This window comes from Brachyhypopomus gauderio, unplaced genomic scaffold, assembly GCF_052324685.1.
Source record: "Brachyhypopomus gauderio isolate BG-103 unplaced genomic scaffold, BGAUD_0.2 sc215, whole genome shotgun sequence".
Taxonomy (NCBI): Eukaryota; Metazoa; Chordata; class Actinopteri; order Gymnotiformes; family Hypopomidae; genus Brachyhypopomus; species Brachyhypopomus gauderio.
The window spans coordinates 61881-205482 of NW_027507036.1; the positions used below are offsets into that span (position 1 = coordinate 61881).

Here is a 143602-nt window from a genome sequence, read left to right on the forward strand (position 1 = left end):
CAGGCACAAAGTGTGAAGTTTGGAAAAACACAGTCCTTAGTCATGGCCAAGTGGCAACGCCAAAATACTGGAGGGTGCAGCAAAAGGTTCATGTGAGCAGCTGCACCGCGGACCTGTGGACCAGGGAGCAGTAACACGGCACAGTGCAGCTGCTGTGGTGTGGGGACGGGGTTTCAGTCGGAGGAGCCGGGCTTTAGCCAAAGTAAACTCAGCACAATACGCAGCCTCAGCCTGCCCCCCCACCTTAGTCATTACACACACACACACGTACACTCCCACACTCTCTGACCCGCGCACTCACACACACGCTGTACCTCTCTCACATTCCATTTCCTTCTGCCTCATTCCTTCTCGCCTCAGAAGCGGTTTTGACAAAACTGCGAGACTGCCGCTTCCCAGTGTAAAAATAAACATGCGATTTCGGACTCCACCCGGTGCGAAGGTAACGCGGCTGGACGCTCACATGGCTGGACGCTCACGCGGAGTGGCGGACGTCCTGCCAGCTCCACCCAGGCGGGAGGTCCCCACCCACGCGGGAAGGACCCCACACTGGCGTGGAGGACCCCACACTCACGGGGAGGACCCCACACTGGCGAGGAGGACCCCACACTCACCGGAGCAGGAGAATCTCATGGCTCACAGTAGGGGTGCACGATATGGACTAGAATTGTGATGTGCGATAACATTGTTGGATATCCCGATATCGATGTGAACCACGATAAATTAAGATTAAAATACAGAAATGTAGTGTCTCTGAACAGCAGCACGTTAATTTGTTTGGTTTTTTTACTGTGTAATGAATCCAGAATAATTCCAAATATTTTGCAGGTTTATAATAGATTCAATCTAGGTTTATACTTTCATGAGTGACCGTAGTGCGTGACTCCGCACACCTGACACACGTGACATTCTTTGCAGTGTTGTCCGAAACGATATTTAGGCCTATTAGTATAAAAACACACCCCTCAAATACAGGGGAATGAACATTTACCTGACCAATTTTAATGTTGCTTTGTGTTTCAGGTTTGAAAAGTGCTGGAATTTAGGCTAAAGTACTTGAAAATGCTTGAAATTGTAACTACAACAAATATCTGTCTGACTGAACAATTCTCTTGTATTAAGTTAACAAATATGAGCCTCTTGTAATTCCAGGACGAAACATGAGAGAACGTGAAGACGTTAAGATTGGGCGTTTTGAAAATAACCAACCATTAAATAATGTGATAAAAAAAGAGAATTATTTTGAATAATTTCGAGTATATGTATAAATATTTAACTTAATTAAGTTTAACGTGCTGGGAAATATTAAAATGGACCTTGAAAGTGACGTACAAGTGCTTTAATTCCACCTTGTAAAGGTGTATGAACCCTGCAAACATGACTGTTCATTGCGCTGAGGCACGGCGTGCGCAAAGTTACAAAATTTGAGAGGTGCATGACCTCGCGAATCAACAGCGCGTTTCAAGCATTTTCATGGGCGGCGCCACCGCGATTATGCCATTTTCGCTACTGATTTTATGGCGCATTTCCACTAGGGCCTGCTTGGCGCGGTACGGTTCGATTCGCGACGGTTTGTGAGTGTTTCCATTAGTACCAGTTCCCTGTGAGCCGGCCCTTTTGGGTACTATTTTCGTACCGACGAAAATTTCGCTCGAGGTTCTAACCGTTCCGAAGCGGTACAGTTCTGTGACGTGGAGGAACAGCATGACACTGATTGGCCAGGGAGTGTCGTCACTGGTTGCGTCAGGAGAGCGACTCCTCCGCTATGCTATGGACTACTCAGCCATTTTTAAAACCCAAGGAGCGAAGTCTGTTCCCTGGTCAAACGCCGAGGAACAAACCTTTCTGTTAATAATCAGCGATCAAAAAATCCAGGGCGAACTGGACGGGGCCACTAGAAATGTAAAGGTTTTTAGCGAGGTTTCCGCGCTAATGGCCACTCATGACTACCAGCGGTCCGTTCAGCAGTGCCGGTCGGTCCAAGCTAAAAAAGCTTAAAGCGATTACCGGGCGGTGAAGGACCATAACGGACGCAGCGGAGCAAACCGCAAAGACTGGAAACGGTTCCAGCAAATGGATGTCATATACGGTCACCGGCCAGCCAGTAACGGAAGAGAAAACGTGCTGGACAATGTCGGTGCTGGAGGCCACGGAGAATGGTGAGTGTATTATGATTTCAGTTTTACTACTAGGCTCGTAAAAGATGTAATATGAACGTAATATGAACGCATCTATTGTAAACGCAGGAATTTAGAGCTGTGTTTGTAGTTAATGTTACCACCACAGTCACTACTGTACAATAGCTAGTTCTTAGCCTTGCTAGCTGCTAGTTAGCTGTAGCCATAAACACAGCATGCGCAGTGATGACGTGCTACACATTTTGTGCAGTTACGCTATATTGTTGTTGCTTTCACGGGAATGCTTGTGTTTAATATTTGTTATTTTTTACGTTCAAGATTCCCCTTCCACTGACGAGGCGAGCGGAGTTGGCCGAAAATGTTTCCTTCAACCGGGCTTTCCTCGGGATGCTTGGCGAACTTGTGAACACCATGCGAGACAGACGCCAGTAAAAGCACACAAAATGTTGCTTGTAGTACTATAAATATTTATTTCATATAAAGCTATACGTATATATTTGCTTTTTGCACTTTTTTAAACTATAACTATATTATTTACATATGTTGTACTTTAAATATCTATATTTCATAATAAAGTTTGATTTCATTTGATTGTATGACTGATGCTTTTTATGCAGGGTGTGTTCAGCCTGTTTGAGTAATACCAAATTATCAATAATTAGAGCAACCACATACAATAATGAAGATAAAGATAAATAAGATACAATAATGCTATGTGTTAAGGGCATCGACCGGTGTTGTGGTCGTATACAAATGATGTCACGACACTACAACCCGCGCGCCAACAGCGACTCCACCCACATTGTGTTGGTCCACCATTGTAATGGAAACACAACGCGACCGTACCGTTCCGTTGCGAATCGACCCGTATCGAACCGTACCGCGCCAAGCAGGCCCTAGTGGAAATGCGCCATTAGTTTAGCCTTTTTTTTGTTAAAAAATGTGTAGTCTGATGCACTTTCTGCCATTCTCACCGCTGTGTACTGAGTAGCTGAACCGGAGCAGAGTTGCGCATGCGCGAGTCAGTTTCTCCGTTAGCTTGCCTTTTATCGGCAATAAGCAAACGCACACGGTATGATAACCGTGCACTTTAATACCAAGGTATACCGTGAAACCGGTTACCACTGCAACCCTACTCACGGGGAGTACCCCACACTGGCGAGGAGGACCCCACACTCACCGGAGCAGGAGAATCTCATGGCTCACAGCAAACATTGAAACGCTGTGGCAGTGGCAAACTTTGGGGTCACACATTCATCTCACACACCGGAAAAAACAAAAGCCCACAGGGCACTCTGGCAGCATGCTGGAGGTAGCCAAATGTCTCAAAATATCAGCAAGAGCATTTGGTCTCTCAGTAATACAAACTATTCATGTCAAACGACTTTAAATAGTATCGGAATTTGACAGACGGCAGGCAGCATTAGCGGAAACAGTGGCTGCAGGCACTCTGGAACAGAACCATCACGCTTTCTGCTCAATGATGCAAGAAGCGACTTTAAGCTCCATTTGGTTACCATGTCAACAAGAAGCTGCAGTCAGTTCTCTCCTTCATGCTCTGGCGGTACATCCAGCACTGAAACACAATGGTGCATGCGGGACCATTCAAGAGGCACTGGACCTCTTCGACACGCAAAGCGGGCGGCCGCCATATGGGGGGGGGAGCAGCTACTCACGGAGACGTTGAATATCTCCTCGGAGTCATCCAGCATGCGCACCCTGACGGTCACGCGCCGGCCGGTGGGCGTGGCCTGCTTTTGCCCCGCCTCCAGCGTGCTGATGCCCAGAGTGTCGGGGGCACCAAGCCGCTGCCCCGCTGTTGAAGTCGGCTCCTGCTCCACCATGGTCTTCCTCACCTTCTCCGCAGGCCTGGCGGAAACACACACACACACACACACACACACTTAGATTTGGCTGTACAGGTCTATGGCAGGACAAGTACCCTGACTCTCCTGCTCTGTAATTAAATCATAATAAAGCCATGGGGTGCCAACCACGGCAGGCCGCCACCCGAAGGCACGCTAGTCTGGACGGACTCCGCCCTTCAGACGGGGAGGGGGGAGTAGGAGGGGCTTCACCAATCAGATTTAACTTGCAATCCACTCCACACAAGGAGATGGAACAGGGGCAACATTAAGGCATTCGAGGAACGCCTGCTACGTGGCAGCATGGCAAATTTCAATGCAGAAACAACACATTGTTTATCAGACCGTCTTGGAGGATGTATCTCTGTAAACCTGCCCAGTGATCCTAACCTTCTTGGTTTGTAGTGGGTCTGACAAACTCAGCGGATACTCCGCGCTGCTGTCGTTAGGCAGGTCACAGAGATCCAGTCTGACATGTTCTTCCGTACTGCAGTAGCAGGGAGCACCAAGCAAGCTTACAACCCACTGGAATTTTAGCTGCGTGCACTGAGATGGCAATAACACCTTTTTACATGTTTAAGACTCTTGGGAGGCTTCTGGCAACTCACAAATGCAGATACCCCCAAAAGCTGAAACTGTGATTTTACCATTTACTGAAATTGTCATTTAAAAGCAGCTAATCAAAATGTATGCATTCAAAACATTTCAATGGTCCTTTCTCGCCATAGTTTATCATCATAAGCTACTAGACTGGCTCCAATCTCCTACTGTCTGAAGAATAGATTTTCCTGATTCAAATAGCTTCAAATTGGATAATAGTAAAATGTCTATTTGATTAGCTGAATTCTGGAGTGCTTCCTGGAGTTCACTTAGGCACAGAATCAAGTTTAGACCACACCGAGAATGGGAACTTTAGGACCCAGAGGAGCCCTTTCAGAATAATGCTGCCCTAAGGGACAGTCATTTAAAAAGCCACCATCTTATGCGGGGGCTCAAATTACTACCAACACTTTTCAGGGGGACACACCTAGGATACACATTAGTTAAATGATACCAGACTTGCCTTCAAAAGACCAATTTCCCAAAAGGTCGCACATATTTTAATGCGATACTCTTAATGAGACCTTGCACAGAAAAGACAGACTCACCCTTAGCACTTTGCTGAAATTCAATATCCTTCGTAACAACAACCAACCACACAAGGCCTGGGCTTCCAGAGAGGTGTCTCTTTGCTCTGCTTGTGTGCGCTTGTGTTGACACAGAAGAGGCCCGAAGAAGTTTTGGTACCAGTGCTAACTTCTAGAGACGTTCTGAGAGACCCTGTGGCCAGTTAAATGGAAAACCTACCCTCTCCTCTCACTCTCTCCCCTCACTCTCCGAATCAGAGTTCTGTTCCACTCTGTTTATCACACATTCCAGCACAGTGATGTCACCACGAGACCTCAGCAACATGGGGGGGGATCAGAGACAGAGGAGAGGGCAATGATGAGAGAGAGACAGACAGAGAGAGAGACAGACAGAGAGAGTGACAGACAGAGAGACAGACAGACAGAGAAAGGTAAACCCAACGAGGGCGAATTGTTCTCCACAGGTTCAAAGTATCTTCTATTCCTTATCTAGCCATAGAAACACAATATGTCCTTCCCATACAGTGAAATAACTGCAATATGATCACTTTTTTATCTTAACAAGTCACATATAATTCTAACCGTACAATGACTTTAAACTACTTCATGGTAATGACCCATTGCGTATGGCTCTGTGGTCCTTTACCCACAGGTCTGAAGACATTGGCCAACATAAGGTCCTACCCACACGCTTACAATGGACAGGAGAATTCCTGAATGGCTGTTATGACCATGCAGGCAATGTGTGATGAGATCATAGCTGCTGACCTTCTGAAACCCACACAGGTTCCTTGTGAGGCACAGGGTCACCGAGTGATGGGGGAGCAGAGAGACCATCTCCCGCATGAACTGAACTAAGAGGGTTGCAACTGCAGTCAAGTCACAAGATGGTACACAATGGTCTCTACGAAGCTGCCAGACCATCACATATTTGTCTCAGAAACTCTCTTTGCGGTCAGCCACGGTAGACATTTATTCATTTTCCCTCTACAAAGGTCAAGTAAGCATTAACTGAAACCCTCCAAGCACTTAAAGGTGAAATTCATTGTCAAGAGTGAGAGATTGACTCAGGATATCAAATACCCAAAGCAGCTGTATTATACCCTGGTGCAGATACTTAGCAGTTACTTTAGATTTATTTCATGCACCAATCAATACCACATGCTTACAACTACACAATAAACAAACAAGCAGATTAATACATTATTATATTTCCCAGGCGTCAGTTTTTCATCATTCTGAATAAGTTTCACTTTCAAACAAAATATGGGGTCCTACTAGAACCCTGCAATGTTTAGTTTAGAATTGGTCATCTCCCAAGTCCAACAGTATTTACTGCCAACCCCAAAAGTGTAAAATCTAGATAGTCTAAGTTTGTTGACTTCTTGGCTTCCGTTATGCCTTCCTGCTCATAAATCAAGTAATGTAACACAAAATTTCCCTCTGTGTCTTTCTCTCCCTCTTTTTTTCCACTCATTCCCTCTTGTCCTCTTCTTCTCTCGCTCTTTATTTGAATCCTGTGGCCTAGTGCAGTTTCCTGGTTATTACTGCAGATAGACGTGTGAGCGGATGCAGAGCAGAGGAGCATCTTCCTTCAAAACAAACCCACTCAAAACAGGAGGGGCTCGCAGCGGCCGGAAAGACTGTGACCCCACTGGGGTCCCAGCTGGCTTTGAAGTTGTTTACAAAGAAAATTCCATAAAAGAATGTAAAAGATTTGAAACAGGGAGAGAGAGAGAGAGAGAGAGAGAGAGAGAGAGAGAGAGAGAGAGAGATATTTTGGATTGTACAGAAACAGTTGATTCTCTGTTCCTGCTCCACAAGCCTTCTGCTTCCCTCTCCCTGGACGTGGTGGCTCTAAACCCCTCACACACGTTTAGGTGTGGCCCAACCGTCATGCCATTTGATGGGGGGGGGGGGGGGGGGTGAAGGTCCAGAACATAGAAGATCTAACTTCTCATGATTGTAGATGGAGTGCAAGTTCTTCTAGTTCATGTCTTGAAACGGTCGAGTTGTTCTTTTGGCAAACAGCTGAAGTAAATGAATCTGATGGTTTAACAGGTGTAAATGCAAATGATGTTACACCATGAAACACCCTAATAATGACTGGACCTAGTTGGGCAGAACCTCACAACCACTGAAAGAAACTGCCACGAACCTCGGGTGTGATACGGAAACATTTGTTTTAAATTATTAACCGGGCTACAACGTTAGCCCAAGTCACCGAGCTTGTCTCGGGTTTTAACCCATTTTAACGTGCAAAGGCGTGAAAACTCGTCCGAATAATCGAATATCTGCACGAATATTAAAGACCGTGTGTAACTTAGCTCGCCTTTGTGGGAATGGAGAGGTTGTTCCTACACCAGATATGAGTCCACAGAGACTCTCTAACCCACAGTTCGGTTATTATTTCCCCACCAAAATGTCCACGATTCAGTCACTGGGCTACATTGAGTCGCACCAGCGGAGCCGAACCCCACGACGTCCAGAACGGACTCCGAAGGTCGAAAGTGGTCACGAAATATCAAAAACCTCCGGCTAAGCTGCTCCAAACGTCGGAGGTCAACGGGAGATATAGTACCGTTGACGGGAGACGTGGCTGCTGAGGTGAGGGGGGACGGAAACGTCCGTGGACGTGTTGTGTCCACACCGTCAACGCGGTTCCGACTCTAATGTAACCGAGTCGTATCGCTCGCTACATTTAACACATAATCTCTCGAACACGTTAGAGATACAGTAATGTCGCAGTTACTCACCCCCGGGTCCAAAACACGGGCTTGCACCGGGATTATTCCCCCTTAACAGTCCTAAACGAGGCCCTAAGATAAAACACCACTCCGGGTGGACCTTGAACGCTGGCCCAGCCCAAACCGCTTCACAAACGGGTCACACGGAGAAGAGCGTCTTCGCGGTCGCCATGTCGGCCGGTACCGTGGAGACAGGATTACGGCGGACCGAGATCCACAGTCGGCTCGGTGGTCGGACAATAAAAGACGCGCAGTGCCTCCAGCCACCGTAACCGGCATAGCAACTACTCCACAATTCAGGAATGTGTGCACATACCGCCACCTAGCGGCAAACGCTATTTTAACTGTTGTGGATATATTGTATCTATACATTATATTGTTACAGATTTGCCTTAAAAGTATATTCAGCTAACACACTATTCAGTCGTGTGGTCAGTGTTATCTTGTCTAATAACCAAGCACGTTTTGACATTTGTTCCATTAGTTTCAAAGTTACATTAGTAGACCGGACACCAGTGTAGTAATTACAGTGTATCAAGAAATTACGTCACATTTTTGAGTATTACATTTTTGAATATCAAAAATGATCTATCTTATTGTGGCATTCAATATTATCACCTAATTATTCTTAATGCCTTTAAATGATACTTTAGGCATCATTGACTTAAAAAAAAAAGTAAAATTAGGAGTAAAATTACAATAAGTGGTTTGTAGAATATGTGGATTTTCAAGTAAAGTTAAGCCGTTAACAGTGTGTTCAGTGGATTGACTATATGGTCTGAGATTAGTTTTTCTGCTGGTCTGACAGTAGTTAAGTTGATGATTTATGCTGTATTGTTAAGTCACTGGTGGTAAATAACTTTTGCAGAGGGATATCAAACGCGCTAAATTATTATACAATTATGATGATTTTACTATGCATATACCTCTATGAAAAGTAAATGATGTTATCACAAAACAGCAGGACCACATGTGAATATCATCAAAGTTCTCTCTGCTAATAGCATGAAGCGTGTGTGTTCTTGAATTTCAGTAGAACTACTCCCTACTTCCCTTTCCAAGAGTCTAGGTTTTTACTGTGTGAATTTGAGCTAAGCACACGTTAATGAGTCTGTGAATCAGTTATCGTCTTGTTTGTTTCTGCATTGGCAGGACTCCCTGTGATACTACCAACTCACAATATGGATAACCCACTTATGTTTGTGCTTTATTCTCTTACAGTATTCTCCTGTAGAACATCCTTTTCAAATATGAGACACGTTTGCTGTAAGCCAGCCAGTAAACGTGCCACAACCTTAAACCAAATCAACCGCTCAAAGGTGATAACTGAAACCATAGTATAATGTTACTCAAGTGGAAAACACATTAAAAGAGTTTCCTTCTGACTCTGCATATAATCCGGTGTTAGGTGATCTATGAAACTGGTGTTTCTCCCTAAACTAACTATACTACTAATAGGACTATTTGGGTTTTTTTAGTCAAATAGGCTAATACCATTATCAAACTTCTGAATTCTGCATTAATTTGCTATTATAGTGGTTCCCATATTCAGCTACTGGATTATATATGTTGTTACACATATGTAGTCACCACAGATTTTTAATTTTCTTATCCAACTTAATTTTCTGAATGTAATCACTGAAACGAAAGTGGCGGTGTCCTCTCTGCACAGCACAATTCTTCCTTGTTTTCACAGTGTTTGAGAACAACTACAAGAGGCTTATCTGGTAAGAAATCCATTGCTGTGGGATTGTGCAATCACCCCACACAGCCAGTTTAAACATGCGTGGTTATATTCTCAAGACTGTGTAGAGGGCTGATGTTCAGGTAATCACCCACACTCCAGACAGGCTTGATGGGTCGCTAAGAAAGAGCCTAAATAGCTTTTAAAGACATTTATGATGCTCAAGGCCACTCAACAGCAATTCAAAATCTTACATTTTATGGATTTGTTACCCAGATAAGATCAAATACAGCAGGTTTCAGCACACAATGCACAATGACATATTTTGTCTATATCTTTTGTATACTTTTCATTGCCTGTTTTTCAGAAGTTGAAATGCCCTGCCTCAAATCATGTTATCGACACTAATCCACTTCTCAATACTTTGTACAAACCTTTTGTATCTAAGAACATTAAAGAAAACTATTCTCACAATAATTTACTATGGCAATTTTCTGGGATTTATCCATTTAATCTCTTTAATGTTTTATCATTTGTGTACTGTTTATAAATATGTATAAATATGGTATAAATATTTTATTTACCCTACTATAACTCTTCCCTGCTTCTCACAATTTCTATCAGGGCTGGTGAGTTACCATGGTGACAGACAGTCACAACTCAAGCCTCCAAATCCCAATTGTGCCCTGTGATATCTGCATGAGACAGACAGACCCAGGCACCACCCTGAAGTAACCAATTATGTACAGGAAACCATGCAGGAATTTCAGTTTAATACTCCGATCAGGTAGACCTAGCACAGCTGTGACAAAACTGCCACGTTTTGTGGTTAATTATAAGTTGTAGTCACTCACTCCTGATAGCACAGTTTGGACTGTACGGCACCTTTAATTAATTGGCTTCTTCTATGAGTGACCTGGTTTTGACCTAAGGCATTTTTACATTTATACTTTAAATACTATTCATGCAGACACTTGGGGAAATGTCCAGACATTACCTGCTCTGTTTGCAAAGTAGGTCATTCATAAAAGAGGCCACTGGGAATGTGGCACAACTGTGCATACAACAAGATAGTTTACTATGAGTGTCACGTTGTGGGGGGGCCCCCTGCCGGTCGCCCCCGTTTACAGCGGCAGATGTCCTGTTTTTGGTCACGTGATGTTCGTCCTTCAGGTGGGCGGGACCCGTGATCCGTCTCACCTGAGGGTCGTTTGTTCGTCTATATATGTCTTGTCTTTGTACCAGTTGACTGCTGGTTATTATTTCCTTAATCTGTAACCATGCACGGGTTTTTGGTTTGCACACTTTCTATTAAACCATCCTCTTTCCCTGAGACTTGGCGTGATCGCTTCCTTTTAGTTGCTCACCCCTGCCCGTCACAATGAGCCAATTATCTGGGCACAGAGAACTGACCGAGACAGGTAGAGGTGTTCCAAATACTATGAACCGCAGACTACATGATGCCTTCAATGGCGATGTCTGCGTTATCAAACGCCTGAAAGAACCTACCATATTTGCAGACAACATCTTGGAGGCCTTCCAACAACTAGCAGAGTTTACCAACAGGGTGGAAGGAATATGAATATATTTTTGATGAAGGAATTGTGGTTGGTTAAAGGTATCTGTTGTTGAAGTATCTCAAAAGATGGCATGTTCAAATCATTCTTAAAATGCTCCCTAGTATGATTCTTTAAACTTGCGGACATTAAGAGTCCGTTAGTGGGAACCATTACGAAGGAGTTCATGCAATTCCCACACCTCTACAGCAGAGGCCGCCAAAAATCACACGAAGAAAAAATATCCAAGCAGAATGGGTGGGACAGTAAGACCTTCAATCTCATTTCATTATCTCTCCCTTTACTCTGCATGGGAGACAGTAACTTTGTTTATTTTATGAATGAGGTTTGAGTGACACCAATTCAATTAAATAGAGGAAACACAAATGTGCCTCAGATTCAAAACATAAAGGGAATAAACGTGGTGGGTGACTGTTTTGGATATTTTCACAGTCACTTTCATTTGACATCTTGAAACAACTCATTTTGGCATCAGAGTAATAGGCACTGTCACTGAGAAACATTCATAGCAGGAAACCATTTTAGATTGAGTAAAAATATGCAGGTCTGCACCTGAGCAGTGTACACTACGGTGTAGAAAAATGATGCTTGTGGGTTCACTGCAGTCAGCTTCAATTACCACTGAAATGAAACAGGTCTCCAAATAGATTGCAGGTATGACAAAGGGGTGATCCACTTGATATGTTCTTATGGAGTGATCCACTGCATAAGTTATTATACTAAAGAGGTGATCCACTGGATCAGTTCTTACACTAAAGAGGTGATCCACTGGATCAGTTCTTACACTAAATGGGTGATCTACTGGATGGGCTCTTACACAAAAGAGGTGATCCACTGATTCAGTTCTTACACTAAATGGGTGATCCACTGGATAGGTTCTTATACTAATTGCAGGAATAATGCTGTATCTTAGTTGTATCTTAGTGTTAGAGGTTAGCATGCTGGGTCATTAAAAAAAAGTATTCATTTAAAAGAATTTTTTAGGACAAACTATCAAGGGAGTTTAAAAAAAGAGAGTGACTTGACCTTACCTAAATCTTTCAGGGAATTCCCTGTGTGAGAACAGTAGCTCATTGACAGCAGCAGAAAACCACAGGCAGAAAAATACAGGAAGAAATTCTTCCCGTTTCGGCGAGCAATTTGCCACACAGCTGCATTCGACCGTGACCTCATTTTTCGAGCATGCAGAGACAAAGAAAAGTTGAGATTGCTTTTCTTTGAGGGATATTTGCCTTTTTATAGTCTAGGTCTGGTATGTGAAGAACTGCGCGATGGATACTGTCTGAGTGTTTTAATGACCATCCCCTGGGATTTTTTGAAATGCTGCTGTTATTATAATTACAGGCCACATGTAGAGATTACAAACCTTTGTTAAATACACCAACCAGCCACCTCATTAGAACCCTTCAGTGGAAACTACTTGTAGGTGTACAATAGGAGTCTACTCACAATGGTCCTGCCACCAAATAATATCTGGTCAGCAGTGGTCCTGTGGTCAGAATTGTCTGTAAGAATTATGAACATTTCTGAAATGCATTTAGGGGAGTGAATGTTACAGGAGAGGAGAGGTGGTGAGCATGATCTTAGATGTAACAGATTGTACAGTGAGAGACTTATGAAGGATCTTGGTATTTACACAAAACACTGAATCCTACATACAAATAACTGTCCGGGAAAAGAATAAATAATTTTAACATCCATAAATAATGTGAGCTTTATAGCCATACATGTTAATATACATGTACTATATACATGTAATATATACATGTAATATACTGCAGTCACTGATCTTTCATTAGGGCTTTTGAGAGTTACACCATATGAACTTATATCAGTAATAATACAGGAGAATAAATAAGTATCCTATAATAAGGTAATCAGAAGGTACTCAGAGTTATTACTAATGTGTGTGAGTATTGTGTGCATGCGTGTGTGTGTGTGTGTGTGTGTGTGTGTGTGTGTGTGTGTGTGTGTGTGAGAGAGAGAGAGAGTGAGAGAGAGAGAGAGAGAGAGAGCAGCTCGGGGTGTAAACTGGCTGTGGTGCCTCCACACCACCCACGTGTGTCTATGTTGGGCTGAAAGACTCTGTTCTTCTCTTCATTTCTTCACCAGCCGCCCACCCGCTCTCTCGCTTCTCTGACAGGAAAAGCAGAAAAGCATCCTCATCTGCTACTGTGGTTCAGGACACACACACACACACACACACACACACACACACACACACACACACACACAGACAAGTGCAGGGACAGGAGAGCTGTGGTATAGACACTGTAAGCACGTTCATATGTACACTCACATAGCTTTAGCATGCATGACAAGCAGGGTCACATCCTCACGCTGCATTCCCACAGATTCTGTGTGGTTAACAACGCGGATGCAGCTGTGGGACTCTGAGGGATTCTCCACTCATTACAAGTTCCTTTCTCAACATTAAAGCAAAGACAACGGCCTAGCACCCAATTTTCAGGGAACCTTAAAGTCGAGGCATCAATACTTTAACGGAAATCGATCATTGATCCTCCACTGCTCCGCATATTGGTGCTGAGAATCGTTACTTTATAGAGTTGCCATAAATCATTGTTTCCAGAGCACAGGAGCATGTGAAGACCATCAAACAACGAGTGGTCATCTGGTCGCTCAGGTTAAGTAACAGGAATGACAGACAGCTCGGGCTGAAACAGCGTCCCCGGGATCTCCCAGGATCAAGGTGGAGAGAGCACGACTAGTTCACGGTGGTGGCACTGCAAAAGGTGGAGGCTGTTTCCATAACACGGCGGCCTCGCTCCCACAGACACCAGGCCTGACACACACCGCGCATATTGCACCGAGACAGACGAGGAGTGAGCTTAGCGCCGGCTCTTTGAGCTGTGGTAAGGCATACGCGGATGGCAGAACTCTTCCCTGTATGAACCGGTGTTCTTTTGTCTGACAAAAAGCCCCTGACAGCGGTCGGGAAGTGACAGGAAGAGGCGCGCAAGCGTATACGACTGAGCCAGAGAATCGCCATCTATTCTAAAAACCATGCGTTGCGCACACGCCCAGAAATCATTAGTAGCATCAACACAGACTGAGCATCGATCTGAACACGAAGGTCCTCACAAAGCACCACCGTCCAACCACTCTGCACAATGCGCGGGGATGTCCCGGTCTTATCTGCACAAAGAGGGGCTACTGTTGTAATTCCTTAAACATTCCCAAACTTTCGAAAGTCTTTGACATATTTATGCCATCGCAAATCATACTCGACATTCACAGCCTGCTATTTCCTTCCCGTTTGTTTTGCATGTTCTACCAGCCATTAAAAAATACACGTTGAACAGTGCGAGTGCTATTTCGCTCCTGCGGCCAGCAGACGATGCACGACAGTGGGTGCTCCGTTTAATGCACGAGACCGTGGGTGCTCCCTTTAATGCACGAGACGGTGGGTGCTCCGTTTAATGCTCGAGACCGTGGGTGCTTCCTTTAATGCACGAGACCGTGGGTGCTCCGTTTAATGCACGACACCGTGGGTGCTCCCTTTAATGCAAGATCTCTAGCTGTGCCTGTGCACACTTGAAGATCTTGTGTCAACAATCTTATCAAGTCATGCAGCGCTTTTCTGATGGAGCAATTGAAGCAGAGCACACACTAAGTGACTTTACCTATGAAATAAATGTAAGAACGTATTAAGTCTGCACAAGGAAAGGCACATTGCAGACACGGAGGCCAGCAGCCTCTTCTCCGTTATTGTTCATCTTTATTCTGGTGTGCTTCCCATTGATTGGCTCCCAAAATAAAGCTGACTTCACGGGGCTCTCACGATGCAACACGAGATTTAGAAGTGTGGCGTAGTGTGAGGGAATCGTGCAGTTACTCACCCCCGCCATTCCCAGTTGTCTAGAGCAGTGGTTCTCAAACTGTGGTACGCGTACCACTGGTGGTACGCAGAGCACCCCGCGGTGGTACGCCAGATGAGCTCGGAAAATAAAAGATGCTTTGAGTTTTTTTTTTTTTTTTTTTTTTTTTTTACACAACACATTTTTTTAATTAAAACAGAATTATGACAAGTCCTTAAATTCAGAAACTAAAAGGGGTGACTCGTATTATTTGCGGAGAAAATGTCGCTAAACAGCTCGATCTGGTGCATCTTTCAAACGACACAGTCACTCGCAGAATTGATGAAATGGCGAACAACGTCAGACAAACATTGACCGAGAGAATTAAAATGAGTAAATGCTTCTCACTGCAGTTAGATGAATCCATAGATGTCGCAGATTTAGCCAACTTGCTCGTTTCCGTGCGATATGAGTATGAGGGCATGTCGCACGAAGACTTTTTGTGCTGTAAACCCCTACCAACACGAAATACAGGAGAACTACATTATAACATATGTGTGTAATGAGCAGGGTTGCCAACTTTCACGCATTGAGCGTGAGACACACGCATTTGACCGTCTTCACACGCCACACATCCGATTTCTCACGCCGACAAAAAAAATCTAGTTTATTTACCTCTGATCCACATCTATGATTCAATGAGTTACTAGTTCGCTCTGGCACCAACCACCGCGATATAATACTTATCTTGTGTCCATTTTACATCCTCCCGGTAACAATTTACGTTCGCTAACCCCCCGTCAACAACTTAAACTCGCCAAACAGCTTTTTCTTTTTTTTTTTTTTTGGGGGGGGGGGGGGGGGGGGGGGTGGTACGTGGAGGTTTTTCGTTTGACAGTTGGTGGTACTTTGTGTAAAAAGTTTGAGAACCACTGGTCTAGAGTGACAGCCTCGAGGGCAGAAAAAGCAGCGAGGTTCAAAATTGCCGTCATTAAACCTGACACGCTCACCAGCTAGAAGTCCCGTCGAGTCATGTAATGCGTACCTATCTTAATATAAATACCCAGCCAATGCAGAAAGCGTTCTTCTTTCTCGGCCGGATCAACACAGGAGGATAGTTCAGATTGCAGATATGCACAGAATCACAAAAGGTTTCCTTGGTGCTTAGGTGATATTTCCCATGAATCTGTTATTACTTGCTGTTGGTTTAGCATGTCGTGTTTCACTTTGGTCAGTGTAAAACTATGCCCAAGATCATCAGAGCCGTATGATAGCGGAGGTTGTGTAGCGCACGTGGTAGAGCAGGTTGAGCAAGGTGTAAGTGGAGGAAGGCCGTGGCTTAGACTCCCAGGGAGCACACATGCTGTCATACGGATAAATATACATTTCTCTGGATAAGAATGTCTGCCAAATGCTAAAAATGTACAGTACGTTTGTGACTTAGGACAGGTAATCTAAAGGAGGCTCTAGACAGCCCATTCATCGACAGCAGTGTTATACTGATGATAAAAACACATTTGGTTCTCATGCAAATTTAAACCAAGCAATCTTTCTGCATACTATATAGCATGATGACCTTTGTGCAAAGTACTAATAGGTAAAAAAATCATTAAACACCTTAGTGACACACGAGTTGGCCAATTTATCATCAGTAATGAGTTTTAAAAAGTCCCTGCCAGTGTGACCGAAGTCTGCAAATGCTTCGAGCATGAGACTCCATCTCCCGAAAGCGATGCGTTGTGTCTTGCTGTGTGAAAGTCACTTTTTAGACACATTTATGAGTTGTGTGAATACTGACAATCTCTGCTTCAACCAGCATTGTGTGACTCACCACAGTTTCGAGGACAAATCTCTGGCTTCTGTTCTGTGTCAAATCTCTTAGAGGACAAATCTCCAGCATCTTCTGTGTCTGGTGTGACGGCCTTGCAGGTCACCAAAGTATGTGAGTGGTGCAAAGTGGGAAATCATACAGCATGGCATGATTTTGCCTAGGACATGACGCTGCGTTTTATTAAACTCAGAGCTTCTGTGTTCTCTCTTGTTCCAGGAACGCTTTAATAGTGATATGGTCATATGAGGAATGAATTGCAATGAACTCATTGCAGCAGTCTGAAGATCTGGCCCCTTTGTTCCATGCCTGCCACTAACTCAGGGAGCTGTGATGGCTTCAGTGTTCAGCCAGGACTGAAAATAGTGTGTCCCTCCCATGCCATGTTTCTGTTCATTCTCATTGCCTTCACTTTCACCCAATATACAACTCACAGGGGTGTCAGTGACCTGCTGTGTGCTTTCATCAATTTCGCGAGGCTTCTAATGATAGCTACTTATGTGTACCTATGTGTTCCATAAAAAGATTGTGGGTTTTACTCCATCTCTGTCAAGAAAAGTGCCTATCATATCTTACTCTTCTGACACTCGGCCATCATGTGTGGAAGTCATTCTGCGGGGGTATGTTGCAGCTTCTCCAGCTCATGTGATGTTTTAGCTCATGGAGCCTTGTGTTGGTGACCTGATATTGAGGCACCACCACCAACTCTGGACTTAAAGTCAAAGAGCTCCTTCTGGTGACAGACACAGCAAAGCTTCAGCACTGAATGAACCCACTCACCTTAGTAGTCATTCTTCTCCAGGTCTCACAAACTACATTGTTGCTCTATCCCATCACTGAATCCTAAAGCCAAATTGTGGTCCATCAGATGGGTCTCAAAAAATGGGTGAAGAAACCAGCATATCAGATCAACCCACTGGGCCAGACCAGTTGTTTAAGCTTATGATTTCTTATTTTCTGGACTTTCTGATGCAGTTATTCCTCTTAAAGGAGCAGCGTGTAATATTTGGGGGTGTCTATTATCAGAAATGGGATATAGGATACAAAACCGTGTTTTATTAGTGTATAATCACCTGTTGCACTGCAATGTTTCTACAGTAGCAAAGAACGGACAAACCAAACACTGGCTAAAAAGACACTGGCCTTTTGTGTTTTTACATTGAAGACACAGCTTGAAATGTCTGGCACCGTAGCACCAGCTGGAAGACAGAATAATCGTTGGTTGCTGATTGATTGCTAACATTTTAGTCTTCAGATGTTTGAGAACCCAACTTTTGGCAAATGGAGGATCAGATTTATTACTGAAGAAGCAAAATAAAAGCAGGACTGGCAAGAGCAGAAGACAAGAATAAACATCGATGTAGCTTTTTCAAGATATAAATTGCTGATGAGAGACAAATGTTTTCAGAGCGATGCCAAAGTTTTCTGCTGGACAGGTAATCCATCTAACGTACCAATCTAAATGCTATTTGTTGTTTGACAGCTTAATCATGGCCATGGAAATAGTTGCCAAGACAAGATGTTGCCAACACAATCTTTCTCCCTGTACCAATGCTGAAAATATCTAATTGCTACCAGAATTGCAATTATACATTCATGTACCAAAACAATAATTTATCTTTGGTTTTTAGACAAAAAAAAAACATGACATTACTGAAATCAGCTTACAGCTGATGAAAGTTATTGCCAATAAAAGTATAATGTTAAAAAAAGCTTTGGAACTCAAATCTCTAACCTTTAACTTTACTGGATAGTCGGTCTGGTGTTTGAATCAACAAATCCTTCTAATCTCACAATCAGATTAAGTGATCTTAATTTTAGTATCTTTTAATCATTACTTTGCTAATGTTACCTTGCATTAGAATGCAAAGCAGTTAGCTACCATAGAACATGTTACAACAATACAAAACAAGTTACATTCTTACAAGTAATATTTACAGTACAATTTCTAAATGTCTAATTAAAGTGACCTCAACACTTGACATATTACGTATACTAGATGTGGCCATAGACAATGACCTCACTTTGGAAGTAGCTTAACAACTGATGGATACCAAAGGATCTACATGTTTGGACATGGAGGCGTGAGCCATGGGCATTTAGCGGAGTGTAATATACAACCTCACCACCAGATGGCATATTTTACACACTGCCCCTTTAACACCTACCATAGCAGCTTTCACTCAGAATAAACATTCAGTCTCGAGGAGGTCAAGATCCAGCCGTTGTCCAGGATGGACAATGCTCCTGGCTGTGCCTTGCCATTTAATGCTGGATCAATACTTCTGGCATATACTAATGAATAATAAACAGGCATTAGCTGTGAGTGGTGGGAATAATTTAGCCACCAATGCCACGATCAGTTCCTAGGTACTTTATCCAGAGATGTGATGTGTAAAGCTGATACACACAGTAGGGACAAGGCAATATTAGTCTTGACTTTGTCTGCTGTGGTCTGAATATTGACTGCCACTCAGTACTATGCAGTGATGTGCATTTAGCTATATAAAGATGGCTTCCCACACTGAGGCTGAAGTTCCTGTGGTGTTCTGTGAAAGCCCTGGCACGCCGTCTCCGAGTGAATGAATGAGGTGTCGCTGCACGTTGTCAGATGGTGCGTGTCCATATCTACCCCCCCCCCCCCCCACTGTGTCTGGCCAATCAAACCTCTGCAAATTAGAGTGTGAAATTGACAGCTCATGTGTTGCAATGTGGTTGCCATGACACCTTGTCATTAAGGCCTCATGCTAGTCTCCTCTCATGAGGGCTGTTTTAAATCTCTCTCCTTCCCTTCCTCTGCCCTCCTGCTCTGCTTGTGTGTTTTCACACCTTCCGCACTGTACGCCACCCCCTCCATTCTCCAAAGCTCTTCTCCCCGCATCTCTGTGCAACTACCCCCCCCCCCCCACCCCCCACCTCTGCAGAGAAACTCTCCCAGGTCTGAGATGCTCTGAGACTGCTGGTGTCTGTAGCTGAGCGGCATTCCAGCAGGAGCATACTGGCAAAATTTCACATATATGAATCATATCTTCTTGTGACACATGCATCTGTGCAGGAGAAATATGTACTGATAGTGGTTTTGAAACTTCAGTTCAGACTCATATATATCGACTCAGACATCTATCCACACACACACACACACACGCACACGCACACACAAATAAAAATGAACAAACCCACGCAATGGTACAGATTTCTGCTGAAACTCAAAACCACAATGTTCATCTCCGTCTCATACACATACACACAGACACAGGTTAACCATGACTCAGCTCATTACCAATACATGAGTGTTTACTCCAGACTGCAAGGTCTCCCGAGATCTCACCAAGCTTCCCCCTCCTCCCACGCATCACACCACATCAGACTGCTCCTAACACTACCTTATGTAAATCACTGAAAGCCACTCTTTCTGTGTTGGAGACTGATGGGAGAGAAAGTACATACAGTCTCACTGTCTAACATTAGAAATACTGCAGGCAAAGTGCTTTCAAAACAATGTTTTCATGACACTAATGCAGAAACATTTGAATCGATGGCCAGTGCAGACTTTCATACAGCGCATTAGTGTGTCACGCTACCCTAAATTCTCCATTGGTCTTAATACCCACCCTGAAATAAGGACTGGCTATTTAAGGACTGGAGTCCTTACAGAATAGAGAAAGAGGACTAGCTGGGGACACCAGACCAAAATTAGGCCTTTTTGCATCCAAGTGTCCTTTGGCTGACCATGGTGTTCGAGCTCTGCTGGACTGGATGCGTAACCCAGCTCGCGAACCTTGGCGGCCCGGCTGAACCGTTAGCGCGCTGTACACACGGCACAGGCAGCGTTGAGGTAAGGGAGACACCCCCCCCCCCCCCCCCCCCCCCCCCCCCCCCCAACTCCACGTCCGGTACCCGCCGCTGCCCCCTGGGGGTGAGGACGTTGGCACGCACCCAGATCACATCGCACCTGACATCCTCATTTTAACATACAAATGGGAGCAGTACTCTTCCCAGCACCTATCAAACACCTGCCAATGTGCTGCAGGCAATAGCTTCTGTAGTCCAACCAGGCATTATGATACAGTATAAAAGATGAAACACTACATACACTTGCATAAATCCAATTCTAAAAGAAAATGTCCCAGGCATACAATAATACTTATAAAAAAAAAAAAAAACTTTTGTCATGTGTTAAAAAATGAAGGTAAAAATGAAACAAGACTTCAAAATACAGAAACTGACCATTCACTCTGGGGTGTTTGGGGACACAAATGATTTATTGTTTTTTAATTACAACACTTTTTGTGGCCACGTATTTTAGGCGTTCAGAACTATGGTGACTGTTTAACAGTTGTTTTAACTGTGCTGCTTCTTGCATCATTGACCAATGATCCTAATCAGAGCTGCAAATATCTTGGTGTGTGTGTGGAAACACAGCTGAATGTTGAATTAGGTTGGGTAAATACAAAACAACCAGGGACATTGATAAAATGTCTGCCACTGTAATCACAAACTAGACTGAAGTGTTACAAACGACTTTACCCAGCAGCCTCTGCTTCCTGCCAGAACCATGGCAGCTACGTCAACACCAAAAACAAAAAAAAGGGCCAGACTCACATGCAAAAGGAGTCCGCAGAGTCCTTTACACGTTTTTGTGCTTTAAAGAATAGTGATAAAAACACTACTGATAGAAAGGGTTCAAATGTGGAGGAGAGCTTAGAATTCAAAGCACATTTCTTTATTGGTGAAACACAGCAGTAGTGTCATGTACAGCTGTGCGCAGCAACTTTTTCGCACGTCTTTATTGCTGATGCGACTAAAAGTGGCGGCACAACAATAATCTCGGATGTGTACAAGGGCGTTTTATTGGCTGATTTATGAAAACGTCCCTCCAACCTCATTGGACAGTGCATCAGTAAGGAGATCGAAAGCTCGCGTGTGCGGCTGGCTGCCATGGGCTTCACCACGGTAGAAGAACCCGACAGGAGAAGTCAGGTTCCCAGTCTGGGTCCAGTCAAGCATGAATTTGACTTCACGAGAAAAGTCGGGAAAGAGGGCTGCGCATTCCACAGGAATATGATGGAAATATCAAATTGTCAGTGGCTTGCAGACTCAGTACAGTGTTGTCTTCACGTATGATATTAACCTTCATTCCATTCTAGTCTCGTTCCTTAGTGTCAGTACTTAAGATCGTTAATCACGAAGGACACAGAAAGTGCTACATTTCTGAATCAATAATTCATGTGCACAAAAATACCTAGAAAAAAATGGCACTTTGTGGAATAATTGTACAAATTTATATTTTCAACATAAGACTCCAGAGACATATCCATGGGATCATGTAGTTACATATACCTTTAATATTAGTTTCAATGTAGCTACTGAATAATTCATAATCATTTAGTAACTGATTAATATGCCTAATAATTACCCTGGAGGTTAAGAGATTTAATCACTGCGCTTGATTTGCACATGTAAAATAACTTTGAAGTCACTGTTTCAAGAGCTATTGTATATTACAGGATACACCCAAATACTCCACCGTGTGAACACTCTGCTCTAAAGTCACTGAAGCATTTGGAATCATGTGTAGTCTACACTAAAATTATGTGCTTGGATCCACAGACCGCAGTCAAAACACACACCCATCCACAGGCATGGCAGTGTGTGCTAGGTCATACACACCCTTCTTCTGCACAGACACACACACACACACACACACACACACACACACACACACACACACACACACACACATTAACACCAGTGTCTCAAAAGACGAGACACTTAGAGAAGCATACCAACCAGTACTGATTATGGCAGGAAAGATTACATTCTGATCGACATTGTCAACATCAGCATCTCTTTAGCAGTTCCAGCCCCTGTGTGTCTCTCTGTAGCACAGAGGAGCTGTTACAATAAGTGAAGCAGCTGTTAAATATATTAACATATTCTTCATATTCATTAATATTATGTATATATTAATATATATATTAGCATATTTTTAACTTTACAACCACAACTGCTCCGGAGGAACAGATTTTTAATGCAAACACACACACAGTCCTTATGAGTGTTTGCCATCAGCTATTAATGTAACTAAATCCTGCTATGCCTTCTGTGCAAATACACTCACACGATCTACTAGTGAAGTTAATACAGCTATGTCTTCGTCTCAGCCTACTTTGAACCTGAGTAACAAGAATATACTTAGATTTTCAAATGACTTTTTGTAAAAAGGTAAAACTGAAAATGCAGATCCAAACATACGTTCTTAAGAAAGAGTGACGCCACTCACAATGACAGGACGGTTACAGGACGCAGGACAACACCATGTACACATATACACAAACACAGCCTGTCTCTCTTATGAAAATGTTTGTTGCTGTTTTCTGGACACACACATACAAGTTTTCTGGACACACACACACAAAAGGTAATGGGTTTGTCACACTACTCGTGAGCATCTGGCCATGTGATCCCTGAAGTAACGCGAAGCCGCGAGCAACCTTACTAGGACACTCTCTCATTTCTGGAAAAATTGTTCTAGCTTCAGGGAGAAGTCAGTAAACACACCGCAGCAGTCAGGCGGGGGACGTGTTGAACACACTTTATTGAGGTGTCAAATGAAAGAGTGTCACCATTCATTCAGGACGGGAGAGAGGGGAAATGCTCACATAAAAAAATATAAAATCAACAATGAAGACACAGCACCTCGCTCCTCTGTTCTGGCAGGAGGGATCGTTGTTTGGCCCGCACTCTCCACGCGGCACCGGATCATCTCCGCCGCGCAGTCGGTGCCAGTGAGGCGTGACCCCGCGTGCGGCCCGCACCCCCGCGGCGGGAAAGGAGCTCACGTGAAACCAGCAAAGTGCATCTGGAAATGCAGTTACCCTACGGACGGCGTCACGCGCCGGGCGTCATCGTCCCCGCTGCCATCACTGCCAGCGTCAACTTCTGTCCCTCACGGTTTGAGATCATCCCCCCCCCCCCCCCCCCCCCCCCCCCCCCCCCCCACCGATGAAACGCTAAGAGGAGAGTGAATTCCGATGGCACCATATGGGAACTGTATAAACTATCTGGACTTCGAGTGCTGGATAATGGAAACTAGCGTTCCACAGCTGGAAATAAAGGAGTCCTGGCCTTTCTGTTGTCCAAGTCCCATGATGTATCCAAAAAACAAAAACCCCCAAAACGAAAGAAAAGAAAAAAAAGAAAGCAAAAGAAACCAGGAAGTGAGACACGGCACCAGCACACCGACGGTCAAGGAAAAATCCAGCATCATCCTATAGTCCCATTGATCCGAACACCCGGAGACGAGAACAACCACCACAGCGATCAAACGGGAGGCCTTTTGAAGTTTGTGTTTTTTGGTAGTGTCGGTGGAGTGGGTGTGCAGTCCTCCCTCCTTCTCTCTCTAATATTTCTGGCGTTAAAGTTTAATGGCTGAGGACGAGGAGGCGGGCCCTTGTGCTGTTAGGGCGGGGGCTCGGTCTCAGACACACCCACTCACACCTTCAGCCTTACGGGCGAAACCAGGGCAGGTGGACAAGACAATGGCGGTCATTATAAATGAAGAACCAAACAAAAGACAAAAAACGAAACGGAAAAGTGGAAGCAAAGGCTAAATGACGTCGCTGGAGATGCAGCAGGCCGTGGAAAACCAGCAGCCCGGCTGGCGTCTAGAACTCCAACAGAAAACAGAACACTCATAAGGCCAGTGCACTTCTCTGTAGTTTAGTAATGAGTCAGTCTGTTATTAAAGTGACAAAAATTCCTCACATTATTTCCTCCACATTGTCATGGACATATATGCCAGAATTAATTACACTATGATAAAACTGATGCACCAAAAAAGAACATCCACTGAAATGTGTGTGTGTGTGTGTCTACGTGTGACTGCATGTATGCTTAAGCCTTCGTGTTGGTGTGCGTGACTGCGGGCGCGCTCGTGTGTGTGTGTGTGTGTGTGTGTGTGTGCGAAGACAAGAGTGTGTGTGGGTTCTCTCGCCGCAGCGTTATTGTATATTGCAGGACGAACAGCAGGGGTCGTCCTTGTCTGGCTGTGACGCGTAGTCCATCTGCCGGACGATCTCGGCGAACAGTTCGTCCACCATGGTCTTGCTCTTGGCGGACGTCTCGATGAAGGGGCAGCCCCACTCCTCGGCCAGAGCCTGACCCTCGTTCACTGACACCTCCCTCTCGCTCTCAAGGTCCACCTTGTTCCCCACCAAGATCACCGGCACCTTCTCGTACCTGCGGGGGGGACGAGAGGGACAAGAACAGCATGCTGACTTTTCCACGGACGAAATTTCACAACGCATTCAGCGTGCTGAAGCTAGCTGCTCTCAGCCACGCCCACAGTGCCCTTTTTACATCATTTCATTGGCAGATGGAGATTGGGAAAAGGCGTGCCATGTGGGACCCCCTCATGTGCCATGCCCTGTAATTTGAATCTGCGGAGAACACCTCACATCCAAGCTGTGTGCTACACGGAAAATTACTGCATGCTGACAGAACACTAGCTCTCAACTGGCAAGCTCTAAAAAAGTGCTTTAAGCCCCACTGGATCAAACATTTGAAAGCAGAATGACTGGAGGGAGGAGTGTGTGGATGCCAATGTGGACTCCAAAAACAAACACCACTCCAAATGCAAGCAGGACTCTGGGATGTAATCGCATTCCACGCAGTCCAAACACCAGAACGAAGATGTTCACTCTAATCGCACTGCAGTGCTACTCAGCACATTAGGAGTGTGGTGGACAGGTGTTGCTTTTGCACTGTGATTAGCCATCCTATTCCAGCCTGTGTGTGTGTGTGTGTGTGTGTGTGTGTGTGTGTGTCTGGGGGGGGGAGTGCAGGAAGGCGATGTTTGTGTGAATCGCCCCTTGATTTGTGCAGAACGTACAGTATAACACGTTCACATATCAAGTTGTTCCCACGGTGATGGAGACTCGTAATTCTCGGCATGTTGCCTTAGTGGGGAGGAAACTGGACACTATGACTAAGACAACCTCGACTGGCAGGGACACGCGAGAGAGTAGGACACATTTGACACGCACGGTGTCATGGACACGTGTCTGAGGATGGCCTATATTGATGAGAAACATACTGTATGGATCTTGTTCTGAACTCAGTGGCCTGGACACCTGCATGCTGATGCTCTCTATTATCATCACCAGTGGGTCCGTGACCACGAGACCATCGTTTAGGTACCATGATGAATCAGCATAACACTTATATTAGCAGCAGTAGCATCATAACATGTCTGGGAACCTGGTAGCCATGACAGCGGCGCCCCTCCGCCTCTCCATCTAGATTCACTCATCTGTCAATCAAACATCATGACAGAACAGACCCCCCCCCCCCCCCACCCCAACACACACACACACACACACACACACACACACACACACTCATTACACTCATGCTTTACTGAATGAATTATTCATGCTATTAAATTATTCACCACTTTCTGAAAGGCAGAAGAACCTCACACACAAGTGTGTGAGCGTGGAGGTGTATATGCAAAAAAGGGGGCTGGGAGTGGGGCGGAGTTGGGCAGAGTGGGGCGGAGTCTACCAAGTGCCAGGCTGGAGGCGGATCTTGCCTCAGAGTTCTGGGGTGTCGGAAAGGGACAGAGAGGCCCATAATCTCTCTCCCACGTTCTCCCTCTTCCATCATGGCTGCAGGGGCCGTGAGCAGGAGGTGGAACCGTTCAGAGGAGAATCAGCAGTGGGAGGGTCCCGTAACCAGCCTAATGACCAAACCACCACGGCCGGGGAAAATACTGTCATTGTTTATGTAAACAAAAGTGCAGTGTGTTGTGGTGAAGTCGGGTCGTGGTGCTCTTAATGTCCAATAACTTCAGCGTGTGCCTCCACACAGCACTGCAGTAGTGATTCACCGTGCAGATGGTCCGACATGGTGCACACACGTTAGCTTGTGTCAAAATCAGGCTGACCACCTCATGTGAGATCCTAGGCACACAAAGAATCATTTTTACACAAAACAGCTTTGTGCCAAACAGAAAAACAAACAAAAAAGCAAAACCAAAACTAATGAAGTACATATGGCCACACACAAGTCCCCCACCCCCGGGTCTTTAAATACACTACTGATTATAGTGGCGGTTGAACACAGGGCGCTGTAGGGGCCTCTGAATACATGCAGGAGGTGGAGACAAGCAGCGGTTTCTATGACCCATCTTTCGTTAGGATGCCCATGTATGTTCGTATGTATGTGAGTGTGTGTGTGTGTGTGTGAGTGTGTGTGTGTGTGTGTGTGTGTGTGGTGGGTCGTGTTCCATGCAGTAGAGCTCAGTGCTGGTGTGGGGGGGGGGGGGGGGGTGCTGGATGGGGAGAGGTGTGATGTGGGGAGATGGTGGCAATCACAGGGAAAAAGCTCAGCAAGTGCCTATTACACACCACACACCCACACAGAGAGAGAGAGAGAGAGAGAGAGAGAGAGAGGGAGAGAGAGAGAGAGAGAGAGAGAGAGAGAGAGAGAGAGAGAGCGGGAGGGAGAGAGAGACAGACAGAGGGAGAGCGCAGGAGAGGGAGAGCAGGAGGGAGAGAGAGAGGGGGGAGCAGGAGGGAGAGAGAGAGAGCAGGAGAGAGAGACAGACAGGGGGAGAAAGCAAGAGAGGGAGCGGGAGAGAGAGAGAGAAAGAGACAGAGACAAAGGGAGCGGGAGATGGAGAGACAGAGAGACACAGGCAGAGAGAGCAGGAGAGAGAGAGACAGACAGGGAATTAAACTACCTGTGAGTGTGTGTTTATAGGTAAGAGTTTGCACTTTCTTGCTCTTCAAGCAGGTCCTCTTGCATGTTCACTAACGTGCGGAGGAATGTGTTGCTCCATTCATGCAAATCATTCTTGTGGATCCGATTAAGCTGAAACTCTTCCGATCCTGTACAGTGTGTGTCTGTGCGCAACACTGTGAGCACAGGGGCAGCAGCTACTGGACAGATGAAGGAAGATGCGTGACTCTGCCCTCCGGCAGCAGCAGTGCAAAAACACCGTCTATTTAAGAAGAGAACTGGGCTGAAAATAAACAGCATTTTGTATGGGCACATTTCAATGAACGCACACGTAGCACGTGAACACCTGCATAATGACAGAGGAGTTACACGGCTGCTGGTTGACCAGCCACAGCAGGTAACCAGGCTGAGGTGGGTAACCGGTCTGCAGTCTCACAAATGAACCCTGCGATTGGGCCAGACCACCTGTAACTTCCGATTGTTTCTCTCAATACTTTCATTTAGCCCCGCCCCCTCGTGACAGAGGTAAGGATGATGTGTGCATATGCAAGACGGGAAAGAGTCTCACACAAGTGTAAATAGCAGTGTGCAAGATCCCATTTTTAAGCCCGAGGTTCTTAGCACACACGCGGGCACCCATCCAGTCCCACCGCGCTGCCGTGCGCTGGATCAGAACCCCCTGCGGTTCTTCCCTCTGCTACGCCACCCTCCTCTGGCAGACACAGACACAGCTTATGTATAATACATGACCATTCCACTGATACTCTTTGGCTAAGTGGCGGTGGAGAGGCAGAGCCTACAGTCCTCCTGTCCTGGACCCATGTTCTGGGCAGACCCAAGCATCTTCTGTCCCCTTTCGTCCATCTGGACTGGCAGCCCAGACGACCTGCCCTGTCACCGGCGTCCACTGGCCTGTCCAGACGGCCGGGACTCCCACCCTGCGAGTTCTGTCTCTGCTTCTCCAGCGTCTCACTGTCTTCCACCACGCCGGCCTTTACAGGATCATCCTACATCATCCTGTCCGAGTCTGTGTTACATTATACTACTATCTGTGCTACAGTCCCCCAGGACCATGTGAAATCATAGAACAGCCTTGTTTTTTTGGCTGTCAGCATCAGGATTCCTGATCGAGAGCCGAAGCAGATTCTGTAGCCCTGTGTTAGAGAGATTTATGAGATTTATGTTCCCCTTGTCCAAATTTACCCAAGCTATAGTCATTGACAAACCAGCCGAATCCCTTTGAATAGGTGATCTACTCAAGTCTATCAGAGACTAACCAACTTGGCACAATCACTAGGAAGTGTATAAACACACTCGTCCATGTCTGTGGATAATGTTGATCCTGGGGTGTGAAATGTCATTGTGGTGTAAAAGGTAAAGCACACGTCAGTCTCCTTTGAGGTCCTCGTGTTCAGAAGTTGAGAGCTTAACCTGCTGATTGCAGATGGCAGTAAGTCTAGTGAGTTCTATGAGACAGACATCAAGGCTTGGCAGGCCCTGAGCAACAAGGAACAACCACAACTAGTCTCGTTGAGATCATCTCACATTGTTCCAGCCAAAATGACAGGCGCTCACAGTTGTGTAAAGTGGACTGTTTGCCACCTGTGGAGTCTGAACGCCTGGCCCCCACCAGCACTTCGGATGGGTGTGTGGTGCCTTGAAACACTCTTTACTGCTGAGACACACACTCATAAACACGCTTGCTCTCTAGCGTACACACAGAAACACACACAGACACACACACAGAATTAGCGAATACGCTCAGAGGAATTTACAGGGGAAACTAAGCACTTCCAGCATTTCCTGTGTATTCAGACGCTCTGTGGCGTAACCAGCTGATCTCACACTGTAAAATGCACATGTGGCAATATAAGTGTGTAAGCACAGTAGTGCTGTGTTTAACACAAACACTCTGGAATGAGACATCATACATACACACCCACATTCACACACAGGGACATAGACTTGAATTGGGCTCTGGACAGGCACACAGTAGCTGGGAGTTATTTCTCTATCTCCCATATTGGAGTTGCATGCCTTTGGTTAATTAGACATAACTATCAGAGTAATTATTTATTTATTTATTTATACTGGCTGAATGCAATTAAGGCATCTCAAGCCATAGTGGCAGGCCCTACAATGGACCGGCTTGACCCAGGAGTGAGATCATAGCTAAATCTCTGACTCAGTACACAAGGCCAGGTGTTTTGCACCAAGGATCGGTCCTTTATTGTAATTTGTAGAAAAATATGAATACATTGTTAGAAATGTTGCCCCATAGCGGCAGCCTAATAATCAAAAGAGACATTTAGCCATTAGCCTGTGCCACAGGACGTGTGAGTGGGTGAACCAGCACAAACACTGCTGCAGAATCGGAACCGAGCTACGTCAGATTGCTGCAGAACCGGTCTCCGTCTCTCCCTCACCTTTTCACCCGGATGATCTGGTCCCGCATGGGCTTGATGTCCTGAAAGCTCTGTTGATTCACCAGGCTGTAGACCAGGATGAAACCCTGGCCGTTCTTTATGTACAGGTCCCGCATGGAGGCGAACTGCTCCGTGCCCGCGGTGTCCAGGATCTCCAGGACCGAGGGGGACGAGTCCACCTCGATCTCCTTGCGGTAGAAATCTTCGATAGTCGGGTCGTACTTCTCGATGAAGGTCCCGGTGACGAACTGCACGGTGAGGGCGGACTTCCCCACGCCGCCGCTGCCCAGAACCACCACCTTATACTCGCGCATCGCTCCGGTGTCGAGGGACGGAACCGAAAAGGGAGTGGGACTCTATCGCGCAGTACTCGACATTAGAAGAAAAGAGCAAAAGCGCGAATGAGAGTGAGAATCACACGGCGGCTCCCATGTCGTGCGGCCGGAGAGCGGAATAAAGACGCCGCGCACAAAGGCGTGCAGCCCGGGTACAAACCCCCCCGGCGGCCCAGGCATGGATGATTATCGGGATCCGGACGGCTGCGGTTCTCCAGTGTGCAACGAGAGCGTTTAATCGGTGCGTTGAGTAACTTGTGCTTTTTCATTTGCTGAGCTCACCATCCTAAATCATCTGAGGAAAAGACGGAGGTCCTGCGGCTGAAAGACCACGATATTGGACCGGAACCTCGCCGTGATGAGATTTTAAAAGCAGATTTTAAACAATCGGTTTTTAACGTGCGGAGGAATAAGTTTCTTATCTGTCTTTTCTTTTCACCTCTTCTGCTTTAGCCCGGTTTTCATTCGCAACACGACGTGTCCCTGGCCGCCATGCTCACGGGTGGGGACCCACTGCCGCCGCGTTACCGTCCGCGTCCCCCTCTCGGCTTCCGTACCGACGGCGAGGAGGAGAATGTCATCACTTCATGGATCTGCGAGAGGCCCAATAGCCGCGTGCGCACGTCGCGAGCCGCACCCACGCCTCTGTGAAAAATGCAGATGCCAGTGCGAACTCAAGACCCAAACTGGGAGTTCCGCTGGTGTCCAAACTGTCTTGGTGGTGCGCAATGACATGGCGCAGTCGTCCAATGGCGCGCGCAGCTTGATGAAAGGCCCGCGCATCCAGAAGGACAATGCGCCGGATGTTGTTGCTATGGAAACTCACAGCCTTCCAAAGTGCATCGTAACTTAAAATGAGATGAAAAGAGCTTTTGAAAGGAAATGATCGTTGTCATTGTTTTAGCGCTTCTTTAATTAAACCTTGCACAATAGATCTGTACAGCTGTAGGCAAAATCTGATATTCTGTAATATTAGCACTATAGGATTTTGACTCTGAGGTATTAAGACAAATCATTACTAGTTTAAAAATAATTTTGAAGGACATGTGGTCATCATATACAGCCTGAGCACTATCTGATTACTCATGTGTTTGAGCAATGCATACATAACTTTAACAACTTTATTACAGTCTCAAATACAGCAACCACACATGGTACTCATTAAAAGATTTTATTCATTTTTTGACGATACATTTTACATACTGCATGTTTAGGGAACCAAATCAATAAACTACCTAATACTACATAAAAGAGCATATAAAAGTCATAAAAGGATTTTGCAATGTGTGGCACAATCAAACTCTATTGAATTTGACTGTATGTGATTCCTCCCCTGAAGGTGGTGGTGCATGTAGTGCCTACGGAACAGGGTGGAGGTGGGAAAACGAGCACTGTGTAACTACAGCCATGAGAACCTGTTCTCCACACCTAGAAACAACACGTCCAGCCACAACTCCACTTAAGGGGCCTGCACCCACTTGTTTACTGTAGATGTGAAGAACAAACAAACTTCAGAACAGGAAAAAAATAGATTAAAGGCCATTAAGTGGGAATTTGTTGCTCATGTCACTTTTAATAGCTACTTCCTTTAGCATTGGCTTGTGAGACAATTTTCCTTTAGGGAAATTTCTCATGTTAGGTGGAGAGCAGATACAATCTTTTGTATTATAAAAGCTTTCAAACAATGTTTACATACATGAAACGGTAAGAGCATCACACTGAAGATAAGGCAAACATCACATGTGAACAGACTACTAACTGCTTATTAAAACCTGTTCAGAAAGTGCCTCAGCAGTCAAGAGAAATCACATTCTGAATTTCTGATCCACGCAGTGAGTGCTAAGAAAGCAGGACATACATAAATGACGTATACGAGTAAAACATTTGTTCAGCACAGGGACAAATACCCTCAATCTCTCTGCCTCTGTATTATCTGTTGTGAAAAAAGGGTTGAATTAACCAGTCTTATTGTCATATCTTGAACACACTCTCAGTAATGTTAGGGACATACGACATTTCACTGCCATGGTGAACAATTACAACCTGCTCTTGAGGCATTAATATGTCGTGTTTCATATTCATTGCATGGCATTTGTTTATACCTGGACATGGAAAAATAAACCTATATGAACCTCGATTTAAGTGTATTTATTTTTTGGTAGAATAAGTGAAAAACACTTAAGACTAATATATTTTCAATTACATAGCATGGTCCATCATGACAATAAGGCGTTTTAACTAAGTATTTTTCCAGTAATAGGGAAAATGTCATACTTAAACCTATTACATAAAAAAAAAAGAAACAAAAGGAAAGAAGAAAAATAACGTCACTTACAAAAACACAATATCATCCATAGCAACTTTGAACTTTGACATTAACAAATTAGTACTGTCCTAAAATATTAGCACACGCAAGTGAACTTTTATAAAATGAAATGCAATGTTATCTTTATTTTGACACAATAGTGAGCACGCTTGCAGTCTGGCCTACATTGGCGTTCCATGTGGTGTGTCTGGCGAAGATGAGGACTCCTGCTGCCTCTTCCTCTCCAGGCTGGCCAATTGCTTTATGTTCACTGCTTCTCTCTTTGACAAAAGGTGACTTCACCCATAGTTACATGCCTCTAAGTCTCAGATTTCCAACAACTATATCTCAAAGTATTAGATTCACAACAGTATCGTTAAACAACTTTCAGTGTAATCCAAAGTAATGGTTAACCATGTCTAGATTATAGCCCACCAAATTGAAGCCCCACCCCTTATCCCTCCGTACATAAGTCAGGTGACATATGAAAGGAAGGCAGGACTGTGCTGGCCTTTTACAACTCCACCAGAATAACAAGGCCCTACCACAAATAAATTACATTCATCTCAAAACAGAATACAACAATGGTCCATTAACAACAATCAATACCGTAACACTACATAATAGTTCTCATATATCTTATAGATCACAACATAAATTATCCTCAGGCATTGACTGCTGAGAAGTAAAGTTACATGAGTAAAAGTCTGAGCAGTGCCTTTGCGTATCTAAACTGAGGATTGTCTAAGTTCTCACATGGCATTGTATCTCCACCCTGAATTAAAATACTCTAAAAATAAAAAATACACACACAGACAGAAGGAAAATTAATAAGTCTCCTGTATCATAAATCTTGGTAATAAAAGCTCTATTAAGCATTATGTCAGGTACACATTAAAGAGACTGCAGTGAATCATTGTGAGATGTTCTAGAAAAAAAAAAGAATAAATGAAAAGGTGAATATAATCATGAATAGAGTGATGGAGTTTGAAAGCTAACTAATTTTAACCAATATTTTATCTGTGATTGTTATCCAAAGCAACTGTCATTCAATGGAAATGTGATAACCATGTGCTAATTACTGTGCAGTTTCTTCAGCAGGTGGTTTCAGCGTCAGACCCCCTGCTCTGTGGCTGCCCCAAGAATGAACCCACAAAGGGCGTGAAAATGATGATTAAACTGAATCATGTGTTAGAACAGAGGAAACACGAGCAATACGCTTCCAGACCGCTATGTTGATTCCTGCTATATAGGACATCTTCTTATAGATTTTTTTAGTATTAAGGCTCATTAATGCTTTTTATCAAGGATTAAAAGAATAAACAATGTTTATGACATCCATGATCTTTCATCTTTCCTTTTTGTTTAAAACAATTTTACTTTTTTTGAGAGTGAAATTGCAGCAAAATAACTGAACATGAACAGTTCAAATCTGTCTCCATAAGTTGCTTGTAAAGAACATTGTTAGGCACTTATACAGAATCATAACAGAATAAATACACAAACCAAAGACAAAAATCAGGAACAAGATGAACTCAGCCCAACATGGCTCAACTAAACTCAGCCCAACATGGCTTAACTAAACTCAGGCCAACTCAGCTCAACTTAGCTCCGCTGAACTCAGCTCAACAGAACTCAGCTAAAAGTGCTGGGAGTTTTCTAGACCCTGAGTCTAGCTGTGGGGCCCAGGCTAAGTAACTGTACTATGTTTCTACACTTGCACACATTCATACATTTGCGTACAATCATCTCTTTGATTCGATCTTTTCCACTCTTTTTCAATGGCACAGTATCAAGAGAACAACAGAATAGCTTCTATTGTGGTGAAGTTATGAGTCATTCAGTATGAGAATCACACGCTTAAATCTTAAAGGGTTCAAAGTCTCGTGTTTCTGTATTCTTGTATTCTGTTTGGCCACTGTTAAAAGGTCAACATTTTTTTTTTATTTCCCCCTATGAGTAATTTGGCAAACAGAGTAGCGGTTCACTCAATTGAAGTTGCAGTGCTGCAGCTGTGATCAGGCAGGGTGTTAGGGGGCGCTGTGGAGCTAAAAGATCACCTCACTCTGTTATTCTCCTGCATAGCTTTCAGAAAGCTGTCCGCCATTCTCTTGTAAGTTTGACATGCTGCCTGTCATCATGTTGCATGGCTTTGACATGCTTCGGCACTAGGGTGTCAGGTTCCTCCTGCTGCCTGTCCACATGTGGAAATTCTCATACATTAGTATCTCTGGGCTCAGCTAAGAGGAGATTCCTCACGCTGGGCTTATGATAGTCTTTCTCAAGATACTGCCTTTAAAAAAAAGTGCAAATTAAGTCACACAGTAAAATAAGTGTTGAATTCAAATCTGCTCAACACTGGTGATGGTACTGCGTACTGTATAATCGTATAACTATATAATGTATTAAAATGTACACGCAAAAAGAATAAGGTTTTGTTCCAGTAAAACTCTTCTAGAAATGTATACGTACAATAAATTTCTTGTGTGTTGTATGTATATAAGTGTGTGTGTGTGTGTGTGTGTGTGTGTCAACATGCATGGAGCTGTAGTTCTGGGGAGTTGAGGATGCTGTATTCACACACTCCGCGTCTAAGTGTGTGTGTGTTGCGCCGGCACTCTGTTTCTTTCCTGCGCGCTATTTCAAAATGATCTGTTGTGAAGAGAATGAAGAGGCAAGTTAAAATAAACACAGCACCATCCAACACTTTTCACCTGGAAGACCTGCAGGATTCTTTGAACGGAGTTTGAATAATTATAAATTCAAAAGCGAGTTCGGATAATTCATGCAATTAAAGATGCTACAAAAGGAGGTTAAAAACAAGTATCCGATCACTCAAAGTGTGTCCAACATCAGGGCTGGTCAGCATCTCAAGCCGAGCCTACATGACGCTGAGACTGCGTTTGGGTTTACGGACGCACTTTTACAAATCTACAAAATTGGACTTCGGAATGTGGAACATACTTTCTACTTAGCACAAATGGATAATGGCTGCTTCATAGGAGACACCAGGCTTTCAGTAGCTTTCATCTTTTTCATTAAAAGAGTATTCAGAAGAAAAAGAAAAATGTTCATCTGGATTTGTTGAAGCAGTGACTGGCTTTCAACCAGAGTGCAAATTCATAATCCATATAAGGTCCCATAGGTTATGAGCATTTCCCTAGCGGAGCGACCCGAGTACTACAGGCCCAATGGGCTTTCAGCTGGAAGTGTCCATTCTGAATTGTGATTTTATGTCTCCAGCAATTCTATTGTTATCATTATTATTTGACCACACCTTGAAGGAAGAGGTTTTACAACTTTGTTGTGGTTAATAAATGAAAAAAAAAAACTTAATTTGATTAAATAAAATTATGTAAAGCTGCATTTAAATGCACCAAACTAAAGATTTCCTTAACTATACTATGAACAAGACAAACTTTTTACAACTACTGCTAAAATTCAAACCTTTCGTCATCAAACACTGTCCCTCTTAGTTGGTAAGCTATTTTATCAGTGTTGAGTACTCCGAGTTCATCTGCTGAACACATATAATCTATGCTCAGTTCCAGGCTGATAAGCAGGCAAGCCTTGCTGCAAGGTGACTGATAGCTGCGGGTTTGGCAGAAAGCATCATTGGGTGGGCACTGCTTTTCTCTATGGGTGGACTGCATGCAACAAATCAATTCCAGCTGCTGCTGTGGAGATTGAGGAATTGGCATACTGTCACAACTCCACATCTCTCTCCTACGTTTCTAAGATTTGAGTGAACCAGTAGAGGGCAGTAATACATGTATTATGAATTTGCTAAAACATTTTCTATGATTTATCATGCTTTCCTTTTCTTATGGTTAAGGGCCTTTGTTCGGTTGTGTTCTCTTGTTCTGCCTCCAGCCAGAGAAACTGCTCTGTGTGCCACTGACAAGAGCAGCACAAAAGGCAAACACATGCAAAACAATGACATAAACGAAGCAACAGAACATAACTACAGACTGCATGAAGGGGGCGCTCTAAACAGCCGCTGTGAGTGTCTGAGGTGGCAGGAGCTGCTGACGGACCCAGACTACCAATAGCAATACAGAGCGAGCAAGAGCCAGACTTCTCCAACCAAGTGAAGCTCAGAAAACAGGGCAATACAGGAGATACGCTAACCGCCTACATGCCACATTCCCCTTACGGCTTATTGGTTCGCATAGATCCACATGTCATAATAATGTTTTTTTTTGGCCCGGACGGTCGTCGTCCATTTTAGCAGGATGCGACCCATGCTGAAGAATCAACCAATAAGTCAGGGGGAAATGCTTCTTGACGGCTTATGTGTTTAAATGGGTTTGTGCTAAGAGAAAGACATCTGATCTACGTCAAAGAGGGTATCGATGTAGGTCAGCACTTGTTTAGAACTAATAGGGTGCGGTCAGTGAGAGAGAGCTTGTAAAGGAGCAAACCTGATTGGCGGTTGCCACGGCGGCAGCGGCAGCAGCAGCGTAGGGGCTTGCAGCAGGAGCTGAGGCAGTAGCGGGCGGGGCACTGAGCATCATGGGAACTTTTTTCAGGAAGGGAACCATAGAAGCAATGAACAAGGAGGAGCAGCGTTACGGTAACCACAGAATCGTGTGGGACACATCTGAGCTTGAGTGTGTGTGTGTGTGTATCTAATTAAATAGGTAAAGCCACAATTAAAACAGACCAGCAGATGGCATGCAGACACATAGCAAAGCAGAAACAAGGGAGAAGAATGAACAAGTCCAGCAACTTCTGTAGGACATAATTAGTGTCTTATTACCTCAATCACTTTGACAGTTACTGGTAATCGAAATCTAATCCCCGTTTAGATTTTTTCCCCCATGACTTCTCCACATGAGAATAGAATAGTGTATTATGCTAAATTATATTCTAGTGTTTGGGTTTATTTTGGGGTATTAAGATGCCCAGGGGGCAAACTACAGGGGTTAGGTGTACAGTCACTAATGGAGTCAAGAAAAATGGCAGAAGGTCAGAACCAACACAAACAAACACATATAAACATGCATACATGTAAAAATAAAATGTGTGCACATGCGCACGCACACACACAAACACACACGCAGCATTATAGGCTGAACTTCAGCTTATTTTAAATAAAGCAAACCCACACTCCAGGCACATGTCCAAAATATCAATCTTGTTTTTTTTTCAGTACTTCACAAAACCATTATTTATTCATTTACAGCTACAAAACATCTTAAACTTGATGTGTAATATCTTTGGATGGATGTTGTTTTTTGTTTTTTTTTTTGACAGCTGGTTTACACAACCAAAACGAGCGCTAAAAGGAAAGGCCAAATAGATGATCGCCTCAGTCAACAAAATTATTCAGATGAAACACGAGTGTCACTGAAACATCAGTCCTACCCAGCAGTAGTCCAGACGTTGTTTGCAGTGTGTTTATCATCCCATTAAAGTTTCTAGCCCTTGCAGATGTAGAACTAATCGGTCAGGTTAGTACTCACGCTCTTCAGCTCCTTTTTCAGGAGTATTTTCAGCATTATGTCTGTTACAGATACGTGTTGTTTCGGTGGAATGTGAAGAGAATTAAGGTCCGAATCCGCTTAAGCGTAATGGAGATGTTTGGGGAAGCAGGAACGGTGTGACATAAACCCCCACACGCGTTTACAAGCGGCGTAACGTAGACACACAGCGCAGCTGGTTGGATACGTTACATCACCGCCTGTTTTAACAGTGCATGGCACGAATTCGCACAAACCATCAATCTGAAAGGCCTCGTGTCTTAAGGCCTATTTAAAACGGCTGTGTAGGCTCGTATGTCTTTTAGTGAGAGAGGACATGGGAGCAGTGTGGAGAGGGGGAGAGAGAGAGAGTGAGAGAGAGTGAGAGAGAGGTGTAGAAGGTCACAGAGAGACAGTGAGAGGAACATACCGATGCCAGGTCCAGGAGACATGCACAAGACTGAGCCTGCAGTAGCAGTGGAGAGGAGAGAACAGTTAATTCAGCCATCCCCTTACACAGCACATCACATATTTCTGGCCAACAGAAGCCATTGCACAGAGATAAGAGGCCTTGGTGCAGACTAGCAGGTGGATGGCGCCATTAGGCAGAAGTGTGGAGCTCTGAGGAGAGTTTCATATGTGAGAGATAAGGTGGAGCCCATCTGAGCGTGAAGGGATAGGGCTGCAGTGTAAACCACAATGGCACTTGAGGAGGCTTGTGAAACAGGGGCGTGTGTGTGTGTGTGTGTGTGTGTGTGTGTGTGTGTGTGTGTGTGTGGGGCGTGAGCACCTGTAGGGAAGAGAGCAGAGGTGTGCTGCAGTGGTGTGCTGGCGAGGGCCTGCTGGTAGTGCAGGACACTGGGGTTCAACAAACCACCTGGTCCTCCACTCTTCTCCAGAGCCACTCGCTTAGCCAGCGGCTGCAGCATGCTGTGAGGAAATGCCTGAGAGAGAGAGAGAGAGAGAGAGAGAGAGAGAGAGAGAGAGAGAGAGAGAGAGAGAGAGAGAGAGAGAGAGAGAGAGAGAGAGAGAGAGAGAGAGAGAGAGAGAGAGAGAGAGAGAGAGAGAGAGAGAGAAAGTTAATGCACATCAATGTGAAGAGAACATCTCATATATTTACACAGATTCTCTTCCTATCTAGTAAGTTATAGTGTCTAAGATGTACTTTAAGAAGCTGAACATACAAGTACAAAATATGACAGATTAGGCCTGGTTTGAGCATTTGAGGGTAAATATTTAGCTGAGGGTACGTGATGCCACAAGCACGGGATGAGCTTTACTGTATTTCAAAATGAGGAAGCAAAATCAAATCTGTGAGTGGGCACCGTACAATAACAGTGGTTTAAGACCATGCAAAGCCAGAGGTGAAAGGTGAAGTACCATGTCAACAGTTGCCTCGAGGGGTCGCTTCAGCACTTTGGCACTTGACTGAGTCTGCACACAGCACGCAGCCAACACATGATGGCAGTGGGCCAATGGGAGTCAAGCGTATTAACATACAGCAAGCACAGGTGCATCATGGGAACAGCGAGAGGTGAGAGGAAAAAAAAAACACAAAAGAAATGAAATAACCTGAATGCTGTTTTACTACATAAATAATATGCATGCACACAAACAAAACAGGTTTAATTATTGTTATCTTCATTAAGACCTAAGCAATCCTAAGTTTTGTTAGCTGAAGAAACACTATTCCAGCACGAAACTGCAAATACTGACAATGCTTCATTAGTTGCTCAAGACCACCACAACCCACTGTACAGTTTAGGCATGACCAAACCCCTGATGGTGCTCGCCCTGCATGCCCACACGGTCCTGAGGCCCGAGCTGCTGGCATGTTAAAGATAAACTAATGAAGCATGAGCAGTGGCCACTTCTGATAGTAGTGGCCATTCGGTGCTTTAAATGGACCTGGGGAGCGGGTGGGGTGGGGGGAAGCTGTCAGTTCGCTGGCTGTGTGGGCCTGACCTGGGCTCACCGTGTAATCATCAGTAGCAGAGGCCCGGCCGAGTCTTGCATTACAGCCTGTGGACCGTATACAGTACGTGTCTGCGAACTAAACCTCAGCCCGGCCGGAGCAGCAGAAACGCTGTGAGCTGTGCGAGTGTGGTGTGGGGTGCACGGACCGAGTGGGGTGTGTGTGTCTGTGTGTGTGTGTGTGTGTGTGTGTGTGTGTGTGTGTTTACCCAGCCTCACCATTGCGGCAGCTGCAGCGTTGCTCTGAGGGCTCTGCGAGCTTTTCAGGCGCGCCTGCAGATGAGCAGGAGGGTGGAAGTATTTGCACTTCTCTCGGGAGCAGCGGCTCTTCACGTAGTCCATGCACACCGTCACCGTGTTATCGGTGCTGTCAATCATGGGGCTGTCGCTAGGGTGGGCAAACCGGCAGTCGGTCTCTCCTCGGGAGCAGTTTCCCCGCTGGAACTCTCGACACACCTTTGAACGCAAGCACAGAGACGTCACACCTGTGCACGCAGCACAGACACGTCATACCTGTGCATGCAGCACAGACACTGAAACGTAGGTGTGTATGGCTACTTCCTGCACCTCCAGCTTGTCCGAGCGCAGTGTCTTCTGAGATGATGAAGCGGAGTTTGAGCTCTGCACCGCTACCCCAGGGTTGCCGGAGACAATCACAGAGTTGCTTGGGAGCATATCCGTGGCAACCAGCCCCATCCCGTGAGTGACGGGAGACAGATAGGGGGAGTAACTGAGCCCAGGCCCTGGCCCCAAACTCTGAGTAACCGGAAACGAAGACTGCAGAAGAAAGAACACCACAACCAAATTCAACCTTTAGTCTTATTAAGAAAATAAACAGATCCAACGGTATTGCTTATGCAAGGTGAATATACTGGGGCCTCAAAATACAAAGTGTAGCTCCAGGCTGAATAGCAGCAGACTGCCAAAAACTCTGGGACTCAAGCTGACTGAAACTCAGGTGCCAGGATTCTACTTCTCACGTAGGAACGTGGCGAGGACTTCAGTCAGTGAGTAGGCAGCCTCTTTGAGATGTTTGGACAGACTGACAATGGATAAACAGTCTAAGACGTACCAGTACTTTTCCCAACCAAACATGATGAAACTATTAAACATTTTAATAAATAACGAAATTGCAAAGCGCATTTGGAGTACTATTTTTTTTCATTTGGATTACATCGAGGATGATATTTATCTAGATGTGGTCTCTGTGGGTGAAATAGCAGGAAGCTTTGCAAAGCACTGGCTTTGTTATGTCACAGCTGGTCAGATTTTTATCACAGAGACATTACTGGACTATGTGGTGCACGTGGGTATAGAACCCCAGACACCGGAAGGCTCAAATCACAAGTGGTTAGTGGAAGCTGGCGTTGAATTGAGACCAGACAATCAGAGAGGACCAGGGGCGCTGGAGACGTGAAGTACCACAGCAGGCAGGCTGGATCCCGGCAGCATGAACTGCATCTGCTGGGCCAACATTGCTGCAGCCGTCTTCTGCTGGATCAGGTTGTTCCGCCCGTTGATCTCCAGCTGACTCTTCAAGTGAGATGGAGGGTGCAGGTATTTACAGTTATCCCGTGAACAGCGGCCCTGGAATGCAAGGCAGTCTCTCAGATCAGCGGGCTCCACGCACACACATAGCCTGGGGTTAGACAAAGCAAGCCTATACATATTTTGTTATTGCTTGTAGCAGTCTGAGTGCCATGTAGATCATCCCCGAAAAACATCAACACAGCGTAACATTGCAAAAACTGTTATTTGTTTTAACTCATAAAAGTAAGAAAACTGGCAGTATTAAAGTTTGGACTTCATTGAACCTCAGACAATGAACTAATATTGTATAAGAGAAATTATTGTTCTGTTACCTACTAAGGCAGCCAGGTAGCTTAACTCTTATTTTATTATTATTTAGCTTTTTACAGTACACAGGATTTTTAAACCCATCAACTGAAGTCAGCAAGCGCACTATATCAAACTCACACATGGTCATTTAAGTATTAATACAAAAAGGTTTTTTCAAATGATTCAGTGATACAATACACAATACACCAATCATGAGCATTTTCCTGTATCAAATGTTTTGGGACAAGGTAGATGTTAGACATGTAGTGAATAGTCAAAATGTAATATTTAATTGATTAGTTGGTAGCACACACTGGGCATTCATATGCTGTTTCTTGAGTCAATACTCCTCCTTTGAACTACACTACACAGAGCACATGAAAAGAAGAACTGAACTGGCCAGATTTGTCAGTGTGTGTGTGTGTGTGTGTGTGTGTGTGTGTAAACTCATTTCCCATGCTCTTTGGAGGGAACCCACTCCCCACTAGGAGGTCATCCACTGGGTTTTGGGTAGGCTGGGCAACTAAAACCAAAACTGATATGCTCTTACCACCTTAATCATATCATATAATTTCAGAAAGCAACAAGTCGTATTATGCTGCAAAATGAACAGAAAATCTGTCAGAGCTTCTGATTGTCCAGTAAAGTATGAAAAACTCAAGCATAAATGATGGACAGAGGGCTAACTGAGCTGCTTGTGTTCTCCCACTGCTATACCCAACATAATTAGGGGTTAGGAAAGCCAGGACAAGTTTCAACAAACACAACTCATTTCATAAACGGACAGATTAGCGAAGTCATTAAAATCTCTACCTGGTAAACAAGATAGTTTCCAATGTTCAGCCTTCACAGGCTTCCATCGTAATGCTGAATGGGACTCAACAATCCCAGAAGAAATGACCATTGATTACAGACAGGCCACTGATTTCTGAAATGATTGTTAGTTGTTTGTAGCTGTTTGCATCATTGAGCTTCAAACTCAGGGTTATAGTTATCCTAACCTCACCTTCAACCAATCAAATGGTTTGTGTGTCACAAGAACCAAACTCATAACTTTTAACTTAGTCAGGCACTAAAAATACATCTTACATGGTAATAGCATAGGACCTGCTATGATTTTAGTAGTTATATGGTAGTTTGATTGTATTTAGGAGCTCTGTAGTGGGGTGTTTTTGCGCAAGTGCCTGTGTGTGCGTCTTGGGTCAGCTGATGGGTGGGTTCAGTAAAAAAGCACTGCTTTGTGGAGGAAAGTCTTTTCTCAGATGCACAAAACTAAGCCTATCTGTACTGCATTAGACTGAAAAGTATTATAATTCAGCCAATGAAACATTAAATGTCTGTTGAGAAGAGCCTTTCACACTGGAGTCCGTCTAGCAGTTTATGGACCTCTTTGGAAGGGGGAGGGGAGCCGTTTTTTCATGTGAGTGTTTCTCTAATGCAGATTGCAGTGACGTGTGAGCGCATGTCTATGTGAGTGTTACTAAGAAATGCAGAAATACATAGCTACTGTGAACTCACTATAAGTGAAAAAATCAGAAATATATCTGATGAAATCAAAAGGGATGTGTTAGACATTTTGTGTAAAAAAATGTTAATTAAGAAGGCTCTACAAAGTCAAAATAATGACAAAGTACAAAGTCATTTAAATGAATTCCACAACTGAAATTACACGTTACATTACTTGGCAAGTCAAACACTAATATACTTGAGACATTTTACCCAATTATTACAGTTTTAAAATTTCATCCAGCCTGCCCAAAAGTCAATCACCCCTTCATTTAGTCTTGGTGTGTACCGTCTTTCACACTGGAGAACTAGAATTTCCAGTTCTAAGTCCTTCACCGGTGAAGTGTGGTTATGGTAATCACCTGAACGCAAACACAATGTCAGCAAAACTGGAATTTCTGGTTCTTAAAAGCAAGCAGTTATAATAATTACATTTAAAATGGCAGGAGAGTTCTGAGCCTGTCCTACTCAGTGACAACACGGACGAGCGACGGCTGCGCCATGGCTGGCCCACTGAAACACGGCATTCAAGAGCTCCAGCTTGCTCTCACAGCTAGCCTCTTCACGCCGTTATGTTTTAGTTATGATACTTTCTCATGACACTGAGGTATTTTGAACATTAGATGTGATGTATGACACAAGAAAAAAAATCATCAGAGCGTCACATCTGTCATGCATGATGATACGTATTAGGTGGTGTAACAGTGGAAGCTTCGGAAAACACAGTTCTGTGCAAAACTGGACAACCACTTTCTTCGGCTTCATCCATCCCATAATGTTTTAACTCCCACATACAGAATGTTGTACTAGAAATGTCTATTTACACCTACCAGGATGCGTGGCAGAACTGAACTTAGGAAACTACCATGTGAAAATTCTGGACTGGTACCAGTGTGTCAATATTTTTCCTTATTTCAATGTGCTGATATCAATACAAATTCACATTTTAGCCTAAACTTTATTTAGATTCTTTTTTTTTTACTGGTACAGCACCCTTTGCTAGAAAAATACATATTTAACATCGTATCTATATGAATTTGCAAATGGCATAACTAGCCTAATCAATCATCAGATCAACACTAAATATTGGTGAAATGCTAAAATGTATATGTACAACTATAGTAATTTTGTCCAAATACCTGTAAAAACACTGACATACATACAGTGGGGAAAATAAGTATTTAGTCAGTCACCAATTGTGCAAGTTCTCCCACTTAAAAAGATGAGAGGCCTGTAATTGACATCATAGGTAGACCTCAACTATGAAAGACAAAATGTGAAAAAAAAATTGAGAAAATCATTTTGTCTGACTTTTAAAGAATTTATTTGCAAATAATGGTGGAAAATAAGTATTTGGTCACCTACAAACAAGCAAGATTTCTGGCTGTCACAGACCTGTAACTTCTTTTTTAAGAGGCTCCTCTTTCCCCCACTCATTACCTGTATTAATGGCACCTGTTTGAAGTCGTTAAAAGTATAAAAGACACCTGCCCACAACCTCAAACAGTCACACTCCAAACTCCACTATGGTGAAGACGAAAGAGCTGTCGGAGGACACCAGAAACCGAATTGTAGACCTGCACCAGGCTGGGAAGACTGAATCTGCAATAGGCAAGCAGCTTGGTGTGAAGAAATCTACTGTGGGAGCAATAATCAGAAAATGGAAGACCTACAAGACCACTACTAATCTCCCTCGATCTGGGGCTCCACGCAAGATCTCAGCCCGTGGGGTCAAAATGATCACAAGAACGGTGAGGAAAAATCCCAGAACCACAAGGGGGGATCTAGTCAATGACCTGCAGAAAGCTGGGACCAATGTTACAAAGGCTACCATTAGCAACACACTACGATGCCAGGGACTCAGATCTTGCAATGCCAGACGTGTCCCCCTGCTTAAGCCAGTCCATATCCAGGCACGTCTGAAGTTTGCTAGAGAGCATTTGGATGTTCCAGAAGAGTATTGGGAGAATGTCATATGGTCAAATGAAACCAAAGTAGAACTATTTGGTAAAAACACAACTCGTCGTGTTTGGAGGACAGTGAATGCTGAGTTGCATCCAAAGAACACCATACCAACTGTCAAGCATGGGGGTCCGTGTACATGAAAGAATGAATGGGGCCATGTATTGTGAGATTTTGGGTGCAAACCTCCTTCCATCAGCAAGGGCAATGAAGATGAAACGTGGCTGGGTCTTTCAGCATGACAATGATCCCAAGCACACTGCCAGGGCAACAAAGGAGTGGCTTCGTAAGAAACATTTCAAAGTCCTGGAGTGGCCTAGCCAGTCTCCCGATCTCAACCCCATCGAAAACCTTTGGAGGGAGTTAAAAGTCCGTGTTGCCCGCCGACAGCCCCAAAACATCATTGCTCTAGAGGAGATCTGCATGGAGGAATGGGCCAACATACCAGCAACAGTGTGTGCCAACCTTGTGAAGACTTACAGAAAACGTTTGACCTCTGTCATTGCCAACAGAGGATATACAACAAAGTATTGAGATGGAACTTTTGTTATTGACCAAATACTTATTTTCCACCATTATTTGCAAATAAATTCTTTAGAAAAGAACAAAATGATTTTCTCAATTTTTTTTTCACATTTTGTCTCTCATAGTTGAGGTCTACCTATGATGTCAATTACCGGCCTCTCTCATCTTTTTAAGTGGGAGAACTTGCACAATTGGTGACTGCCTAAATACTTATTTTCCCCACTGTACTAGCCAAAAGTGAAAAGTCAAGGTGAAAACACTAACGTTTAAAGCAGGGCTGCATCCCCCTGGAATATTATGTGGTCTGGAAATGTCCTTACATAGCACAATGGAAAGATCACTAGTTTGTTGAGTTTGAGTACTCATTACGTACAGTTAAAATTGCTGTTACAACACAATCACCTTCTGAACTCACACAAACCTACATGCTGCAGCAATACAAGTATCAGGGATGCATTTCAGAACGAAAGACGGGAGGCTGGATTTGGTGTGCGGGGTGGTCACAGAGCCAAGCACAGCCACGACAAACGTCAGGAAAGAAACGCAGGACACAGTACAGTGAAAGGTGTGCACCGCATCAAGCAGCATGCTGAATAACCTTTAACCTCTTAACTATGTGACATCACAGCGTTTGAACAATCAGTGGTCTTCTGCTGATTTCCTGATACACTATAATGATCATCTTGGACAAATTTCCATTTGATCCGACATTAACAGCAAAGTGCTCTACCCAGGTCTTTTAAAAACTGTCAAAAGTGCTTCAATGGCAATTTTTTTCAAATAACAATGTTAAGTATGGCATGCTTGTACAACATAAAGGTCAAGACATCATTACATCTGGGGGAAAAAAAGACTACATGGCCTTTCCAATTTTCTGGTAGTGTAACTCACTCTGCCTGCAAAATCAGCCTAAGGTAACTTGCAGCTTGCACAACCTCCGCTATCACTGTGGATAGGGCAATTCTCAGAGAGTGAGAGAGCACAGAGATTGAGATGACACAAGTGAAAGCATGGGAGAGAGTGTCTATAAGAATTTCTGTCCTGGTATAATGTAGCGACTTGGATTTCCCTGCATGATAATGATTGAGCCGTGGCCATTTTTCTAAGCGAAAAGCGGTCGCACTGTCTAAGCAAAATCAGTGATCGCAAGCGCGCTGTAAAAAAAAATTGCCGTTTTCATCGGTTTGTAGGAGGTTCTTCCCGGAGTTTTCGTAATATGACATACATGAATATCCGCTTTCTCTCATCCCGTTAGAAGAATTAATCGGACTGTAGCGCACATCACAAGATTTCCTTTCGTTTTAGGTTAATTGCATTTAAAAAATAAGGGCTGATTTAAATGTGAATATCTTTGGACTGGCTTGATCAAGTGTGACAATTAAGGCATCTTTATTTTAGTTATATTGTGCTGCATCTAATAAAATTATTTTAAATGTGATTAAGTAATGTTGAAAAAAATGTCCAAGTCACTATATAATGTAGAACCTGCTGCTCATATGTTGGGTCAGAATACACATTAATGTTAATTTATGATGTGAAAGAGAACTAGAAAGCTCATACAATAATACATGCTTAAAGACAACTAACTCAGTTACGCTTCCTCAGTAAACAGCATGATGGCGACTTTTAAGGTTTAGGCACCAAAAATAATGAAGGATTTAAAGGACTTTGGCTGTAGGATATGGTAAAAATATCAGATCTAGGTATTTATGCTAAAGACCTTGATGTGAATATGAATGAATATGACTATGAAATGGTTAAACACTGTATTAATTTACAATAAGTCGTCTACATTAAACTGAAGAAATGCAAAGGAACAAGGCTGAGTTCTTTCTCTGCTTCTTTCCAAGCCTTTCTTCAGCTGGAGAAAAGCTTCATACAACGGCCAGTGGCCCTGCTAATGGCATCATCACCACTTACTGTGTTTTCCACAGAAAACCCACAAAATACAGCTACAAATCATCACTTATGAACACACATTTTTAAAATTTAAATTTGTGTAAAATTGTACAAGTTTGTTAAAGAAAAAACATCTAAAGACAAATGTTAATCTGCTTATTTCTAGTAATCATTAACTATATTTGTATATGATGCTGTATAGTTCACTACTAGGTTTGTATTAATAACCAATCACAATAGTAGAAGGTTGAACAACATGCATTATATAAAAGCGGTGTGCTTCTATGCTTGGTTGTTTTGCACTAGTTTCAATGTTTTATTTTCATATAGTGATAAGTAAAGTGATTCAATTTCCCAAGCTGATTTTTATTTTTTACTGTCCAATAAAATTAATTGATTTAGCCTATTTGGCTGATTAGTTTTCATATCTTGCAAGAGGAAGAGGATCCTTTTCATTGGAAGTTCAAGGAATCATCTTGGTAAAATGAATCGAACTTCCCAACATTAACATGAAGAGCTGAAATGCAAGTTTAGTCATCATCATCACATTCAATTACATGCAATAGGGCACGACTTTAGCAAAACACAGATTTAACCAAATGAAAAATCTGCTAAAAGAATATTCATTATGGTAATGTATCTCATGTTTATGTATGTAAACGGTCTAGTTAATACCATGATATAAAAAATTTTTTTACTCCTCAATTAATTACAATGTAACCTAGCAATTGCCAGAGGTAGCCTGAGTATAAAGGTTTGAAGGTGGATATATTCAAAGGAAGTGCCTTCATCATGTTGGATGTATTATCCGCAGTAACAGTCGTGTTACATGTTCCAACACAGACCTGTTGCTCCTCACATGAAGCCCAATCTCCAAAGCTTCTTTCATTCTGTGTGCTCTGTTGGTTTCTCTATCAAAACCTGATCTGCACAGCTATGTTTCCTCACACTAAGTTTTACCATTAATTATCCCCACTCACTTTCCCCAGAGCATTTATTTACACTCATGTTATCCTCTCTGTCAAGATGTCTGGGTTTGTCTGGTTTTCACATGCAGCGTACGCATGACCTATGTTTCTGTAAATGGCTAACAGAAAAGCTTTTCGAGGTGCTTATACCATATGTGTTCATAACATGGTATAGATACAGAAGCAGGATACCCTTCAACCTTAGTTTAGACATCAACCTCATTTTATATAAAGATAACACATTAGCTTTACACCCACACACTGCTCTCAGTTTTTAATATGCATCCTACAATATCAATAGCTGTGTGGGCTTACTACATGATGTGTTATGATCTTGTTTTTATGAGAGGGCTTGTATTTGACAACAAAAAATTTAAAGCAAAAACTTTTCCATAGAGCCCAATATTAACATTTAAAGGAATTAAATATAAGCTAAAATATTTGCGCATGCCGAGTATACCCCCTCTCTGCCCATCTCCTGAGACTCTCTCAGGGAAAACTGCCTTTCCAACAGAGATTGACTGACAGCCAGAACCACAGGAGCAAACAATACTATGAAAATGCATTTGTATGGGTGGGGGTGGGGGAGGGGGGGTCAGGCAGAGAAAAGAATAAGGGAAGATATTGAGCAGGAGTACATGATGGGGTCAGGAGAGGCAGTGTACAATCGCTGCAACTGAGGGATGTGTAAGTATGTGTGTGTGTGTGTGCATGTGTGTGTGTGTGTGTTTGTCTGCACAGAGGGAGCCTATGCTTTAATAGCATTAGTCTCTCAGACATGTGCTGAGCAGGGATTTCACATTAGCCAAGTTAAGGAAGACATTCTTAAGACATTGCACAGGCTACTACAGAGGTCAAGTAACAGACAAACCCATCAACTCCTGTCTGCTAGTTTCTGTTCCTAAATATTTCCTGTGCCAACCCCTCATAACGTCGGCTATAGACAGATCTGCCACTGCAGATTAGTCCTGGGGTGCTGAGGGAAGGATGAGGATGAGTCTTTAGGGCTGGGTGGTGAGCCACAACCATATTATTACCCAGAGAGCCAGAATCAAGGGTCTCATTAACCTTTCTGAGCAGACTGCTGCAAGCTAAATGCTGGCTTTTCATACTTGAAGAATGCTGACATAATTAGAATTCAGAGCTTTACAGACCATAGTTCAGAAATTTAAGTTCTGTACTGCACTGAATTACTAAAAAAAAAAAAAAAAAATCTAGGTAACTTCATGAATTACTGAAGCAAATATTAATGTTTCTTGTTGTAAATATACCATGATACTTCATAAAATTATTTAGATGAGGATTTTGCCTTGACTCTTTAGTCAAGCATTCTCCACTTAAGTGATCCAGTAGCACGAATCAGCAGTATGGAGGAGAGAGATTAACTGAGCAAGAGACACACATGGGAGGGAAGGGCTGGTGTGGGCTGAGACTACAAGGTGCTTAAGGTCTTAAATGTACTTTTCTTTCACGCAGCCGATGTCGGGTGATTATTAGAACATTACTCAGATTTCTTACCTTGAGGGAGTCGAAGCAGGCGATAACCCGCCCGTTGTCCACCTGGCAGCTTTTGGGTGGGTGAGCAAACTTGCATTCCTCGTCACTGCGGGAGCACGTGCCTCTCTGGAACTGCCGACACACCTCCAGGGTGAGCCACTTAGTGTCACGCACAGCCGGCAAAGCCACAGACATGGCGCTGACAGACACGGCACGCTAACACTAAGCAACGGGAGATCTGATAACTACACACAGGCACTTATCCACTACGTTCAGGCTGTTGGTCTGTGGTGTAAAGTCATTTATGGTAAAACAGAGACTGCGGTTACTGGGTGAGCTGTCAGTCATATGAGGGAGCGTTTAAATGACCTGAAACCGATAGGTGAAACGGGCATACTTTGAGGCACTCGAACCAGGAAGGGCCTCAGACCACCTTCAGATAAATGTTTTGCTTTTATCAAAAGGTAATGTTCCTGCAGAGCACGCTCCTTCAGCGACTCAGAGAGGGCTTAATTTATTCTTTCCTCTTCCTTTAATGCTTTTGGGGACTGTCACGGGACTCCTCTGCTGTTGTCTCCCGTCAGATGGACTGAATTCTGCAGTCAGGTAGAGTGAGGGTTTGAGGTGGAGGGATTAGTCCTCTGATGGAGGTGGAGAGAGAGAGGGGTGCGGGTGGTGCTCACAGACAAAGACCAGAGATCAGCTACACGAGGAGTGTGGAAGGCACTTCCTGACAATGGTCTGTTTAGGGGAAAAAAGAGGGGAAAAAAATTAAACACACTAATACTAATATGCCTTGTGACAGACTTCAGTGACAAGTAGCACATCCCATTTCACCTGTCGAGTGATCACTGTAATGCACCGAGTGGAAAGTCAAGAACAGCTGATTGGCCGACATTATTACCATTTCTCCTGATGTGAACAAAATCTTGGGAGATATCTGTTTGCGTAAGTGAACACTGAGCTGTATCAGATCAGGACATAGCAGCAATCCTATGAAATCACTCCAGGGGGACTTTCTGAGCACTCATTTCAGAGAAATCAGGATACAACTGCCCAACAACAATCAAAGACACGATGATGCACATAAGTACCACTATGACGGTTATCAGAATCAGGTTGAGTTTCCTAAATGCATTACAGTGTTAAGATCTTTTTAATTGCTAGAAAGATGTGATAGATGTGGTTCTATGTGATGGCAAAGCAAGCAAACTATCACTTGACAATCAGGATGGAGTATCTCAGACATGTTAGATCTATCCAAAAGGCAACACAAACCATAAATTAAGTTCAAAGTACATGAGCAACTCTCCAAAGTTGCTTTTTTGTCATTTTAATTAATATATAGTTCACTCTAGCATTATAGCATTCTAATTACTATAATACTTCACAAGGGCAGTAATGCTTTTGGATGTTGCTGGTGACATTTCACTTCATAGGGAAAAAATAAAATCAAAGAACCACGTTTCTTATGCATGAAACCTCAGGACATAAAATAGGGCTTCATGAATGTACAGTGAACACTGCATTGGCAGTTATAGAGGAGACTTTGTTACTGAGTGACAACCTTTTATAGGATCACTCAGCATGCTCCAGATCACCTGGACTGGTGCATGAGACACCATGTTGTGTTAAAGTGCAGCCCGGGCAGTTCTCAGCAATCTGTGCTCACAATGGCAGAACAGTGAAGCAGGCTGGTTCTGTATACCTGCAATCACACAGTCTGCCAGCAGAAACAGGAAGTGCTAAGGACAATAGGCTCTAACGGCCTTGAGGGAAAAGAGGCAACTTGGGGTGTATTTTACCCTCCTCTTTACAGAGAAAGCAACTGTTTTTGTCTGTAAAGCCAAGGTGCAATGCAAATGCTTAAAGCACTCTACAGCTTATCTGTGCAAAGGAAGGCAAGACATTAACTATGACTTAGCAAAGCCTACTGTAATGTCAGACTGTTACCACAGCCTCTCTCGTCACTCTGCCTGTATACACATACACCAGCTTCCTGCTGATTTCACTGATAAATCTGACTTTGATTGATTAATGCTACTGACCTTGAGCCAGTCTCTGCCAGTGTTTAATGAAAATTTAATACCAGCTGAGCTTTGCTGCACCATATCTAAATTGGGATGATGCATGTGGCCTACTTAATGTACTACAGAAAATATAGTATCAGCTATTCATATCCATGTACTTCCCAAAAAAAAATAAGTAAGAGGAGTTGATGGCTTCATAGGAATGGGGAAGGGCAGTAATTCCACCATGTCCTTTACTAAGAGAATATAATAACCCCCACGGATAACCTCCTTTGGTTTAACAGGAGAACTGCAGCATAGGCTGCAGTTATAATCTATAAATACAACTCATGTTTAACTGGAGTGAAAGTAAATAATATGCTGTTTAATATGTAACTAGCTTTGGTAGCCAGTTTAATACAGTAGCACTATAAGTAGGCCACATGTATCAGGCTATTTCAGATGGGCATCATCTCACTCATCTAAATTAAACTCACTTTGTTCTCCCTAAGGATTAAAAGATAATTGGGGCAATTGTGTTTTTCTTGCTCAAAATAACTTAAACTACCAGAAGGCATGGAAAGAACCAAATACTATTTGCAAACTAAATATATGTATGCAGAGAAAATAGCTCTCATCACTAAACAGCTGATAGATAATAGTGATTTTTGTTTATTTTAGCTGTTGAAGAAGGTAGTTTGCGAACACACAATCATATCAGAAGTTGTTCATGTGTAGTTACTGTAAATGCATGTAAACATGAGATTTGACTGGCTGTAGGTGGGCAGAGATACTGTTTTACATTCGGCTGTTCAATATTCTGACCTTTGGCTTTGTGTGGGTGTTCCAGTGTTTTTCCTACCGCTGTTTGTCAGAATCACTGGGACTGCAGTACCCAAACCAGTGAATGTGTCAGGGTTTTTGCTATGGTGATTGTCTCTGTTGTGTGAGCGTTATGGCCTTGAGAAGGGGATTGGAGATAGAAAAGGGTTTTTTTAGGTATTGAGACAAATTTTTCTTATTTTGCATTTTTCCTTGATGTATACATTTGTGTTAGGCTAAATTATGATCCAAAACAATTTACTGAATAAGTACTAATTGATTTTTACATTAACATTTTTGAATCTCTCTTTATCTTATAAAATTAAATAGGCCGTTTCAGATACTGTGCCTTTAAGATCGATATGAGATAAATGAGCTCTAATCTGACTGGTTGCCCATTGTGCCTCATTCAAAAAGCTCTCAGAACTGAAACGCCTCTGATAAGTACAATGTGAGTGGGTGGGGCTAAACTACTCTAGGATTTATTGATGGAGGTATGCAAATGAGCTTGTTTTCTGACATCAAAGGGTGATTTCAAAATGGGCTGCTTTTGCAGCTTAGATTCCATATTTTAATTCTTAGATGACATATATATCCATATATGTAATATGTAAAACCTATTCACATATTACTTCATAATTCTTTATATTGATAAAAACATGGGAAAATCAGTGTTAAAATACAAATATTCTAATGTGAAATCACCTCTCAAAACATTGTTGCAGATGTTACATAATCAGACAAATCTAGTAATATGCATACAGGACAAGAGCAATTTTTACTCAAACAAACAAAAAAACAATCACAGCCATTTAATCATAATACCTCTTGTATCATGGCATTTATAAAATCAAACTGATCTTTGGAATGTGCTGCTTCAATCATAAAACAAGCATCATGCTAAGATTTCCCGTGCCTGTGTCACTGGTAATTGCGATGTGCTGAGCTGAGGCTGTAACTGGGTGCTTTGAGCCAGAGGCAACATGTCTGAATTAGGCCAGTACTGGACTGCACTGATGAAACAGAACAAGCTGGTTTTAGCTTACTGTATCTAAAATGGGTCACTCACTATAGAATTCAAGGTAAAATAAGAATTTGCTATTATCCACTTAATCTGTTATTCTTTAATTCGTTGCATACTAAATAACTGAGGAAGATAATTAAACTTTTTAGTAAATGGCTGCAAACTTGGCATATAAGTAAAACCACTGATACTGGACGGTTGCACATGTATGAAGCAAATCTCATGAAAGTTTAGCAAGTAAATATAGTACCATGGGGAACAGAATATAACCTACCAAATGGTATGTCTAAACATAAAAAAACAAAAGCCTAGGAAAACTGAATGAAAAAGTGCTTTATCGCCACAGTAAGTGCAACCTGTTAACATATTAGGTATAAAATAAAAAAAAATAAAACAATATAAAATAAGTTGCCTTTCTTTGCACTAAACCAAAATCTCGTAGTCAGGGCTCTTCATGTTATAAAAACGAAAGTCTGACCACTGAACAATTATCCAACCTCACCCTTCCTGTTCCTGAAGGATCTTCCTGCTGGACAAGCTTCGGTGGCTCTCAGCTCATTATGCAAGTCAGTACAGCAAGTTGAGTTCACCGTTAACTGGAGTCTAAACATTCAGCCTGCACTACCTGTGAAATACACCTGAAATAACGGTTACACTCAAAACACTCCACTCGCCAAAACACTGCAGCTAGCCAACTAGCTAATAAAGTTGTGAGGACTAGCCAGGCCTGTAGCGGCGGATCTGTGGTAAGAGTTCACCGCGCCGTGTGTATGTGTGGCGGGCCAGCTCGGCTCCTTAGCTGCGCTCACGTCGTTAAAACGCAACGGAAATGTTTTTAAACCCGCCGTGTACGTGCACACCGAAACTACCGCTTATGACACCAGTATTACACTGTCGTTCCGAACCTACGTAGCTGAACACGGCGGTACACACGCCGACACTCGGAGGGACGACACATTTTACGTAAATTACGTAAAAAGTTGCCCGCTACTTCGATATATTCCGCATAGCGATTAACTACCGAGCGCGGTCATTAAACGCAGCCGGCTAGCTGAAGAACTTGAAACAGCTAAGCTAAGCTAAGCTAGCCAAGCCTGCCTAACTCAATACAGTTCGCGAGTTAAGCTAAGCTAAGCTATGCTAAGCTAGCCAAGCCTGCCTAACTCAATACAGTTCGCGAGCTAAGCTAAGCTAAGCTAACCAAGCCAGCCTAACTCAATGCAGCTCGCTAGCACGACGGCTAACGTTATAGGCGTTAGCTGCACGTCGCCTAGTCGACATTCACTTCAGCTTCGTTGCGTAACGTTACTTTTTTTATTATTGCGTTCTCTTCATAATAAATTACGATCTCTGCGTACTGGTGCCCCGCGAAGCCAAATACAAACTATTTAAAACCAGCAGAGGCGAGTTGGCGGCCGCCAGTAAGTTGCCACAGTTTGACACCCGCTTACCTCATCGAAGCTGCTCGAAGAGCCGCTAGCCACACCGACAGTCACGAACCCAGACTGCAGCCGCCCAGCACGGTAAAAGTCAAAGCAAAAACACACGCTAAAAACGATGTGATTCTAACTAAAACTCGGCGGATTTTTAAAAGAGTCTTTAGCATAAATTGGCCCAACAGGAGTGACGGCGAGACTGTGTTTTTCAGTGTTAATTCGCTACTTTTGCCAACGCCGACTTCCCTCGAGCAACAAGCATTTGACAGCTCGATTCTGTTTTTCAGGAAGAGCTCGCAAGTTGCAAACGTGGGGGGGGAGGGGTTCCTCAATCGACTGTCATTGCGTATTAAAGACCTACTGGAGTAATACAAACAACTAAATATATTTGTTTTTAAATAAATGTTTTATTAATGTTTGTTTACCTGTTGTCGGACACTGTGTCAGTGAAAAAATATATATATGTACAAAGATTCAGGAAACCCCGTGGGCACACATGTGGTATGATCCAAGCGAATGTCAGCAGCCGTGAGAACGGCCTCCTTGTTACTAGGGTAACAGTGATGCTATAGAGTAAACGTAAGCAGTTATTTTCATCACATAAAAACGTGCTGGCCTGAAGGGATTGTGCAGCTATTGATAAACATGCTATCATCACTGGCATTGTTTCATACGATGATCATACACTGAGCAAATGACGTGAAAAATAAAGATATACACAATTCTAAGATATTGTCTTTGGAAATGTAGCTCACATAAGATTTAGCATACAAGCAAACATTGATTTATTGCAGTTTTAGTGGATAATTGTGAACTCATTTCAGTTCTTGGCTATAGGCATTTGAGTATATTACAATTAGAAAAGTTAATAAATGCCTCATCATAAAAATGATTAACTCCCCAAAAGAGATAGTTTGCTGGTTATCAGCAAAGAGTAACATAAAGGTGAACCAGTGTAAGGGTGTTAAACTGTAATGTAAAAAATGCTCATTGTAAATAGCACTTTTATAATTCTGTGAAATACCAGTTTGTTCTGAAACTATGGTTCTTTGCCTTGTATTTCTGATCCAGAACCTAATTCACTGCCAATCTCTCAGGCTGCCTTGAGTAGTGCTCTGTCATGTCAACTAATCCATGAGATGAGGGCTGTGTCCCCAATGCCAGACGTGCTGGATTACAGTGGTCTTCATGATTACAGGTCCATTCCTGCTGATTATGGAGAGTGGTATGAATTGTGAGACCGTTAGATACTTATGAAAGGAGACAAAATATCACCATTATTGTGACATTGCTAATATTATTGTTATAGTCAACAGTCAACATTAAACTTAATGAAAACCCTTAATACATCAACTGATGTATCAAAGCACCTTTCTGGGATTGCAGACATGTAGGAAAAAAGCAAACCTTTACTGCTGCAGTAGTCTACTAGAACCTGTGTGAATCCGCTGGATTTGCTTTAGAAAGACATCCCTCACCAATTCTGCTGAAATGCAGCAGGTTATGTTTTAAATGCATGCTATTCGTGTTACCTATGCTACCAGTTAAGAACACAGGCAATGATCATTTTTGCTAGTCTGAGAATCAGGATCATTACTGTCATTAGGTGTTATACTGGCACCCCCCCCCCTCCCAAATATTCATGTTTGGCGACCCCTTGTGGTAGTTATGTAGCACACCTAACCACAGGATGCAACGTGGGTTTTGTTAATGCAACCCCTGAATGTAAGAGGTAGCAGTATTTTCTTCCATTTGACTTTAAAGTAGTCAGCACAGTCATGAAGGTATGGTAGTAGTTTTATTAAGAGAGAAAATTACGGAAGATTTGGAAAAGGAGGGCAGTTCAAGTAATAATATGTCACGCAGCACGATTTTCAAATCAAACAGGAGTTAGAAAATGCTAACGTTCTGAGTGGCATTTATGACCCGTAGCACGCTTCTGGCCGGAGAGGAGGTGGGGGCAGAGGAGTTTGTAACTTTGCAGTAGAACATCTCCGCTCCACGCGAGCAGTCCTGGGGATAGAGTCCAGTCATAACCAATCCAATGATCATCACACAGACTCCAATGGTGAGGATGAGGCCCGGGATGATCTTCCTCCTCTGGAACCAGCGCCCACCAGAGAGCTTCAGGTAGCAAGCGGAGGGGATGATGAAGATCAATGGTGTGGCACTCACAACTCCCTGGAAGACACGCAAATGCACTCAACATTCAGCCTGTGACACGTGGCTTTAAAACGTTGATAGTCAATAAGCGCACATGATACTAAACTTACATTCAACTCCAGCACGACCCCCAGACAGTCAAAAAAGAGAGATATCGCAGTAACTGCAGATATTATCAGCAAGGTAACTATGATGTGGGCGGTGTGGCTAAGAGCCCCGTTAAAAAAAACATTTGACACAACCTGAAAGATGAAACACAGAAAACACCCCACAAATGAGGAGTAGTTTAATCGCCCTTTAAGTACAACAGCTACAGCATCTAATTGTGCTAAAATTAAAACATCACATTAGAGCACAGACACTTAAGAGAACAGAGATGCTCAAGCGCCCTTGCAGATATTGCATTGCAAATCCAGGCTGCCGTTCACAGAATCCTACAACTACTCTGCAAGCAACCATCACCCACTGAGGATTTAAGGCAAGCGCATTTAGCCTCTAATGATAAAACTTGGCTGTGTAGAGATTGAAGCTTTAGGGAAGCATAAATGCCTTCATAGTAATGCTTACAAAAAACATTTATGTTCTGTTCTGATATAGTGAATGTGAATACAGAGGAAAAACCCTTCAAGTGAATGCTGTATTTAAAAAGGTCATCAAATGAAGAAACGACAACAAAAAATCTCATACTTCTCTTGTCACAAAGCACTCTAATGGAAAAGTGGTGATTATACTGAGTGCATAGCAGAGTCTCCCAAATGTGGCCATGATATCATTTCTGCAGTAGTTCTCAAATATATCACCTAGGATGAGGGAACAAAAATATGCAATTTGTAGCCTTGAACAGTTCACAGTTTATGCAACAGTATATACATCATTAAGAATTTGGTCACACCCACTGTTTGTCACGCCCTGACAGACACTGTGGACCATCTTCCAGCTGCTAAACAATGACCAGTTTCTGAGCACAGGGCCACAGTTTTTGGACGACTCTGTCAGTCTCATCCCCTTATTAATGCATGGTTTGAATAAAGAACTAAAACAACAACTCTGTCTGCTAAACGTGCACCGTGCATCAGCTCACAACCCACAGCCGAGAATGTTTCCCCACTCATGTGGTATCTGGCAAAACAGCGTAACCAGTAATGATGAGGGGTTACAACCCTGTATGCTTTACCCTGTGTGAAGCCTGTGAAAGCAGCGTAGCCAGCAACAGCAAACACTGCGCTGACTAAGGCCGCCGAGCCCACGGACATGTGTGTGACACGGGCCCAGTTCTTCAGGGTGGGCTCCTTCAGCGACTCGTAGATCATGAAGCTGTTGTGATGGCAGATAAAAGCTGGAAAATGGCATACACATCAAGAATAAAATGAGACACAAAACACCATTGTAAAGACACAAATGAAGGTAACATTAAGTTAGGACATCAGTTCAGAGCGACCTCACCAAAAGCCATGACTCCAACTGCTTGAATTGCATTCCAACGGGCAAACACCCAGGCATTCTGGGAAGGAGGACTGATGACATCGATGACACGAATGTTCAGATGAAGGCATCCCAGTCATCAAGGAAAAAATGGTGATTTAAATAACAGCAATACGTCATTTGACATGCTGTTCACATCCACATACAGAAAGTGCATTTTGCAAAAAATCTGTCAATTCAACATAATAAAAAGAATGAAGACCTTGGTTAAATAAATATGTGTAACAAAGAGAAGAATATGTGTAACAGAGCATGATGGTGCTGATGAGGATGGAGATCCTTAGCTTAGTACATTTGCGGTCCCAGTGTCACGGCTGTCATGACTACTGTGATGACAATGAACAGAGTCAGCACCATGGACACCAGTGATACCTTACAGAAAGGCACCAAATGATACAATTGACCATTTCACATGTCCAATGAAAATAAAGGATTATGGATGAACTAAACAGTGATGTCCTCAAATATCCTGATAGCAACTCTACCTTTCCCAGCTTAGCTACATCTCTGTATAATGACAGAGGCACGGTGAAGAGGATGGTGGAAAAGATGATGACAAAATGCCTGTTGCTCAAGAGGTTGCCAGGGCCAACTGTGTAAAGGCGTAGAAAGACAAATGCCTTAGCAAGCACACACACATCAGCATAACTTATGTTCGGGAGTGCAAGAGTTGTGACCACAGCTGAAGCATAATGAAGGGATATCGCTAACATTATAAAACATACACAGATATAAAACATGTGGCGGTATAATTTGCTTGCATACCTCCTGGTATTGTCTGAAAGACTTTGGTCAAAATATCTCCAGTGATAATGTTGTAGCTTATCATAGCTGGATGAAACATTGAAAGAAATGTTATTGTTTATAAGTGTGTGTGTGTGTGTGTGTGTGTGTGTGTGTGTGTGTGTGTGTGTGTGTGTGTGTGTGTGTGTGTGTGTGTGTGTGTGTGTATTAAAAGCTAGTAATTACCAATGAATGGATATAGAAACTGCAGTACTGATAATATCATAAACCCAACGAAACCAAATGTGCTGTGTACTAGTGCTTGGTAACTATGCGTCCCTGACAAGATCCCTCCTTTTATCAACAAAATGATGGAGTAGTCTGTAGAGGAGACAAAGACTTTCATTAACACATCAGCAATAATATTCAAGCATGGCATTATAAAGCACACAGTGGAAGCAACATGTTGGTACCCGTAATGAGAGCCACCAGGACTAGCAGCAGCAGGCCCAGTGGGAGACCAGCCTGGGCCAGAGAATACGGCAGGCCTGGGTCAACACAACACATTTGATCAGGGCATGACATACTGCAATTTATTACAAATTACATCGTTTAGACTCGCACTGGCTTAGACCGATACTGAAATCATTACGTGTTCTAATTCCGTTTTTCCCCCAATAACATGTTCGTTAAAGATATCTATTAAACAGCGTGTTAGCCAATCAATTTTGAACGCGTGTATGTCTTTTATTAAATGTCAGTGGTTCTAAGAAATGATTTAGAGTAAATGAAAGGCTGGACCAAGGGTTAATATTTGAACACTGTTCATTGTTCATTGTAGTTTTCTGTAGAAATGCCAACATAAATGTGTGCAAGTTTATTACACACGCACACGCACAAACACACACACACACACACACACACACACACTTGTGAACTATCAGACCGTTGTGTTGAGTCACATTCTTTGCGATCATATGATCTTTGGCAGGGGGCGTACAAAGCACGTGGAGTCTGAACCTTTTGCCAGATTGTCGATTTTAACCCTGAAAATGCAACTTTAAAAGTTTCAGCAGTTTATATTTACTAACGCGCATATTGCTTCAGGTCTCATTATGATTTAAAATTAATGAAATTTATTCTACTGTTATTAATTAGATAGATAGATAGATAGATAGATAGATAGATAGATAGATAGATAGATAGATAGATAGATAGATAGATAGATAGATAGATAGATACTTTATTGATCCCGAAGGAAATTTAGCAATTAATGATAATAATACCTTTATGATAATAATGATAATAATAAAAACAAAAATAAAAATAGCTTTCTCTAAAGAACGGCATCAACTTTTCACAGATCAGTTAAAATGATCAGTTACAGATCAGTTAAAAATCTGAATGATCTTGAGATTTTAACTTTCACACCAAATCTAAAATGTACTATTAGATTGACACCAAAGCCCACCAATAAGTCCGGATCCAATAATAGAATTAATGAAATTAAAGGAAGCATCGGTCATCGAACTCGTTCCATTTTTGACGCTTTTTGAGTCCTTACGCGATGGGAGTAAACGATTCCTCTCACCATCATCCTGAAAAATAAGTATATATTTAATGTTAACCTGTATAACATCTCCAAATGGGAGCTGAGAGATTAATGAAGTCCTTTCCTTCAGACGGCGTGGCCTACCTCACTATTCCCACGCGTGTCATTTTCCATTTCAGAATCTGAAAAAATGGCCCCGTTTCGTCCGTCGCCTCTTGTTACGTTTGACTCAAATGCGGGGATTCAGCAGACGGAATATGGTCGATTGGGAAAATCCGCCCACAAAATTATATTCCCTCGGGTTCCCCGACGCCTTCGCTACTAGGCCACAATTTTCCACAAGTTTTAATCCAATGTTGGCACGTATAACCTTAAAATCATAGGCCTGCCATTTGTTCTGGTTCAGTGTTGCATTGTTGAGAAAGAATGAAAATAAGCTTAAGAGAACTGATAATGCAGAGAGGAAACCCATGCCTGGTCTGTGGTGTGTGTGTGTGTGTGTGTGTGTCGTTTTCATGAATAGCCTACAGTATTTTCAGAGTACACTATCCAGTAAACTATTATTTGAAATAACTTCCATTTTGATCTCATGTTGTCATCTTGTTTGGCATCGAGACGACATAATTAAACAAAGAGCTAAATGTGGATATATGTTTATATTTGTCTTCAATTTAACAAGCCTTTAAATTGAAAGGATGTTTACCATAGCTAACAGAACACAGATCTTGATTAACTATACAAAATGTGACTAATTAAGGCTGCAGATACACAGTAGCGAACGGTAGGGTGCGGTGTAGTGCAGTATATACCCTGCCTATATTCTCTAATCTCAGCTCCTCTTTAGTGCTGATCTGATTTGCATTAGCGATCCTACAGATACTCAGTTGCTGCTAAGCAACCACTGCATAACATGTATCTGAACCCTCGGAAAGTTTCCTTAGAGGTTTCCAGTCACTGCCACGCTGCACAGGAACCAGAACCCCTCACCTGTGGCCCACAGGTACACAAGAACTGCAACACTGGTGTACAAACGTAGTAACCTAAACAAAACTAAACAAACGGAACACACACCGAAATCAGACTAAACATAGTTCAAATCACTCATAAGTAATAAACAAACACACAAAAACACTAAAGGACGACACAAATGCCCTGCAGCTAACAGTGCAGCTCAGTGAACCCCGGACTTGCGATAATAATTACACGGGTTGGTAGCAGGTGGTTATTATGTTCAGCCAGCAGATGTCGCCAGAAGACTTCACAAACAAGTCCATAAGTCTGGCTCGCTATGTTTGGGGGACTGATAAAGGAAAAGTCAGCGGTGGCAAGAGAAGTAAACTCCCTAAACAATTCTTAAGCTTAAATGTATGAAACATAAATCTCTCCTGTTAGTTTATCTCACATAGGCCTAATTAAAAGCAACTAAACTACAACTAGAGAAATACAAAGTCAATTTAAGTGGATGTTATTACACTAAATTGTTACTGTTTGTGTTTTTTGTGTTCGAAAGGCAAATAAAACTTCGTGTGCTGTAGCGTACGATGAACCTGCATATTGGATGTATCCTCAACCTAAGTCATATGCGCACGGTGATAGGCTGTTCATGTATAAAGTGTCAAACCGTGCTAATCACCGACACATCAACAGACAGAATATCGCGTTATCATACTAGGCTGAATATGTCTGTGCAAAAGATGTAAAACAATCATTGCAGGGAATCTGGCGTCATTGGCTCTAATAAATAACCGGAAGCGCTCGTCGCGTTGCTCTGAGGCGGTTCTCAGTGTAGAAACAAATTGATCAGGGTTCACTGTTGGGTTTCAGTGCCAGAAACAGCAAGGGATTTCATTTTTGATGTAGGTAAAGCTCTGTTCATTTTCCAATTTTGTGTACAACTACCTCACTTTCCATTGGATGTTAAGGATTAAATACGACTTCAAGGCGTTTTCCTCCGGGCGTGCAGTGCAACAGACTACCTGCTCTGGAAGATGAGGGTGAGTGTATAAAGTAGGGATGGGTGGGACCAGCAAGACTCAATGGTGAAAGAAAACTATGAAATATCACATTATTGTACAATCTATCGAAAATATGTCGACACATTTTTGTGTAAACTATGTGACTTTAGAAACTCTTAAATACTAAATATTAAAAACGTGACGAAAACAAAAACATCAGAATAAAAACTAAATTAGAGATACACAGGGTTAGTGGAAATAACAATTTTCGTTGTTTTGTTTTCATACGGTATATATATATATACCGTATGAATATATATATATACATACATACATACATAATACACACATACATACATACCATACATACATATGGGCTATTTAGTCAGCTGTGACTCTTCTACATCTGTTATGGAAGTATTGAAAATATAGACATGCTAGTAACCTATACATTTTGTGACGTGTGTTATTCACGTTTGCTTCTTTTATTATCCATGAACTACAGTTGTATGATGTCAGAGCAATAAACTGCTCATTGTAGCTTATAGGGAAGGTTGGAATCATAAGGGCGGTTTCGTCTTGTCGATTCCAGGATTTGAGCAGTTGTACCATGTTTATGGAGACATGCTTTCTCTTGCATCACAAACTTTATTTTTCAATAAGAGACAATTTAACGATGAGTTAGTTTTATAATAGATAAATATTTTGTGGGTAGTTTCTGTGATCTTTCCTTCTCTGACTTCTGTGACATTCCTAAGCTTTCAGCTAGGCCTTTAAAGTTAATAATAAAGTTGATTTTCTAGAGTCATTCTATCCCCTTTTTTATTGAGGTTCACAATGATCTTCATTGAGGAAAACGGTTTAAAAAAGATAGCTAGCAATGTCTGCTTTTTGACTCTGTGTACTCTTTTGAGGGTCGATCCACATTATTTAAATTCTGAACTCCTTTTCTTTAAAAAGCATGTGCAGTGTGTCTAGGTTGTTTTTTCGTGGTACTCTGTATGGCGTTATTCGTACAGGATATATGTTTTGCCGCGTATATGAATGGGCGTATATGATGCTCAACCTCCACCAGATCGATTTTGTCATTTGTGTATACTTGTGTGCACTTCTGAATGAGTAGTTGGCTGACCTTTTAATTTAGCCTGCCTCTGGATGATGCTTTAAAGCAACAGATATAACTTATGTCTACTCAGACTGTCTAAGAGAATGAATGAGTGAGAAGGTTAAAGGAGTGACTGAAAAAATGAATGCACGAATGAATGAATGAGTGACAGAGTGATTAAAATGGTTATAAGCAGTATAAAATGTAATTCCACAATATCTTGCCATTTTAATTGTTTATGTCTATAGTGAGTTTCTATTTACCCTATTCTATTCTATTTTTAAACAGCAATAAAGAGGTTATTCTCAAATTCAAACTTATAAAAATGTTTTTAATTTATTTTGTTTAGTTTATTTTTAGTTCATTAGATCTATTATTAAATGCAGTAAGCATCAGTTTCACTCTAGAAAATCTCTCTACATCTATGAGATTTCTTGTTTCTGGGTACAGTGAGAATATACATGTATGTGCATGTATTTCACATTTTAACTACAGTGGGAGCCTTCGAGATAAAGGTTTCAGGACCATGGACAGCACTATACACAACCTATTGCATGTTTTCTATTGTTTCAGTAGTTTGTTTGCACTCATTTGTGTGTAATGTTTTGTTTGTGTGTGTGTGTGTGTGTGTGTGTGAGAGAGAGAGAGAGAGAGAGAGAGAGAGAGAGAGAGAGAGAGAGAGTATGGCTACCTCAAACCCTTCTGAACATGTGTGATGATAATGGTGTATGGTTCCACAGTTTAGGTGTAATGACTGTCAGCAGCTGGAGTGACGCAAGTGCAAGAGAATGAATATTTATTAAAGAAGAAACAACAAAACGCTACACTACAACACAGGAGGCAGAGGGGAATGACACTAAACACTGAAAAGATAACAAAGTTAGACGGGAGTACGAGACAACTAGATGAAGATAACTAGTGCAGGATCATAACAAACTAAACGTGTGACTAAAGGCTAAAGGGAGAACCATAAACAACAAGGGGAGTAGCGATTAAGGGAGAGAGAAACGAATAACAAAACCAGACTACAGAAGGACATAACTAGAGTAAAACAGCATGTGGAAACGAACAACACAAAATACATTTTCAATAAGTCAAAACTACGTGGAGCGAGGAGAAGGGTAACGGAGAGAAACGTAATATTATAAGAACTAGAGACACGACAGAGAAGCAGAACGGGCAGAACAATATGCAGAGGATCATGAGAGAGCAGGAGAGCAAGGAGGAACTCACAAATGACCGATGAGGGTAGACAGGGCAGGGGAAACTAAATACACAACAACCAGGGAAGTAAACGAGACACAGGTGGGAACACTGAGGATGGGGGCGTGGCAGACAGAAGGGAAACAAAGGAAACGGGGAAGCTAGGCGGGACAAGGGAGGTGGGTGGAGGTGGGTGGAGCTGGACGTGACATTAGGGCTTTTCACAGTTCATATGATTAGATGTTGTGCAGTCTTGTTTAGATGCTAGTTGACTCATGCCTCTTTTATGAACAAAGGGTTATTTGGGCTATTGTCGGAGCCTAATCTTATCACCAATCTTAATTAATTACTCTAATTACCCCTAATTGGGTAGCATCTGTTGAGTGCTACTTTGAATCAACCTTCTTCATGCTGTGATCTCTATGGCCTACTTTCTCAAGGTTAAATATTCTGAAAGCTTATTCAACACTGATATACAGTTTAATCCAAGACCAGATATAATCCATGAAACCAGCTCTTTGAAATGTTACTTTATTGGATGGAGGACTGTCATATGCATTAAACATAATGTTCTTGTGGATTCAAAGATTTTTCTATAACGTGTTTTACGGTGCACACAGTGCAGTCTGTGCTTTGCAGTTTTTAAGGAATGATTCACTAAATGATATTTGAAGGAATATAGTGGAGTGCCTGGTATAATCAGTAAAGAGCTCCATCGCCACCTTCTATCCATGCGTTACATCATCTTCTATACGATCATACTGTATATTATTTAACATTTAATGATCCTGACCCAAATATCATTTATTTCACCAGTACTTAAACCATCATTAGCAATTATATTTGCTATGCTATTATTGTATCATTTCTCTGAGAGAAATAGAAGGCATAAAACTTTATACAATGAATGACAATAAAGATTGTCTGAGTCTAAGTCTAAGTCTATAGTCTTATATTCTTTAGTCTACATATCCTGCATCTAGATCTAGGTTGCTTATAGTAAGCATATAAGTATAGTATATAAGTAATTGATAGTTATATCTGACAATTGGTTAGAACTCGTATCAGAATTTGTATGTCGGTGTAACATGTGGAAAGATGAGAATGACACAAGATGAAAATGTGAGGATCTATAGTTAAATCATAAACAAAAAAGTGAGTCAGAAACAATCCACAAAGGAATTAGGAAACAAAACATTGAAACAAATAAGAATGTTTAAGAAGAGATCTGAGAACATGTCAGATTCAGATTCAGTTTCAGTTTCAGACAACTTTATTTACCCCCAAGGGGCAGTTCTGTTTAGCAATCTTCCTGGTCAATAAAACAAACCACATATGAAGGCATTCTATAGTCATTGTACCTATAGTGATTACCCAGCGAGTGCAACATTTCAAATATACATTTATACACAAAAAACTCCATAAAGTGTGAGTGGCACAGAATAGTGCAAATGAATTGATAGTAACTTCACTGATAAGAATTCACCATCGACACGTCATAACAAAAAGCAAATGAGGCAAACAATGGTGCATGTAGATATGTGTGTGTGTGTGTGTGTGTGTGTGTGTGTGTGTGTGTGTGTGTGTGTGTTAGGCAAATGTGCAAGGTGTGGCTTAGGGCGGAGCAAGGGAGGAGTTTTTAACGGAGCTCAGACCAACATGGAGAAATCATATTGGTATATATACACTGTGACCGAATTAAGGCCCATACAAAGTTGCCATTCATGTGTAATGCAACAAAGATTTCTATAGTCTCTACTTCCAGTTTAGGCTGCCTGATAGAACTGCATATAAACAGCAAACATTCAGATAAGTGCTAAGCATATCGTGCTAATTGTACTGTTATGTTGCTACCACACTAATCTGCTGCACTAATGCTACTCTCAGATTTGTAGCCTGATCTCTGTGCAATGATGTCACTGCTCTAATCACATCTATATTTCTGACCCTGACACGTTATTTCATAATTTACCAGCTTATGAGGACACTCCCTTTTCTCCCTGTCCCTTTTATCTCATCTTATGTATCTCTCTCTCTCTCTCTCTATCACACTCACACACACACACACACACACACACACACACACGCACGCACGCACGCACGCACACACACACACACACACACACACACACACACACACACACACACACACACACACACACACACACACACACACACACACACACACTCTCTCTCTCTCTCCTGCTTGTATTTGGTTTAGCAGAAGGAAGCTGTTGAGTCTCTTTGGGGTCCTTATCCTTGTTGACATGAGTCTTTTTCTTTTCATGGCTGTAGAGGTGTCCCACGCAGAGGTCAAGTGAATAACACTGGAAGAACAGGATGACAAGATGCTAGCAGCACCAGACAGCTTCCGCCCATTCACCCGCGAGTCCCTCCAGGCCATTGAAGCCCGAGTTGCGGAGGAGAAGAAGACTAAGGAAGAGAGGAACCCTGATGATGAACCTAAAGCAAAGCCTAACAGTGACCTGGAGGCAGGGAAGACCTTGCCGTTCATATATGGGGACGTTCCCCACGGACTGGTGTCTACGCCACTGGAGGACTTGGACCCATTTTATTGCAATCAGAAAGTATGTTTTGAATTGAATTTCGAGTTTTGAAGAATAATTTTTTGAGTGGGATTTGAGTTGTGTTTTATTGTTGTTGGCCACTGTGAAAGGTCATATTATCACTCAATTAATCAGGCAGTGACTTCTAAAAGGTCACAGTGATGAGCTGTCAATTTGCATAATACCTGAACTTCTTATTGAAGCCAGTATATAGGTCTTTGATGCAGAACACACTAACATGCCTTTATATACCAATTCACAGGAGTTCTTACATTGTTTGTAACCTTGAATATTTTTGTAAGCTGAATCAACTGGCATTCAAATGACCTCATCTTCAAAGGTCAAAAATAAGACCTAGACATTGCTATTAGCTTAACTGTAAATGCAGATGAAATAATTGAAGTTGTGTCCTTGTTTCTCTTTTCTTCATCTTTAGACCTTTATAGTGTTGAACAAAGGAAAGACTGTCTTTCGCTTCAACTCCTCCCCTGCCTTGTTCATCTTAAGTCCTTTCAACCCTCTTAGAAGAATATCAATTAAGATTTTGGTACATTCATATCCTTTCTGTATGCCATCAACAATCTTTTATACTCTCGCGTAATACACTCTCCCATAATTTACCTATAGTCGTTATACTGTTAATGAAAGTAACTTGGAAAAGCCTCATGCTGCAAATGCAGAAGGAACTTAATTGGAAGGATGTTTTTTGTGATTTGCGAGGCTGAAGCAGAATACTTGGGAGAGAGTATTGTTTCTAAACGTAACTTTATGGCACACACACCCCCCAAACAGGCTCCCTTAGTACGGTCCACTGTGGTTGTGTTTGTTGTTTGTTGTTGTTTTAATGTCATTGTTGTTGTGCTACACCCCCTTTTTAGCGTGCCTTCTGTTTCATCTGTCTCTTGTTTTCTCTTATTAATGTGTGTATTTAAACCTCCGTGTTTTGTCCTCCATTCTCAGTCTTTGTATTTGTCATGTTGTACTGTCTGCACGTTAATAAATGTTGTACGTTGCACCTCTCTCTTGGCTCCGCCTCCCTTGTACCGAGACATAAAGACTGACCGCTACAAGGGGAAGCCGCTGTCCTGTCCTGGATGCCTCCAACCTTGGAGTCGTGAGGAGTCCCCAAATTCTTGGGGAGGCATTTAGGGCTCCCAGACAGGGACCCTCCATAGGGAGGGAGGGAACCTGCTGGGAGTGCAGTTGTGCTCCTCCCGGTATTCTCTGCCACCTGGGGTGAGCTGAGAGGAGGTGAGCCCTGCCTTTGGGGGGGTGAGGGGGTGAAGTTACAGGATACAGCAGGCCACCTTGGTATGGTCCACCATTGTGCCACACCCCCTTGAATCAAACGACAACCGACAAAGAACACACACCTAAATACACACATAAAAAACTAACGTGTACGTGCGACATGTAACGTTAACAAGACAAGCGACAGGTGAAACAACACTGACTAACCTACAACCTACACACAAGAACGCGTACGCACACACAGACGAACATATACACAAACAATATGATGTGTTGGATTGCGTTAGGTGTGTTCCCATCAAAGTTGAAATTAAATCTATGTCCTTTAAGAGTGAGTTTCCCTTAACAGTGGCCCTCACCTTGTTCAGTGTGGTGATCATGTGCACTATCCTTACCAACTGTGTATTTATGACCATGCGTGAACAGCAAGATTCATCATGGACCAAGAATGTAGAGTAAGTATAACAGTGCTGTTTTGAATAAGCAGTGTTCATTAATACTTCCATTGATGATTTAAGATTCATATGAACATATTGTAGTTTGTCTTGGTTCTGGTTGATATGTTGTGGTTTTGACAGGTACATGTTTACAGGGATATACACATTTGAATCACTAATAAAGATCCTGGCCAGGGGCTTTTGCATAGGGAAGTTCACCTTCCTCAGAGACCCATGGAACTGGCTGGATTCCATTGTTATTGTACTGGCGTAAGTACTGAGGAGTTTGCTAAATGGGAGTTTCATGCTAATGTTGCATCTTATTTTCATACACACTTGCAGTCTGAGAAAGATCCATCCATAGTGCTCGCTTTTGACAAGTGTCTTTATATTATACTTATTATTTTCATGTTATATTATATCATATTCTTTGACTATAAACCCAAAGATGGCCTTAGAAATGCACAATATGAAATTGATATATAATATCAATAGATATATAATATGAGATAGTTATTTTTGCATGTGATCTTGCAGGTTTGTAACACAGTTAACATGCAAACATATCAAAATTCTTATTCACTTTCAGAATACTTTTTAAAATCACTTTTTTGTAATTCCAGGTAAGCAGCATAAGTATGTATGACCTCTGCTTGAACTCTCGTGTCCTGCTGCACACACACACGCACATCCCTGTGTGTTCTGTGTATGCCATGCTGTGTGTGCCCCCCACCCTGTTTCAGATACGTGATGGTGTTTGTGCCCCTGGGCAATTTCGCCGGCCTGAGAGCTTTCAGAGTTCTCCGAGCCCTGAAAACTATATCAGTAATCCCAGGTGAGATCAAATGCATGCACATGCATGCAACTTACAAACATTGCAGGAACAAAAGCCTGAAGTAGTGGTTAATTTCGAACTTTTAAACATTTCATTCCTTTGTTATGGCTGAACCTTTTAGTGATTTAGTAGTGGTTTCGAGTTCTGCGTTTGTCTTCTGTAAAAAACAAAAGTCGGCAAAACCCCTTTTCATTGCTTTGCCTCTGTCATTATGTGAGCGCTTATAAGTCAGGTTGTAATAGTCCTGAGGTCATGAACCTCCATGCCATGCACATGAATTACAAATACCGTATTTTCTGGACTATAGCACCTCAATATAAGCCGCACATACAAAGTTTTTTTTAATGTTAAATGTTGTATAAGCCCCACCAGGCTAAAAGCCATGTATATCTACTGAACTGAATACATTTAACTGAAAATAACAGAACTGATCAGTTTCTGAACGGTTCATGTAGCATTTCACGTGTGACAGATTTGGCTTTCAGCCAGTGTTGTGCCGAATTCCGACTCCCCACGTTAATCCACGCATAAAGACGATACAGATGATATTGTTGATTTTTGTTTCTATGCATAAATAAGAGCTAGACTTTAATTATCCATCACAGTAAACGGCACGGCATCATCTATGTCCAAAGCCACACTGGCTCAAGGGTGTTAATTATTTTAAATAAAATTAGGGGTGGGCATAGATTAATTTTTAAATCTAGATTAATCTCACAGAAATCTTGAAATTAATCTAGATTAATCTATATTAAAATGGCTCATATGCATGCTACCCAAGTAATGACTAAAAGTCAGTTTTTGAGACAGGGGGTGCGTTAGACCAGGGCTCATCTCCTGTTTCCAAAATACATCAATGACTGCTTGAGGAAGCTGTTCTTTGATACTTGAAGAAAAAATACATGCTCAATAAAATGTAGGCTACTCATGTTTGGTTTATTCAGTTAAACATGAATTTGTAAGCCTACAGTACATTAAAGGGGGTTGATAACATGTTTATTCAGCTAAACATGATATTTGAAATGTAAGCCAACATTTAGTACATTTAACCTCACGAACGTAATTTATAATTACGTAATTTTTTTTTACGTAAAAAAGCCGGTTTTGGTCCTCTGCAGTTTTAACAAGAAATATTTAAATAGCGACGAATCTAGCGCTAGGACCATGCAGAAAACGACCGCTCCGAGCGCCGCTGCGGTAACACTTTACGTTCCTAAAAATGAATTTTCCATGAAGCAAACCTGGCGACTTCGTGGCTGCCCCCATGTAAACACACGAACAATTTGTAATTCACAGGTTTTGAAAACTCGTTCTCGCCCCTACTGTGCAATTTGGTTAGGAATACAGCCGAGCTAAACTATCAAGTTGAAAGTCATCATAGTTATGGAGTCAAATTAGGGTCTTTAATGGTGACGAAAAAATAATAATATCGCAAATATAAGATTAGCATTTTGCATTTTACGTTCCTAATTTGTTTCTGCAATACTTTCCCTCTTTTGCGTTTCTTTCTTTTCTTTGCGTTTCACATTTTATGTTGCTGCTTTTTTTTGCAATACTTTCTCCCTTTTGCGTTTCTTTCTTTTGTTTGCGCGTCACTGCTTTTCTTTGCGTCTCGCATTTTACGTTCATAATTTTTTTTTGAGCTTCTCTCTTTTCTTTGCTCCGGTTTTACCCTCTGTGTGGGGGCGGGGAAAGAGGCGTGTCCAAGAGCGAAAGGCGTGCTGTGAACGTTCAGCGTCATCAGTTGAACCCTCACACAGCACGGCAATTTGGTTACTGGTATCATGGCAGACAGTCGCCCAGCTGGACCACAGGTATATGCGTGCAGACATAGACATCAGGTGCTAAAGCACCACCAACTCTGCCCTTTATCAACGAAAGTGCCCTTTTAAAACTTCGTTAAAAAATATATATATTATTATTATTATTAACATTTTACTGAGGTCGGTTTGAAATGATCTTTTGAAAACCTGAGCGAATAAAAACAATGCCCTGAAATGCGCCACCACCTCGCACACACCCGACCTCTCTCTTCCTTTAACACCAGATGCGCTGCAGCAGCAGTTCAGTTCAGCGAGTGGAAGGAAGCTGAACTGACGCTGAACGTTCACAGCACGCCTTTCGCTCTTGGCCACGCCTCTTTCCCCACCCCCACACAGAGGGTAAAACCGGAGCAAAGAAAAGAGAGAAGCGCAAAAAAAAATTATGAACGTAAAATGCGAGACGCAAAGAAAAGCAGTGACGCGCAAACAAAAGAAAGAAATGCAAAAGGGAGAAAGTATTGCAAAAAAAAGCAGCAACATAAAATGTGAAACGCAAAGAAAAGAAAGAAACGCAAAAGAGGGAAAGTATTGCAGAAACAAATTAGGAACGTAAAATGCAAAATGCTAATCTTATATTTGCGATATTATATTTTTTTCGTCACCATTAAAGACCCTAATTTGACTCCATACATAGTTTGCCCACCCATTTTGACCCAGTTCCCAACCCAACTTTAAGAATAGATTAACGGCGATAATTTTTATATCGCCCGATAAGAGTATCAAATTAACGAACGCCATTAACGCCGTTAAGGGCCCACCACTAAATAAAATACACACTGGCTATACCGAAGTTCACCTCTGACCACATGACCTCGCAGTATTACAGCAGGATTATGTCTAAATATCTAGTTAGGACAAAACTAGAGTGCTCAATGAACTAAGTCACTGTAACTCCTTGTTATCATCTGTAGCGTCTTTATGCGTGTGCAAACGAGGGGACTCGGAATTTGGCACAACACGTTCGTTTGAATAAAATTCTCCATTGTGCCTGCTGCTTGCATGTGCTAAATGAAATTGAGCACTTTCTTCTTTGATTTACAACTTTGACCTACCACCTGATTCACTTTCTGCTCCGACCGCTGACGGGTGAAGAAACATTCACAGAAAAGCCGCACCTCATTATAGGCCGCATGGTTCAAAGCGTGGGGGAAAGTAGCGGCTTGTAGTCTGGAAAATACGGTAATTCTTGTTAGATCAGCTGCAGCTGATTTGAGTCATTCTAAAAATAACCATCCCAATCTTGGGCTGCCACTGCCTAAATAGCAGCCAATGGAATGATTGGTAATTTTCTATAAATGCTCAAAATATTAAGTAGAACATCTAATATAGTCAAATAATATAATCATCCGGTGGCCTAATTAAAGAACCACTCATGGATCGTTCTGCCACTAAAGTACAATTTCCCAGTGGTTTCACCTTTGAGTGGTGGTTTGGTATTACAACAGTTCTCCAGTTCTGCATTATGGATTTGTACATTTAGTCTATGTGTGTACAGGTGTGTGTGTGTGTGTCTTCTGTAGATGTGGTTTGTGTGTGAATACACCCTTAGCTTGGGCCCCTCTCATAAACCAGTATGTTTCTAATGTCACAATTGTGTGTGCACTGATTGTACTCAACCATTTCTGACAGCATAACTCACAATAACGTAACAAACACAGTACATATATTATCCCTTTACTAACCTGCTTCCTACTTTATATTTCTTAATCATGTAACTGCATTTTAGTTCTTTTGAGAGATTGCTATGGTGCAAACCCTTAGCCTTATCTCAAAGCTTTGGTGCTGTTTGTAGGCCTGAAGACCATTGTAGGGGCTCTGGTCCAATCCGTGAAGAAGCTTTCAGATGTGATGATCCTGACCATCTTCTGTCTGAGCGTTTTCGCCCTAATTGGCCTGCAGCTCTTCAAGGGGAACCTGAAGCAGAAATGTGTGCTGATACCACCCAACGGATATGTGAATGAAACTGGCATATATGTTGATGGAGAACAAATTAATATGACAACCTACACCAACGACAGTAAGTGCTATTGCTACAGTGTGACTTCAGCATTAGAATTTTTGCCCTCCACAGACCAGACCAGCACCACTGATTCAACTCACATGCAAATGAACAATCAGCAAACCATTCATAAACCGAGTGAGATAGAGCAGGCAGATGAATGCATGGGGTTACCTGGACTAGAGCTGACAGTGTCAAAGCCCACGCCACCTACTCCTCTGAAACGCCAAAGGGCACCTCACCAGTGGGCACCTGTTGCCCTCTGCGCAGTGCTCACAACCCAGTCTTTAGCCAGCATTAGCAGGTCCTAGTCGTTACATCCCTCAAGGCACTGATTAGCATCAGAGTGTGAGAGTTCATTGATGGGAAGGAGCTAACATTGATTAGCATGTGTGGGATAGGAGGTGTATTGCTTTTTTTTGGGGGGGGGGGGGGTCGTTGCAAAGACATGTAAGTCTACATTAGCACGAAAGAAGGAAAGAAAGAAAACAAAGTGGTTGAAAGGGGAGAGGAGAGTATATGTGTGGTTACTGTACATAGGACAGAGTGTTAATGAGAAAGAGAGGGGTGAGAAAGAAAAGAGGATAGGCTGGGAGGCAGGATGAGCCATTTATCATTGCTCATAGGGGAGGAAATGTGATACCCATTAATTATAAACTACTCTGGCAGGATACAGAGGAAAGCTTTCATGTAAGATTGAACCTCATAGTAAGACAATGGCTAAGCAGAACATGCTATTTGTCTTTATTGTCTTTCATCCTTTATGTATTATTATTACTACTACTACTGCTCCTCTTCCTCCTACGACTACTACTACAATTTCACTATTCTTATTGCTCTGTTCTATTCAGCTTTTGCATTGCTGCTCCTATGCAGGGTTTGTTTCTGTTGTGACAGTGTAAAGTTAATTCAGTATATAAAAATGCATCTGTCAGACAGAATATACACTTGGTCCCATGCAACATTGCGCTTTGTGCATGTTTAGAAGCAGAGACTGAAAATTTCAAGTTTAATTCATCACATAGCGGAGATGTACATGGTACAGTGCTTTAGTGAAGCGCTGTATGGCAGTGCTTGGCTGCGCTTCCCTACAGCGCAGGGTTGACATATATATTGATAGTATATATTGACATTCTTAACTACAACTTACTATCCAAGACACAATAAAACATTTGTAACAGTAATACTAACAGTGAACACAAAAACCTAGACAATAGGTAATCACGTCAGACGTAAGTAATAAGTAGTGATATCATTGTGCATAATAAGTCTAGAATATCAGTGTAAGCTTTCAGTGCATATCAATGTCTAAGCTATTGGTGTTAAAATAAAATAATATAAAGGAATGCAATACTAAATTATGAAAAGTGCAGTTATTAAGTTGCAGTTATAAGCCATTGAGTGCATAAGGTGACAAGATCTTTTTCCCTTGTGTTGTAGGTTCAGTTCTTTACATCCTTCCAGGGAAAAAAGATGCTCTGATCTGTGGAAGGAGCAGAGACGCAGGGTAGGTGCACAGGTCCTGCAGGGCACAGCCTCCATACTGCGAGCTTCAGTAGGAGAGTAATAGGAACCACAGAAACAAAGGTTTATTCACACTGTAAAACAGACATATTTCGCCTTTAATGACACTGTAACGTATTGACCAGACAGAGAGGGATCCAACTGCGGAAGTACACAGCTTTTATTCAAATGAGTCACGTTTACAAGAAACGGCACGAGTATCACTAGTGCTAGGCGCAGTAACAACAGCAGCGTTTTCGTGGGATGGTCAGGACGGTCCAGGGTCATAACGGGGGGGCAGAATCCGGGAGGTACAGGAGGGCTAGGCAGGAGGCGAGGTCTGGAGAGAAAGCAAGGGTCAAAGCACAGGAGATCGAACAGGCAATGGAAACGCTTGGTATGCTGCATGGGAACGGCAATACTTCGCGACGAGGAAGTGGTGGGAAGGTGTATATAAGTGACTGAAAAGGGGGTGTGGTAATTAGTAGCAGGTGTAGTTGGGAGGGACATATCAGACGGCATTCCTTACAGACACCTACGTTTTTGCAAAATCCTTAGCATGTTATTGGCTTGCTGGCACCTCCCCCCCCATTAAGGTTTGAGCCCACTATTTAAAAAATGCTAATGTGCAACATCATCCTCTCCTACTTCTTTCCATTTTTTTACTCAAATTGAGAAACCGAAAGGTGAAATGGGGTAATGTTGAACTGGGTCAGCTGGTATGTGTTCATGTTTGTGGCTGTTCTGACTGTTCTCCAGGCAGTGCCCAGAGGGGTTTTACTGCTTCAAAGCAGGTAGAAATCCAAACTTCAGTTACACCAGCTTTGACAGCTTTGGCTGGGCCTTCCTCTCTCTCTTCCGCCTTATGACTCAGGACAGCTGGGAGAATCTCTACCAGCAGGTGTGTATGTGTGTGTGTGTGTGTGTATGTGTGGGTTGGCATGTGTGTGTTATTTGTGTAGGGAGATTTGCATGAAGATTAGGATGCGAGTTTCATTTGTTCACTCATTTTCTCCCTCTTGTGTGTCTAATGTATCTGTGTCTAAACCTGTGTTCACCCGATTCAGTGGTTGGTCTGAAGCTTACGGAAGGCCTGTTGTTTGTTTGCACTGGAGTGCCAGGGGGTGTGTAACGTACATGGCATCTGCAGTGCTGTGGGGGTGTGCTATGTATTATGTATTATGGATTCCACAGAAGTCCATTTGACAAGCAATATGTTAAAGTGGTTGTAGTTTAAACAAAACTAGACAGGTGCTTGTCTACGTTCCCAAGTGATATTTAATAAAGAAATTCTGCATGAGGTTTTTATTCTAGATCCAGCACAGTGCTGCATTATCTTGTTTCACAAGCAAAATGAAAATAGTAAATGTCTGATAAGCTTAACGCTGCTGTAATCAGTACTAGAACTTCTAGCTAACTTCACGCCTGTCCACACACACTAGGTACTTAACCAATCCTTCAATATCCTACATGTGCACACAAAGATTGGCAGGTAGGGGTGACTGCTAGAGGTGTGCCAAAAAATCGATTCATATATCAAAAATGGATTCTCATTTACTACGATTCAGAATCGATTTTAAATGTCCCAAAATCGATTCTAAGTCGCGTTACGTAATTACAAAATTACGCGAGACTTTACGCAGCAGGTTCTGGGACACACTCGTGTGCGGAAAGGTTTCAAAACAGATGGAGGAAAGAGATATTCAACCTGTTCCGTCTTCATTTAAGGCAAAAATATGGGTTCATTTTGGTATTTACGAATGCCAGGGAAGACCGAACTTGACACAATGTAGCTCTTGTGCAAGGCGTGTGTAACGCGGTGAGCACGGGAACGTACACACAGCTTGAAATAATATAGAGAAGGGAGGACACGAGTGCCGGCTCGCAAAAAGCAATACATTTGACACTCGTCACATGTATTAGTGAGAGGGAAACGCACAGCGACCCAGAACTAACAAACAAAACAACACGGGAGACTCGACGCGCAAGAGAATAGAAACCAAAACCGTGAGGGCATGGCGCAAATAGAAACAAAAAACAACGCGCAAAATACAACGCGGGAAAAATAACAGTTAACCGTAGTGAGACGGGGGAAATAAACAAAACAACAACAGTAACTAAAAAACAGCGCGGATAAATGCAACGCGAAAACGAAACCAAGGACGCAAGAAGAAGTAATTGCCAAAAAACGCGGCAGCAAAATAAAACCCTTCCCAAAAATAAAGGCAAAACGGATAGGAAGAAATGCAGGATTGGGAAAACTTGAGATGAGTCAGGAAGCGACGTAGGAGATAGATACTCGAATAAGTAAAGAGAAAGCATAACAGAGAGGTGGCGAGACACCATTAAACGATAAGCAATCACAGAGAAAGCGGAGCGGAGACTGGCTGAGAACGTACGGTTACGCCAGTATAGTCTGGGACTGACTCTGGTGTCCCTAGCCACGGCTGGGGGAACAGCATCCGAGCCAGCCCTGACAGCTTGTAAAATGAAGCTCAAGAATTTTGGTAACAACAAAAAGCATTTTATTTTACCAAAGCACATTATTTTTGTTAATTAAATGTGAAAGACTGTAGACTGTAGTAGATCATGCAGATTTTATAGACTTAAGCAGAAATTTTTATAAATCAAATCGTTTTTTGAATCGAAAATCGTTTTAAATCGAAAATCGATTTTGAATTGAATTGTGGCCCCCAAAATCGGAATCGAATCGAATCGTGAGATAGTAAACAATTCCCACCCCTAGTGACTGCCCCCCTCCCCCATGGAAAAGTTGCATGATTGGCTGATATAGCTGAAATGTTTGCCTGTTGATTATAACAAAGGGGAGTAACTTCATCTTCTTTCTCAGAGCATATTTAACAGGATGTAAAGACAGTTTAGATGAAGCATTCTTAAAATCAACCTTCCATGAGATTCAGGCAGTTGAAGTAGCAGAACCTTCTACCTAATCTTCACACAAGAGCCCTCAGAATATACTGGAATTACAGCATCAGCTCAGTAATGACTGACAACGAGTTGCATTTGCAGACCCTGCGTGCCATGGGCAAGACCTACATGATCTTCTTCGTGCTGGTCATCTTCCTGGGCTCCTTCTACCTGGTGAACCTGATCCTGGCAGTGGTGGCTATGGCTTATGATGAGCAGAACCAGGCCACCCTGGAGGAGGCACTGCAGAAGGAGGAGGACTTCCAGGCCATGTTAGACCAACTTAAGAAGCATCAGGCAGACGCCCAGGTCTGTTGAAGTGTATTATGTTTCTTAAATGTAGCATTGCATGAAACCGAGTTGACCAAACGAACTATAAGTTACATTGATTTCTCTGTGTCATGGATCAAAGATTCACACTATGCACCGTAGGGTTAGGGTTTAAATTCTTGGGCAGGGCTTAAAAAGATATAGGCTGTATGCAGGATCGCCTCAGCTTCTAAACTCTACTTGTACTCCTTCAGAACCGATTAGGTAATCTCAGTGGCAGGGAACCAAAAATGACTTCTTTCATGAGCTTGCATCTGTTCGGAGGAATGAATCTTAAGCTCCGTTTCAACTGGTTTAGCGCTGCCTCCTCCTCTGCATGTCCGCTAGGCGGTGGTGGACGCATTTGAGAATGAGGATTCCAGCAGAGAGATGACGGACACGGGTTCTGAGGCCTCCAGGCTCAGCTCCAAAAGTGCCAAAGAGCGATGCAACCAGAGGAAGAAGAGGAGGCAGAGGAAGGAGGAAGGGGAGAAGGGCGGCGGCAAGAAGATCCACGTTTCCGAGTCAGAGGGCAGCATTAGAAGGTCAAGCATCCCGTTTTCGTTGGATGGAAATCGCCTGTCATATGACAGGACGTTCCCATCTCCACAACAGGTCAGGAAGATCTCTGCAGCTGTAGAGCTGATTCATGTTGCCTCCTGGTTCTTCATCACTTCATTGTATTTTATCATAACCATTTTTTTTTTACTTAAACATTTCTTCCATTATTTCCGTTACCTTTTTGGCTACCTCATCTGCTTCGCTTTCATCTCATTGCACAAGTTGCCATACGTATGGCAACAGCTTTGCATCCACAGTATTCTTTTGGTTCATTTAATCGTTTGCTCTTTATCATCCTCATCATCACTAGAATTGTCATCATCATCATCAACTTCAACATTTGTTACATGTTCATCATCACCACCTCGACTAACGCTGTATGACCTAAGCCTAATACCAGTTTTTTTCTAACCCTAACCCTAGTCCCTCCTGAGTATCCAGGGCTCAGTCTTTACCCCATGTCAGAACAGTATTTTCACCTTCCGAAGCCACCTGGGTTCTGAGAACAGCTTCGCCGATGATGAGCACAGCGCGTTCGATGACACGTGCAGCCGGCGAGACTCACTCTTCTTGCCCCGCCGCCCCGAGCGTCTCTACAGCAGCGTCAGTAAAAGCGGTCGGACCCCGCGAATTCTTATGTCGACCAACGGCAAAGTGCGCTGCTCAGTTGACTGCAACGGCGTAGTGTCGCTCGTGAGCTCGAGCTCTCTGCCTAACTCTCCCGCTGGCCTGGTGCTGCCCCAGGTGACCATAGATAAAGCCGCGACGGACGATGACGACGTAAGAACTTCGTACTTGAGAATCTCGTGATGCCTTTCGCGCTGCTGTTTTTAATTATTACGCGTTAACAGGAGTTGTATAGTCAAACTATAATACTTTTAAGCATTATTCAGTTAATGCTATATAGTACAGTTTCTTTGAACCATGTCCTCAATGTAACCTCTCATCCAGGAGGACATAGATGATGAGTTCTGTATGCAAAGTGACTTCCTCCAAGCCTCACCAGGCTTTCTGACTGACCATGGAGCCAGGCAGAGGGCCCTGAGTGTGGCCAGTATCATCACCAACACAATGGAAGGTATGTGCACTCATATCCAAAATCCAAATGAATTTGAACAACCCATGGTTTTGGACTTCTTCAGGCTTAGGACATGTTAACACTATGAGGTCAGGTGTTAACATGTTGAATTATCACTCGTTATAAACAACATATAGCCATATTTCAGTTACCGTAATTTTACAAAATGATTTTTTAAACAGCAACATGCTATGCTTCAGTGGATTAATGTATGTGCTATGTGTGCAGGGGGGTGGGGTGGGGGTGGGGGGTCCCATTAATATTTCATCCTCACTGTGACATTAGGATTAATGTCTCATCTAATCCACCTTAATAGCATCATAGATTATAAATAGCATTCAGGATTTTTAAACCTTATTCTTTAATGTTGCAGAACTGGAGGAATCCAGGCAGAAGTGCCATCCATGCTGGAATAGGTTTGCACACAGATTTCTGATCTGGGAATGTTGCCCGGCGTGGGTGAAAATAAAGAAAGCGGTTCATATGGTTGTGATGGATCCCCTTGTGGATCTGTCTATTACCATCTGCATAGTAATGAATACATTATTCATGGCCATGGAGTGTCATCCCATGAACAAGGATCTCCGCTCCGTGCTTTCAGTGGGCAACTATGTAAGGACATTTCAATTCACTTTCATTTTTTCTAGTGATTATCGTGTCCGTTGTAGAAATGGATTTGTTCAAACGAGACTTGAAAGACTTGTCCTAGCGAGTATGTGACAGCTCACTGATCAGACATTCTGTCCAGGTTTTCACAGGCATCTTCACAGCAGAGATGATTTTCAAGATCATCGCATTGGACCCTTATAATTACTTCCAAGTACGCTGGAATATGTTTGATAGCGTCATTGTCAGTCTGAGTCTCATGGAACTTGGGTTGGAAAATGTATCTGGAATGTCTGTGCTTAGGTCATTCCGGCTGGTAAGAAGCGTTACTGGCATCATTTGTAATGCTCAAACATCAAAGGTTTAATCATTAACAAACAGCATAATCATTCTGTGATGACTGTACACTTTTCAACTCCTGAAGCCATTGCATTTTACCATGACTGAATATTTTTATTATGTTTCCATCATAGCTGAGAGTCTTAAAATTGGCCAAATCATGGCCCACTCTAAACATGCTGATTAAGATCATTGGCAACTCGCTTGGTGCCCTCAGCAACCTGACCTTCGTCCTAGCCATCATCGTCTTCATCTTCGCCGTGGTGGGCATGCAGCTGTTCGGAAAGGAATATAGCAACAATAAGTGCCAGATTTCGGACAACTGTCAGCCGCGCTGGCACATGATCGACTTCTTTCACTCTTTCCTCATTGTATTTCGTATTCTGTGCGGTGAATGGATCGAGACCATGTGGGACTGCATGTTGATAAACAATCAGGCCATGTGTCTCATTGGCTTCCTCATGGTTATGGTGATTGGAAATCTTGTGGTATGTATATGTTTCCTGCACCTTTTCTATCATTATTTTAATTGAGGCTGTGCATGTCCATTTCGTATTGGCATTGGTATACTTTTGGGAGCACTTGTTATGAGATTGTAATGAGATCTCATTATGCATGCAAAAATGGGTTGTGTATGTACATATGCATTTCTATATACTTATACATATTCTCTACATATAAATGACTCCAATTTCATTGTTTTAAACCAGATCCTCTTGTACCTGCAGTGATTTCCCATCTTGACTCTTGCAGGTTCTGAACCTGTTCCTGGCCTTGCTGCTCAGCTCTTTTAGTGCAGACAATCTGACGCCCAACGAGGAGAACAGTGAGATGAACAACCTGCAGGTCGCCGTGGGTCGCATGAAGAGGTGCTTCCGCTCGGTCAAGGCCTGTCTATGCGACTCGTTCCGGAGCGCTTGTCTGCGGCGCCGGAGGAAGAAGGCGCCAGAGGAGGACGGGCTGAAAAACGGCAGGAAGCAGCCCGATTCCCTCAACCACACCGTGGTGGAGCTGGTCAAAAACCCGGCCGGGGTGAGAGAGGAGGCCGGCGAGCCCGAAGAGTACAGCGCGGACGTCAGCCTGACAGTCACCGTGCCCATCGCGGCGGCAGAGTCCGACGGCGAGGGCAACAACACGGAGGATTTCAGCAGCTACACTTCAGATGTGGAAGAGGATAAGGAGGTACGTTGGCTGATGGGATTCTTACTTAAGTTTATTGTGTGGGGGCTTGATGATGTGAAGCAGCTTTGACTGGTTTAGTCATTCATTAGTGCAGACAACTGAATTTTTGGGGTTTTCCTTATCCTGGTTTAGGAATTGAATCATTAAATCGATATGATCTATACAATTTAAACTTGGGTTAGGTTATGCAATTCAGATAAATACAGTATATTTCGTTCACCAAATATTTTTCATTCTGTTGTTCCAAACAAACACTGTTCCAGAAAGGCTTGTATGCTCTACATCACAGGTGTCAAACTCAAGGCCCGCGGGCCAAATGTGGCCCGCCGCGTAATTGTCCCGCGAGAGCTTAAAAAGCCAAATTTTCCAAAAAAACAGTAAAAGTGAGCAAAAACTACATTTCCCACAATTATGTTACCCGCGAAGTGACGTCATCTCGACACAGCGATGCGATTTTCCCAATAAGTGTAATTGAGAAATACAAATAATGATCCCAAAATGTCAGGGAAGAGAAACATTGATGCAGATAGGTGTTTCAAGAAAGATGGGAAAGCGATGTTTGCGCTTCAAGGAGAAAAACGGGTATGAAGCGGCGGCGGTTGTCAAAGAGTACAATATACGTTGCAATATTTTGCGACCAAACACGGAGCTAATTATGCCAAAATTAGGCATCAAGAAAAACGACGAATTGTCAAAGAATTAAAAAGCAAACTGCGATCGCAACAGAATGTGTTTACAACCACAAACAAAATGGCAGTAAAAGCTGCTTTGTTATGGCTGAATAAATCGCCGCGCTTCAGTCTTTTTCAGAGGAAGTGTTTTTGAAGCACAATTGCTATTTTCAGTTATTTGATATTTCAAGTTTTGAACAAACTTGGATAGTTTGATCATTGATGGAGTAATGTGGTTTTCATAACCTAACAAATTTAAAGGATTTATGTTATAATAACAGAGCAACAAGCAAACATTTTTTTTTACATTTGCGCAAATAAATCTGTAATTTTTGTAACTTGAATAAGTAATAAATTCAGACGTATTTAACATTAAGGAGTAGGTACATTGATAAGTTCCATATGGCCAGTGGCAGAGCCAAAGGGGGGGCAGTTGCCACCCCCAACAGAGCCCTTGCCACCCCTAATGCCACCCCACTGGAAATGGTAATTTTAAGAGAAAATATGTGTTTCCTTTCGTTCATCATTTGTATATGGACCCCTCTGATAAAACCTTGTTCACCTTTTGGCCACCCCTTGAAAAAAAGTCTAGCTCCACCACTGCATATGGCCCTCCGTGGGTAACAATTATGCTGATGTGGCCCGCGGTGAAAATGAGTTTGACACTCCTGCTCTACACTTTACCCTTTAGCTGGGACTGTGAGAAAAAAAAAACCCTTATATGTATTATTATTATTATATTATGTACCATTTAACACTGAGTGCATGTGAGCTTGCGGCTCTTGGCTCTCTGCAGAACACACTACTGCGCTTTGTGCTAGATGAAGATCTTTGCCAGTGGTAGTTCACACGACACATGCTTGGATGTTCAAACAATCAAACTTAAGAAAACCTGAAAAGAATTTTAGTCGATTGACTGGAATGTGTTATTAGTTGGTGTCCTTCCCTATTTGATGCAGAATAACTTTTCTTTTCTGCAGACACAGGAAAATACGATCCTACTATCTGTCAGTCTCACTCCCCTTAACCTGATTTGATATTGCAGTGCTTGTTGAGATGCTATCAAGCGTTTGAGGGATGCTTGTAAGACCTATTTATTATACATACTGCCATACCACCACTTTCATGGAGACTGCATTTACCATTCATATATATATAATAACTATATATAGGTATTTTAAATCATTTTTGCCTGATTGTGTTTTTATTCTCGTTTTTCGTTCATATTAACAGAAATAATGTGCTAGATGTATTGTTCACTCATGTATTTTTCATTTTTATATGTGGTGCAAAAAGAGTTTGCAAACTGTTTGGGACAGCATCTGTGTTTCTGTATAAATAGCCCCAAAAATGTGATCTTCATTTAGGTGTTGGGTTACATATTGATGTTATTTTATATGCATATATATGTATTTATGTAGTTTATAGTTTATTTTGTTTATTGTCTTATTTATAGCTTTGAACAAAATGCACATTTTACATTGATATGTAAAACAAGACACGTGTGTATATATACATATATTGCATAGTTTTACATTGATAAGTGAGCAAATGGTTTGAATATTCAGGATCGATGTTGGAAATAATGTAGACAATGAAATGTAGATAAAAAGGGGTCATTTTAAAAGGGCTAATTGATGGTACGTATTAAGACCAGTTCAGGTATGGAATCGATTTGTCTTGTAACATACTGCAGTGTGGTCTGCTAAGTGCAATATGGCTTGGTTAAAAAGGCTTTCAACAGATGTTCTCAGGTGGAAAGTGTTCCAGAAGGATTTGTAAAGATTTGGGTCGGTCTACAGAAAGGCAGGTCTTAAAAATGAGTTATTAATAGTCATCAAGCTAAAGATATTCTGGCATATTGATACTTGATATCTACTTACTGTATTTCCTTGATAATACCTCAGGAATGTACAAAATAAATCATAGGAAAATTGAGCAGGGATGGTGGGAGGATACCACAAAGACTGGTTGCCTTGCATGCTTGTGTGACGTTCGTGGGTCGGCGAAGGACGAGACACAGAATCCTTGTTTTTCGACTGACGTCACTTTTAATCTTCACATGAATTGCGCAATAGCGCACAAGTAACACTTAGGCAGACACACACTACGTGTAGACTTAGACAACGACGAGCACAGGACACTGCGTGAGCGCACATTAAATAGACAAATCACATTAGCCCCACGTGATTACGAGACGATTCACAGGTGAGACACATTATTCACACAACATAGCCTTCACCACAGAGTTCCACTGACGCAGACAAAGCACGTAGACTACGTATACACACGCCCAAAAGGGAGGGGCCGGGGTCCTCAACGTGACAGCTTGGATGTAAGTGATATAGTACACTAAACTGGTCTGGGTTAAAAAAAAAAGAATTAAATAAATTTTTTGTCATTGTTATGTTGATTATTATAATAAGAAGATCACATTAAATTTTAAGAGCAATTCCTGCAGAAATCCAGAAAATCCCAAAGGGTTCTCAAACTTTTTCTTACAACTGTATGATTTTTCTTTAAGCCTATCACATCTGAAATGAGCAGCATTGTTATTCCATTGGTGGATGATGGTTTGAATTCTTGTTAAAGTTCAGTCAAATGTCAAAGAATACTCTTGATCACATGGATCAAGAATGGATTTTGCTTCACAATGTCAAAATTCATAAGATAAGCCACTGAGTAAGTCTCAGAACATTTGGGCATTTCCATGGTGGAATGATGAAAGCATATTTAGGTGGTAATGTTTACAGTCGAGTAAAAAAAATTCACCAGTAAAACCTTAATTAAAAGCCCTTTTACGGCAAACATTAGGAAACAGTACTTTAAACTGAAACAACAATAGATAAGAATGCAGTGTGAATCGCACAATCGCAAAAAGGTAGGAAGAGGCTGCGTGTTTGATCACCCTCAGTTTGCACAAGATATTAAGAATCAGTTTCATTGCAGTCTGCTTACATCATTCCTGCTGAGATCCTCCCATCTCACCAGAGCGATGCTAGCTGCTATATGTATCAGCAGTTGGCATTGAAGGGTGACCTTTCATCAACCGTTCTAACTCGAGGCCTGTGTCTTGTTCACTGGAATGAACTGAATGTTACGTTTTCTCAGTGTGCCATCTATTTTTAATGTGAAATTCTTATTCTTATATATATATTATTCTTATATAATCTTATTTTTATATAATTACTGAAGATTTAAGATTGTGGGCATATGCAAAACTAGACAATGTACATGTTTTTATTGCATGTCCTTAAGTGGCATCAATTTTACCTACGACTCTGGTAGCAAAACATTTTTTAACCAATGTTCAGATAAGGCAAAATAAAAAAAATATATAATGTAAGCTGTATTCATATATATCAGAGTCCGAAGGTACATTTGACTGCCTTTGCATGAAATCGAGAATATGACTGCTAGTCTTGTGAGCAGACATAGACCAAGCCTAGTCTCACAAACAAATCACATGACCTAGCCAAAATGATTGACTTTGAATGCTCACTTGTGGCATCTTCCCGGCGACGCCATGGCGACTGGCTCTGGCTGAGGTGTTGTCATGGAAACGAGCACTACATCTGGACCTTCTCTTGCAGAAGCTGTCGCTGGGCTTGAGTTCGTCAGAGGGCAGCACTGTGGACGTCAGGCCCCTGAGGGAGGGGCCCGTGTCTCTGGAGCTCAACCAGGAGGAGTCCATGGACCCGGAAGCCTGCTTCACAGACGGTGAGGGAGCAACCTAATTAAACTCCCACCCATTTAAAAGCACTGACATTACACAATAGAGTCTTGATGATCCATCTTTAAGCTAAAGTGCAAGGAAAAAGATGTATTGAGTGTTGACACTGAATGCATTAAAATACCCCCACACATCTCGCACCTGCCCGAGTCAGAGAGGTCTTTGCTCCCGCAGGCTGTGTACGTAGATTTACCTGCTGTCAGGTGAATATGGAGCTCGGCAGGTGGAAGACGTGGTGGACCATCAGACGAACCTGTTTTAGGATCGTGGAGCACAACTGGTTTGAGTCCTTCATCATCTTCATGATACTGCTCAGCAGCGGAGCTCTGGTAAGGGGCCACTGTGCTTTTGCATAAATAAATATTGTAATTTTAAATAATAAAATTGTTTGATTGTGTTTTATGTTCTTTACAGTGCAAATTTATTTGACCTTTTGAAAATCAGTAATATGTCTGGATTTTTTCAGGCGTTTGAGGACATACACATTGAAAACAAGAAGGCAGTGAAGCTTGTTTTGGAATATGGAGATAAAGTTTTTACCTATGTCTTCATATTGGAAATGCTTTTGAAGTGGCTGGCCTATGGATTTGCAAAATACTTCACCAATGCCTGGTGCTGGCTTGACTTCCTTATTGTTGACGTATGTCCTACAAAAAGATTTCTTGTTCCTTGTGCCTTGTTTGAAGCATACGACTGATTGAGCTGTTAATATTTTTACTGTCATTTCAGTTTGAGGCATTTGTCTCTGTATATATTTTGTGTGTGTTGGAGCCAGGATTGCCTGTGCATGTTTGTGTGATCCTTTGACATGGATGAGTGAGAGAATGGATTACCAGCCTGCAGGTCTATGGCTGAGCCTCTAGGGAAAAACATGATGGAGAGGGGGAGAGATATGAGATGAGAGATGTAGCTCCTTATTATGTAATTATTATGTATGTATCTGTGTGTGCCTGTGTGTGCTTGTGCACGCGTGTTTGTGTCTAGGTGTCTCTGGTCAGCCTGGTGGCCAACACCCTGGGCTATTCGAAGGTTGATGCCATCAAATCTCTGCGTACCCTGCGGGCTCTGCGCCCTCTCCGCGCCCTCTCGCGCTTCGAGGGAATGAGGGTAAGACACAGATCCGCAGGAGGCCGACTTCACGTCCTGCCCCCTTCCTGCCCCCTTCCTGCACAGACACCATGCACATGTGCTTACAGCACACCGTGTGTCTGTTTCACTCAAATGGGACCATGCAACACAAGAAAGAATAATGGGTTTTGGCCAGGAGGCAATGTGATCCCATGTTCCCTATGAAATTATGGCTGAAAACTGAAGCATACATGCGAGCAATAGCCACTTTATGGTAGCTTAGCGTAATACGCTTAGCTTATTATATGGACAAAATGTCAAATTACGTGTCTCATGGGTAACAGTGTAAGGAAGACCCAGGATGTGACACAGGATGCAAGTGCTTGAGTGAACAGACAGAAAAAAACAGGCAGACAAATCCATGTTGCAGTATTATGCTGGCATATTGCAATTAAACTTTGCAATATCTTAAAAAATTATGTAACTTGGCTAAAGATTGTTCTGCAATGCTCACAATGTGATCCACATTTGCGTTTCATCCAAATATCCAGCGAGCACTGTTCTGGAACATCAGTGACTGGTCAACATGCCTCTTTATCACAAATGATTCAATAAAACGAATCAAAGGGCTGTTATGTAATTTTCTACAAAGCCTGTTTGTAGCCTCCTGCTATATCAGAACTTGGCAGTCCAATACTTTGATAAACGGTTTCTTTGAGGTTGGGCTCATGGGTTGGCGAACTCCCTAAAGCCCCCCAAGGCCAGGGTGGGGGGTGGAGAGAGCTCATGTGAACTACACAGGCGTATAGTGGTCCAGTAACCACGCTTCCTCCTGCTAGACTCCTCCTCTGACTATTCTATCCAAATGTGTTTCTCTGAACATTAGATTTAGCCTCCATTATCCTGTAAGAAAAGCCCGGGTGATCAGCTGCAGTGGAGACGCCCATAATCTCATCAGTGTGCTGAAGCAAATCTTGCGCTGACATCCTTTTGTTTTTCCTTTTGTAACACAGTGGAATCTGTTGCATATCTTACCAATTTGGTTAATAATGGCTATCAGAGAATGTAACCATTAAAAACCATTATAAACCACTCGAGTCATTCAAGAAGCAGTGGTGGCAAATGTACATACAACAGTGAGTGCTCATACTTTGTTCTATGTGTATTTTGTATACTTGCAGCATATATTGCCAAAAGTATTTGCTCACCTTCATTGAATCATATGAACTTAAGTGACATCCCATTCCTAAACCAGGCTCTGCCATCCATGTATTTATGGATATTGCTTTGGAAGAGGATGTTGGAAGAGGAAAAGCTCCAAACTGTTCTCACAAAGTTGGGAGCATGGAATTGTCCACAATGTTTTGGTATGCTGAAGCATTCAGAGTTCCTTTCACTGGAACTAAGGGGCCAACCCTAGCTACTGAAAAACAACCCCACACCATAATCCGCCATCCACCAAACTTTACACTTGGCACAATGCAGTCAGACAAATACCGTTCTCCTGGCAACTGCCAAACCCAGACTCGTCCATCAGATTGCCAGATGGAGAAGCGTGATTCGTTGCTCCAGAGAACACGCCTCCACTGCTCTAGAGTCCAGTAGCAGCGTGCTTTACACCACTGCATCCCACTATTTGGTGATGTATGGCTTGGATGCAGCTGCTCGACCATGGAAACCCATTCCATGAAGCTCTCTGCGCACTGATCTTGAGATAATCTGAAGGTCACCTGAAGTTTGGATGTCTGTAGTGATTGACTTCAGCATCCGCTGACCCCACTCCATCAGTTTACGTGGCTGAGCTGCGGTCGTCCCCAAACACTTCCATTTTTTAATAAAACAGCTGAGAGTTGACTGTAGAATATTTAGTAGTGAGGAAATTTCACGACTGGATTTGTTGCACATGTGGCATCCTATCACAGTTCCACGCTGGAATTCACTGAGCTCCTGAGAGCAACCATGTTTTTACAAACATTTGTTAAAAAATGTTTGCTTGCCTAGGTGCTTAATTTCATATACCTGTGGCCATGGAAGTGATTGGAACACTATATACAGTGGGATGCGAAAGTTTGGGCAGCCTTATTAATTTTCCTGATTTACCTTTATAAATCATTGAATGTTTGGATTAAAAAATTCAGTTAAATATATCATATAGGGGACAAAAACAGTGATATTTGAGAAGTGAAATGAAGTTTATATGATTTACAAAAAGTGTACAATAATTGTCTAAACAAAAATAGGCAGGTGCATAAGTTTGGACACCCAAAAAAAACCCTGAAATTAATATTTTGTAGATCCTCCTTTTGCAGAAATAACAGCCTCTAAATGCTTCCTATAGCTTCTAATGAGAGTCTAGATTGTGGCTGAAGGTATTTTAGACCATTCTTCTTTACAAAACATCTCTAGTTCATTTAGGTTTGATGGTTTCCAAGCATGGACAGCTCTCTTTAAGCGACACCACAGCTTTTCAATAATATTCAGGTCTGGGCACTGAGATGGCCATTCCAGAATGTTATACTTGTTCCTCTGCATGAATGCCTTAATAGATGTTGAGCAGAGTTTAGGGCCGTTGTCCTGTTGGAAGATCCAGCTCCGGTGCTCCTGGACATTGGTCTCCAGAATCTGCTGATATTGATTGGAATCCATGCGTCCCTCAACTTTAACAAGATTCCCAGTCCATGTACTGGCCACACAGCCTCACAGCATGATGGAACCACCACCAAATTTTACTGTAGGTAGCAGGTGTTTTTCTTGGAGTGATGTGTTCTTTTTCTTCCATGCATAACGGCCCTTGTTATGCCCAAATAACTATTTTGTTTTCATCAATTCACAGCACCTTACTCCAAAATGAAGCTGGCTCGTCCAAATGTGCTTCCAGCAGCTGTTTGTGATGTGGGTGGAGAAAAGGCTTCCTCTGCATCACTCTTCCATACAGAATCTCCTTGTGTAAAGTGCGCTGAATAGTTGAATGATGCACAGTGACTCCATCAGTAGCAAGATGATGTTGTAGGTCTTTGGTGCTGGTCTGTGGGTTGACTGACTGTTCTCAACATCCTTCGCTTCTGTGTATTCGAGATTTTGCTTGGTCTGCCACTTCAAGCCTTGACTTGAACTGTACTTGTCTTCTTCCATTTTCTCACAATGTTTTTCACACTGGAGACTGAAAGCTGAAATCTCTGACATAGCTTTCTGTATCCTTCCCCTAAACCATGACAGTGAACAATCTTTGTTTTCAGGTCATTTGAAAGTTGTTTTGAATCTCCCATGCTGCGACATTTCAGAGAAGATGCAAAGAGGAGAAAAACATACAATTGCCACCCTTAACTACCCTTTCTCATAATTGGAGTCACCTCTGTCAAGGGTCATTGAACTTACCAAACCAAATTTGAGTTCCAATAATTAGTTCTCTAATAATTAGTTAGTTAGAAATCAATAAAATGACAACAGTGCCCAAACTTATGCACCTGCCTATTTTTGTTTAGACAATTATTGCACGCTTTCTGTAAATCATATAAACTTAATTTCACCTCTCAAATATCACTGTGTTTGTTCCCTATATAATATATTTAACTGATTTTTTAATCCAAACATTCAATGATTTATAAAGGTAAATCAGGAAAATTAACAAGGGTGCCCAAACTTTCGCATCCCACTGTATATCAACATTAGCATTGTTTTACTAGCCTCCTACCAAGTGGGAAGTACCAGACACAACACATAAGAAGCCGCTACCGTGCTTTCATGATTGGCTTTGGCTTCTGCTATTGCTTCCTTTACTCACATCAGTAGCTACTGACCCCTTTGCCATCTGTAATTACTGATCTTGTGTGTGTGTCTGTGTGTGTGTGTGTGTGTGTGTGTGTGTGTGTGTGGGTGGGTGGGGGGGGGGGGGGGGGGGGGGGGGGGGGTATTTGTGCCATTTTCTTTTTAACAGGTCTTCACTTCAGTTGTATGCCTTTGGTCATTTAGTAATGATTTAGTTTGTCCTATATTGTGCAGGACAAGAGCCTGTATGCCTGCGTAGTTCAGAGTGACTGGTGCAGACTAGTGATCGACAGATATGGGTTTTTTGATGGCAGATGCCGATGCCGATATTTGGATGGCAGTAGTGGCCGTTGGCCGATATGCAAAGCCGATATTTGATGACAGAGATGACAGAACCTCCGGCTAAAAAAAAAACAAAGCTAGGGCATTTCCAGCCCTCCTGGACAGAAGACTATGGTGTTGTGTATGTCGTGCTGTGTGTACACTGTGCTATCACAATGAGGCAGTTTTCGAGACAAAACACGACAAGACGTATTAAGATCCTGCTGAAAGAGCTGAAGCTGTTAAACGTGCCGTGGCTAGGTATGGTTATTCTGATTACATGACAATAATAATAATAATTTTATTTGTAAACAGTGTTCTCAAGTCTCACGCTTTGAGCAAGTTAGACAAAATCTCCCGGTTTTGTAGAGTGCGCGGATATATGTCGCATATTTGTTGTTATGCCAGTCGTATCATCATATTTCGTCGTAGTAAATATGCACAGCGGCTGCTGCTGCCGCAGTACGCACAGTGGCACATAAGGAGCATTATCTCCTTATTTGCGCTGCTGTTTCACTGAACGATGGCGAATAAAAGGGAGCGTTCACATCTACAAAAAAAGTAAAGTTTGTTTCCTAACTTGTTGGCAAGTTAATCATTTTACGCTAGCTTTTGGACTCTCTGCAATGTAAGCTATGCTAACAAGTTAGCCTTAGCAAGCGCATCCGACTGAAAATACTAAATAACTCTTGGTATCTGGGCTATCAGCTCAGTCATTTATGATCACAGATGACTGAGTGTATGTTACCAAGAGCAGCCATTAACAATAGTGAGAGCTGAAGGAGAGAAAATAATTCTTACCATTTTCTCTGATGAGACGGCATTCAGATGCAGGTTGAAGGCTTGTACTCCTGTACCTGTTTCACTGATGTCATCCTGTAAGTGGCAAAATGGATGCAAGGGGGTGCTCTACCAGTCAGAATGACAGAGCTGCCCACAGCATTGCCTGTGTGCATTGTGTAAATATTGGCCTTTTGGTCTCATATATCGGCCGATGCCGATAATGTAAAAATGCCAAAAATTGGCCCGAAATATCGGCCAGCCGATATATCGGTCAATCACTAGTGCAGACACTATTGGCCTCTTCTCCTCATCTGACTCTGGCAAGTTTCCCCTGTGGTACCTACAGCTGTGGCACTTTTGCCAGTTTGTACTCTCCTCTTTACACCTTGAGCAGCAGAAATAACTCGGCAACAAAAGGTCATCTATCCTCATGAAAGATTTATTGACTTTTCCCTCAAATAAAAATAAGCTAAAAAATAAACCTCTCTTAATTACATGGTCAATACGAATGGACACCTGACTATAAAATAAGGTGTTACCGAGGGGACTTCCAGAGTGTAACAGTGTTGTAATGCAGTGGTGTGTGCCTGGTTCTTTGTGCCTCTCTGGTAGGTGGTGGTCAATGCTCTCCTCGGGGCCATTCCATCAATCATGAACGTCCTGCTGGTCTGCCTTATCTTCTGGCTCATCTTCAGTATCATGGGCGTCAACCTGCTTGCCGGAAAGTTCTACGAGTGTGTGAACATCACCACAGGAGAGCGCTTTAATGACACTGTGGTGATGAACATCACCGACTGTGTACTGCTGGGCAACAAAACGGCCCGTTGGAAAAATCTGAAGATTAACTTCGACAATGTCGGGGCTGGATATCTAGCATTACTACAAGTGGTAATGTCGCCCTTTGAGAATTTATCAGTCAAAAGCTTGTAATGTAATCTGAGAATGATAATAATGAAGGGTTAGTCTTTGTAGAACATATACTATGTTCTACAGGTAATAAGCAAAATAATAATTGTATATGATGTTGTCCTCTTTCCTCTCAAGGCAACTTTCAAAGGCTGGATGGACATTATGTATGGAGCAGTGGATTCGCGTAACGTAAGCTTATATGCTATGTAGTAATAACAGTTTACAAAGGTACAACACTTTGGTGGTTACACTCTACACTATTGTACTATTGTTCCATATGATGTGATATAAATTGCTCCTTCTTCCTCTAGGTGGATGAGCAGCCGAGCTACGAGAAGAGCGTGCTAATGTACCTGTATTTTGTTGGCTTTATAATCTTTGGATCATTCTTCACTCTCAATCTCTTCATTGGTGTCATTATCGATAACTTCAACCAGCAGAAGCGAAAGATAAGTAGCTTACTTTGAGGTTAATGCAAACTGCTTTGGGATTCAGGGACTATTAAACATTGGGGAAAATATTTGTTTGTGTTTTGCTAATAGTCCTTATTTAAATAACAATATTTCAATAATGATCATTTTAAATAAAAGGGTTTGTTTATTGCTCCACCAACATTCCATGACAATTACCTGTTATGATTCTGAGGTGCTGCTTTGCTTAGATATGTTACCAAAATAAGTGCAAGCAATTGTATATTTGTATATTCTTACAAATAAAAAAAAGCCATGAGGTATCAAGTTATGGTAAGATTAATCACAAGTGTATCTTTTTTTCCTATTTACTTTGGAGGTCAGGATATTTTTTTGACAGAGGAACAGAAAAAGTATTACAATGCAATGAAGAAACTTGGGTCAAAGAAACCACAAAAACCAATTCCACGCCCAGCTGTAAGATATTCGATCCAATGAAAAGATACGCACACATTTTATCTATATATATATAAATATATATAAAATGAAGTGTCAAATAAAATGTTTCTCTTGTTTATTCCAGAACAAGTTCCAGGGAATTGTATTTGACCTCGTTACAAATCAAATTTTTGATATAACCATTATGAGTTTAATATGCCTTAATATGGTTGCCATGATGGTGGAGACAGACTCTCAGACAAGAGAAACATCTCGTGTTCTGGAACATATCAATCTGGCCTTCATCGTGGTTTTCACAATGGAATGTGTACTAAAGATGATTTCACTCCGCCAGTATTTTTTCACTATTGGTTGGAACGTTTTTGACTTTGTGGTGGTGATTCTGTCCATAGTTGGTAAGATCTGGTAACTGGAGCATGCTCAGAACCTGCAAATATGATCATGTTTGGATATATAACATGCTGTAACACTCTGTTCCTGTTTTACAGTCTACAGTTCCAGCACCATTCTGTCTAACCTTTTCTCGCCAACCTTGTTGCGCGTCATACGTCTTGCGCGCATTGGCCGAATCCTGCGTCTCATCAAAGGTGCCAAGGGAATACGCACCCTTCTCTTCGCTTTGATCATGTCCCTCCCAGCGCTGTTCAACATCGGACTTCTTCTCTTCTTAGTCATGTTCATCTACGCCATCTTTGGCATGTCGAACTTTGCCTATGTCAAAAAAGAGGCTGGCATAGATGACATGTTTAACTTTGAAACTTTCGGCAACAGCATGATATGTTTATTTCAGATCACCACCTCTGCAGGGTGGGATGGGCTCCTGTCTCCCATTCTCAACAGCAGTCCTCCTGACTGCGACCACAACCATACGCACACGGGCAGCGAAGTTAAGGGTGATTGTGGCAGCCCATTCATGGGTATTGTCTTCTTTGTGAGCTACATTATAATATGCTTCTTGATTGTGGTGAACATGTACATTGCTGTGATCCTTGAGAACTTTAGCGTGGCCACGGAGGAGAGCACTGAGCCGTTAAGTGAGGATGACTTTGAGATGTTCTATGAAGTGTGGGAAAAATTTGACCCTAATGCCACGCAGTTTATAGAATACAATAAATTGTCTGAATTTGCAGATTCTCTGGATCCTCCCCTGCGTATTCCCAAGCCCAATAAACTACAGCTGATCAATATGGACTTGCCAATGGTTAACGGGGAGCGAATACACTGCCTAGACATCCTGTTTGCTTTCACCAAACGCGTCCTTGGTGAAAGTGAGGAGATGGATGTCCTCCGTGCACAAATGGAGGACCGTTTCATGGCCTCCAACCCCTCCAAGGTGTCCTACGAGCCCATAACCTCCACACTGCGCCGCAAACACGAGGATATGTCGGCTGCCATCATCCAGAGAGCCTACAGGACGCACATCTTCAGACAGAGTACGAAACAGACCTTCAGCGTATACAAAGAAACACAGCAGGTGAATAGCACGGCTTCCAAGAAGGGTGTGGAGGACATGAAGTGGAAGAAACATGCTGCCTCTAACAAGGCTGACAAAACACCCTCCACAAATTCCCCACCAACAAATGACACTGTAACACAAGCTGGCGGGGATAAGTACGAAAACGATGACCGGGAGAGAGAGGTCAAGAACAAGAATGGTAAGAAGTGAAATCGGTGATAATGAAATGGTGAAAAAATACTCCCCAAGGAACTATTGCAAGGGAAAAAGTGTTTACAGCTTTTGAAGAAGAGCTACAAGGATCAATTGTCCTTCTTTCCAAAGCTTGGTTAGCTATGCCAAATTGAGAAAGTGTACCTGAGTTTCACATAAAGGTTAGTGCCTGAAATCTAGCATTATTTTAAGTATTTATATGTATTGGGGCTGTCGAATTGAAGCTGGTGCCTCTGTCTGGTTAAATACATGGACCATAGTACGGATCAGCCTTTCTTGGTAATGTGTGTTTTTGCATATAGTGTCTTGCAATGTGGTGTGTTTCTCCAAAGGTTCTAAGGCCAAGAAAATAAATGCAACCTACACCAGTGTGTTTTTGCTGCTCAACAATAGAAAGACACTCACCCATAGGAAAATGGAAGAAATGCATATAGACTTGTCTTCGTCCAGTATTTCAGGATGTATGCTTCCCGGGTGCCTCTTCCCCATTCTAGAAAGTATATGTGCCTATCCATAGCCTTATTCACGAGAGTTCTGTACACACATGCAGAACCATAATCCCCCAATGTGTCCTGAAGAAATACTGTTATGTCTTAATTGTTTATTGCATATAACAAAGCTTGTTTCAGTATAAAGTTTAACTGTCTTAACATCCAGTTTTACTGTGTATATAGACGTATTTAAACCCAAGAGTACTGATTTCTTTTGTAATACTGCCAGTGCATTCAGAAGCAGAAGATTTTCCTCTTTTCTATGTTTACAAAACTGCTAGAGATGGAAATGCAGCTAGCACCAAGCTGAACTGAGTTAGTACTATGTCCTCGTCTTACCTGCTGTTCAATGTATGTATTTCGTATTTTCACCTTCTAAAACTTTATGCAGATTGTTCGGGTATAAATTGTTGTTTTGCCATATAAGCCTTGACCAATCAAGAAAGCCATTGATGGAATTTGTGTCACTGTAGCCACTTCATTATTCATACATGCAAACGTGCAAATGTTTTCATTTTTGCTTACACTTTTGTACTTACTGGAGATACCATTGTTAAAGCTGAAAGGGAGACTTGTTCTATTCCTTCTTTACAATCTGTAAGTTTGTTTGTGTTTTCAAAGCAAATCTCCACAAATTGATTATCATCCACATGCACTGACGCTATCCAACACTAAGCTCAGTAGGCTGCCTGCTTGTTTGGACTCAAGGAGTCAAGGGGAGAAAACTCAATCAGTATTATTTGATTCTCATTTTTGTTTACATTATTGTTGACATTTTATTGACAGATTAAAAAAAGGTTTGTGACTCAAACCAACTACTGTCTATTTAAAGATGCTTGGTGTCATAAACATTGCTTTTATATGGTATACTGTTCCGTAAGGGTGGTATGGGGCTTTGTTATCAATGAAATATACATTTGTATGAAATTAATGTTTTGATTTCATAAACACAGGTAATAGATGCCATATTTTATATATGCATTAAGCTTGTAGACTATGGATAAACCTTTGCATGAAAGACATTGCTATGAATCATCTTGAGTTAGGAAGCCAAAATAAAGATGTCATGTATCTCAAGTGTGATATTCCTTTTATTTGTTTTTATTTATGCACATACTATAAAGGTACACAGACTAATAAATGAACTAGTGCAAGCTATGCATTCCAGGAATTAGACATTTTAGTTTTTTATAATACAGTTTTTTGCGGCTGCTAAGAATAGAATAGGTACTTTATTAATCCCGAGGGAAATTAAGTACCCTTATAGCACAATTCTTGAAAACACTAACCCATGTAGCCTATCTATTGACCTGGTGCGCTAAACCTTAAGCACATTCTCAGCCTTACACTAATTTAGAAATTCTTAAACACACTTTTTGTAAAACATTAAACACTGTTTTTCACATTAGACACAACATTCAAAACTGAAAACCATGTGTTTCTTTTGGAAAACAAACCAACTTTGCAACCAACTGCTACATATGGACGTTTTTCTGTCTCAATATTAAAATGAAAATGTAATAAGCATTTGTATTTACATGTTCCACTCATACAAACAATTTTGAGCTCAAAATTCAAATTCAAATGCAATAGTTCCATTTACATTTGCAATGTGATAGACGTCTATTCATATTTGGGGCAGTCATGGCCTGGTGGTAGGGAACTGGTCTTGAGACCGGAAGGTCGTGGGTTAGATTCCCAGACCTGAGGCCATAACTGAGGTGCCCTTGAGCAAGGCACCGAACCCCAACTGCTCCCCGGGTGCCGGGCTAGGGCTGCCCACCACTCTGGGCACGTGTGGTCTACAGCCCCCTAGTAATCACTAGTGAGTGTGTGTGTGTGTTCTAACTGCACAGATGGGTAAAAGGCGGAGGACAAATTTTGATTGCGGTGAAAAAAAAAATCACAAATGACAAAATATGGCACATTTGCATTTTTACATTTCATTTACACATACATTTTGAAGCTTTATTTGTGCCTTTATTGAAATGAAAATGTATTTCCAGATTTGAATTATCAAGTTCATGTGATCAGACACTAATAGAAAACAACAAGAATAACCCTAGATTTCTCTTCGCGACGGTATCTAAACTAACAAGAAATATCAACGACACTAGTTCTAACACAGCACTTACACACACTAGCGATGAATTTTTAAACTTTTTCAATAATAAAATAGATAATATCCGACTACAGAGTCATAATACATTGCAGCCTAACCTCCAATTCAACCCCAGTAGTTCAGCTATTAGTAACTATGCATCCAAAAATATTACTGAGCTAAATATCTTCAATCCTATATCGCAAAAAGAGCTCACAACATTGATTAATTCGTCTAAGCCTACATCATGTATATTTGACCCAGTTCCAACCCGTCTATTTAAAGACCTACTCCCAGCCACTGCAGGGCCCTTACTTAATATGATTAACTCCTCCCTTAACCTAGGTTACATGCCCAAACAATTAAAATGCGCCGTAATTAGACCCTTGATTAAAAAACAGAATCTCGATCCGCAGATTTTAGCCAACTATAGACCCATTTCTAATCTCCCATTTACAGTGGCGGAGCTAGACTTTTATCCTTGGGGTGGCCAGAGGGTGGCCAAAGCTATTTTAGGGGGTCCATAGACTATGACAATGTATATTTACGAAAAGCATTCAATTGCAATCAAAATCTGTAAATGTTATACTTTTCATATCAAGTACATCTTAAACACGCAGGAGATCAGATTTGTGTATGAAATTTGCAGTTTTTTAACAATGTGCAAAATGTACAACATGTAAAAGTAAAAACACAGATGTGCTACTTCTGGCATATCTTACAATCCAAATATACGAAATACGAAAGCTGCTTTCAGCATTCCCTCGATCATTGAGTGACTGTTTTTGAAATAATTAATTCCATTTGAGTAGGCCTACATATTTTCAGTAACTTACATCACTGATACGGTCACACAAGCTTAAGTCGGGGCAAAGAAACCACTGTAGATGTAATGTGTAGTATAATATTTTTCCTAGAAAAGTGTCTTTTTTTACTATTTATGTACAATATGTAAAATTATAATATAATTCATTCATAATATTACCCGCACCTACAAAGTTAAAAAAAAAGAAAGTAAAATGTTTTATAAGCTGCACCGGGCTAAAAGCCGCATATATCTACTGAACTGAACCCATTTAACTGAACTGGGGTGAGTTTCCCAAAACGTTCTTAGCGCTACTTCGTAACCTCGTATGAAATGTACGAGGTTACGAAGTTACTTAGCGCTAAGAACGTTTTGGGAAACTCACCCCTGATCAGTTTCTGAACGGTGCCTGTAGCATTTCACGTGCGACACTTTTTACTGTCAGCCGGTGTTGTGGGGCATTCCGACAACCCTCGTTTATCCGCATAAAGACGCTACAGATTATATTGTCGATTTATGTTTCTATACATAAATAAGAGCTAGGTTTTAATTATCCATCACAGCAAACTGCATTATCTATGTCCAAAGCCACACTGGCTCAAGGGTGTTAATTATTTTAAATAAAATACACACTGGCTATACCGAAGTTCACCTCGGACCACGACATCGCAGTATTACAGCAGTATTATGTCTAAATATCTAGTTAGGACAAAACTAGAGTGCTCAGTGAACTAAGTTATAATCACTGTAACTCCGGAATATCATCTGTAGCGTCTTTATGCGTGTGCAAACGAGGGAACTCGGAATTCGCCACAACACGTTCGTTTGAAAAAAATTCTCCGTCGTGCCTGCTGCTTGCATGTTTTAAATGAAATTGAGCATTGAGTATTATTACCGATTACAAAACGCAACAGGCTCTCAACAAGATGTGCGATGCGGTGACATGTCAGTCATCTGGGGGGGCACTTGGGGTGGCCAATCAGAATTCAGGGGGGTCCAGTGCCACCCCGGCCCCTGCTTTGGCTCCGCCTATGCCCATTTATCTCTAAAATTTTAGAAAAAGCAGTTTCCAATCAGTTAAACCACTATCTCCAATCAAATAGTATCCATGAAAAGTTCCAATCAGGATTTAGACCAAACCACAGCACTGAAACAGCTTTACTCAGGGTAGTGAATGATCTACTAATATCGGCCGATAATGGGCTCGTCTCGTTCCTTATACTGTTGGATCTTAGTGCAGCTTTTGATACTGTAGACCACAACATTTTGCTGGATAGACTAGAAAACACAGTAGGTATTAAAGGAGTCGCACTCTCCTGGTTTAGATCATATTTAACTGACCGCTTCCAATGTGTAAGTGTTAATAATAAAACCTCTAAATCTGTGCAGGTTAAATATGGTGTCCCACAAGGGACAGTCCTAGGACCACTTCTATTCACACTGTACATGTTACCCTTAGGCGAAATTATGCATAAGCATGACATCAGTTTCCATTCCTACGCAGACGACACTCAGCTATATTTATCGGCAAAACCCGATGATTTAGGCGCAAACAGTAAGATTGAGAAATGTGTAGAAGAGATAAAACATTGGATGGCATGTAACTTTCTAGCACTAAATGCCGATAAAACAGAATTGATAATAGTTGGGTCTAGGGCTGCGAGAGACAAGATACATAATGCAGCATTGAATCTACATTCTTTTACTATAACCCCCAGCGCAGAGGTAAAGAACTTGGGCGTCACAATAGACCCAGATCTCTCGTTCGATACACATATTAATAATATAACTAGGGTAGCGTTCTTTCACTTGCGCAACATTGCCAAAATTAGAAACATATTAAATATTAGTGATGCAGAAACACTAATCCATGCATTCATATCCTCTCGTTTAGATTATTGCAACAGTCTCCTAGCTGGATGTTCTGGTAAATCGATAAACAAACTCCAGCTGGTTCAGAACGCAGCAGCACGAGTTTTAACAAAAACTAAAAAGTTTGATCACATTAGTCCCGTACTATCGTCATTACACTGGCTGCCAATTAGATTCCGTATTGACTATAAAATACTTTTATTAACATATAAAACGCTGCATGGCTTAGCTCCAGACTATCTTAGTGAACTTATTGAACAATATAACCCAGCGCGTTCACTTCGCTCGCAGGACGCAGGGTTATTAACTGTTCCTAGGATCAAAAAGATCACAGCAGGTGGAAGAGCCTTTTCTTTTAAAGCTCCACAATTGTGGAATAATCTTCCTGCCTCTATTCGGGACTCAGACACAGTCTCAATGTTTAAAACTCGATTAAAGACTCATCTGTTTAGTTTGGCCTTTGATTAATCTGTTACATATTTACTACATCTCGTATCTTTTCTCCGAGGTTCACCTGGAGAGTAACATTGCAGTCGGAGCCTACAATACCAGCATCGCTGCTCCGACACGGAATGAAAGCCTGGCGTTCATCAACAGACATTTACAGTGACAATATCATAACCCAGAACTTTCATTTTTACCTTTACTTAGTCTGATTGTGTGATTTGTGTGTGACTTGTGTATTTGTCTGTATTTTGTGTAATCTGTGTGTTAACGGGCCGCCCAATGGAGGATGGGTTCCCTTTTGAGTCTTGGTTCTCCCGAGGTTTCTTCCTATTCCCCACTATCTTAGGGAGTTTTTCCTCGCCACTGTCGCCCTTGGCTTGCTCATTAGGGTTCTGGACCCGTAGTATTGTTAACCTTTTAAATCCTGTAAGGCGCTTTGTGACAACATGTGTTGTGAAAAGCGCTATACAAATAAACTTTGATTGATTGATTGAAAGGTTGTATCAAAATTGTAATTAAAATGCTATTCGCTTAATATGCTTTGCATTCCGTGATAACACGTTTGAAATGTCATTTTCAACCTCACCACCACGCTAAAAAGATGTCAATATTCAAATGTTAATGGAGAAATAGCGCCTCCCCAGTTTGCAATAACATTATGATACCAACAGCGCTCAAACTGTGTCAAAATGCATTTTGAAAATGCAATCCGAGCAGAATGCATTTTCATTTCCTTCCTTTCATTTCATGGTCTTCCGCTATATTCAAATTATAGTCAAATTAGATTCCATCAGCCTTCCAATCAGATTCCACAGCCCTCCACTTTATTCATCCAATCGGGTTTTCTGCCTTATCTGGCGCTGATGTGGCCGTCCTACTGCCGTAGTTCGAGGCACACTCAGTTGCTCTGCCACAGCGCTCAATTTGGCAACAGTCACATATGCACCAGATAAGGCAGAGATGTCTGCCACATGCTCAATTAACCTTTCACACAAATCAAGTGAAAATTCACCATTGAGACAGAATATTGAGACAGAATAACTTCCATAGCTACACTCACCTATCAATATCCATACCCAGTTCTCACACGTTACAAAACTTCTAGCTAATTTGTACATCAATGGAGTCCAATACTGCATAGAGATGACGATGAAGAGTACGGGAATGAGGAAGAGGATGAGCAACCATAATGGATGAGTTCAGAGCCACTCTGGGTGACCATGTGGTCATGCATGCTTTGGGTTTTCTGGAGGCAAAGGGTCCAACCTTATCTGTGCTGCTACACTGTAGCATCATCCAGACTATTCAAAATGAGAATAGATAAGTAGACCTATCCTCTATACATACTACATCATGGGGCAAAGGCGGCTATCCACCTCAGAATAGAAAGAGACCATATGGTCAGAGCAAACAACTGCATACATTTCTGACAACAGCAGCAGCACATCATTACTGATAATGACATTCAGTGAGTCTATCCGGACTGGGCCAGTGACAGTGTGAAACAACTGCACTATGAATTTGCCACTCATCATCATGCCACTCTTGGTCCCTACAACACTGTGCACATCATCACCTTCTTCAACACAGAGCACAACATACTCATCCTCCATCACCAGGGGGATGAACCAGAACAGTCCAGGTTTGTTGTCGTCTGGGACAACATCAGTTTGCACCGGGCCGCACAAGTACAAACTGGTTCACTGAACAACCTCGATTTGTTGTGATTCACCTCCACCAAACTCTCAATTGCTGTTGAGTTCTTTTGGCATGGAGGTGGTCACCAACCCCACCAGTGCAAATACATTCAGCAGGTGATGGAGGAAGCTTGAGGTTATTTTGTCTTTTTGTTTTTCTTATTTTTGCTGTCCATGTGTTTACAGTATACAGCATGTGTTGCTGTAGTGTTCATGCAAACCCCCCCCCCCAAAAAAACCTTCCCCTTGTAATTGCGTTTTACTTTATGGTGTAAATGTACTGAATATGCAGACATAACCTGGATATTTCAGGAATTTCCCTCTGGGATCAATAAAGTATCTATCTATCTATCTATCTATCTATCTATCTATCTATCTATCTATCTATCTATCTATCTATCTATATATCTATCTGTGAATATTCATGTATATGTGAGACCTCTGACAGACCTTCACAGCAGACTACAAACTAAACACTCAAACACATGGTAGATGTGTTTTTCAATTGTCACTTCAGTGTGTAGTAACATCAGGGGTGGAAAGTAACTAATTACATTTACTCACATTACTGTAATTGAGTACTTTTTGTAATTTGTAATTTTCTGAGTAGTTTTTGAAATATGTAATTTTTACTTTTACTTGAGTACATTTTGACCCAAGTAGTTTTACTTCACTACATTTGAACGCCCTCACATTACTGAGTAAAAAAATATTGATGGTGAAAAATTAAATGCGGGCAGAAATTTAAACTTCTGAGTCCCAGAAGTGAAGGCCAATTGTGTGGCCTTGCCTTGCACAAGCCCTTTCCATTGTCTCATAATCAGGTCGTAATCTGGTGCACTTTTTTTCCAAAAGGATGAGATTGTTCTATCTTTAAATCTTCTATCTATCAGGTTCTGTGGGATCCTGTGAGCATTTTATTGTGAGTAGTGGAATGCTGTTGCATTTTAGTTTGATTTGTGGCATCTTGTGGGCACTTAATTTTGTGTGCATTTTGTTTTTTGGATAATTTGTAATTTACATTTCTTTATTCTTATCATAGTGTTGTCCGTTGGACAATAGGACTGAAAATTGTTTGCACTTTATGGTACAGGTTGTGACTGTCCTTGTGCTGTGAGGAAGTATGTTCCTGAGCCCAGCTGATCTTTTTGCAAGTGTGGATGTGCACTTAAATACGCTTTGAAATCTATTAAAACAAGTTGTGCTGAATTTGGTTCATGATTCATCCATGCATTAAATAACTGAAAGTAACTAAATAACTTTTACTCAAATTACATTTTAAATGAAGTAATTTTGTACTTTTACTCGAGTAAATTTTGAGATGGGTAATTGTACTTTTACTCTGAGTAGATTTTAGGCAAAGTAATGATTAACTCAATTAACTCAATTACAATTTTTCAGTACTCTTTCCACCTCTGAGTAACATATATGAAAGGCTAATCATCTGATATTTGTGTGAAGCGTTTAGATGCAAACATATGGTTTTGGCAAGAATTGCAAAAGTTTTGGTTGAAGTGTGTGCTTTTCCCAAAAGTGTGAGATGTTTGCCTGTTGTGTGTGTAGCACTGGCTGCTGTGTGTTAAGTTTCGACAATAGAGATATAGTTTCCGAAATTGAATGTTGGCATCTACAAAAAACTGTAATATAATATATTTTATGTTTTGTTGGGTTAGTTTACTAGTTTACATTTACAGTGTTTCGCTGGTGCTTAACTTTAAATCATTAGCCCCATATGAACGTTTTAATATTTTCCAAAAATATTTGAATTTGGACAATATTTAATGTAAGAAAGTGTGAAACTGAAATAACAGGCACTCAGCACACAAATCACAATATGCCCACTTAATAAAGAAACCCCTCCCCTCTATGGGCCAGGTACATTAAGTGGTTAAGCTCTACTTAGCTGCCATGCTGCATGAATTTGAATTAGATTCACTACATCAGGGATGTCAAAGTCAAATACACAGAGGGCCAAAAAACCAAATTTGCTACAAGCCGAGGGCCGGACTGGTTCAATGTTTATTAAAACACATTGAAATGATTGCACATAGCCTATTGAACCAAGACCTAACACAGTGTATATTATTTTATGCTTAAATGAATAAAGCAATATTTTCTTATGGATCTGTCAGTAATTTCAAGTGAAAACATTTTTCAACAAGCAAACAGATAAAAACAAACTTCCTTCAAAGAAAACATGTCCTGTACATTAAATGAATAAAGTAATAAAGGTTTGAAAAGTGCTGGAATTTAGGCTAAAGTACTTGAAAATGCTTGAAATTGTAACGACTTCGTTTCACAACAAATAGCTATCTGACTGAACAGTTCTCTTGTATTACATTAACAAATACAAGCCTCTTGTAATTCCAGGACGAAACATAAGAGAAAGTGAAGACGTTAAGATTGGGCGTTTTGAAAATAAACAACCATTAAATAATGTGATAAAAAAGCGAATTATTTAGAATCATGTATAAATATTTAACTTAATTAAGTTTAACTGGTGCGCGCAGTTACAAAATTCGAGAGGTGCACGACCTTGCGAATCGACAGCGTGCGACGCCCTCGTGCACGAGCGGAGCAACTGCGATTACGTCATTTTCGCCGCGCAGACCCTCGCCGCTTGTGTGCGCTTCAGTGACTTCGCGGGCTACCGTTGCATTGTGGGGAATGTAGTGTTTGTGCGTGCAAAACACCATCAGGCTCTGTGCCCTGCGGGCCGGTTCTAATAGGAATTAAATATCATCCAGGGGGCCATAGATAATCAATTCGCGGGCCGTATATGGCCCGTGGGCCTTGACTTTGACACATGTGCACTACATGAACACATACATCAAACATCTCAACTTTACTACAGTAATCACATGCATAATATCTAACAATTGAGACTCACTCGTATTGCCACTCAGAGGGGTACGAAGGGGTAGATGGTTTCAGGTTGAAGAGTCACATTATGCCTTGCTTGCCTCAGGGGAAAAACACATTTCCTATACATTCATTTTTTCACTAATTAGCGCAACACAGCAAACTACACAAACCTGCGCCCCCTACAGGCCTTGAGAAACAACATAAGGGATGGTCCAGTCCACCAAGGTTTGCAATATTCGTACAATTTCATATAGTAAATAAATAATTCATCAATGATATGGTCCCATTTTGGTTCACTTTGTAATGTACAATAAATTTTCAAGATATCTTTATGAAAAATCTTGGTTAAAACTGAGATTTTTATTAGAAAAATTATTAACCTCATGTGATTTTGTGCAAAATGAACAGATGAACTTGGCTTGAAACCACACCTGAACAGTGAATTAGGTTTAAAACAACACCTGAACAGTCAATTAGCACTCAAGCTTATTTAACTGACTCTGAGAAGCATAGTTAGAATCACTTGAATGAAAGGATACTCTGGGGTTGTAAGAAGCAATATCATGCCAAAGAAAAGAAAAATATATCAGTCTGGACCTTAAAGAGAAGATAGTTGACCTTCATTTTCAGGGGGTAGGAAATACTGCCATTTCCAAGCGTTTCATTGTATCTAGAACAGCTGTGCGTTGAATCATCACAAACCACAAAGAAACAAAGTCTGTTGAAAATAAACTTGGCCATGGTTGAAAAAGCATGGTTGATGTCAACAAGAATCCCCAAACCTCTGAAAAGAGGACCCCTCCACCAAGGGCAACTCATCACCAGGACACCCTGGAATCATCCCCTATGGGGGAGAGGTACACTCGCCCCTGGAGTGCTTGGGGAACGTGTGTTGCACTCAAGGACTGCTGCCTCTGACTCCTGGAAGGAATGCCACCTTGGAGCGGTGATTGTCCCACTACAGAGACTGCAGCTCCTCTTAGGTCATTGGGCTCCTTCTCAGGTCCTTCAGGGACGTACTGTGGGACTGGTTCCACCTCGCAGAGAGAGGTGATACCAATCTTGGTATACACCACCGTACAAGGCAGAGTGTACCTCATGAAACACAGCGCCCCCCAACACCAGTGTTTGGCCTTCCTGGGGAGAACAGGGACTATTTTGTACTATTTTGAGTATTTACTTAATCCAACTTTGCACGCAGAATAAATCTGAATTAAAAATACATAACACTAATGTACATGTAATGATACGAGTGAGAGATGAAGCAGAATGCTGAAACGTGTGTAGTTTTTGATGAAGATTTTATTAAATATTAAACACTTAATAAGCACACGTGACTTTAAAAAGACAAAGATGAGCAACGAACATGACACGGACACACACTTACTGTAAATACACACACGCTAACAAGAAACAAGTACAACACATAATGATAACAGGACCAGTGGCAGGTGAAACGAGTAACGTGTACTCACACACAGACAAACGTTCATGAACTGTGACAGTATGAAAATAAATATTTTACTTCTTGTTTTAAGTGCAATAATATGGACTTACGAAGAATTTAGGTCAAACATCTCCTGGTTCAAACAGTGTCCAAGAGAAACTGTTGGGTGAAAGTCAGCATATGTCTCAAGTGACTAACCACACCTAATTAGGAGCGCATTAGTGTCCTGTGCTCTTCCACTCAACCTTTTTATGACTTTCAGCATTCTCATTTCAACTCAACCACAATCAACATTAAGTCTTCAGCTCTGCCGGAAAAGACTGTTTCTTGTACTATCCATTTCTTCGGATCCAGCTAATGAGCACTTAAAAGCTTTATCTTCTTATCCTCAAATGGTAAAGTGTGTGTGTGTGTGTGTGTGTGTGTGTGTGTGTGTGTGTGTGTGTGTGTGTGTGCGCGTGTGTGTGTGTGTGTGTGTGTGTGTGTGTGTGTGTGTGTGTGTGTGTGTGTGTGTGTGCATGCGTGTGTGTCTATGTGTGTTCGGGGGCATGTGCAAGTATATGTATGTGCATGTATGTGTGATTATATGTATGATTGTCAATATAACATAAGGCAAATTCTTTGGTTTATGGTCTGCATGACCATTTTTGTTAGGATAGACTACTTACATGGTCTGCATACATATGAAATCCCCATGTTGTATAGATTTATTTAAATCCAAGCATCATTATTGATTGATTACCTGATTAAATGTTGACCAGCAATTGATCAGAATCTTGTACATGTTTTGATACATGCAGAATATGCTACATGTAGGGTTATAAATTCAGAATTATAAAGATTCTGTGTAAGAAAACATATGATTAATTATTCATTTGAGGCCATAATCTTGCTCTTCTCTGTAAATGATTCAGTCTGTTAATGGCAAACACAAACAGTGTCAGCTCTGTTTCACCCATCACTTCACACCCAGGTATGGTCTTTTGTTGCTGTGGTATCGGCTGGGCAGTATGCCACTATCAGTTCCCTCTTACAAGCAGCTGTCAGTTGTTTTGCTACTTGTCTTGCATAATTTTGTTACTGGTACATAGTGTCCTGGAGTTGACCCTTCCAGTATGACAACAACAGTGTCTCAAACTGAATTAGAGTGAAAGCACTCTCACACGGCTTAAGAAAGGCTTTGCCTGTCACAGCATTTGAACATAAGAAAACGTTTTACCTTTTAATCGTACTTTGACCTTTATTCTCATTATTTACTTGGGGGAGCGTTTGCTGTGGTAGCGTTATCGTAAAACGTGCCCTCTGTAACACCAGTGTGACTGGCAGTCTCAGCTCTACCACACCATCATTTAAATGAAGAGTGAGGCTGCAAATTCTCCATTTCTGTTGCCTGGCAACGTGACATCAGGGCTGAACCAACCACCGGTTCCTGAGAATGCTAAGGTGGAACGTGCCTTGCCCCTCCCGTGGGTGTTACCATGTGTAACCTCATCTGACATCAATATTACACAGCAAACATTCACTAACACCATATATGTCAACAGGGAAATTGCTAGAAAGTTGGAATCATGAGTACATAGAATAGAGTAAGTATAAAATGGGTATCAGTGGTGTTGCTTGTAATATAACTGATGACATTATAAGCCTTACACACATAAACCCATAAAGATAAAATGTTTTGTGTGTAGCATTTTGTTGAGAATGTTAGTATAGTTTAAAGTTTTTTCTCTTATGACAGTTTTATATGGCTTTGAATATTGTTCAGACACTGCTTTCAAAATAGAGGTGTCTCTGTTTGGTATTAAAATGTACCAATGTGGTCACAGGTTTATCCCCAGTACTTTTATATATTGCAAATTGAACAGCATTTCTGTTATATGACATTTCAGTTCTGTGATCCTCATCATGCAGATAAACTTCTGCTTCTATAATTTGGCACACAAAGCATCCTGACATGTACTGAGCATATTATTAAGCACACCTACCCCATACTTGGGCTCTCTGTGCTTTTACTGTCTCATGCTCAGAGGTTAGAAGCTTCTCTTGTTTTCTATGCACAATTGTGCCATGTTTCCAGTGGCCTCTAACAAGAGTAACTTGTACTGAAAACAAAGTAGTCAGTATGGTTATATGTATTAGCATATAAATAAAAATGAAAATATCTCATTTAATATTCACATTTGTTTGCATAAACAGGAATAACAGGTGCATTACATTAATAAATGCATGTTAAAAACCTGGCCAAAAAAGATACATGAGTGGATTATTGGACTCACGATCTAGTTAGACACCTGACTTCAGTCTACAATAGTGGTCTTAGCATCGGCAGCCCTCTGGGCAGAGTTATTGATGGGAAGGGCCTAATAAATGAATCACTCAGTGCATGTCAAGCAAACTCATTGGTCTGTGCTGATGACAAATGCATTGAGTTTTATAATGGACCTATATCCATCTTTTGATAACTGATTTGAGAGTGAGCTCAATAAATAATACACTGAAAAATCTATGTAAAATTGTTAAGAAAATTCAAGATAATTTTAGCGTTAGCATGCAAATCCTTAGCAAATGACCATTAATTGTCAAATAGTGCTACAATGGCTATGTAGTCATGGTGATTTGGGAATATGGGACCCTGGTGAGTCTAGTAGACATTATGGTCTGTTAAACCATAACAATAGCAAAGTGCACTACTTAGATTGCCAGATTGATCATTGTGGGTTACTGTAGAAAAACCACAATGGAGCACGTCACATATAGCAGCTGGAGATATGGCTTCTGCTATAAGTACATGACCACGAGATTTCTACTTAGGATTTTACAGATCCCAAATCATATGGGGCCAAGAACATATCTGGATTTGATTGTTAAAAGAATCCAGACCCTGTCTATGTCCTACCAACATAAAAATAAATAAACCTATATTGGCCCAACATAATGCATTTGTAATAATTAGCTAAAAGGAAACACTGGCTTATTCTATTTAGTCTCAGCCTGTGAGCACAGTACCAAGTGCCTGATTTACTGCCCCATTAATGACTGCTGTCCAGACTAATGACCTGCCACTGTCTGTGTGGAATGGTATCTGGTTGGCTAGGCTGAGGTCTCTTCTGGGACAGGAAGCAAACCCTGTGTTTAGACTGAACTCAAAGCTCCTATTGTTGTTCCCCATAGCCACCCTCACCTGCATAGCTCTAGATATTCCGTGGTTGTGAAATCCTGAGACATTCATTACCACTGATGAGGATAAGCACAATTGTGAACACACTGTAGGATACATGGGAACTGGAAAATACAGGGCGGTAAAATAAATCACTTGTTACAAGTTATTTCAGTTTAAAATAGTTAATGTGAGGTTCTACAAGTTTTCACAAAACTAGTAATATTGGTTGTGGATGTGGTACAATACTTCTAAAATGTAAAAAATAATTTCAGCCGTGACATATCATAGTTAAAAAAATTGTTAATTAATTGCCATTTAAAATGGTCAGGGCAATAACTCAGGGGAACTTCAGTTTCTGCTTTACAAATATATGCAATGAAAATGATAAAGACAACTTTTACATTGTTACATTGAATTATGTTGTCACATAATAAAACTCTAGCCCTAACCCTAACATCCTTAACCCTAACAACCCCAACTCTAACCCTAACAACCCTAACAACCCTAACCCTAACAACCCTAACAACCCTAACCCTAACAACAATAACCTTCACAACCCTAACTAGGGTTGCCGCCTAGGTCTGACAAAAAACAAGAACACTCTGTCATACGCGAACGTAAAAATTGTTGACGGGGGGGGGGGGGGGGGGGTGTAAAATGGACACAGCGAGAAAAAAAGACGGATTTAAAGTGTGCAGAAACAGTCTAAATAGTCGTTTGAACTAACCTAGTGAAAACCGGGACATTAAATGATTTTTTTTGCCGGGACCGAATATTAAGACGAAGGAAAACTGGGACAAACCGGGACAGCCCGGGAAAACCGGGACAGTGATGTGAAAACCGGGACAGTCCCGGGAAAACCGGGACAGGCGGCAACACTGACCCTAACCCTAACCCTTTCAGTTCAAAAGGTAACGGTAAAGGTAACGCTATCATGAATACGGTGATACTGAAATAATGAAATAAATGTTTTTGTAACTTTGTATAGAATGATATTCTCTGTACAGTATGTGCGACTTTGTTGACTGAGTTACAGAAAACTCAACTGTGAAAGAGAATGCAGTCGTGGCCGAGTCTCTGAGCAATAGCCGGAGTAGAGCGCCATCGTGTGGACTTGAGGAGAATTTTTTATTTAATTCACTTCCTGGTTCTCAGACAAAAATGGCGGTCGTTGTTTGGTTACCAAGACGCTTAGCAACATGGCGAAAAATAAGTAAAAACTGTCTGATACATTAAATTAAGTAACCGAACTATTTTCAACTTGCAAATGCACCGCCATGACTGATGTCCAGGACGAAGAATCAACACTGGTAAGTTTGTCGTTGCTGTATTTCCAGGCAAACTAACTAATCATTCCTTCGGTTTACTGCATCCGTATCCAAATATTCCAATATGCTGTTGTTATTTTGCCGTATTGTAACATCCCCTCACCCAGTTTAGCTATTAGAGTAAACTGAACTTCTAATGTCTTGACATTTTCAGGCCCTTATTATATATTTCTGCCAAGAGAAGTGTTACAATCATGTATTGAACCTTTCAAGTGAAGCCCAACGCAAATTCAGCAATGACCCGGTCTTCATATTCTTCCATGGCTATGGTCTTCTCATGCAGGGTAAATATTCCAGGCAATATCAAGTTAGTGGAGGCAATACAGATTTTAAAAATGCATACAGTGGCATTCATTTTGTCTCTCTATGGAGTTCCAAGTACATACAGTGCTTTCTTGTGTGTATTCTTTTGTGCGTTTTCTTATTTGTGTAGCTGTCATCCATATTTGTGTACCTATCCTCCAGTAACTTATTACAACGTGCAGCTTGCAACGATAATAAAGTCATTATGCATCTCATCTTAGACCATGTGCAAGAGGCCATCAAAGAGTTGGAACAGGTGAAAGACAGGAGAGATGTATCTCTGTGTATCCTGATGGCCCTGGTCTATGCCCAGAAGAAAAGACCTAACCCAGGTATTTAGTGTGCAGTCAGTCGCACTATCATACCATTATATGAGAGATACACTACACAAGGTTTATATTTATTTTTCTCTTCTTTATAGTGTGCTATTTAGGGTAAAGTATAAAATATGCTTTTCTTCTAATTAGGTTCACCTGTCATTTTCTTATGGCATCATGGCTTATGTTTGGATGTGAATGCCTACATCATTTGTAATGTGTATCTCAACATGTGTTGACTCCAGACAGAGACACCATTCAGGAGCTAGATGCCAGGGTGAAGGAGGATCGTAAGAGTGCTAACCCCAACGCCCTGTACTACGCCGGGTTATTCCTCTGGCTCCTGGGCCGCAATGATAAAGCCAGAGATTATGTGGACAGGATGATCAAAATATCTAGTGGCTCCTCAGAGGTAACATTCATATAGAATAATTCATTTTAGTCCTTGTAATAGCGATTTATTATTATTTTATCAGTTTAATTAATTGATAATTAGCTATCACAAAATAACAATGTTAATGTAGTAAATTAAAAGATTATTATCACAAAAACAGATTAACACACTTAATTTTGACCTACCATACTGGTATGTTGTTTTTTAGTGCACAGGCCACTGTGAAGTCATTCATTATTTAAGATTTGTTGTAGCTAGATTTCAAAGTTCTATTTTGGTTTTTCCCCACAAAGAGGCTTGTCATTTTCTAAACTAAGGTTACTATGGTTTGGATTTATGATTAGCAAAAATTTATATTGTAAATCCAACATAACCGAGAATATTTATGGGAATTATGTTTTTGTCTATGGCTTTGCTTTTCCAAAAATCTGCCATGTGTGGTTTTCAGGGGATTCTACTAAAAGGGTGGATAGATCTGACATCTGGTAAAGATGCATATGCCAAGAAATCTGGGAAATACTTTGATGAGGCCCTGAAGGACAAAATCAGTATTTTTGCTCTGATGGGAAAGGTAGTACAAGCTTCCCTTGTATTGGACAATTTCTGTTCTATTCACACACACACACACACATATATATAAATGTACAGAAAGTCTTATGAATGCTGAATTTCAACCTTGCAAACCATTTCAGTTTGCAGTAGGTCTGACCATAGCTGAAGTCCAGCTGAATCTTAGCTGCATCCCCCTTTCTTCCAGGTCCAGTATTATGAGTTCCGTCAGAATTACTCTGGTGCTTTAGAGACAGTGAACCAGGTCATTGTCAGTTACCCTTCCTTCATCCCTGCTCTGGTGAAGAAGATGAAGCTCTTGCTGAATCTACAGGACTGGGAACAGGCGGTAGATGCTGCTCAGAGGTATCACTTCTTACACAGCTGCGTTTGCCTCTGATCTCTGATCAGCAGTCATTTACAGAGCCTTTTATTTTAACAGCTTTGTTCTGTCATTGTCAGTTCAGACTTAGTGAGCCAGATTTGTGCTCCTGATTTTTAAACCGATAAATAGAGCTACAGGAAAAGTCACTAGAGCAGGGTGAGCCCCTCTGAGTCAGGCTGTGTTCAAGTGTAAATGAAAATCAAATGTGGTGCCAAAGATCCATGCTAAGAGACCGGGTCATTGTTCTTCTCTCCCTTGCATTTTGGATGAGGGCCAGTGGCGGGCAGAATCAAAAGGCCCTTTGAGGCTGAGGGCTAAAGCCACACATATCCCAGGGTGCACTGCTGTAGGGTGTGTGTGTGTTTGAGAGAGTGAGAGGAGAAAGACCATTCACTCTGTGGGAGCTGGTCTAGGATTTGGTAGTGGCACTGTGGTTCCTGCTGGGACTGAGGTCTGAGTGAAAGGAAATAAACGCACACACGCACACATACACACACACACACACACACACACCTTTGAACTCCTATTGCTATGAGAATCATCTTCTGAATGGAGCCTTCTTGGCTGGTTGTGCTTGGGTTGTGGTGGGCATCGTGGCTTGCATAGAAAGGTCTTTGAGGCACTTTTATGTGAATGGTTTAACATAAAACCAGCAGAAACACTAAATATCAATTTGTACTGATTGTTTTTTGTCACGTACATTGCAATGCAATTCTTGGTGTTCCTAGAAAAAATACCTCCTTCGTGAATATAGTTATGTTCAAAAATGTTCTGGTCACTGGGGCAGCAGTGGGTTTTCATCTCACACCCCACATGTATATGTCACAGATAAACATTGGTGCTTGATGGCATTGATGCTGGCGTGTGTATCTGCTTCGAGATCCATCTTCCATTTTCCCTTCACTCTCTCTCTCCTCTCAGGCTTCTTCAGAGAGACAGAACCAATCTGGAGGCACTGCGAATGCTGGTGCTACACTCTCTCTGCAGAGAGGGGGACATCGAGGAGGTCTGACAGCTTCTCTCTCACTTAAAGTCCATGCTGTTTTATTTATTTTTTGTTTTTCAGACAAAGTGATGCTAAAATGTTAAGTGTTCATTTGTCCATTGACTTGCTCTGTGTTCATTTACACAGTCAGTGAAGCAGCTATTGAACCTTATCAGCAACCTGGACATCCAAGAGCCCAACAACCCAGAGCTCCTTTATGGAATGTCATTAGCTTTTACTCGAGTGGTAAGGCCCAAATGCAAGTAATTAGCCACTAACAACTGACGGTTCAAACGACATGCTCGTTAATGATTTACATAAAATGTCCTGCTTTAAAAATGAACAGTCTGGATATTAACACCAGATTCCACCTACAGCGTTTGAACTGAGGTTCTAAATCAGAATCCAAACCTGGGATTTTGTAACTACTGTAGATCATTAATATATTCCATCTTGCCTGTACCTAAAATTCAGGAGTGACAATACAATAATGAATGAACAATTCACTCCTGATTACAGAAGCCCGGAATAGGAATTGGATTTGAAGTCTGGAATTAAGCCTCTGTCCTAAATAAAGAACGTTATGTGCAGTGAAGCACAGCCTGTCTGGAAGACCTTATGTTCTCCACTCAGTAGAACAGGTGTGTTCCATCACTTGTGCTCCCTGCTGATGACACTCCCACACTTTCAGTGTGGCAGATCGGAGAAGGTGTTGCAACACACCCATGCGCTGGTGGAGCGGGCGTTTTCACGGGCGTCGGGCAGCGCCGAGATGGCCACCGAGCTGGGCTACCAGCTGCGCCTGCAGGGCCGGACCAAGGAGGCCATGAAGTGGTACAAGACGGCCATGGCGCTGGATGAGAGCAGCGTCTCGGCTCTGATAGGTGAGCACCAACAAGGAAGGAAGGTGGTTGTTGCATATTTATGGGGAGGAGCAACATAATGCTGGAATTGTAAACAAAAAAATGAGGCAGAGGAAAAGCTTACGATATTATCAACATTAGTTGATCCCTGCTTTTGCATGTAAGCAACCCAAGGAGTCCCCCACCGACACGTAAGCGTCCAGACATTGACTCACTCCGCTTGATTGGCCATATAGCGTTTTAGAACATTGGATGAATACCTGTCATAACTGCACATGCCAAAAAATCCACCGGCCTGCTGACAGAGTGAACAACAGACCTGCAATTTGGTCCGCTGGCAAGCGTTGAGTGGCTTATTTCATCAGAGCATGTTCCTCATGGTGTCCAGCGTGTCTTGGCTTTCCATGTGTGTTGAAGACGTCTGTCTCCTGCAGGGATTATTCAGTGCCAGCTGAGTGAGGGTCACCTGCAGGGGGCAGAAGAACAGCTGGAGTTCCTCACGGAGATACAGCAGTCCATCGGCAAGTCAGCGGTGAGTGAGCAGACACCTCGCCAAACCAACCCGCAATTCACCAAACATGAGTTCTCCTCTGGTGAATTTGGTTTTTTTTTGGTCTGTTTAAAGTTTTCAAACATGCAGTTTCAGAGTGTTGGAAATGTTGCAAGCCATATAATCACAGACTCAGATCTTGCTTTGCCAAGACTCAAGGCAGGAACTAGATGCTTGAGTCAGTCGGTGCTTATAAACATCATATTCTCTAACTTCTCGGAAGGTCCTGGCAGAACACTGAAAGTTTCTTCAGATACCATCTAGTAATAGATTTGAAGACGTCCCTTAGATGGATAGATGAACAGATAGGGGAGATAACAGATCAGTCAGTCACTCAGACAAATATATAATTACACATATAATGAAAGCGAAGGATTATTCAGAATTATAATACACATCAAATCACCTTGACTATTATACAGAACAATAAGCAGGAACACTGAAAACCTTCACAGACATTCCTCAGATATTAGTCTGTCGCATGTGTCATCTTCCTTACGGTAAAGCTAAATCTCACAAGTCCTGCAGTGAGTAATACACACTCATGCAATGATTTCACCATTCCCTTTTAAATCCTCTCGAATCATTCAGAGACAGCAGTGATTCTTTGATGCAGCCATTCACGTTTTGTTTATATATGGATTCGTCAACCGTGTGAGGTTCGTCTTAATGACGTCTGTTTGACGCAGTGTGTGCTCAGCTGTACCGAACACACAGCTTACGCACACTGTAGTGGAAATGTCCGGCTACAAGAAAAGCATTTGGGTTTCTATCAGTCATGGTGTAACGTGTGTGTGTGTGTGTGTGTGTGTGTGTGTGTGTGTGTGTGTGTGTGTGTGTGTGTGTGTGTGTGTGTGTGTGTGTGTGTGTGTGTGTGAGTGTGAGTGATAAACCTGACGGTCTGTGTGTCTATTTAAGGAGCTGATGTATTTGCGGGCCTTGCTGGCTGTTAAGAAACGGAAGTCCCAGGACGAAGTGACCAGTCTGCTCAACGACACGGTGGAAACACACTTCTCCACCCTCCATGGTCTGCCGCTCAGTGTCGAATACTATGAGAAGCTCAACCCGGATTTCTTGCTGGAAATTGCCAAGGAGTATCTGGCGCTCTGTCCTGCCAAGGTCTTTGTTAAAAAAAAATAAATGCTGTATGTTGGTTACTTTCCATGTAAGTTAAAGCCCTAATGGGAGCTTATGTGCCAGGTATCAACCTAAACACATTAGCAAACGATCCCTTACAGTGGCAAACGAGCACCTTGCCAGTTGATGGTTTTTGTAGCACTCTGTAGCTTTACTGGATCCTGTGTGGCTGTTTCCATTTCTGCCTGTGGTGCTCTACACCCTGGGTGTCTTGTTCCCTCAGCCAGTGTCCCCAGGCCAGGCCCCCACTCCTCAGCTGCAGCACTGTGCCTCAGTGCTGGACACTGTGGTCAAGATTGTCCCTGGACTCCCCCAGGCTGTCTTCCTAATGGCCAAAGTCAGGTTCCTGTCAGGTGACTGTTTCACAAAGACTCCCGAGACATATCCTATCTCATACAAATTTTTTTTGCCTGTTTTGTTAACTTTACGCATGCATCGCCTCTTAGGTGACATAGAGGCAGCTCAGGGCAGTCTGCAGCACTGTTTGGATCAGAACCCGTCCTTTGCAGATGCTCACCTGCTCATGGCCCAGATCCATCTCCTGCAGGGCAACTTCAGACTCTCCACCCAGTCTCTGGAACTCTGCCTCAGCCACAACTTTGAGGTGAGACCCTCTCAAAGGGCCGTGACATACACCGGCACTTTAGCTATGAGCGAGTCCGGTTTTCAAGATGGATGCAGTTCGCTCAGGGATGGGCATGCTCCCTCGTGTTACCTTGGTAACACAGGTCCATTTCTAGGAAAAGCGATTAAAAGAACCATTTGCTGTACTGCATGCTCGAGCTCCCCTTTCGTTCCTCCTGACATGGTTGGTTCTCACAGATCCATCTGTCCTGCTTACTCTGTCTCTCTGCGTCTCCCCTGTCTCTCCATGTCTCCCTCTCTCCCTTGGTGTGCTGGTCAGGTGAGGGAGCACCCACTGTACCACCTGATCAAAGCGCAGGCCCAAAGGAAGATGGGTGAGCTTCAGGAGGCCATTCAGACCCTACAGCTGGCCATGGGTCTTCCCGGCGTGAGGAGGGCCGGCTCCTCTTCCAAAAGCAAGGCCAGGAGATCAGAGCTCACGCCGGCGGACTGCGTGTCCGTCTACCTGGAGCTGGCTGAAGCGCTGTGGCTCAATGGAGAGCAGGTAATGTTGGAGCACACATAGGGCAGCATTGGAGCTTCAGAACATAAAGGATGAATATGAGAAGCACGCGTAAGATGCGTCAGTGCTGACCCAACGTTCTTGTGCTCTGGTGGCCCCAAATGCCGGCGGCCACAGCATGAGGCAGCTAAGGTGATGCAGGACGCCATCAATGAGTTCATGGGCAGCCCGGAGGAGCTCCGAGTCACCATCGCTAACGCCGACCTGGCGCTGCTGCGGGGCGACACCGAGCTTGCACTGAGCATGCTCAGAAACGTCACGCAGGAGCAGCCCTACTACGTGCAGGCCAAAGAGAAAATGGCAGACATCTACCTGAACCACAGGAAGGAGAAACGCCTGTATGTCAGCTGCTACAGGTGAGGGAAAATATTTCCAAAGTTTTTTTATTTGTTGATCTGTTTGCTGACTCTTTGGTCTGGTAGTTGGGGCACACGTTCACCATTTGCAGGCTTTGGGTTTGAGACTGGGGTATGGTTACTGCCCTCGTCCTCGTCACAGCCTCTATTCCTCCGTCACCACTGGGACAACCTTGATCTTAATCTTCCACATTCCATTTCTTTTTCACTCCCTGGTATTTTTCATCTTCTCTTATTCCATCATTTAATTGCATCCATCACTTGCCGTTGCCACATCTATTACCACTGCTGTTTTCTGCATCTTCTTTAATATCACTACGTCTAGACGGTTTGCCTCTATTTGTCTGGATCTGGAGGTTCCACAAGATTTTGGCCTTGATGCTCTCCCCTGTTGATGGCTCTTCGCACTTGGACTTAGGGGTGTCCAGCCCTTGCATATGTTCCTGTATATGGTCTCTGTATCTTGTATCCTTTTACTAGGCACTGGATTATCTCAGTTCTTCCTTTGCAGCATCTTGGGTCTTCTCTAGTGTGATGCATCCTTGCTTTGATTAACCTAATGCCTACTGTTTGGTCTTGTGCCATCATTAGTGCTCCTGTCCTTCAGAATGATGTCAAACACCTCAGGTTCACCGTCTTGGTGGCGTGCCCAGTAGGGAGTGAGTTTTCCAGTCTCGATTTTTGCAGCTTCCAGTTCTTCTCTAGGACCAGCTCAGTGTTCCTGCTCATTGTCTGATGACTGGCCAGGCGTGTGTGTTTATGACTCCATTCTTATTTTATCCATTCATCTGATTTTTGAGGACCAGTATGGAGGCTCTTCGATTTTGCCTTCCTTCCTGTTTGTGCCTTGTGGTTCCCGTGTAATCAGGGAGTCCCCAGAAATTTGCAGCTATCATCTAGATCTTTAAATGGTTTTATGGTACTTCTCTATCACATATGGCCTGTGCTCTTGCTGTACATCCTGGTCAGGTGCATCAGTGAGTCAGTGTCCCTTTCCATCTTGGCATACAGCTTGATGTCATTCATGTACAGGAGGCTGATAGTAGCTCTGAGGAGAAGACTCGGGCGTTTGCATCTCAGCAGTGCACCTCCTTGATTCCACACATGATCACCTGGGCATACACACCCCGGCTGTTGCTCCGCTGCAGTACGGCCCATTCACCATTTGCCCTTTATCTGCTTTTCAGTCAGCTCACAACATTGCTTGTTTGTGGCTTTTTTTTCCATGGAGAATGCTCGCACACAAAAAATACACACAAAATGTCAAACATAAAATGTAACAAGAGCATTTTGCTATGTGGCAGGTTAGGTATTGTGGAAATGTTTGGACTGTACACACACATGCCTGCGTATGCACATACACACACACACTCTGCATGCACACATTTCTAAAAAGCTTTTTTTTTTCTTAGGGAATTGGTGGAAAAGATGCCCAGCTCACATACCTACCTCCTATTAGGGGACGCCTACATGAACATTCAAGAGGTTGGTATAATATATTAAATTACATATAACACAGACTTTTATTTTATTATATTTTTACTTGTCAGGAAACCAAATATTTGAGTTGAGTTGAGCCCCACTTATGGAAAGGTTATGAGACATTTGCCCGTAGCCATTGTATAAATATTTGCTCTGTAGTAAACATAGTGACTCTCTTTTCTTAAAAGGAATAGCTCAGTTAGAAATGTCTCGTCTCAAAACCAAGAGCCTTTTTTTTGCTGTTACTGAGCTCATGAAGTCCTGGCTTCCTCACAGCCTGAGATGGCCATTGAGGTTTACGAGCAGGCTTTGAAGAGGACGCCTAAAGATGGCGCTGTAGCAAGTAAGATCGGCAAGGCCCTCGTGAAGACCCACAACTACACTAAGGTGAGGTGAGCGCTGGAGGAGATGACGCTAGCTCCCATAACATCTCCTGGAGCGTGTACACAAACGTTCTGCAAACTGCTTCCACTGAACAGACCAAAGGTTTATCTTCGTCATGTAGATCCTTGTCATTCCTCGTGAGGATATAATCAATACGGTCAATGACGTTTCCTACGTCTGAACTCTCGCTCGAAGAGGTGTAAAAAAAAAAAGCTAAGCACACAATATAGAAGAACTGAGGGGGTCTGTGGCCAATATGGCATCAAATGACCTTCAAGTGCAAGTAACACGACTCGCTATCAGTAGTTGTAGAACACTTTATCTGAACATTTGGGTTGCTCCACCATGTGGGAGGGCACATATCACCCTCGGAATTAAATCTGAAAATAAAGAAACGAGCCAGCCCTTTCAGGAAGCAAGATGTTGATTTTGGCACCTGTCTGATGCCTGTAGCAATGAGAACGTGCAGGCACCCAAAATTTCTCTCTCTCTCTCTCTCTCTCTCTCTCTCTCTCTCTCTCTCTCTCTCTCTCTCCCTCCCTCCCTCCCTCCCCCCTGTTCAGGCCATAAACTACTATGAGGCGGCCCTGAAGAGCGGCCAGCAGAGTTTCCTGCGCTACGACCTGGCCGAGCTCCTCCTGAAGCTGGGGCGGTACGAGAGCTGTCAGGCTGTCCTCCTCAATGCACTGGCACACGACCCTGGTGAGAGCCCACCATCACCACAGTCGGGCCTGACACTCGCACACTTCGCACGGGCTGCAGTCACGCCGCCGTAACCCTGTGTGGAGCTGTTAATTGTTGCAACATCCGTCCACGTAGCCGTTAGTAGCAGGTTTTCTGGGGTGGTGGGGGGAAGGGGGGCGTACGGCAGCTGTCTCTGGTGTGTGCTGGGAGTAATGGTCTGTTACTCTTACGTGGTGTGTTTTAGTGAACGACCTGCACTGGCTGATGGAGGACTGCCGTTACCTGGTCCTGCTGGCCAAGATTCAGAGCAACATGAATAAAGACGATGAGGCACTGCTGTCCTTACACCGTGTGAGTCTCCTGATTTCCAGTATACTCCAAATGCTTGGAGATTCATATCATTATTTACTTGACTGGTGTGAAAACTCACGCCGGGCAGTGCTGCCGGATTCACACGCTGTGAACACGTCTGTAAACTCAGACTGGATCCTGATTTGGACCGTTTCAAATTTTTATTGACTGCATTCCCCAGAAGGTCCTCTGTGTGCCTTGTCATTTGGTTCATAGCCAGCTGAAGTGTGTGTGTGTGTGTGTGTGTGTGTGTGTGTGTGTGTGTGTGTGTGTGTGTGTGTGTGTGTGTGTGTGTGTGTGTGTGTGTGTACGTGTACCCACCCCCAGGCGCGAGATGTCCAGGCGAAGGTGCTGAAACGTGTCCAGCTGGAGCAGCCTGATGCCGTGCCCGCCCAGAAACAGCTCGCAGCCGACATCTGCGCCGAGATCGCCAAACACTGCAGCAGCCAGCGCGGCTATGAGCGCGCCGTCAAGTTCTACAAAGAGGCGCTTGTGTACAGCGAGAGTGACGGCAAGGTAGACATGGCAGGATTGGGCCCCCATGCATCCCGTGGCCCTATGACCTGCCTCTTAGCCTGGGTCTTCTGTGGAGCCTAAAGCAGTCCATGTTGTGTAATTAGTTAACATGAAAGGATTTAAAGATTTAAACAAACTGCTTCCATTTAATATGTTGTCATTTGCCATTATCCTGCTCTATTTACGTATATTTATGTTATTCCCTTGCACAGGAATCGAATCAATTTGGGAAGATATTTTTGTATAAAGATCTTGAGATGCTTTTGCTAAATAAAGCTAAGCTTGGCGAAGCTTTACGCTGAACTTCCTTCTTTACAACGAACCCGTTCTTTCGTTATGCAAACCAGGTGATGTTGGAACTGGCCCAGCTGTATCTAACTCTAGATGACGTAGACGCCTGCCAACAGCAGTGTAGCGTCATACTGAAGAACGACCCGATCAATGAAGCTGCTACGCTGGTGAGCGCCTGCACTGCGCGTTTCTTATCAGCACCAGCCACTAGACACATTTCTCCCGCGAACACCGGCACCTCTGTGCTTCTGCTCTTTGTCTGCAGATGATGGCGGATCTGATGTTCAGGAAGCAGGACTATGAGCAGGCTGTCTTCCATTTCCAACAGTTGCTGGAGAGGAAGCCAGGTGTGACCGCCTCCGCCTCCCATTCCAAACATCCACCCCTTTCCAGCCTTTCGTCACCACCGCCCAGATCTCCAATGAAGCAATGATAATCAGGACATGTATAGAGAAAGCTGAGACGTTGGCACAAACGCAGAGCTCTGGGCTGGTTCGCAATGACTTTCCGCTAATGCCTTTTCCATGTGTCCTGTCTCAGACAACTACCCGACACTGTCGCGGCTAATCGACATGCTGCGACGGGCAGGCAAACTGGAAGAGGTGCCCAAGTTCCTGGAGATGGCTGAGAAACACTTGCCTAGGGCCAAGTTTGAGCCCGGATACAATTACTGCAAGGGCCTTTACCTATGGTAAGAAGACCACGTGGAACTCATTGAAGCAGATCAATGTTGACCATCAACAGTGTTATGCTCTGAGCGGCTGGTGCGGCTACCGCGGTTTCGGGTCGTTTTACTTCTCACCCATTTTAATTATCTTCAGTTGGCTGTCCAAAGTCTTGCACGGTGTACCACAAGACTTCCACTGGTTGCTCAAGTGTCTTTGGGGTTCTTCTGCAATCAGTTTTCAAGCCTTTGGCCATACAGCATAGGGGAATGTTTCATGGATGGAGATGGTATCCAGAACGCCTCAGAGAGGTCTTGGGAACACTGCCCTTGCTGTCAAAGGGCGACTGTCTCTGTCACATTGTTTGAAATGATATCCCCAATGAAAATGTTTCTTAGTGTAACGCTAATGGGACAGGCCGCTACATAAACAGAGAGGCCTTCAAGTTGTCTTCATGTTGGAGCTGCAGATGAAGCCACACAAAATCATTAAAGATGTTGTTGATCATGGTATTACATAGTGAGGCGTTTTGTTCCATTATAATTGTCACATGATGAGTTGCATTTTTTTTAATCAGACCTTTATTGGTTATGGTTTAAAGATTCTAAGAGTGAAACCCAAGAGTTACCAAAAGAATGACTACACATGTCCTTGTGTCTGTGACAGGTACACTGGGGAACCTAACGAAGGCTTACGTCATTTCAATAAGGCTCGTAAGGACAACGACTGGGGTCAGAATGCAGTGTATAACATGATTGAGATTTGCCTGAACCCAGACAATGAGACTATGGGGGGAGAGGTGTTCGAGAACCTGGATGGAGACATGGGGTAAGTTGCTAAGCAGAAGGGACAGTCCAGGATTACAGTACAAGACAAGCATAACACAGTCACTACTGCCCCAAGAGCAGTGAAACGGGCTTAGCATTATGGAGACCATTTACACCACAGCAATGCTTAGGCAATCAAACAAAAAGTGCCTTGCTCAGCCACTCTGAGAACCCAAGGTGCTCTGAATGTTAAAAATGGTCAGCATCACTCTAATCGAACAGATGTCCAAACACATAGCGGACATATAAAGTGCTAATCCCTGGATTTCTTCCTGGCACCGTTAGGAACTCCACGGAGAAGCAGGAGTCGGAGCAGCTGGCAGTGCGGACGGCCGAGAAGCTCCTGAAGGAGCTGAAGCCCCAGACGGGTCAGGGACACATCCAGCTGCGGGTCCTGGAGAACTACTGCTGCCTGGCCACCAAGCAGAAGCCCAGCGTGGAGAAAGCCCTCGCTGCCTTCACAGACATCGCAAACAATGAGGTGCGTAAAGCAGACACACGAACACAAACACCCACCCACACCCGTGGGTGGACGCTTCTGTACACAGAAATCTTAGTGCAAACACAGAATAAAGTCCTGAGGCTTAACGTACATTGGTCTTTTCTCTTTCTGAAAGAAGATACTAACAGTATAATAGTTTGGGTTGTTTACAATCTGTTTTAAATCTAAATGTAATGTTGGCTTTGCATTGAAAGATAATTGAAGTAGTACAAGCCAATTACATACATAAGTTGTGTTATTGCAAGTCTTGGCAGCAGCATGCTTTTTAAAACTCTTTAGGCAGTTCTGAATTAGAGGTAATAGGAAGCAAGGACTATACATTCTTCAGTCTTATTCAACCTCTTCCTTCCTGACCTTACACTGATGGATGTTTTCATATCGAAAATGGTGTGTTTAGTTTAGTCCATTTTTGAATTATTAATATACACGGTCACATTATATATTTCCATTCAGCAGAAATAATTCTGCTGCAGATTTCCAGTTTTGATTTTGTCTGATTTCCCGTGAAGCCCGAGTCCTAACAGAACATTACCAGAGCTGTAACTCGGGCCTTGCTCTCGCACCCTGCAGAAAGATCACGTCCCCGCGCTGCTGGCCACCGCCACAGCCTACATGATCCTCAAGCAGACGCCACGCGCCAGGAACCAGCTGAAGCGCGTTGCCAAGATGAACTGGAACATCGTGGACGCGGACGAGTTTGAGAAGAGCTGGCTGCTCCTGGCAGACATCTACATCCAGTCCGGCAAATACGACATGGCGGGGGAGCTCCTCAGACGCTGCCTGCGCCACAACAAGGTCTGTTTCACCTCCGCGGAAACCGTCCTGTCTGGACCCGGCCGGCCGATTCTCTGCTCAGACCAGCAGGGACCCCTCCCGCTGCCCTGTGTACTTCAGGACTTTCTGTGGAGAAATAGTTCTGTTTGGTTTTACAGATCTCTTGTGATTGTGGTCATTTCTGAAAAAAGTGCAAATTGAATGTCGCCTATTTTATTAGACGTTGAAAGTTTCTGAACATTTTTTAATATATCAGAAGAAATTTTTGGATAATTCTACCGCAAGACTTTGATTCTGGTCAGTATGTGTCTGTTTATCTTTCTTTTTTAGTCTTGCTGCAAGGCATATGAATACATGGGGTATATAATGGAGAAGGAGCAGGCATTTAGAGATGCAGCTTTGAACTATGAACTGGCCTGGAAATACGGCAGTCAGACCAACCCAACCATTGGTATGCTTTAAGCTAGCCCAGTTTCCATTCTTTCTGGTGTTAAATTGGGCTTCATTGATATCGCAGTATGTATGTTACAGGGTACAAGCTTGCATTCAACTATCTGAAGGCAAAGAGATTTGTGGATGCTATTGATGTCTGTCACAAGGTAGGTAAAACAATCACCGGTTATTTCTTCTTCAGTATTTGCTCAAGACAAAATGTAATATTTGAATATTATAATTATCCTGACTTTAATGTATTTCTTTGCTTCAGGTCCTGGATGCACACCCAAACTACCCAAGGATAAGAAAAGACATCTTGGACAAAGCAAGAGCAGCTTTGAGATCATAAGTGTGTGTGTGTGTGTGTGTGTGTGTGTGTGTACACGTGCTTATTATGTATGTGTTAATATTTGAAAAATTGTGTTACATTTCTTTAAGTAAGTCATTTAAGTTTGTTTTAATAATTTGGTCTGACTGCCATTTCACAATTAAACTCTGGAACAATGTCTGATTTTTCGATGTCTGAATAAATATGCTGTCTGAAAAGATAATTGTTATATATTTTAAGTGCTTTGTCCGTAACGTTATGTCTGTTCTGCTAACAAGGCTTTATAGTAATTGGACTTTACAGAAAAACATTCCGCATGTAATGTATTTTAATATATTAAGTTTTTCCACCGCCATCGTCTGTTCCTCGCAACTCTGAGCTATTTAATTTCGTTTTGTAGCCTATTCCACCATTAGGTCTAATTTGTGGACAAAACGATTAAACTCGTGTATTTTTGCAAGACTTTTGCCATGTGAGAGAAAGGACAACAGCTCTCATGACATGTTGTCCTAGAAAGGCAGCACCAGTAATGCTTTCTTGAGCATTAGTCTCAACTTCCCAGAGCAGGTAAGATCCCAGTAAGGGCAGAGGAGGGGAGTACTGGTCAACGGGAGGCTGCTGCTGCTCCTTCTTGGCCAGGATGTGCGCCAAAAGCCGATGACTTGAAGACACCCCGCTGTTTCTTTCTTGGATGGCCACCGTGTCCGGTTTCTCCTCTTTGCCCCCGCAAACACGGAGCGCTTCATGAACTTGTGTGCACGGTGACACGGCGGATACCGACATGCTGGACTAACACCGGCCACAACCTTTACCCCACACCGTAAGTGTATTTTAAAATACGCTGAAAATTAACGTTGGGCGCCAGAGTCCTGACTGAGTTTCTCTTACTTCGTTGTCATCACGGTTGTCAGTCTGCCGTTAATTCCTTCGTTATTGTCTTGTGCGCTGGTGCGTATGTGGTTACGTGTTGTTTGTAACGGGGAGTTGTGTTACGTTACGAGTTACTAAGTTTTTCCCGGTGTTTTTGAACACCGCCAGCTCGAGCCGCCGTGATTTGATGCGGGTCCCTGCGCGTGCCTCCGTTATCTGTATCCCGGCAACAGCCGCGCGGAGTGAGTGGCTGGAAAACGGATTCGGTTCGGTAGCGCGACGGCCCGGCGGATCAAACACATCCCGCTGAGTCCGGGTCCGGGTCATCTCCGGGAGGGACTCCGAAGAAATGTTCGACTTTTATAAAAAAAAGTGATGATGGGTTTTTGATGATGCATTTTTTTTGCAACTTTTTTTTTTAAAGGAAACTTCAAGGCGATACTTTTCTTTTCTTCTTTTCACACAACCTCGTGTAGAATAATGTAACATTTGTCGTCCGCCGTAATCTGTCCGCACGGACGTATTGGGCAGGTAGCGTGTGCGCATGCGTGACGCAGGTTCGGCTCCACCCCCTCTACCTGAGAGAAGCGCACCTGGATCCAACGAGACGGAAGTAGTGGGTTGAGATTTCTGAAACGAACTCGTTCGTATCTTGTGGAGATATCATCAGTTCGGGATCAGTTGAAATTCTTCTTGGACTAATATTTTGCCGACCCGATGAAACCTAGGATTGTATCTGTTTTAATTGGAATACCATATTATATGGCATTTGTCAGGGTAAGATTATAATTTTCAACACAGCATAAAACGTCATGCCTAAGTACATTATGCGACTCTGACATTTTGACGGGGTAAATTAGATATGTAAAAGTTCATGGCTTTGTTCTGTTTTGAAGTACATCCGTGAATGGATAGTTTATATAATTGTGATAATGTACTTTGTATGGAACACTGATCTCTAATATGTCTGATGATATGTATAAAATGACATAAAATGTAACAGAAACACTGTACTCCCCTTTGGGAATAGCCTCTAGCTACAACAAGAAAGTCTTAAATATCAATAAAAACATTTATTTGGATAATATAGACAGGAGTAACAGGAGTAAAATGACTTGATGACTTGTTTAAATCATTCAGGCTTGTTCTCGGAAATGTAGGATAAAAAAAGGAGTTTTCTTAAAACCCTAACTGAATGTTGTCATTAAGGTTGTGACAATAGTAATTATTTGTTGCTGCCTTTCTTTCTCTTTCTTTTTACAGGTTTAACAATCAGTGATGTTACTCATAGGGTGTGTGACAGGTGAAGCTTTGTCTCCGTCTTCCTAAACACACACACACACACACACACACACACACACACCTCTATTCATCCCTACCACAGAAGAATGACTGTGTTCCGTCGACTGCTGTGCAGGCGACTGCACCCGTGGAAGCTGGCCATTGTGGGCCTGGTGTTTGTGACGTTTCTGTTCCTGATGCAGAGAGAGGTGGTCAGTCAGAGCCCCCAAGAGGAGCCCTGGCTGAGGGGGATTGTTGGGAAGCGTGATGCCGTACTGGGAATGGTAATGGGGGCTGTGAATAACTTCAGGGATGCCATGCCAAAGATGCAGATCCGTGCCCCGGTGAGGCAGCAGGGTAGCGGGTCGAACCAGCCCTGCCTGCTTGGCTCCTACACGGCCGCTGAGCTGAGGCCAGCACTGGAGAGGCCTCCGCAGAACCCCAGTGCCCCCGGGGCAGCAGGGAAAGCCTTCCACACGGAAAACCTCGAGCCGGCGGAGCAGAGGGAGAAGGAGCAGGGTGAGGAGAAGCACTGCTTCAACCTCTACGCCAGCGACCGCATCTCGCTCAGCCGGGACCTCGGCCCAGACACAAGACCTCCAGAGTACGTGGCCTGCCACGAGTGGGCTTCAGTTATTTGAACTTCAGTGCAGGAGCATTTTAACTGCGTTGTGTGATTTTGTTAAGCCCCCTTAAAGAATGCTGTCTTTTCTTCTGATTCCATAAGTAGTATGAGCATTTTGGAATTAACCAGTAGGGCCCAAATATTTTTACTAAATGAAAAATACCTGACTTTATTTAGTTCAAACATTTTGTGTGCTATCATACAGAATACTGCAAATGCTTTGTGATATTCAGTATTGCAGCATACGGTAGGTTGATTTGAAAGAGTAGCGACATCTAGTGGTTGAATAATGTAGTGGTTAAGACTCTTGTTATCATTTTTTGTTCCGATCTTGTCAAAGGCTACAGGAAAAAAAGCACCTGAAAAAGCAGAAATGATAACATGCATATTTCTTTTTTCCTGCTGGCATAGAGGCTAAAGATACAAACATGATTTTTATGTTTGGCTGCTGCAGTTATGTAAGGCACCTCTGAAAAACCACAGACTGACTTTTCCTGAGACAATGTTTCAGCATGTCTGCCCAGTTAATGCGGCTGATTGAGGAGAATAGCCACAGCAAGGAGATAGAAACCGAGTTTAGGTTGGCTAATTAGATGACTGTGTCCTCCTCATTATTCTGACTGGGCAGTTTAAGCTGCACCAAGCCCAGTTTTATTGGGGGGAGGGGGGGGGGGGGTGTTCCGTTATAAAGTTTCTGTCATTCAGCATGAAACGGGGTTTCATGGATGCATTCACCTTATGGTTGTCCACTGTTTTATGGTTTTGGAAGAATGTGACTGTCTCCCTTTCTCCCCCCGCCCCTTCAGATGTATAGAGCAGACCTTCCGGCGCTGTCCGCCCCTGCCCACCACCAGCGTGATCATCGTGTTCCACAATGAAGCCTGGAGCACGTTGCTGCGCACGGTCTACAGCGTGCTCCACACTTCTCCCGCTCTCCTGCTCAAGGAGATCATCCTGGTGGACGATGCCAGCACAGACGGTAACGAACCTGCTCGGGGCCCGGGCGTGCCGGACCACCCAGTGTGTGTAAACTGGGCTCTGGTTTCAGCCAGAAGGGCCACTGCCTTCTGGCCAGGCTGGGCCCCCTAGGCGGGTCTGTGACCCCTGGCTCACGACGGGCTGTAGAACAGGAAACGGAGATGTTTGGGAAAGCTCTCGTGCGGGGGAGGGGCGGAGGGTGTGGGTAGCAGTGGCCATAAGGGCAAATGTGGCAGGTTCGCATAACATGCTTTGGGCAGACAGGGCGAAGGGAAAGTGAGTCCACAGGGGATATAGCATGCCTTGACCTCTGACCCCCTTCTCTCAGCCGAGTGAATGGAGCAGCCCCATTGCTGGGGTTCACTCATAAAACCGTCGGTCCCTTGCATGTGCACTGACAGACCGCTCAGAGAGGGACTGGCAGATTGCCACATGGGAAATGTGAATGGCTCCCCCCGCCTGTCTCTCTGTTTCTCTGTTTCTGATTCTTTCCATTTCCCTCTCTCTCCCACTTTCTCTTTCTTGCTCACTCTATTGGTTTGCCTGTCTTTTGCGTCTTGTCTTTACCCGTAGATTGATCCTTTTTCTCTCTCCGAGTCTTGGCCTTGCTCTCTTTCTGAGTAACAGTGTCATGTTTCGCTAAGGAAGACCAGCTGTAGGCATGTGAGCTTATTTTCTCAAGTTCAGATAAGAACGTCTTCATGTATCCTATGGTAAAAATATTTTATGAGTATAACCGATAGATACGGAGACTTGTTATAAATCAAATTGTAATAAGACTTGAGGAAAAGCCAAATTAGACCCAGACACATCCTGTTCTTGAACAGTGTGCAACAGTCATTATCTATTACAGTCTATTAATTTGGCATTAATAGAGAGTAAATAATTAATTAACAGCTACCGTAAACATTTTTTATTGGGCTCTGTGCTCCTACACATAAAATTTGAAATTTGAGGGTAAAGAGTCTAGAATGTCCGCTTCAACAGTAAGATATTTCCATCTGCATTTAGTAAGTATAGAATGTCAGTTTTACTCTGGAATATTTGGGGTGAACTATATATAAAGTAGGAACCACAACCTCTTTTTATAGAGCTCCCACATAAATTTTTAAAAAGAATTTTAGAGGAAGAGAAGTAAGTCAACAAATCGTTATCGTTTTAAATGAAACTCGTGTTTGGCACTTGGTTGTATTTCCTTTGTAGTCATTGCTTGCCAGCTGTCTGTGAGGCAGACATGAGCAGATGCCGGGTGTCTTCTCCAGTAATGCGCAGGCAGACCCATAATGTAGCCATTTCCACTTTCTGCCTGGTTCAGAGCCTTTTTGCCGTCTGTCTTCAATTAGTGAAATGATTCCAAACCACTCTCTGTCCCTGAAAATCTCTGAAAAGTACGTTTTGGGTCATTGTCCTGTTGCAAGGTGAAGTACCACCGGGTTTCGAGGCATGAGAGGCATCCGATCAATTAAGATGTTTCCGTCTCTTTTTGCCCTGCTGTCATCAGCAGGCCCGTCAATATGAACACGTGGTCCCGGTCCAGGGGCTGTGGTCTCTGCAAACACCCCCATGCTTCACAGAGGAGGCGGTATGCTTTGCATCATGAGCGATTTCTTTGTTCTCTCCACAATTTTCCCATTTCATCACTATGCGATACTTTAGTCTGTGTCTCCATGTTGTTCTGTGTATCCATACGACTACATCCTAGAAATCCTCCTTTCCTGATTTTCATTTTTTCTGTTGTAATTCGTGGTCTTGTCCTCCGAGGTCACACAACCTTCTGTTTATTGTAGTCTTTGATTCGTCCACGCCTACATGCTGTGTCCACGGAAACTGGCGGCTGTGAATTTAAAACCGCTGTGATTCATTTATAGTTCCCCAATATAGATGCAAATAGTCCCAAATGTGAGCTGAACATCTGGACTTCAACCTCATTTCAATACAGACAGGAGCTTAGAGCCAAACCAGTCAACGTGGCACGTCGATGCGTGTCACGGGGCTGTTTGGCATTGTTCGGTATTCGGTACCCATAATGCAGAAGTGAGCCGAGGTGCTGATGTCATTTCCAGTAGATGTTTTTTTGCAAGCAGCCAGTGCCAATGGAGTCCCTGTCTCCCATGCAGAGCGGCTGAAGGGGGAGTTGGAGGAGTACCTGAAGCAGCTCCACGTCGTACGCGTGATGCGGCAGCCGGAGAGGAAAGGCCTCATCACCGCGCGACTGCTGGGAGCCTCGGTTGCCACCGGTGACACCCTCAGCTTCCTGGACGCCCACTGTGAGCACAGACCTTTAATGTTTGGGTGGGGGTTTAGGGGAAAAAGCTGAGTCATCATAGGCTTGACAGTTTCTGGGCACTTTTACAATCCTACACTGTACTTTCCTTTGCTGTCACGCCACTGCCGGACCTCCTCTGACGAAACAGACACAGCTGTCTGCTGTGGTCAACGCTGACCGCTCTCTCTGGGTTCGGCGTGACACTGATGTAGCCGGTGAAGGCTGCTTTTGTTAGGGAGTGTGGCCTCATCCATTGTTCGTGCTGTTTAGAGAACGGGCACGCGGCACCAGAGTCGGTCCAGGGCAGATCTCTCTGTCTATGGCGCCGTGCTGTTCTTGGCATGTCGTTTCAGTCAGAATTCACCCTTCCTTTAGTTCTTTTGCTGGATTGTCCCTCAAACACTCAAGTCATCCACAGTGGCATCTGGCTTTCTTTCCACCTGCGTAGGCGAGTGCTTTCACGGTTGGCTGGAGCCTCTGTTGGCCCGGATAGCAGAGAACTACACGGCAGTGGTCAGCCCTGACATCACCACCATCGACCTGAACACGTTTGAGTTCATGAAGCCCTCACCGTATGGCCAGAACCACAACCGGGGCAACTTTGACTGGGGCCTGTCGTTCGGATGGGAGATGCTGCCTGACCATGAGAAAAAGAGACGCAAAGATGAGACATACCCTATTAAGTGAGACGCCACATGCACACACGCATGTGCATACATGCAATGCGTGTCTCAGTATTTATGTATTATGTATTACACACAAACTTATTTCACAAAATACGGTTGCCTCCAGTTCTAGCTTATCTTTAAATAAATAGGGTTTTGTTTATTTATTCATTCTTTTTTCTGTATTGTACAGAACACCAGCATTTGCTGGAGGGCTGTTTTCCATCTCTAAAGATTATTTCTACCACATTGGGAGCTACGATGAGGAGATGGAGATCTGGGGAGGAGAAAACATCGAGATGTCCTTCAGGGTACGAAGGAGTCAACACTGCATCTCGTGTTCAGTCCCTCAGTAGTGTGTACTTACTGCATTTATTAGTCAGTTGTTTTTAGCGCACCTGAATCAGTATCCTAATTATGGTATGGTATATGATTAAATATGTAGGCCATTTATTGCAGTGTCATGCGCAGGGGGAATATTAACACATAAACTTGGTGAATCATGGCTTTGTGGCAGCAGGCAGTAGACATAAAATGTTATTGCTCTGAGGGTAAAAAAGCAACATTCCCGCCAAGTATTTGTTATTTTATTCAAATCCCGAAAGTCCTGTAAACCCTTCAAGAGATTCATTGCCCCCTTTTTTCTTCCCTCCAAGAACTTTGTGGAAATCTCTCACGGGTGGTTTTCTTCCAGTTGTGAGGATTGTGTTGTTGTGGAACGTTCTCCACGTGGAGCCTGTGTTGTGTGCGGCAGGTTTGGCAGTGCGGAGGTCAGCTGGAGATCATTCCCTGCTCCGTCGTAGGCCACGTGTTTCGCACCAAGAGCCCTCACTCCTTCCCCAAGGGCACACAGGTGATCGCACGCAACCAGGTGCGCCTGGCCGAGGTCTGGATGGACGGCTACAAGGAGATCTTCTATCGCAGGAACCAACTGGCCGGGGAGATGGCCAGAGAGGTACGGCGGAGTCTCCACGGTGGACAGACCATCTCGGGGGGGCAGTAAGACCTCGGCTTGGAACGTGCGACCCTGCTTTCTTCTAGATCTGACGAGGCAAATACTCTTTATACCTGCAATGCAGTCTTTGGTAGTGATTTTGCGGACGTCCATGTCATCGGCGGTGAATGCACGGCTGTTGTGTCTTTTGTGATTGGAGAGCCCTCCTCCCGTTCTGCGGATATAAGCTGTGGTTGTTGGCAGCTCAATATTCTGACAGTAAGACTCCTGCTTATATAGCTATGTTATTTTTAGAGCTACTACAGACTGTAACTGGTTCTTGCAGACTTATACCGAGCTCTTAGCCATGTTCTAAATGTGTGGATTTAGGGCGAGTTTCCCAGACACAGTTTAAGCCAAATTCCAAACTAAAAATGATTCGCAGTGAAGCATCATGAATAAAAAATAAATAATAAAAAAGAAAACAGAGGCATTCATCATATGTCTAGAACATGGCCCATAATGTCTGTGAATAGGGAATGAGGGAAAAGACCTGCTCAAACCTCTACACTCACATGATCTAAGAGACCTCGCGTTTCTCATGGTCACACTTGGCCTGCGGGAGTCTGTGCATGTCTGAATGAAGAGCTTCCAGGTGAGCTTGTTCTGGGTCTAGCCAGGAGGGGGTGTGTCTGCATGACCTGCACCGAGTAACCTGAAAAGTGAGTTGGGTCACACCGTGTGTTTAACGTCATATTCTGGCTATGGATCAAAGTCTCTTTGGAACGGTGTTGCAATGCTTGTTTGAAATAGCATGGGTGTAGGACATTCCCTCAGAAATGCTTTCATCTGACTGTCATTAACATGTCCCTCAGGCTAGTGAGAGGGAGGAAGAGAAGGAGGGGGAGGGGCTAAATGAGGGGGAGGGGCTAAAAGGGGGGGAGGGGTGGTCATGGGTTTCCAGACCCTTCCTCTTTCTGTCTTTTAAAGGACACTGTTGGACTATAATTATCCTGAGAGCCTTTTCTTGGTTTACAGAGTGAAAAATGACACTGTATGTGTCCAATATGCCATTTCACTATGGTGTTTTTGTTTATTTTTCTGCTCTCACATAACACACAACTCCAGACATCCTAATTCTCAGACATTTATTATTTTTTTAGTAGTGGTAGTAGTGTTTAGTAGGGACAGCACAGAATACAATATGATATGTAGTATTATATATGTAGTAAAATCTGCTATTGTTGGAATACTGTTCAGATTATAAAACTGATAAATTAGATTTTATTTAGAAGGTCCATAGTTTGTAGTGCTATTTCCTTTTCGTCTCTTTGGTTCAGTCATATTCTTAAAAAAAAATGTCCTGCCACAATTTGGTATGGAAAAAGGGGCTTAGTCATTTAGCAGTGTTGAGTGGGTGTTACAGGCACTTTGCCAGACTTTCAACCTAAATCCAGAACTTGCTCTTTCATGGCTCTGACCACGGAAATCCCTCACCAGATATATATCTCGTAGCCAAGAACTGCCGCTAGTCTGTAACCCAAGAGGAAAGACTGCATCAAAAAAAAAACCTCCACAATCATACTGTGGGCAGCAGGAATGGGTGATCTCCTACTGGTTCAAAGGCTGCTACAGAAACAAGACCCCCAAACCTCAACACGTGCGCACACACATGTGCACGCCACCCCACGTCTAACGGCAGCCTCTGGCTGTTCCCGCAGAGATCGTTCGGCGATGTCTCCAAGCGCACGGACCTCCGGGAGAAGCTACAATGCAAGAGCTTCTCCTGGTATTTAAAGAACGTGTATCCAGAGGCCTTCATGCCCGATCTCAACCCCCTGCACTTTGGTGCGGTGAGTGTGTGTGTGTGTGTGTGTGTGTGTGTGCATGTGTAGGCATATATGTGCTGACAGAAATTCTGGTTTCACTCCTTGTGCTCATCTCCCACAGTGTTGCTCGTTTTCTCTCTCTCTCTTTTGCTCTCTCTCTCCCTATTCCTTCCTTCAGCATCCCCCCTTTCTCCTCTTTGCTTCCCTCTCCCTTCCACCACACCACAGAATGTTGTGTCTGGCCACCGTGGTTTCCCGCCATGCCCCTCTCCCTGCAGTGGGGCTTGGAGAAAGTGCAGCCCCATGTTTGAACAGCTTGAGCTTAACTGCCTTCCTGCCCCTCTATCTCTCTCTCTCTTTTTCTCTCCTTTTTTTCTACGTTTTTTGACTGCATTTTTTGACTGCGTTTGCCCCCTCCAGATAAAGAATGCAGGAAAGGACTTGTGTCTGGATGCTGGTGAGAACAACGAAGGAGGCAAAGTTCTCATCATGTACCCATGCCATGGGATGGGTGGCAACCAGGTAGCAACCACCAGCTTGGCTGATTGCTGTTGAGTCCTCAGGGTTATATCGATGGCGCCATTGTACAGTGCAGCGTTATTATAATAGAGCAATCTGGAGGATAATAATCATTTTCTGATGATTGTTTTAGGAATGTAGATTTTTTAAACACTCTAGTTACTAGATTGTTGGTTACATTGTTTGACTGTTAACAAATTACTGTGTGGTGTCAGGCAAAACAGCCAAATATATTTTGAGTGAATTCCCATAACCCTGTTCTTTCGTTTTTATGAGGCGTAGTCAACTCCTTGTGTCATTGTCTTTGCATTGCTTTACCCTCTTTGCTTCATTAAAACAACAACCCTTTCGCAGTATTTCGAGTATTCGACGCACCATGAAATCAGACACAACATTCAGAAGGAACTTTGCCTGCTCGGGACGGACGGCCCGGTGAGGCTGGAGGAATGTCGTTATAAAGGCCACGGCACTTTGACAGGAGCCGAGGAGAAATGGGCGCTGCAGGAGGTAGTGCAACTCTAAGACCCGCCGTGTCTTCCGCTGTTTACTGACCCCTTCCCCTCGCTGGCCAGAGCTGCAGTCTAAGCTCTGATTAAGCATTACCCTAATGAAATCTGAATGGCCCGAAACTCTGTAGCGTGGAGCTGCTCCCCCTTCTCAGAAGTGTCTCGCCTGGTCTGAATGCTGGTTTGACCGAAGCTTAATGATCCGTTGAATTCAATAATGTGTGCCAGAGCTCGGCCACAGCAAGAGTTTAGTGTGTCTGAGGGGGTGGAGGAATGAATTGGGAACTGTTGGAATCTCGGGGGAGGCAAATCCTTCCCTCACCACTGTAATAGACTTGTAAGGCCAGCATATTAATCAATCAGTTGTCTTTGTAAACCTCTTTCCTATTTTCCTAATAGTTGGGCAGGAGATAGAATTGTTTTGTATGTCTCTGTAGCTGTTTTCATAGCATGTGGTTTCATGGGTTTCCAGTGTGATGATGTTAACTGCTTCTTTCTGTTTCGGCCTACAGGATCAGCTGTTTTATAACGAGGGCTGGAAGCTGTGTCTGAGCGCCCGCTTTGAAAACCCTTCCATGGTCCCCTGCAACCCAGCAGACAAATACCAGCACTGGTTCTTCACCTGAGAGTCCAGCTGAGTGACATCCAGATGTCTACATACACACACACACGTGAAATCTGCACTACACGCCACATGACCCTCAGTTCATTCACTGAACTTCTGTACAAGAGAACTTTTAATTTATTTTTTATGTGTAATTACTGCTGCTGGAAAGATTAGAATATGTAAAGAAGTATGGATGAACTTGCACGCTCACACAACAACAAGGAACCTTCTGGAAGGATACTGACGACGTACAGCAAAAGACGACGTGAAGATTACGCTTCCTCTCTTGATCTCCTCGCCTTCGTTGGAAGGGCTGTAGCAACCGGATGACAAAAAAACAACCTCTCAAACTAACAGAGGCCTTGCAAATCTTTGCCTTAAGTACCATCCACATTTGAATGCACCAAAGACTTTTTAAGAGTATTTATAATACCTCATTTAAGTTCCATAATTCTTCCCCCCAACCCCCCCTCCCCCTCCCGCTATGAACTAGTAATACATCAATACATCAATTCCTGCCCTGTTAATATTTTTCATACGTTGTGAGATATTCAGAAACGTCTTTCACTTGTGGTAAAATATTTTGCAATCAGATATTTTTTAAATATGGAGACAGATGTTACTTGGTTTTATATGACTGGAGTGATGTCATCAAACGGCGCTATCTGTTGACGGCTCTAGTTTATGTGCTCATATCCGGTCGTTGCTCGTTTGTTAAATTTGTTAGTTCATGTCATGTGGATGTTTTTATTGTGTTTTGAAGAAACCTAAGTATTTTATCAGAAAAGAAAATGAACAGTTCGCATCCAGTTTTGGACCAGACAGGCGTTTCACTGGCAGCAGGCCATGGTGTAGGTTGTGTTTTTCAACAGAAGAGGGCGCTATACACACGACCTTCTGAGTGAAATTCAAAGACGAGGGAAGCGTTACAACACAAAAGATCAAAACTGCAGTGTCATTTCATGTGCTCAAATTTGTAAGAAAATAAAAAATCTTGCTTTTAGAAACTTGTGCTTTTACTTAATTGGCAGGGGTGAGGACTAGTTTATGACATCTTTACAAAAACTGCTACTGCAACTGTGAAACTGATGGAAAGGATTAAATTCAGACTAATCTCTTGGCGCCATAACAAATATTCTAACTTGAGTGTTACACTACTATTGTAAACAGTAAAAACATAATGGGTTTATTTATCAGCTCATGAGAAAATGTTGCCCTGAAACTCTTTGCTCACTGGAATGATAGCTTAAATTTCCTATATCTTAAGTTTGTGTAAAGAAAACATCTGTAAAATAGTCACTTTTAGTGGCTTTTAGGCTTCTAGGACCACCCTCCCCCCAAGGCTCAGACTGTTGGAAATCAATGGCCATATAGAAGAAAACTATTCAGACTGTAGCTAGTTATTACAATCATAGCAGGACACCTTTAGCAAAGAAAGTTTTTATTAAGTACATACTGTTTCAGGAAACCACAATAAATACACATTTCAATAGCTCATTCATAATAAATACTGCAAACAGAATGTCCTGGCAATTCTGACTGGGGAGCGATATGACGAAGGGTGTCTGTGGCCAGCAGCTTTGGCACAGCTATAGCACAGGCTCCGTGGGCACGGCTGTAGCATAGGCTCCGCCGGCAAGGCTGTAGCACAGGCTTCATGGGCACAGCTATAGCACAGCCTCCGTCGGCACGGCTGTAGCACAGGCTTTGTGGGCACGGCTATAGCACAGGCTCCGTGGGCACGTCTGTAACACAGGCTCCGTCGGCACGGCCATAGCACAGGCTCCGTCGGCACGGCTACAGCACAGGCTCCGTCGGCTGTACATTGTTTCATAATCCATATTCCAACCAAGAATGAGGTTATACGAACACTCTCATTGAGTCAAGAGGTAAATGAAGGGAGACTGCGAAGAACACAAGACCGAAGAAACAACATGACATTCTCGTCAAAAGCGATACTGAACAACAGCTCATGATGTTGAATGGATGAATGTTCATTAAGAAACAAAAGACATCTCAAAAACAAAAGGCGCTTGCTGTTTTAGTAAGCCAAAAAAAGCAACGTTCCGGTTTACCTTCCAAACTATTCTCCTCTCTCTTTAAGGAACATTCATTAATTCCTAATTTTTTCACTGATTTAGTCTGAAGTTCTGACTTTTTCTACAAGTTACTCATTTATGGCGTTATTTCCTCTAATAGGAAATTCTTACTGAGGTCAGGCTTATATATTTCTGGTCAGTGGAAAAATCACTATAGGAATATGATTGTCCTCTCTTCTGCCTTTCCCTTGAAAATAGCCTATATTTCTTCTAAACACACTCAAGAGATATGTCATAATGTTTGTGCATTAATTAAGACTTCAATTCAAGGTCTGCCAGTAAATTAACTGAGGTTGGCAGATGAGCGACTGACCTCTGGAAAAAAAAATACCCTCTGGAAATGAACAAATCTGTTACTTTTAATTTACCATCTCAGTTACTCTATTGCACTTGATAAACTAATTAATTACTCTTTAAAATCCATTTGTTCACATATAAGGAATTTATAATTTGTTCATATATCGTCATTAGATGATCAGATGTCAATTCACTAAGCTGTACAGCTACTACCAATCCCTCCCTTACAAAATCTTTTTTTTTTCTTCAACTGGATGACAGTGTTAAAGAGGGGAATAACTTTGTTGCCATATGTGTGAGAAATCGTTAATCTTTAATCACCAAATCTCTGGTTATTCTCAATATGATCAGTTCTGTAATAATAACCTTTTTACAAATCTAGTTTCAGAAATATCCATTCTACTCGTGTTTCTATAGACTTCACAGTTGTATCATTTAAATACTGTCATAAATCATAATTTAATTTCAAAGATCTGCAATGCCTCATTACAATGAACTTCATGCTCTTCAAAGTGCATTTCATCAGATGTCCCTGTATAGCTCCAAAGTCAATAGTTGGAATTGATGAAATGAAGGACTTGATCATTCTCTCACATTTCAGAACCTGAATGTTGTTTTATGGAGTAAATCCTGGTGCAGTAACAGAAGGCCCACCTAGCCAGTGCTCTGCTATAAAGTCTATTTGCCATTTTCTGTGGCATCAGCCCCTGAAAAAGTGCATCGTTTACATGAAATGTATTATATTCACAACTTAAATTTTGTGATTTTGGTATTGTAATCGAAGGCAAAAACAGCAAACATTTTAAGAGCTGGCTTCATGCTTTTACAAATGCTTTAAAAGCATGATATACAAGTGTAACAACGAGAACTCAGTCTTTTTTTTACAGTACATCAATGCAGATTCTTACAAAAAACATAAATTGCCAACCAAAGCTACAAAATAACATGCCTTTTTTATCAAAACAATTAAGTTTACACATTGTTTTCCCAACATATTGAACAGCAACATTTTTTCTCTTTTTTTGCACAACTGACACATAGACATAAAAAAGTTCTATCCACAATTTCTGCTCAAAACTAGAACTTTTACTTCTGAAATACAAGATACATTGCACAGGCCTAAAGCTTACAGTTTATCTGATCTCAGTTTGCACTTTAAATTACTGATTTTTTTTTTGTGGCTCATTGAAAAATACATATGAATCCTTCTGTCAAATGGCATATGGATCAGCATGTTCAAATTAAACTGTAAAGTGAAGAAGAAAAGGCCATTCTTTCAGTCTGTGTGGTATCTAAATCAAACACCTAATACCTTACCAATTAAAAGAGACTGGAGGTGTGTTTCCCCCCCTCATGGATGTAGAGTAGGTACTTAAACAGGGGTGGTCTCAGTGAAAGGCTCCAGTATTGCTGGTCCTTTCGTGGTGTCTGTTAGAGAGGAACCCTCAGAAAGGCTGTGCGACACCTCCTTTGGCTGCTCTACCACAAAACAGTTCCCGTTAGTTGTGTATCCATCTTGTGTGTTATTGTTCATATAGTTTTGGAACTCTATCTGGCTCAGCTCTCCTGACTGGCTGTGGAAAGTCCCTTTTGATTGGACGCTTTTGTCCTGTTCTGGTTCACAGCAGCTAATCACGGCTGAGGACCCATTAGTGAGAGTAAAATGGTGATTGGTGTACTGTTCCTCGGGTTGTTGTGAGTAGTCGGTGTAATGCTCAGTGGTCAGGCTAAAGGGTCCCCGCGTCATCACTCCATTAGAGTTGTTAACCCTGTCTGGATACAAGGTCGAGTCTGCCACATAGCTCTCGCTAGCCTGATTAGCAGCAGCTAAAACAGAAGCCGCAGTGGCGTTCTCCATCTGGTAGTACTCGGCCGAGGAGCCGATGAAGTAAGAGTTGCCGTTGGTTTGGTTCTCCTGCGTGCCCGTGTTCTCCGAGTAGCACATCACAGATGCTGAAGGAACCACCTCGCCGTGCGACACGGGAGCAGTGCTCAGTCCATCCTCAAAGTCCTCGGTTTTGTCTTCATCGTCCGCGTCATCCTCCTCTTCCTCCTCCTCCGAGTCACTGTTGGCCAGGCTCTGTGTGCTCGAATCCGACAAGCTACACAAGCTGCTGCTCTCATCTTCGTCGTCATCCTCATCCTCGTTTTCATCCTCCTCCTCCTCATCCTCATCCTCCTCTTCCTCTTCCTCTTCCAGAGCGTCGTCCATGTTGTCCACAGCTTGTAGGTGCATGATGGCACTCTGCTGTATGGGATCGGGGAGGGAATATTCCAGAGCATGCTGGCCAGACGCCAGTGGGCTGCAGTGGCCGTTAGCGTCACTGTGGTAACCGTTGCCGGTGGGGGCGGGTGCAGGGGCGGAGCTCTGCTGCTGCTCACGGGTCTTCTCCAGTTCCAGCTTCATGATGGTGTGCAGGAAGTGCGTGCGCACACGGATGGGGTTGAACTCGATCCGGCCGGCCGCGTTGCTGCAGCCCTCTTTAGTGCAGCCACACGGAAATGACATGCGGTCCACCTGCCCAAAAAGATGGTTCTGCATTCAGCTTCTAGCGCTCAGTCTGAACCCTCACCAAATTAGGCCAGTGCTGTCGCCATGTGGTCTCTTAAGCTAAATCAACTTACTTCATCAGCTCAATCTGTTTCTTCTGTTACATGCTTGATGTCTTTATCAGACCGTGTTTCAGCTAACCATTACATCCGTTACATCTTAATCTGTATTTTAACACCACTGTTATAACTTCTACATCTGCCATTCCGTATTTTCCTTGTTTATT

At 42.7% G+C, this 143602-nt stretch overlaps 8 protein-coding genes and 1 long non-coding RNA gene across 29 annotated transcripts in view; 4 read left to right on the plus strand and 5 right to left on the minus strand.

Annotated features, from left to right (window-relative positions):
- The window catches only part of LOC143502813 (FERM, ARHGEF and pleckstrin domain-containing protein 1-like), a 44180-nt gene extending 36036 nt beyond the window's left edge, over positions 1–8144 (minus strand). The window contains exons 1-2 of one of the 3 annotated variants that reach the window (XM_076995547.1): positions 7887–8144; positions 3815–4007 (exon numbers count right to left, since the gene is read on the minus strand). In XM_076995547.1, the coding sequence (XP_076851662.1) occupies positions 3815–3982 (168 nt within the window). In that variant the 5' untranslated portion in view covers positions 3983–4007; positions 7887–8144. Of the gene's footprint in view, positions 1–3814; positions 4008–5151; positions 5346–7886 lie in introns of those variants that run through there. The other 2 variants (XM_076995545.1, XM_076995546.1) reach the window with 2 other exon arrangements.
- Positions 8145–23782: 15638 nt separating this feature from the next.
- On the minus strand, positions 23783–30270 carry LOC143502810 (ras-related protein Rap-2a). Its single transcript, XM_076995542.1, has 2 exons — positions 29957–30270; positions 23783–25025 (listed from the first exon to the last, which is right to left on the minus strand). Exons 1-2 carry the CDS (start codon positions 30268–30270, stop codon positions 24788–24790), a joined length of 552 nt encoding a protein of 183 aa, XP_076851657.1. The 3' UTR covers positions 23783–24787.
- Positions 30271–30393: 123 nt separating this feature from the next.
- On the plus strand, positions 30394–32223 carry LOC143502811 (uncharacterized). The gene is made up of 2 exons (XR_013127180.1): positions 30394–30532; positions 30745–32223. It is a non-coding gene; the product is annotated as an uncharacterized LOC143502811 (long non-coding RNA).
- Positions 31447–55801, minus strand: mbnl2 (muscleblind-like splicing regulator 2). 16 transcript variants are annotated; one of them, XM_076995534.1, is made up of 10 exons: positions 55538–55801; positions 50253–50972; positions 41458–41622; positions 40603–40812; positions 40255–40491; positions 39442–39495; positions 38852–39005; positions 38492–38527; positions 37021–37118; positions 31447–35248 (listed from the first exon to the last, which is right to left on the minus strand). In XM_076995534.1, the coding sequence occupies exons 2-10, from the start codon at positions 50424–50426 to the stop codon at positions 35234–35236; spliced, it is 1143 nt and encodes a 380-aa protein (XP_076851649.1). In that variant the 5' UTR covers positions 50427–50972; positions 55538–55801; the 3' UTR covers positions 31447–35233. The 16 variants fall into 16 exon arrangements, with proteins under 16 accessions (XP_076851649.1, XP_076851654.1, XP_076851648.1 ...); XM_076995539.1 differs by lacking the exon at positions 38492–38527; XM_076995533.1 differs by lacking the exon at positions 37021–37118.
- A 1550-nt stretch (positions 55802–57351) lies between these two features.
- On the minus strand, positions 57352–61962 carry slc38a11 (solute carrier family 38 member 11). Its single transcript, XM_076995521.1, has 12 exons — positions 61587–61962; positions 61362–61488; positions 60364–60438; positions 60137–60271; positions 59933–59998; positions 59653–59759; positions 59460–59539; positions 59129–59199; positions 58860–59021; positions 58373–58485; positions 57796–57927; positions 57352–57703 (listed from the first exon to the last, which is right to left on the minus strand). The coding sequence occupies exons 1-12, from the start codon at positions 61614–61616 to the stop codon at positions 57413–57415; spliced, it is 1389 nt and encodes a 462-aa protein (XP_076851636.1). The 5' UTR covers positions 61617–61962; the 3' UTR covers positions 57352–57412.
- Positions 61963–63233: 1271 nt separating this feature from the next.
- On the plus strand, positions 63234–98462 carry scn1laa (sodium channel, voltage-gated, type I-like, alpha). 3 transcript variants are annotated; one of them, XM_076995520.1, is made up of 27 exons: positions 63234–63436; positions 68001–68293; positions 68709–68827; positions 69883–69978; positions 70102–70230; positions 70704–70795; positions 74411–74635; positions 76058–76124; positions 76880–77021; positions 79151–79357; positions 79706–79972; positions 80342–80698; positions 80870–80996; positions 81370–81608; positions 81745–81918; positions 82076–82429; positions 82695–83123; positions 87388–87514; positions 87702–87856; positions 87994–88167; positions 88512–88634; positions 94077–94352; positions 94509–94562; positions 94685–94822; positions 95156–95260; positions 95367–95637; positions 95731–98462. In XM_076995520.1, exons 2-27 carry the CDS (start codon positions 68054–68056, stop codon positions 96906–96908), a joined length of 5865 nt encoding a protein of 1954 aa, XP_076851635.1. In that variant the 5' UTR covers positions 63234–63436; positions 68001–68053; the 3' UTR covers positions 96909–98462. The 3 variants fall into 3 exon arrangements, with proteins under 3 accessions (XP_076851635.1, XP_076851633.1, XP_076851634.1); XM_076995518.1 differs by lacking the exons at positions 63234–63436; positions 68001–68293; positions 68709–68827; ... (4 more) ...; positions 76058–76124; positions 76880–77021 and adding an exon at positions 77704–77939; XM_076995519.1 differs by lacking the exons at positions 63234–63436; positions 68001–68293; positions 68709–68827; ... (4 more) ...; positions 76058–76124; positions 76880–77021 and adding an exon at positions 77960–78627.
- Positions 98463–112931: 14469 nt separating this feature from the next.
- ttc21b (tetratricopeptide repeat domain 21B) lies at positions 112932–127572 on the plus strand. The gene is made up of 29 exons (XM_076995522.1): positions 112932–113106; positions 113279–113408; positions 113649–113759; positions 113990–114156; positions 114587–114709; positions 114896–115053; positions 115994–116078; positions 116205–116303; positions 116749–116941; positions 117355–117452; positions 118389–118589; positions 118831–118960; positions 119054–119211; positions 119512–119736; positions 119872–120110; positions 121523–121595; positions 121869–121979; positions 122540–122678; positions 122905–123011; positions 123339–123527; positions 123875–123985; positions 124084–124165; positions 124359–124509; positions 125150–125311; positions 125596–125791; positions 126383–126607; positions 126917–127037; positions 127118–127185; positions 127293–127572. The coding sequence occupies exons 1-29, from the start codon at positions 113074–113076 to the stop codon at positions 127368–127370; spliced, it is 3963 nt and encodes a 1320-aa protein (XP_076851637.1). The 5' UTR covers positions 112932–113073; the 3' UTR covers positions 127371–127572.
- A 117-nt stretch (positions 127573–127689) lies between these two features.
- Positions 127690–139420, plus strand: galnt3 (UDP-N-acetyl-alpha-D-galactosamine:polypeptide N-acetylgalactosaminyltransferase 3 (GalNAc-T3)). 2 transcript variants are annotated; one of them, XM_076995523.1, is made up of 11 exons: positions 127690–128996; positions 129483–130104; positions 130932–131104; positions 133221–133370; positions 133818–134052; positions 134228–134345; positions 134789–134989; positions 136690–136821; positions 137218–137319; positions 137671–137823; positions 138335–139420. In XM_076995523.1, exons 2-11 carry the CDS (start codon positions 129608–129610, stop codon positions 138446–138448), a joined length of 1875 nt encoding a protein of 624 aa, XP_076851638.1. In that variant the 5' UTR covers positions 127690–128996; positions 129483–129607; the 3' UTR covers positions 138449–139420. The 2 variants fall into 2 exon arrangements, with proteins under 2 accessions (XP_076851638.1, XP_076851639.1); XM_076995524.1 differs by having other exon boundaries at positions 127690–128169.
- Positions 139421–139896: 476 nt separating this feature from the next.
- Positions 139897–143602, minus strand: part of csrnp3 (cysteine-serine-rich nuclear protein 3) — an 8610-nt gene continuing 4904 nt past the window's right edge. Inside the window, exon 4 of the mRNA XM_076995544.1 lies at positions 139897–143343. Within this exon, the coding sequence (XP_076851659.1) occupies positions 142198–143343 (1146 nt within the window). The 3' untranslated portion in view covers positions 139897–142197. The remainder of the gene's footprint in view (positions 143344–143602) is intronic.

Bases quoted from the DNA above. Each gene is read 5' to 3' on its own strand.
- mbnl2 (XM_076995525.1), bottom strand. From the start codon at position 50,426: ATGTCTGTGGCTTTGCCGGCTGTGCGTGACACTAAGTGGCTCACCCTG. The intron at 41,623-50,252 runs GTAAGAAATCTG...CTTGCATTCCAG, and splicing joins CCTGCTTCGACTCCCTCAAG to GGCCGCTGTTCACGGGATAA. The intron at 38,528-38,851 runs GTGCTCACGCCC...CTGCTACTGCAG, and splicing joins CTCTGCTCTCTTCCCTACAG to GCTCAGTCTTGTGCATGTCT.
- galnt3 (XM_076995523.1), top strand. From the start codon at position 129,608: ATGACTGTGTTCCGTCGACTGCTGTGCAGGCGACTGCACCCGTGGAAG. The intron at 131,105-133,220 runs GTAACGAACCTG...TCTCCCATGCAG, and splicing joins GGACGATGCCAGCACAGACG to AGCGGCTGAAGGGGGAGTTG. The intron at 137,320-137,670 runs GTAGCAACCACC...ACCCTTTCGCAG, and splicing joins ATGGGATGGGTGGCAACCAG to TATTTCGAGTATTCGACGCA.
- ttc21b (XM_076995522.1), top strand. From the start codon at position 113,074: ATGACTGATGTCCAGGACGAAGAATCAACACTG. The intron at 116,079-116,204 runs GTCTGACAGCTT...TCATTTACACAG, and splicing joins GAGAGGGGGACATCGAGGAG to TCAGTGAAGCAGCTATTGAA. The intron at 123,528-123,874 runs GTAGACATGGCA...TATGCAAACCAG, and splicing joins ACAGCGAGAGTGACGGCAAG to GTGATGTTGGAACTGGCCCA.
- scn1laa (XM_076995520.1), top strand. From the start codon at position 68,054: ATGCTAGCAGCACCAGACAGCTTCCGCCCATTCACCCGCGAGTCCCTC. The intron at 87,515-87,701 runs GTGAGGGAGCAA...TTGCTCCCGCAG, and splicing joins GGAAGCCTGCTTCACAGACG to GCTGTGTACGTAGATTTACC. The intron at 94,823-95,155 runs ATAAGTAGCTTA...TTTCCTATTTAC, and splicing joins TCAACCAGCAGAAGCGAAAG to TTTGGAGGTCAGGATATTTT.
- LOC143502810 (XM_076995542.1), bottom strand. From the start codon at position 30,270: ATGCGCGAGTATAAGGTGGTGGTTCTGGGCAGCGGCGGCGTGGGGAAG. The intron at 25,026-29,956 runs GTGAGGGAGAGA...TCCCCCCCGCAG, and splicing joins CAGATCATCCGGGTGAAAAG to GTACGAGAAGGTGCCGGTGA.
- slc38a11 (XM_076995521.1), bottom strand. From the start codon at position 61,616: ATGGAAAATGACACGCGTGGGAATAGTGAG. The intron at 59,540-59,652 runs GTAGAGTTGCTA...CCTTTCTGTAAG, and splicing joins ATGTAGCTAAGCTGGGAAAG to GTATCACTGGTGTCCATGGT. The intron at 57,928-58,372 runs GTATGAGATTTT...TTCATCTTTCAG, and splicing joins AGTGCTTTGTGACAAGAGAA to GTTGTGTCAAATGTTTTTTT.